This window comes from Carettochelys insculpta, chromosome 1 (assembly GCF_033958435.1).
Source record: "Carettochelys insculpta isolate YL-2023 chromosome 1, ASM3395843v1, whole genome shotgun sequence".
Lineage (NCBI taxonomy): Eukaryota > Metazoa > Chordata > Testudines > Carettochelyidae > Carettochelys > Carettochelys insculpta.
In genome coordinates this window covers 49,995,113-50,139,291 of record NC_134137.1, presented here as the reverse complement: position 1 = coordinate 50,139,291, position 144,179 = coordinate 49,995,113, and the positions used below count along the sequence as shown (strand labels likewise).

The following is a 144,179-nucleotide window of genomic DNA, read 5'->3' as shown; positions in this document are numbered from 1 at the left end:
CAAGCATGAGGCCAGCTTTAACAGTTCAGAAGCAAGTGGCAATCACTCTATGGAAGTTTGCAACACCTGACAGTTACCGGTCAGTAGCAAATCAATTGGGGGTGGGCAAATCTACAGTGGGGGCCACGGTGGTACAGGTAGCCAATGCAATCTGTAGGCATCTCCTGAGGAAGACCGTGACCCTGAGGGATGTATAGGCCATAGTGGATGACTTTGCTGACATGAGGTTTCGTCAATGTGGTGGGGCACTAGATGGTATACACATACCCATCAAGGCCCTGTACCATCTGGTTCTGAGTATATAAACAGAAGGGGGTATTTCTTGTTGGTGTTACAGGCATTGGTAGATCACAAAGATCATTTCACTGACATCAATGTAGGATGGCCCTGGAAGGTTCATGACAGACGCATCTTCAGAAATACTGGTTTGTACAAAAAGCTTCTGGATGGGACTTTTTTCACAGACTGGAAAATCAAGATTGGCAACATGGAGATGCCCATAGTAATACTGGGTGACCCTGCTTACCCTCTGCTTCCTTCCCTCATGAAGCCATACACAGGTGCCCTGGACCCCAGCAAGGATAACTTCAATTTCGTACTCAGCAGGTGCAGAAGGGTGGTAGGATGCACCTTTGGTTGTTTAAAAGCAAGGTTTAGGTGCCTATTGACCCTTCTGGACCTTTCAGAAACTAATGTTCCCACTCTGGTTACAGCATGCTGTGTTTGCGTAATATTTGTGAATCCAGGAGGGAGAATTTCATGAGCACCTGGAGTGCAGAGGCTAATGCCATGAGCAGGGCTTATTAGCAACCACCTGCAAAGCCATTCTCCAATAACCATGTAGATGCAGCACCAGTTAGGGAGGCTTTGAAACATAGTTTCATGAATGATCTGCCAGATACATGATTGTGCTGTATTTCACTGTGGTAATACTACCCCTCACTCCCCAAAATGATTTCTGCACCCCACCAAATGTGAACCAATAAATCAGACTGTGTCTTTCACAGAAAGAATGCTTTTACTTAAGGGGAGAGGGTTAAGTTACAAGAAGAAGAATGGACGTAAAGGGAGGGTTATTTTCACAAAAAAAGATGGGCAGCTGTTCTCTTGTCCCCCTCCACTCCCATTCAAGTCCCACTTCCATGAGTCCTCTGCAGACCTTGCCATAGTGTTGGGCAGCTGTGCTATTGACCCTCTCCACCCCCCACCTCTCACCCCTTGCCAGTCCCTCTGCCGCAAGTTCTCTGTAGACCTTGCTGTAGCTAGGTTCATTGGGGGATGGTGACACAAGCCCTGAGGTAAGTGGGGAAGGAGTAGGGAACAATCACGTAGGTTTCCTGGGTGAAGAGGAGAAAGCAGACCAATCAGCCACTTCTCTATGGTGTTTATATACAAATGCCAGAAGCCTAGGGAACAAACAGAGAATTAGAGGCCCTGGCACAGTCAAAGAAGTATGAGGTGGTTGGAGTAACAGAGAATTGGTGGGATGGCTCACCTAACTGGAGCACGGTCATGGAAAGTTATAAAATGTTTAGGAAGGAAAGTCAGAGGAGAAAAGGAAGAGGAGTTGTGCACTATGTGAGGCATCAGTATGACTGCTCAGAGTTCCAGTATAAGGAGGGAGAAAAAACAGTTGAGTGTCTTTGGGTTAAGCTTAGAGGTGGAAACAGCAGAGGTGTTGTTGTAGTTGGTGTCTGCTGTAGACCACCAGATCATCGAGATGAGGCAGATGTGGATTTCTTCAGACTGCTAAGAGAAGCTTCTAAATCAGAGGCCCTGGTTCTCATGGGAGACTTTAATCATCTGGACTTTTGTTGGGAGACCGGGGATCTAGGGGTTGTAGTGGACCACAAGCTAAATATGAGTCAACAGTGTGATGCTGTTGCAAAAAAAGCAAACATGATTGTAGGATGACGTAACAGGTGTGTTGTGAACAAGACACGAGAAGTTATTCTCCCGCTCTACTCTGCACTGGTTAGGCCTCAGCTGGAGTATTGTCTCCAGTTCTGGGCACCGCAGATTAGGAAGGATGTGGAGAAATTGGAGAGGGTGCAGAGGAGAGCAACGAGAATGATCAAAGGTCTAGAGAACATGACTTATGAAGAAAGGCTGAAGGAATTGGGCTTGTTTAGTTTGGAAAAGAGAAGATTGAGGGGGGACATGATAGCAGTTTTCAGGTATCTAAAAGGGTGTCATAAGGCAGAGGGAGGGAACTTGTTCTTCCTTGCCTCTGAGGATAGAACAAGAGGCAATGGACTTAAACTGCCGCAGGGGAGGTTCAGGTTGGACATTAGGAAAAAGTTCCTAACTGTCAGGGTGATCAAACACTGGAACGAATTGCCAAGGGAGGTGGTAGAATCTCTATCACTGGAGATATTTAAGAAGAGGTTAGATAGAATGGCTTTCAGGGATGGTCTAGAAAGTGCTTGGCCCTGCCATGAGGATAGGGGGCTGGACTCGATGGCCTCTTGAGGTCCCTTCCAGTCCTACTCTTCTATGATTCTATGATTCTATGAACAGCACACAGACAATCCAGGGAAGTTTTTGGAGAATGTTGGGCATAACTTCCCAGTACAAGTGCTGAAGGAACCAGCTAGTGGCCGTGCGCAACTTGATCTGATGCTCATAAATAGGGAAGAACTAGTAGGAGAAATAGAAGCGGGTGGCAACCTGGGTTGCAGTGACCATGAAATAGTAGATTTCAGGATCCTGACAAAAGGAAGAAGGGTGAGCAGTAATATACAGACCCTTGATTTCAAAAGAGCAGACTTTGTCTCCCTGAGAGAACTGATGGGCAGGATCCCTTGGAAAACAAAGATGAAGGGAAAAAGAGCTCAAGAGAACTGACAGTATTTTAAAGAAGTCTTACTTAAGGCATAGAAACAAATCATCCCACTGCACAGTAAGAAATGTAAATATGGCAGGCAACCAGCCTGGCTTAACAGGGAAATCCTTGGTCAACTTAAACTCAAAAATGATGCATATGAGAAATGGAAAAGTTGACAGTTGACTAAGGAGGATTGTAAACATATGGCTGGAGAATGCTGGGGAGTAATCAGGAAAGCTAAAGCACAATTGGAACTGCAGCTGGAAAAGAATGTGAAGGGTAACAAGAAGGGTTTCTACAAGCCTGTTAACAATAAAAGGGTTGTCAGAGAAGGTGTGGGGCTGTTACTGGATGAGAGAGGTAATCTAGTGCCAGATGATGTAAGAAAAGCTGAAGTACTCAAAATCCTTTTTTTGCCTCAGTCTTCACGGACGAGTACAGCTCCCACACTACGCTGCTAGACAATGCAGTATGGGAAGGTGGTAGGCAGCCATCAGTGTGGAAGGAACGAATTATGAGCTATCTAGAAAAACTAGAGGTACACAAATCCATGGGTCTGGATTTAATAAACCCAAGGTTACTTAGGGAATTGGCAGATGTCATTGCCAAACCTTTGGCCATTATCTTTCAAGACCCTTGGAAATCAGGAGAGTTCCCGGATGACTGGAAAAAGGCAAATGTAGTGCCCATCTTTAATAAAGGAAAGAAGGACAATCCAGTGAACTATAGACTGGTCAGCCTTACCTCAGTACCTGGGAAAATAATGGAGGGGATGTTTAAGGAATCCATTTTTGAGCACTTGGAAGAGGGGAAAGTGATCAAGAATAGTCAGCGTGGATTCACCAAGGGAGTCATGCCTGACCAATCTGATTAGCTTCTATGACAAGGTAACAGGCTCTGTGGACACAGGGAAGTCAGTGGACATGATATACCTTGACTTCAGCAAAGCTTTTGATACAGTCTCCCACAACATGCTTGCCCATAAGTTGAGGAAGTATGGATTGGATCCGTGGACTATAAGATGGATAGAAAGCTGGCTTGATGGTCGGGGCCAATGGGTAGTGGTCAATGGCTCAATATCTGGATGGTGGTCAGTTTCAAGCAGAGTGGCCCAAGGCTCAGTTCAGGGGGCAGTGTTACTCAACATCTTTATTAATGACCTGGCTGAGTGACTATATTGCACCTTCAGTAAGTTTGCGGATGACACTAAGCTAGTGGGAGAGGTAGATAAGCTGGAGGGTAGAGATAGGATCCAGAGTGACCTGGATAAATTGATGTCTTGGGCCAAAAGAAATCCGATGTGTTTCAACGAGGACAAGTGTAGAGTCCTGCACTTGGGACTGAAGAATCCCAAGCATTTTATAGGCTGTGGACCGACTGGCTAAGCAGCAGTACTACACAAAGGGACCTAGGGGTTATGGTGGATGAAAGGCTGGGTATGAGTAAACAGTGTGCCCTCGTAGCCAACAAGGCTAACAGCATATTGGGGTGCATTAGGAGGAGCATTTTGAGCAGATCTAGAGAGGTTGTTGTTCCCCTCTATTCAGCACTGGTGAGGCCACATCCAGTTTTTGGCTCCCCAGTATAAAAAGGATGTGGATGTGCTGGAGCAGGTTCAGCAGAGGGCAACAAGAATGATTAAGGTGGTGGAGCACATGACCTATGAGGAGAGGCTGAGGGATTTGGGCTTGTTTAGTTTACAGAAGAGAAGACTGAGGGGTGATTTAATAGCAGCCTTCAACTTCCTGAAAGGGAGCTCTAAAGAGGATGGAGAGAAACCATTCTCAGTGGTGACAGAAAGCAGAACAAGGGGTAATTGTCTGAAGTTACAGAAGGAGAGGACTAGGTTTGGATATTAGGAAAAACTACTTCACAAGGAGAGCGGCGAAGCACTGGAATGCATTGCCTAGAGAGGTGGTGGATTCTCCAGCCCTCGAGGTTTTTAAATCCGGGCTTGACAAGGTCCTGGCTGGGATGACTTAGTTGGGGTTGATCCTGCTTGAAGCAGGAGGCTGGACTAGATGACTTCCTGAGGTACCTTCCAGCTCTGATTCTATAGCGGCGAGCAGCTGAGTTATCAGCCTTCTCCAACCCCCAAGAGTCACCACAATGATTCACTCCATCACTTATGGGTATGAAAAAATTATACCATGGTTGTCATCAAAAGAATTAGTTTATTGGTGGGGAGGAGAGGTTTAAGCGGCAGGGGAAAAAAAGGGGATGAAGGGTGGCGGAATAGCCTTCTGCAGTGGCTCTTATGGGGTAGAGTGCCAGACTGTCCTTGCCCTCCCTTGCTGGGTCCAGGGACCACAATGATAGGGGGTCAGCAACCTGTATTCAGGCGAGTCTGGGCAGCAGGGAGTGGAGCCCGCAGTGCTGCACAGGGAGTCCCTCTGCAGCTCCAGCATGGAGCACAGGACCTTGGTTTGGTCACTCATGGCTGTTCTGAGCTTTGCCATGTCCTCCCACAGGTGTGCCGTTTGCTCTCTCCCGAGCTCAAGCACAGACTGATGCCACTGTGCTGTGTTCCCTTTGCTCTCAGAGGTTTCTGCTTGTGCCCGCTCCATATGCTGCAGGATAACGTCCTGGTTGGACCTTCTGCACTTCCTCACCCTGTCTCCCACACTGTGGATGCCTGCTGGAAAGTGAAGGTCAAAACTGAGATACAATTCACACAAAGTGGTTATCCGTGGAATGAATGGGTCTCTGTTTTTACAATCAGTGAAAGTTTCTCTCTGCAAGGCAGCTTAAGGCTTCTTAAGGATGACAAGGCTTCAAACTGTCTATTGCACAAGCCATCACTTATCCACACCATTTGACTGTAGACATGGTAAGTTATTGTCTGCTTTACAAGGGGCAGGGTGCAAAGCAGGGGGAGCAGCCGTGTGGAGGGGGGAAGGGTTCAGTTCCAGCCACATGGATGATTGGGTGGGGAGGGATCCCTGCAAAGTGAAAAGAAATGCAGAGGGAAAGGGAAGTGGGAGGGGAGAAGGCCTGGAGATCCTGCCAATTGTATGGAGGGAGGAAGATGGAGCATCTGCCAGCCATGGGGTGCAGTTATATGCTCTGGGGAAAAGTAATAAGGCAGGGAGCATTGCAAAGAAGTCCAATCCAAATTCCTGTGCTTCTTTAGGTTGCCTAAGAATAACACAGAGCAAAAAAGAAGAGCTGCTCATCCTGAGTGAGCACAAGCCTGGAAAATTTGACAAAATGCTGTGTGGTGCCATGAGACCAGATGGCTATCTGGTTGCCTGGCATGGCAAGGTGTGCTACCGTTGAAGCAGCACTAAGTCAGGCCTGCCTAAAAATCTTGCACAAAAAATACAAGAGTACCTGGATGAGGCCTTCCTGGAGATCTCCCAAAAGAAGTTCTCCATTCCCAGATATATTAACACACTGTTCTCAGGGGCATAGATCCTTAGAAAGTATATACCCATACCCATACTCACCCATACCTATTGTGACAAACTGCTCAACCATCCCTACAGGGTCCTGCACTTCCAGGACTCCCCTTGCGGGCCTCAAAGACTCAGGGAGGCCCCCTTCATTGCCCTGGGGCTTCCTGAAGGCAAGGGTCTCCCTTTACGGAGCCATGTTCATCATAGTCCAGGCCGAATTTGGGGTGGAGGAGGTTCCCTCCTCCTCCTGCCTTGAGTAGTTCTGGCCCTACCCCAGTTGGTCAGCCCTACCGGGGGGGAAAGGGGGAGTCCAGTCCCACCCACTTCCCTGGACTCCGGCCCAGGGACCCTAGGCAGAGAGGGAGCCAGTGGAGCTTTTTGCCCTTGCCCCACGACAGCTTTCTCTCCCTGGGCCTTTTCACCCCACCACCACCTTCTGAGACCTTTCCCCAGTACCGTGCCGCTGTGCTTGTGCTATGCTCGGGACCGGTCTGTTCTGGTCTCCACACCTCCAGCCTTGCTCTCTCTAGGTACCACAACTCCTCCCCCTCTCCTTTGCCTGGGGAGAACCTTTAACAGAAGAGCCTAAGAGACCTGATTAGTCCCACGTGCTTCCACTCCAACCTGATGCCGGCTGCCCCGATGAGCCCCAGCTGCCTATGCAGCCTGCAGGACTGCACACTCTGGGAACTTACAAGGGGAACAGAAAGGGGTTCTTCCAATACCCAAAATGTTCCCCTTCCCCCAGGCACCTGTCAGCTGCAGACTGTGATCTTCCACACACACCTATACTGAGCTGCAACCTGCTTCTAGCATTCAGAAAAAAATACTCACCAGAACAGCTGGGTCCTGGGGGGCTCAGGGACCTGTGTAGAGTGGACCTGCACACAGGGGACCGGCATAAAGGGAACCAGCTCTAGGTCTATGGTGAAGAGCTCTGAGCTGTCAGGAACAGCTTCCTCAGGCCTCTGCTGGTTGCCCCTGTCCTGCTCTCCATTCGCCTCTTCCTCCTGGCCTCCCACACCTCTCAGCTCACCCCAGATTCTGGAACAGGGCCTCTAGAATTGGGGACATTCAGAGTGGGCAATGTGGTCAGGTCCTCTCCAAGAAGCACGTGCAACTGTTCATAATAGTGGCAGGTCTTTGGCAATGACCCTGACCACCAGTTGGCTTCCTGGACTTCGTGATATGCCTGCCAGAGTTCTTTCACCTTCACCTAGCATGGCATAGAGTCCTGGGAGCAACCTCTGACACTTATCCTGCATGAGATCTTCTCATCTTTCTCTTGGACACTTGAAGTCTGCTTGCCACTGACTCCTCTCCCCAAACTGCAAAACGATGCAGAATCTCCTAATGGTTCCATTATGGAGCTCTCTTGCAACCCTGAGAACTAAGCAGATCACTACCCTGAGTGTTCATGATTGCAAGAGATGGCTACCGATGCGATGGCTACTGATGCGGTGCGATACGATGGGTAAAAGAAATTTTAGCCTTATGTTTCCTGGGCTTGCTGGTGATTAACTCAAATTCACAGGCTTCCTGTGACCTATTTCCTGCACACCTGAGCTGTGTCTACACGTGCACGCTACTTCGAAGTAGCGGCACTAACTTCGAAATAGCGCTCGTCGCGGCTACACGCGTCGGGCGCTATTTCGAAGTTAACTTCGACGTTAGGCGGCGAGACGTCGAAGTCGCTAACCTCATGAGGGGATCGGAATAGCGCCCTACTTCGACGTTCAACGTCGAAGTAGGGACCTTGTAGACGATCCGCGTCCCGCAATGTCGAAATTGCTGGGTCCTCCATGGCGGCCATCAGCTGGGGGGTCGAGAGATGCTCTCTCTCCAGCCCCTGCGGGGCTCTATGGTCACCGTGGGCAGCAGCCCTTAGCCCAGGGCTTCTGGCTGCTTCTGCGGCAGCTGGGGATCCATGCTGCAGGCACAGGGTCTGCAACCAGTTGTCAGCTCTGTGTATCTTGTGTTGTTTAGTGCAACTGTGTCTGGGAGGGGCCCTTTAAGGGAGCGGCTTGCTGTTGAGTCCGCCCTGTGACCCTGTCTGCAGCTGTTCCTGGCAACCTTATTTCGATGTGTGCTACTTTGGCGAGAAGACGTACCCTCGCAGCGCCTATTTCGATGTGGTGCCGCGCAACGTCGAAGTTGAACATCGAGGTTGCCAGCCCTGGAGGACTTGTAGACGTTATTCATCGAAATAGCCTATTTCGATGCTGCTACATCGAAATAAGCTATTTCGATGTTGGCTTCACGTGTAGACGTAGCCCTGGAGAGCAATGGAGATGAAAGCAGCCATACATAGCGAGTAGCTGCGTAGCTTTGTGGGATGCAGATGGGACACTTCTGGAGGCTAATATATTTGATTATAAGACATGGCACTTCCACACTGGCCTTTTAAAGTTTGAATTTGATGCTACACCTGGCCGCTTTCAACCATGTTGTGATATCAATCTTACTAGTCCATAAAATCGAGCTAACGGTATTTACAGTGACAACAGGGGCATTGTAATATTGAGCTAACTGCCTTAAATTTTACTTTATTATGTAGTGTAGACATAGCGTCAGATTCTGACAAGCCTACAGTGAGAAGTCAGCCAGAGCTGCGAAAGACACCAGAACCCCCTTTTCTTTTGAATCAGGAATTCGCTGGGTGAAGGGCATAGGCCTGCTGATGGGAAGCACTCACATCCCACAGAAGGAACAAGTCTTTCACGTTGCTGGGGCACAAACTGCTTAATGCTTTTAGGTCAAAACCAACACTACAAATTTTAGCCAAAAAGTAACTGGAAGTCAGTGCAGGTCTCAGTACACCAATGTAAAGTGCTGCAGGCACGAAGCATGATGTAACAAAGAGGGAGTGGCATTCTGCAGCAGTTTCCATATTAATTTTCCATGTGCCATATATTGCAGTAGTCTCTCTCAAGGTGATATAGATAGGGATATAGTGAGGTTTACAGCTGAAAGAGAAGGTGGCACACTTCTAGCAGAGATGAAACAAATGCTCTTGGCCAGTAAAGAGCAGTTCACAGTGTAACATGACTCCCCCATTCCTGTTATGATGCTGGGGGGGGGGCGACGATGGATACATGCCATCAGCAAGAGAGCTTGGGAAATTTCTGCCCGTATTTCTTATCATTATTACTATTACTTCAGATGGAAACAGGGTCAGATCCTCAGTGGGTTTAACGCTGTGTAGTTGTATTATAGATTGGTGTAGCTCCTGCTGATGATAAGCCATGTGGCTATGAGTGTCCATCAAATACAATGACACTGACACCTCCTCGCAAACCCTCTTAAGAATCTCATACATTTTACTAGAAGAGATATCAAATGACAACTTTGAGGTGTTCAGTAGGAGAGTGTCCACCTGGTAGCTAAGTTCTCACCCAGACTTACACTCTGGGCTCCCTCCAAGAGAGGAACGGGACCAGTCCACAACAACTCCATCTACTCCTGCTGGACGCTTACATATTCTTAGTAAGTCAAGATTGGACTGAAAGGACAGAAAATAATACACACAAGAAAAATGTTTCCAAACAAAATGTTTTCTTGAGATTTGAATGATGCACCAACTGCTCTTCAGTTCCATCTCTTGTATCTACGAAATGAAATAGTTTCTGATTAATACACCATGGTGAAAGAGAAATTAGAAATGGAGAGAGAGAGATACCACAAAATTCCCAGAGTGGACCAGGTGGAAGAAGGAGAGATGCTTTTATGTAGTTGCCTAAATAGTGTGTGCTTACCTTTCAGTTTTCTTTGCCATTCTCTCAACCTGTTTCTATTATAGCTCTTAACGATTTTAAGATAAAATGACTAAATCTGAATGTGATATTCAAATTGAGGCCAAAGAATTAATTTATACGGTGACACAATATTGTCCATGTTGTTCTATCACCTTTTCTTACTGCACGTCTACTTGCTTTTTTGTTGTTATTTAGTTTTGACTAATCTGTAGAAGAAAATATGAACGTCAGTTACTCTACCTTGGGACTTGATTACTTTCCGACATTTCTTTTTCTTTCCAAAGGCTTCTAGAATTCCTAGAGTTGGCCAAACTCTTTGCCCATGGCAGGCATCCTTTGAAATAGCATCCAAGGGCAGTGGGTCAAACTGCAGCTTGGGAAGGCAAGCTCATTAGCCTGTGGCTCTACCCATACAACACCCTCTCTCTGCCCAGACCCCACCTCTTCCCACTGTTTCTTTCTTCTCTTCCTCCACAGTCTTTGCTCACCCCCCTTTCAGCCAAATCCCTGAACCCCAATGTAGTAAACATTTGAAAAAAAAACCTCTTTTACAATTTTTAAATGGAGAAAAGGAAAATGGAGCACGTTTTCTACTGCAAGCCAGATCGTGAAGACTCAACATGCAGAAAGTACCTAATTAAAAGCACCAAATTTGGGAATAAAAATGTCTGAAGAACATAAGAATGGCCATAGTGGGTCAAACCAAAGGTCCATCCAGCTCATTATCCTGTCTTCCAGCAGGGGCCAGCGTCTGTTGCCCCAGAAGGAATGAACAGAATCATGAAAGTGGTCCCTCTCCTGACATCCATTTCCAACCTCCGACAAACAGAGGCCAGGGACACCAATCCCACCTGTCCTGGCTAATATCCGTCAATGGACCTACCCTCCATGAACTTAGGTAGCTCTTTTTTGAACCCTGTTAAAGTTCTGGACTTCAGAAGCTCCTCTGGCAAAGGGTTCCACAGGCCTCCTGTGCGCTATGGGAAGAAAAACTTCCTTTTATTGGTTTTAAATCTGCTACCTATTACCCATTTTATCTGGTGACCTCTAGTTCTTTTTTTGTGGGAACAAGTGAATAACCCAAAACAAAGCTCCGTGTATACCGTGCAGTGGTTGTTCCAATGCTACTGTAGGCATGTGAAACCTGGACAACATGTAAGTGTCATTGGAAGGCACTTGAACGATATCACCCAGGCTGCCTCAGGAGAATCCTGAATATCTCTCGGGAGGATAGGCACACGAACACTCGTGTCCTGGAGGAGTCAAACATGACCAGCATTGAATCCACTATCATTCAACAACTACTTCATTGGACTGGCCACGTGGTTCAGATGTCTGATCAGTGCCTCCTAAAGCAGATTCAGTTTTCCAAAGTGGAGGAAAGACAGAGGAGCATTGGGGACCAGCAAAAGCAATGTAAGGATGTGCTGAAGGTACGCATGAAAAAGTGCAGCATTGGTGCTGACACTTGGGAGAACCTTGCTCATGGCTGTGCTGGGGGGGAGCAGTAATCCATGAGGGGGTAGTGCAATGTAAGAGGTCCTGCCACAGTGCAGATAAGGACAGGAGGAGAAGAAGAAAAGAGTGTCAAAAACTGCCCTGCACCCCTCCAACAGCTACTAACACCTGCCTCTTCTGTGAAAAGACCTGCAGCGCCAGAATCAGGCTGATCAGCCACCAACAGACTCACAAACAGGTGGGTGACATGAAGACGCCCTGCTCTTTATTGAGTAACTGCCAAGAAGAAGAAGAACCCATTAATTTTATTTGGTGACCTCTAGCTCTTGTGTTACAGGAATGAGTAAATAACGTTTCCTTATTCACTTTTTCCAACCAAGCATGGTTTTATAGACCTCTATCATGTCCCCCCCCCTTAGTCTATTTTTTTCTAACCTGAAAAGTCCCCGTCTTTTTTATTTTTCATCATATGGCACCAGTTCCAAACTCCTAATCGTTTTTGTTGTCCTTTTCTAAACCTTTTCCAGTGCTAAGGTCACAGGTTTTTTGATATAATCTGAAGTTTGTCAGAGATTTATTTGCTAAAACTTTTTAATAAGGTTGAGTCAGCTGCCCTGCGGCTCTTCTCTGTTTTACTTTTTCTTATTCAGTATTTCAAATCTGATTGTATATTTTAAATGTACTCTTAAGCCTTCATAAAGTCAATCATTTCTGATTACTACATATTTCACACATCAAAACAAACACATTTTAAATTAATCCATCAGAGTGGTTTAGTGGGTTTAAAGTTAATTCCTTTTAGGAAATGGGAAAGCTAAAATATTTTGAATGATCTTCATAATAAAAGACGTGTTTATGAAATTTCACCATAAGATTATGTTAAAATAGGTTTTCAAAGATTTTATTTATTACAAAAGATTTTACATCTTGCTAAGGCACTGATTTTGGCAGAGAGTTTGCTTGGAACTGGTTCATCAAATAGTCAGAAGGAGGACTCATTTGTTCAGCCATCTGGAAGAAAAGGGAAAGTTGTCCCTTTACGGGTTCTCTTCAATGCGGGGTTAGTGTGTGGGCAGGGCTGAAAGGAGAGTAGGGATGGACAGAAAGGACAGGAAGACTTTGGCAGCAAAATTTTGTATTATAGTAATTAAAATTAAAATGTATATTTTAGATAAAGATGGTCTTTTGAAAAAATTGTTTAAAAACTCTGGCTGAAGATTCAAGAATTTAAGGTTAAAGCAGAATCCTCACATTATGCATCTAAAAATCTATGCAAGGATTATTAAAGATGTGATATGATCTTCAGCAACTTATTAATGAAATATTTCAAGCAAATTTTAAACTAAAGGCCTCTAAGCGTATTACGGTCATGCACAACTGTTTTTGTCAGTAAATTCAGAAACTGACTATATATTTCTGGATTGGCACATGCCTGTTAAATGGTTCGATGGCCACTTCATGGCTCTATCACAGATTCAATGTTTTGCTAATTGATCTGGCAGGCTGGAAGGCTTTTCAGTTTTAAGTTAGTTAGATGGTCCATTCTGAGCCAAGACTCACTGACTGCAACAGCCTACAGGAGGAGCATGCAGGAATGGTCAAAATAGAGGTAAGAAGAGGGAAAGGTTGAACACAAGACCCAGGGAGAGCACTACCTTCCCCTGCCTCTTATATACTCTCCATAGGCATATCCAATTCATCTCCAAAGAAAGATGGAGACAAATAAGAATAAAAGGTAGGAAATGGCGTGTGAATTGGAGGTGATGGTCAGAATGCTGATTGAGATCATCTACTCCTTCTCTATCACCTGTTTCATTTTATCTTCCACTGTTCTTTTTTTCCGCCACTCTTTACTTTTTTCCATTTTGACTTTCTTCTTCTCTGTCTACTTCATGCTGTTCCCACAGGGAACACAGTAGAGGAACAAGAGTTATGGAATAAAACATTCTTCTCTGTTTGCACTCATTTGCTATTTATTTTCATTACAAAATATCACAATCCACATTCCTAAACAACCTTAACTCTGCCCCTACTATTCACCCACCACCTATGTAACAGCTACATCTTTAGAATTTTTGGAAATCATTAAATGAGAATGTACAACATTCAGTAGTCAAGTGAACTCTTTCCTTTCCTTCTTGTCAATACAGGAAGACCTTGGGATTCATTCTGGCTACATTCCAGTGAAAGCCGTGAAAGCCACGAATAGTGGGAGTTGGAGGGGAGGTGTTTGTGACACAGAAACAACACAATTTATTTTATTTTATTGCCTGCTGTTTGACACCCAACAAGCAAGTTTACCTTAAAAGTAGTAGAATAACAGCTAAACTGGAACACAGAGATAATGCAAGGGATTTCAACCAGCCTTAATCTCCCAAAACAGTCTTTGAACTTGCTGCCTGGGAATCTTAGGATAGGTCTACACAGTACAGTTATTTCAAAATAACTATCTTACTGTCTACATAATACAATCATTATTTTGAAATAATTTCAAAATAGCAGTTGCCTTATTTTTATATAATTTCAAAATAGGTGGGTTTCTGGCTCCCCTCCACTTGCAGAGTCAGGAAACTGAGCAGGGCAGCAGCCCTGGTTAGTTTCCTGGCTCCAAGTAGTGGAGGGGAGCCAGGAGCCATCTGCCCCTGGTTCCCAGATCCCTGCCACTTGCAGGACCTGGGATACTGACCCAGCCGGTCAGTTTCCCAGGTCCAGCAAGTGGCAACTGTCTCTCTTGATTGGCACAAAACTTTGAGGTACACAGAGGTTGCAGAAATGGATTCCTGCAGCCCCCAAGTAACTCGAGGGTTTACTGTAATTCAAAATAGGTTCTATGTTTGTAGACGTATTTAAAATACTTAAGTGCTATTTCAAATGCATTATTTGTAGCAGCGTTATTTCCAAATAAGCTGTTCCAGAACAGCTTATTTCGGAATGAGGCTGCTGCACAGACATACCCTTTTTGTTCCTTTGGGTGGGGAGGGCTAGCAGGGGTGGGTTTGTCAAGGAACATTGTGATGGGAAGCTGTTCAATTTTTCTCTTTAAGTCCTTTAAAATTTCCTGGTATGGCAGCATTGCGGAAACTATGTTGCTCATGTTTTGCTCCTTTTTTTCAAATAATGTACAGTCAAGTTGTTAATGCCATACAGTCTCACTACTGAGGCAGCAGCATGACCACTTCCCAGCTTACCCAGTACCTGTTGTTCAACTTTCTGGCTTAATGTCAGTGCTTGTTCTGTGCCAGTACTGAGCACCTGCACCTTGGCATTGGCCACCAGGACTGGCTGGTAGGTGGTAGGGGGCAGGGAGCTGTCTGAGTACCAGCTCCTTCTTTTTTTTGTGGCTTAATGTTATCACCTTTTCCCCTTGTTATCTTGTTGATCACTGTCTACATCACTCCCTTTTCTTTTCGGAGTCATAGTTAAAGCTGAGTGTTCCTTTAGCAGCCTTACTTTGGTTGTGAGAGATCTCTGAGAAAGCTTGAGCACACTGAACCATGTGCTCAGGATGGTGCGTTGCAGCACAGTAAACCATGCATAAGTGAGACTGAATCTGTGAATGGCCAGGCCTTCCTGTATAATAGACTGGACCAAGAAACAAATTACTCTAGGATTTGCAGAACATGTATGTCCAATGGATATGGAAAAAACAGGTATGGAAAACCAAATTTGTGTTTATACTAGTGTCTCTTTAATACCATTCTGAAAATGTAATGAAGCCTTACAGTAGGGGCAAATATAATTTATTCCCATGTTTTCTCCTTTATATTGTTAAATATGCAAAAGAGCATCAGCAATGGCTAAATGAAAAACTGGCCCTGATTTTGAACAAGAACGCTGGATACCTAATTCACATAGAAGATAAATAGGGAAGGAAAAGCAGTCAAGTAGCACTTTAAAGACTAGCAAAAAAGTTTATTAGGTGAGCTTTCGTGGGACAGACCCACTTCTTCAGACCATAGCCAGACTAGAACAGACTCAATATTTAAGGCACAGAGAACCAAAAACAGTAAGCAAGGAGGACAAATCAGAAAAAGACAATCAAGGTGAGCAAATCAGAGAGTGGAGGGGTTGGGGGGGAGGTCAAGAATTAGATTAAGCCAAGTATGCAGACGAGCCCCTATAGTGACTCAGAAAGTTACCGTCCCAGTTTAAACCACGTGTTAATGTGCCGAATTTGAATATAAAAGCCAGCTCGGCTGCTTCCCTCTGAAGAACGGTGCGGGAAGGGAAGAAAAAGGATAGCTAATTCACAAAGAAGGGGAATAGGAAGGTATTAAGGGATTTCAAGTCCACACAGAGATATTAGATGGACTTGACAGGGCTTTCTTCCTCAGGGAAAAAGTGTTTCTGGATAATAAACTGTGAGATGGGCATTTTCTAATCTGGACATAGATCCAATGTTTCCTCTAATCTTTTATATCCAGGTGTGGATTTTTTCCATCCCTGTACATTTTTTATGCGCACTAGGCATGTGCCAATGTGCACCACGAATGGAAACACCAAAGCTAGTGGTGGGTGCTCTGCTAATCAACTATGTAGCATTTGAATGGCTTCTAAGCAGCTGCACAAGCAGACAGGGAACGCAGGATAGGTCCCACCTTCCCGCTCTGAGGCCTTCTGACGCTCAGCCTAGCACCCGCTCCTCTACACGAGCCGCTGCAGCTCCTTTGACAGAAAAGGAGTGTGTTTTCTATGAAGGCCACCAGCTTTGGAACTGGCTGTCATACTTGGGCCAATGCAGGTTCAAGTCCTATTGCAAGGCTCAGCTTTTTAGGATGGGGCTATTGCTTCCTGGACAGTATAGTATGGAGAGTGGAATATTTTGCTTCATTTTTCTTTTACTAAAAGGTCTGGTTGCTGCTGTATATGGTGCAAGTAGGACTCTAGAGGCTTCCAGAGTAGTCCAGCTATCAACACTTGTATTGTAAATTGCAGATGATTGGAGCATTGGTTACTAAAAATGGCTTTTGATGCTACATTTTTGAAGGTCAGAACCTCAGTTTTTTGTATTGTTTAAACAAATGAACAAAATGAATCTACAAACAGTGGTAACATTTCCTTTGAATGGCTGAATTACAGCTAGTTAAATGTTTCTAGAATAAAATAGGGTTTTCATAGTTTTGACACTTTGATAAACTTGAAAGACTAGTTGTCTAGAATTTTTGGTTCTAAAACTATTCCAGTGGTTTGAGAGATCATTCACAGACACTATGTCCCCTTTTATGTTGACAGTCAATCTATATACCTTTATTTTTGAGAGAGCATCTGTCTGTCTGAGTCTGTCTGGACAAGAACTCCTCCTAAATGTAAGAGCTAAGACCACCAAATGGGTATGCAGCTTCTTCTTACCCCAGCTTAAAGAAAGGTCAGAATTTGGTTGTGCCAGAAAAACAGAACTTCCTGAAGGGGAGCTCTAAAAGGGATGGAGAGAAACTGTTCTCAGTGGTGACAGACAGCAGAACAAGGAGCAATGGTCTGAAGTTACAGGAGAGGAGTAGGTTGGATATTAGGAAAACTATTTCATCAGGTGGGTGGTGAAGCACTGGAATGCTTTGCCTAGAGAGGTGGTGAAATCTCCTTCCCTAGTGGTTTTTAAGTCCCAGCTTGACATAGTCATGGCTGGGATGACTTAGTTGGGGTTGATTCTGCTTGAAGCAGGGGGCTGGACTCGATGGACTTTTGAGGTCCCTTCCAGCTCTGTGATTCTGTGATTCTGTGAATGGGATTCTCCTCCATACAAAGGGAAGAGGCTGAGAGGAGGGACAGTTATACTGCAAAGTGACCACTGGAGGCAGCAAGTGCAGGGGAGAGTGATGCTTCAGAATGACCATGGGGATGGCAGTGGCTGCAGCAGGACAAGACTGACCAGCCAGAGGCAGGACTGTACGTGTTGCCCAAAAAGGCCCAGGTTAGTGGCCCCCTGCTACAAACTCTTTCTTCCTGGTCCTGAGTTACAGCATCAGATGGGGGCAGGGGCAGCCCAGCAGCCCTGCCGCCCTGGAGGAGTATCATCGATTGTCATGGCCAGGCAGCTGTGCCCATCAAGCACTGCTGGGGCCAAGGGTCAGGCTGGGCACTCCCAGCCCCAACCCCACAAGAGCACCGCTGGGGACCGGGGCTGGGCTGCATAATCCCTCCCCTCCAGAGGAACTCTGACAGGGACTGGGCAGCACCCCCTGAAAAAGTACTGCTGCTGGCTGAAGTTGGGCTACAACAGCCCCAGTCCCCGGGCTGCTCCCCACTCGCAGAGGAGCCAGGGCTGGGCGCTGCAGTCCTGGTCCCAATTCCCCAAGGAGGAGCCAGTAGCCAGGGACAGCAGCTGCAGCCCTCTTCCTCACTGCCACAAGTAGCCACAGTGAGCCCCTATCCGAACCTCCATCCCTTCAGCCCTGCTTCCTGCATCCCTATCCCCTGCATCAACCGCTCAGCCCTGCTTCCTGCATTCCTACCCCCTGCATTGACCGCTCAGCCCTGCGTCCTGCATCCCTACCCCCTGCATCAACCACTCAGCCCTGCTTCCTGCATCCCTACCACCTGCATCAACTGCTCAGCCCTGCTTCCTGCTTCTCTACCCACTGTACCAACCGCTCAGCCCTGCGTCCTGCATCCCTACCCCCTGCATCAACCCCTCTGCCCTGCTTCCTGCATCCCTACCCCCTGCATTGACCGCTCAGGCCTGCTTCCTGCATCCCTACCCCCTGCATCAACCACTCAGCCCTGCTTCCTGCATCCCTACCCCTGCATCAACCGCTCAGGCCTGCTTCCTGCATCCCTACCCCCTGCATCAACCGCTCAGGCCTGCTTCCTGCATCCCTACCCCCTGCATCAACCGCTCAGGCCTGCTTCCTGCATTCCTACCCCTGCATCAACCGCTTAGGCCTGCTTCCTGCTTCTCTACCCACTGTACCAACCCCTTCACTCTGCTTCCTGCATTCCTACCCCCTGCATTGACTGCTCAGCCCTGCGTCCTGCATCCCTACCCCCTGCATCAACCACTCAGCCCTGCTTCCTGCATCTCTACCCACTGTACCAACCCCTCTGCCCTGCTTCCTGCATCCCTACCCGCTGCATCAACCACTCAGCCCTGCTTCCTGCATCTCTACCCACTGTACCAACCCCTCTGCCCTGCTTCCTGCATCCCTACCACCTGCATCAACTGCTCGGCCCTGCGTCCTGCATCTCTACCCCCTGCATCAACCACTCAGCCCTGCTTCCTGCATCTCTACCCACTGTACCAATCCCTCCGCCCTGCTTCCTGCATCCCTACCCCCTGCATCAACCACTCAGCCCTGCTTCCTACATCTCTACCCACTATACCAACCCCTCTGCCCTGCTTCCTGCATCCCTACCCCCTGCATTGACTGCTCAGCCCTGCTTCCTGCATCCATACCCCCTGCATCAACCACTCAGCCCTGCTTCGTACATCTCTACCCACTGTACCAACCCCTCTGCCCTGCTTCCTGCATCTCTACCCCCTGCATTGACTGCTCAGCCCTGCTTCCTGCATCCATACCCCCTGCATCAACCACTCAGCCCTGCTTCCTGCATCCCTACCCCCTGCATCAACCACTCAGCCCTGCTTCCTACATCTCTACCCACTGTACCAATCCCTCCGCCCTGCTTCCTGCATCCCTACCCCCTACATCAACCACTCAGCCCTGCTTCCTGCATTCCTACCCCCTGCATTGACCGCTCAGTCCTGTGTCCTGCATCCCTACCCCTGCATCAACTACTCAGCCCTGCTTCCTACATCTCTACCCACTGTACCAACCCCTCCGCCCTGCTTCCTGCATCCCTACCCCCTGCACTGACTGCTCAGCCCTGCTTCCTGCATCCCTACCCCCTGCATCAACCACTCAGCCCTGCTTCCTGCATCCCTACCCACTGTACCAACCCCTTCACTCTGCTTCCTGCATCCACACCCCCTGCATCAAGCCACCACCCATATGACCTGCCCCACACTCTGAAGGCCTGAACAATGCTGGGTAAGTCTTGCAGTAGTAAATAAAGCAACAAAAATTGCATTCTAAACCACAGTTCTCAAACTTGATTGTGGCCTGTCTTCTTTGCATCTGATGTCGTTTATGCTTCCATCTGCCACACAGCTCCTGGTACCACTGCCCAGCAGAAAGTGGTAGTTGCTGCCCAGGTGCCCAGCTGCAAAGGCAATGCTCCTGCCAACAGCATGGAAGAAAAGGCATTACAGAAAGGCATTATCATGCTTAGTTCCCTGCTACTGCTACTGCTGGTAGCAGCATTGCCTTCATGACCTGGGCACCCAAGCAGTAGCTCTCCTATAGCTTTTCAAGTCCCACCCCCTCCCCCCAGAATACATTCTGCATGCGTCCCCCAACAGTTTTAAACAACTGCAAATGGAACAGTCCCTGGTAATACAAAACCAAGTCGTTTTATGCAAAGAAAGAGTAGTCTTGAATGTACAAACCCTCATTTATAAGCAATTATTGAAAAAATGACATGAGCAAGGAACTCTCACATGAGTGAAGGATTGATGGATCAGACCCTATATTAGCAAATGGAATAATACTCTTTTCCGAATGCAATCAAAATGTGTTTGGCTACTGCTTACCCAAACAAAGCCTAACTTGTGCAGGTCCAGTTTCATTAGCTAAAAAATGGTTATTAATGGGTATTCTGATAAAGCAGAAGATGAAATGTGCTTCTCAGTTATCAGCTTGCAGACAAATACAAAAAACAGTTCTGTTTGTGCAGAAAAAAGAAACCCCCTCCTGCTGCATTATTCCATTGATCTGAAAACATTTACATCTCCTTTGTTAACTAGTTTTCAGTGGTTGCTTCATAATCACTGTGCAACTCTATTATAACTGCACTTCAACAAGCTGCTCAGTGTAGAACCACAATTTATTTCACAGCTAGGAAAAAAAATCTGTTTTTAAACCTCAGTCTGTCATACATCAAATCTGTCAGCCTTTTCATGGACATTTGTGGCTTTCATGATGCATTGTAAATAACTCAAATTGGTGTTACAAGGGAGAAAAACGTACAATGAAGTTGAGAAGAATTGAACATTGCAATATTCCTGTGGTGGATTTTAAATCCTGATTTAAAAAATAAGGGATAGTGAAGCACATATAAGTGTACCATAATACCCATTTACTCATGCTTTTGACATTGAATACAGTACCTTGGTAGAAGGTTACTGTTCAGGGAATTTTTACTCCACTAAAAGTTTTAAAATATTATAATAACTTGAAAATTCTCCTCGTTATACAGGTTGAACCGCTGTAATCTGGAACTCTCTCATCCAGCAACATCCGTAATCTGGCATGATTTTAGCTAGCCATAGGAGCATTTATCATGGGTGTGACCAAGTTTCCCATGGTCCCATAAAGTTGGTTTCCAGCCACCAGTCCTGGCTCTCAGGGTTCTGTGCTGTTATTTAGCTGTAATTTACCCCAGATGTCTTCTAAGAGCCCAGCCAGCAGTGGAAGTGCTGGTAATGTGCTAGACAATATTGACCTTCTGTGGTCTGGCAAATTCTCTCATCCAACACCGATCAGGTACCAAGGACGCTGGATGAGAGAGGTTCAACCTTCAATAATGTAATGTCTTATAGGTGAGCCAGGTGAGCCTCTACCACACTGCAGTACACTTTTGTTAAAATTAGAGAAATCTCCTGTTCTGGAGATGTTGAAAAAAAAAAAAAGAAAGCCAGACTGAAAGAAAAAAAATAACAGAGCCAGACTGATAAACAAAATTTATCCTGGGAGAAAGAACAAGGCCAGTACACTCATCCCTCGTTAAACGAGTACTTCATTTACAAGTGCTCGCTTAAACAAGGGAGATGCTTACCTCCCTTAGTTAATTCTACCAGTGAACTTCCCCTGCTCATACAACCCTTACCCCCTCCCCAGGGTTCCAACTCCCCTGCACTGACCCCCCACCCGCCAGCCCTGCAGCCCCATCCCACTGCAGCCTGACCCCCTGCTGGCCCCACAGCCTGACACCCCAATGCCGCCTGCACTCCCCGCGGCCCCGTGGCCCCAAACAGCGGCAGCTTGATGCCCTTACTGGCCCCGTGGCCAGACCCCGCAGCTGCCTGTACCCCAGCAGCCCTGCAGCCTGACCCTGCAGCCGCCTGTATGCCCCACAGGCTGACACCCCTGCCAGCCCTGCAGCCAGACCCTGCTGTCGCCTGTAACCCCCATGGCCAGACCACCCCTGCACCTGTAACCTCCGTGGCCCTGCAGTCTGACACCCACTGGCCCCATGGCCCTAAACCACAGCAGCCAGATCCCCTTACTGGCCCACAGCCAGACCGCCCCTGCTGGCTGACCGCCCCCTCAACAGATTTTAACCCTCCCTGCCTCTCACAGCCCCAAACCACTCCCAGCCTTTAACTCCCCCAACCCAAGGTTCACTCCCCTCTCAAAAGCAGCGCTACCTGCTGCCACTTCTTCCCCGAGTTAGGAGCCCTAGAACTATCAGACACTTTTACATGTAATTTAATAGGAATTTAGTGTCCCTCTTATGAGTTTCTGCCTACGAGCAGAAAGTTGGGAACCAATTGTGCTCGTAAAGCGAGGGATGAGTGTACAATATATGCTTCTCCAAACTGCCCCAGCAATGTCCATTAACACTATCCAGGCAGGAACAGCAGTAGAATGACAGCTGTCTCCAGCTCCATTCAGCCCTTGACACTTCTGCTGGCAACTTTGGAAGGAAAGCCAGGTAGCCCCAGCTGCACCTCTTTATCTATGTAGACCAGTGGTTCCCAAGCTTTTCGGCATCACGCCCAGCTTCTGATTTTTGAGAAACCCTCACACCCCCGCCCACACCTCTTCTTTACCTTCATCCAACCCCATTTTAACAAAAAATGCAATTTGTAATTTTAAATAAACACAAACACATGCTATAGAAATGTTATTTAAAATTAAAAGTAAGCACCAAGTTTTTCTTGGCCCCTTGTGATTGCCTGGTGCAGCCTCAGCTGGCCAGCTGCCTGAGCCCCATGCCAGCCTCCAGAGCTGCCCGTGCCAGCCGCCTGCCCGCCTGAGACCTGCACTGCCAGAGCCACCAGCCACCTGCTTGGGGCAGACCGTCCACCTGCCCACAGGCTGCCTGAGCCCCATGCTGCCAGGACCAGCTGCCCACCCAACAGTCACCCACCCCAGATATGGGCCGCTGCCCAAGCTGCCCGTCCAAGTCCAACACTGCCAGGGCCAGCTTCCCACCCGTCATCCCAAGCTGCCTGAGCCTCACACTGCTGGGGCCAGCTGCCTGAGCCCCACGCCACTGGGGCCAGCTGCCTGAGCCCCACGAGCAAGCTGGCCAGCTGCCCGAGCCTCACGAGCCCTGCAAGCTGCCCACTCGAGCTCCTCCACTGCCCTCCCACAGACCCAGGCACCCGTAACCCCCATCTAACTCCATCCTCTTCCTCCTCCTCCCTCCCAACCCACACTCATGCTCATTTGCAGAAGACAGCCAGCTCCACATGGGTCCTTGCCAGCTGCTTGCTTTTTATAGCGGCTGCGCCAGGTCACCCACTTAAAATGGCAGGGGCTGAGAGCCAGAAGTAAAGGCCAGATCTTTCTTCAGGTGGGGGGAATTATTGGGAGTGGGGAGCTGGGTCACCTCCTGCTCCCCCTGGAGTTTCTTCACACACCTTGGGGGACACACCCCCTAGTTTGGGAAACCATGGTGTAGACACATATGTTCCCATCACCACAGCATCTGAGGCACCTCACAAGCATTAATTCATATGGCCTCAGAGTCACACCTCTGGGGTAGGAAAACATCATCATCATCAACAACCACCATGGGCTCAGCGCCCATTGGTTTTCTGATGCCTCTCTCTCTATTTCCTTCCATCTTTCCCTGTCCAGTGTGGAGTGGCTTAGTTTCTATAGACTAGCTCCGCATCAACCTACTATATCATCTACCCATTTTCTGTGGGGTATGTCTCTCCTATTCGAACTGTTCATCACGCCAAATACCAGGGTCTTGATTTTTCATTCATCATTCATGCCGCAAATACGTCCAAATAGCTGTAACTTGCATTGTATAATCTTCTGCAATAGGTTCGCCTTCAGCTGTATCTTCTTACGTATTCCCTCGTTGGTGACCTTCAGCATCCATCCTATTCTCAGGATCTTTCTATAACAACTTCTCTCAAACTCCATTATTCTTCTTTTCAAACCTTTCGTTATCACCCCTATTTCACATCCATACAACATGCTGCTGAATACACACGTTTTCAAGATGCTCAGCTTTGGTCTTAAGCTAATCACTTTGCTTTTCCAGGTCTTATCCATTGCCTTCACCAGGAGGGTAGTGAAGCATTGGAATGCATTGCTTAGAGAGGTGGTGGATTCCCCAGCCCTCAAGGTTTTTAAGCCCTGGCTTGACAAGGTCCTCACTGGGATGACTTAGTTGGGGTTGATCCTGCTTGAAGCAGGGGGCAGGACTAGATGACCTCCTGAGGTCCCTTCCAGCCCTAGGATTCTATGATTCAAACTTGCTCTTGCTTTCGCTATTCTAGTCACTATTTCCTTCTTACAGACTAGATCGTACATCCACACTTTACAAGTGGGTAATTGAGGCACAGAAAGAGTAATAGGTTTACCCACCCCAGATGATAAGGTAGAGAGGGGTCAAAGGGAGCAGCTGCACCTGGTCCTGGAGTTTCAAAAGGGCCTGTGGCTCCTGGTCACTGCCACCACTGTGGCAGCTAGAGCCCTGGGCCTTTTAAATCACTGCTGGAGTGCTGCATGTCACACTCCAGGCAGCACTGAGAGCTGGTAATAAGTCTATTGGATCCCCTGGGTTTATCCAAAGTCACAGAGCAAATCTGCGGCAGAGCCAGGAACGAAACCCAGGAGGAATCTCTCAAATCCCAGACTTCCTCTTCCCTGACCAACTATAACTGAATTTTTTGAGGTGCCAACTGCACTGAACTTGACTGAGAAACAAGAATCAGGCGGTAACAATATTTTAGCCAATACTACTGTGGGGATGCACTAAATCAAATGGTCATGGCAACACTGTCAATCTTGGCATGTCTGGGAGTCGTGAGGAGTAAGGAAAGTTGATGGGAGAGTTTCTCCTGTTGACCTCCTGCTGGTAGACAGAGGCAAAAATTGATCTTAGATATGTTGACTCCAGCTAAGCAGATTTTGTAGCTAAATTTGATTTTACCTCCCAGTGTAGACTTGAGCTTGGCTGAGAAGCAGTTGGCTTTTAGCTCATATTGTAGCTGTTCGGGTCCCAGGTTCAAGTCTGCCTGCCGGGGGTTATACTCACATCTGATGAATCTTCCTCACTGTGATGGATGATTTATTGACTGTGAATGATTCACTCAACAAATACTGGTATTTGACACTAAATAAAACTGTGATAATTTCCCCCGTTATTAGCGCAGCTCTGCTCCCCCCAGCCTTTGTTTTCAGCCCCGATGACCGTTCCCCCATCTTAGCCTATCAAACAACAAATCAAAACTGAAAGTGGTACCAAATAAAATAAGTGAAACCCCAGTATGGCAAGATGTGGCGCCATATAAACGGTTAACCAGCTACCACGTTCCAGCAAAGGGGAGCTGACTTTCATAGGCAGCTGATAAAATTCTCTCTTTTCCTTTGTGACTTCACAGAGTGTACAAAGCAAAATTAGGAAGCATTTTGTAGTAGCATATTATGACTTTCACCAGCAAGCAGAAGTCATTGTGTATGGAAAAGCAGAGGCACAGGAAAGAGTAGTCTGCCTGTTTTGCTGCTAGGAAACTGTCACCTGGTTCTGTGACGGAAGTTTCTGTGAAGAGGCTACTAGCTAAAAATATCCCTCCTATGGTGAGACTTAAGTTATGTCTACACTATGAGAAACATTCAAATTTAAGGCAGTTAGCACAATATTATGATGTGACTGTCTTCACTGTAAATACCGTTAGTTCAATTTAGGGAGCACCAATATCGATATCATAATATCGTCGGAACTGGCTGGGTGTAGCGTCAAGTTCGAATAAAGGCCAGTGTGGAAGCACCATGTCCTATAATCAAATTGATTAACCTCCAGAGGTGTCCTGTAGGCAACCCACAATGCCCCTCAGTGCTCTGCTTTGGCTGCTGCTCTCCAGGTGTGCAGGAATTAGCGAAGGGGAAGACCGTGAATTTCAAATTGGGACCAGGAAGCCTGTGGCTGTGGGCTCACGTTTGTATGAGAGCCTGAGAAATGTTTCTTTCTTTCTTTCCTATTAGTGCTGTGAGTACATCCCCCCCATTACAAATAGCCCCAGGACGAATTTTGTGGTTCTGTCTCTACACTTGGTATTTTTTTTCTGCATTGTCTGACGACAGCCACTGTCCCACTACACCGTGCGGCAGCAGGGATGTTGTGGGGACTGTGCTTTCATAAGAGGCTGAGAAACGTCTTCTCAGTGGTTGATGTTTGTGCATGCCCCAACCTCCCTCTCCCAGAGGCGCCATGCAGTCAGGGTCCTTCCCATGTTCAGCCGCATCATGTAGCTAGCTCCCAACCCAGTAGAAGGATGTGCCCGCCATTCAGTGCTGACCATGCTGTGAGGCAGTACAATAGAATCATAGGGCTGGAAGGGGCCTTAAGAGGTCATCAAGTCCAGTCCCCTGCTTCAAGCAGGATCAACCTCAACTAAGTCATCCCAGCCATGACTATGTCAAGTCAGGATTTAATAACCTCTAGGAATGGAGAATCCACCACCTCTCCAGGCAACACATTCCAGTGCGTCACCACCCTCCTGGTGAAGTAGTTTTTCCTAATATCCAACCTACTCCTCTCCTGTAACTTCAGACCATTGCTCCTTTTTCTGCCACCTGTCACTACTGAGAAGAGTTCCTCTCCATCCTCTTTGGAGTTCTCCTTCAGGAAATTGAAGGCTGCTATTAAATCACCCCTCAGTCGTCTCTTCAGTAAACTAAATAAGCCCATATCTCTCAGCCTCTCCTCATAGATTATGTGCTTCAGTCCCTTAATCATTTTTCAGAGGGGTAGCCATGTTAGTCTGGATCTGTAACAGCAACGAAGGATCCCGTGGCACCTTATACACTAACAGAAACATTTTGAGCATGAGCTTTCATGAGCACAGACTGCATCTGATGAAGTGAGTCTGTGCTCACGAAAGCTCATGCTCAAAACGTTTCTGTTAGTCTATAAGGTGCCACAGGACCCTTCGTTGCTGTTAATCACTTTTGTTGCCCTCTGCTGAACCTGCTGCAGCAAATCCACATCCTTTTTATACCAGGCGGCCCAAAACTGGCCACAATATTCCAGATGTGGCCTCACCAGTGTCAAATAGAGGGGAACAACCACCTCTCTTGATCTGCTTGAAATGCTCCTCCCAGTGCACCCCAATATACCATTAGCCTTCTTGGCTACAAGAGCACACTGTTTACTCATACCCAGCCTTTCATCCACTATAATCCCCAGATACCTTTCCAATGTACTGCTGCTTACCCAGTCAGTCCCCAGCCTATAACAATGCTTGGGGTTCTTCCATCCCAAGTGCAGGACTCTACACTTCTCCTTGTTGAACTGCATCAGATTTCTTTTGGCCCAGTCCTCCAATTTATCCAGGTCACTCTGGAATCTCTCTCTACCCTCCAGCGTATCTTCCTCTCCCACTAGTTTTGTTTCATCCGCAAACTTGCTGAGGGTGCAATCCAGTCCCTCATCCAGGTCATCAGTAGAGATGTTGAACACCACCAGGTCCAGAATTGAGCCTTGGAGTACTCCACTTGAAACCAACCATCATCCAGATATTGAGCCACTGACCACTACCCTTTGGGCCTGACCATCAAGCCAACTTTCTATCCATCTTACAGTCCATGGATCCAATCCACCCTTACTCAACTCATGGGCAAGAATGTTGTGGGAGACCGTATCAAAAGCTTTGCTGAAGTCAAGGTATATCACATCCACTGACTTCCCCATGTCCACAGAGCCTGTCACCTCATCATAGATGCTAATCAGATTGGTCAGGGAGGACTTGCCCTTGATGAATTCTTGTTGACTACTTTGGATCACTTTCCCCTCTTCCAAGTGTTCCAAAATGGATTCCTTGAGGATCCCCTCCATTATTTTCCCAGGTACTGTGGTAAGGCTGACCAGGCTATAATTCCCTGGATTGTCCTTTCCTTTTTTAAAAGGTGGGCACTACATTTGCCTTTTTCCAATCATCCAGGATTTCTCCTTATCTCCAAGAGTCTCCAAAGATAATGGCCAAAGGCTCAGCAATGACATCTGCCAATTCCCTCAATACCCTTGGGTGCATTCAATCCAGATCCATGGATCTGTGTACATCTAGTTTTTCTAGATAGCTCTTAACTCGCTCCCGCCCCACTGACAGCTGCCCTCCACCTTTCCATACTGCATTGTCTAGCACAGTAGTGTAGGAGCTGTCTTTGTCCATGAAGACTGAGGCAAAAAAAAAAGCATTGAGTACTTCAGCTTTTCTTACATCATCTGTCACTAGGTTACCTCTCTCATCCAGTAATGGCCTCACGCCTTCCCTGATAGCCCCCTTATTGTTCACATGCCTGTAGAAACCCTTTTTGTTACTCTTCACATCCCTTGCCAGCTGCAGTTCCAATTGTGCTTTTGTAATCCTGGTTACTGCCTGGCACTCTTCAGCCATATATTTATAATCCTCCTCAGTCACCTATCCACATGTCCACTTCTTATACGCATCCTTTTTGAGTTTAAGCTGACCAAGGACTTCCCTGTTAAGCTAAGCTGTTTGCCTACCATGTTTGCATTTCTTACTATGCAGAGGGATGGTTTGTTCTTGTGTCTTCGTCAAGACTTCTTTAAAATACTGCCAGTTCTCCTGAATGTTTTCCCCCGTCATCTTTGTTCCCCAGGGGATCCTGCCCATCAGCTCTCTCAGGGAATTGAAGTCTGCTCTTTTGAAATCAAGGGCCTGTATTTTACTGCTCACCTCTCTTCCTTTTGAAAGGATCCTGAAATCTACCATCTCATGATCACTGCAGCCCAGACTGCCATCCACTTCCATTTCTCCTACTAGTTCTTCCCTGTTCATCAGCAAGTCAAGTTGTGCATGGCCCGAGATCGGTTCCTTCAGCACTTGTATCCGGAAGTTATCCCCAGCATTCTCCAAAGACTTCCTGGATTGTGTGTGTGCTGCTGTATTGGTCTCCCAACAAATGTCTGGATAATTAAAGTCTCCCATGAGAACCATGGTCTGTGATTTGGAAATTTCTCTTAGTGGTCTGAAGAAATCCTCATCTACCTCATCTTCAGATCTATACCAGACACCAACTACAACACCACCTCTATTCCTTCCGCCTCTAAGCTTAACCCAAAGACACTCAACTGGCTTTTCTCCCTCCTTATACTGGAGCTCTTCCTTTTCTCCCCTGCCTGTCCTTCCTGAAGTTTATACCCTTCCATGACCATGCTTCAGCTATGCAAATCATCCCAGCAAGCCTCCATTATTCCAACCACCTCATACTTACACTGTGCCAGGGCCTCCAATTCCTCCTGTTTGTTTCCTAGGCTGCTGCTTTATCGTGTACAAGCATCTTACAGAAGTGGCTGATTGGCTTTCTCCTCTTCACTCAAGGATCCTACTTTGTTACCACCTCCTCCTTCCCCAGTTATCTCAGGGCTTGCGTCATCGTCGCCCGACGAACCTGGTTTAAAGCCCTCCTCACCATGTCCTGGCTCTCGTGCGGTTAGTGCTCCAAGGGTGGGACACACTCTCAGTGTCTTGCAGCCATCCGTGGGGACTGCTTCAACTGGCCCCCCCACAAAAAATATTTTTGGGGCCCTTCTGCCACCAGGTGGAATTCTCTCCCAGTGGCTACAAATTGTGGGGTCTTGCAGCTGCCCAGTGGGGACTACTTCAACTGACCCCCCCACACCCCACCAAGGAGCCAGAGGACTAGCTGCTGCCAGGAGGAAGTCCCCCCGGTGGCTATGAAATGCAGGGTCTTGCAGCTGCCTTGGGGGACTACTTCAACTGGCTCCCCACTGAAACCTCTCTGCCCCAACAAGCTGGGGGGGACTAGGTGCTGCCAGGGGAAGTCTGCCCAGCAGCTAAGATTTTCAGAGCCTTTCTGCCACCAGGGGGAACGTATCCCTCTGCAGCTATGAACTGAGAGGGCTTGCAGCCCCCCAGGGAGAACGGTTCAAGTGGCCCTCAAGCCACAGACCCCACACCCCAAAGCCAAAAAAGATTTCTGGGAACCATGCAAGCTGGCCATTCAACCTCTGAAACACCAAACAGCTCCACAAGGGCAATGAAATTTGGCGAGCCCCATTTGCCGTGTTGGCAATGTCTGTGTAGTGAAGGGGGAAGCCAAAAATCTGTTCCCCTAGCCTCTTCTATCCTCTTTCTTCTAACTTTGGACCCCTTCAAGCAGGGAAGAGGAGTGGATGGAGGGCCAGCTGAGAATACAGACTGTGCCCAGAAGCTGTATAGTGAACTGGGAACACAAAACCCCTCCCCTCAGCCACTCTCTTATTTTCCTGAATCTTTAGTACCTACTTTTCCTTCATGTTTTTCATTGTCCCTGTGTTACTTTCAGGGATCAGATGCAATCAAGGGAAGGGGACAGTCAGTGGATGGCCAGTTGAGCAGACACACACCTGTTGATTTTTTTTTTTTTTTCATAAAAACCTTGATAATTCAGTTACAACTACAGTTTTAAAAAGCAAAGTAGTTATGGAAGAAAGAGATTCCTGTTAATCTGGCAATCTTTGTTGATGTCCTATTTTTCCTTCCTTCCTTCCACCTGGAAAAATGGACATTTGCTTACCACAGCAGGGGAATGAGGGCAATGCAATGTGGGAAGATGATGTCAAACACCACTGAATATACCCACAATGCTATGGGGATGAGAGACCTGTCGGATAGGTTCCCACAATGCACTGCGGCAACAGTCACTGTTTGCCGATTGAGTGTGGCAACAATAAGCTGACACTGTGAGGAGCCGATGGGAGGTGAGGATAGTTAGATTGCAATTTATAAAGTCCAGCGTTAAAAAAAAAAATCAATATTAATATATTCAAATTTATCTGGTAGTGTACACGTAGCCTTAGTAAATTGGAAGCACAGCACCATTCAGTATAGCATCTGCCTGAAGAGACCCAAAATAATACTCTCTCCCCTTCCTATTTCACCTCTCTTGAAGAATTAACAGACTATATTAGGACATAGCCGTGCTCTCTCTGTATAGATCCTTGATCTGAAGTCAGTTTTACCTTCTCCCCAGCCCAGGCTGGTGTGTTGTCCCATCAGGGCTCAGCAGTACTACTGGTTTCAGATGTCTAATATCTAATGCAGGCATGGGCCCCACCCAATTCACAGTCCATCTTAGTATATTTCATGCTCACAATACTTTAAAAAAATCTCAAGTATCACACTTTTAGATATTTAAAATTTCAGAATGTTGTTAGCATGTGGGTCCCAACCCCAGCCACAAGGCTTCTGTAGGGACTTTGCAGTATTGTCACCCTTACCTTCTACGCTGCTGCCCATGGTTGTTTTGCCTTCAGATCTGGGCTCCCAGCCAGAGGCCATGAAGCTTCCTGGAGCAGAAGGTTCCTGAAGGTGGGCTTGACCCAGTTCTGGGATCAGCCAATGCAGGGGAAGAGGAAGTCCCATCCCTCTTCAGCCTGGCTAGGAGAAGCAGCTGATGCCTGGCACATAGTAGGACCGCTCAACCCTGTCCTTCCCGAGCTGTGGGCCCACACCTCAGGGGTTCAAAGGACTTTTGGGCTGTATATGTTTAAGTGTTGAGTGGTGGGGTGCGGGGGCAGTGATCATGGTGCTTCCCTGATGATGGCGCTCTGGGCGGTCACCCACCCATAAAGCCAACTCTGGCCCCCCTCAAAAAGTCTCTACCCCATTCCCTATACAAGGCCACCTGAACTTCTGCATTACTGCTGGCACTGGGACTGTCTTCAGACCTGGGCACCCAGCCAGCAGCAACCACTCTCTGGCCACCTAGCTCTGAAGGCAGTGCAGGCACCATGACATGTATACACACGAAATGAATCCCATCTAGAAGAGTACCTCATCAGACCAGAAGCACTGCCCCCTAGGAGAGGGAGATATTTTGGTTACACCTAGGAGACATGCCCAGGAGTGGGGTCCCACTGTTTTAGGCACTGTACAACCAGATTCTTTCCCTGCAGAACTTAAGTTTAAAGAAGATAAAGACACACCTTTGATAAATCATCATCAGAAGCCCAGAGCTACTAACTTAAGATCCCTCCCCACTTTCCCCTGAAATAACAGCCCTTCCTTCCCCTCTCCCTGATTCTAGCCACGAAAGACAGAACCCTTTGCTACCATTGCTTAGAGTTCTCTTCCCATATCCTCTGCCTCCACAGCACAATAGTGAGTCTCAGAGTGGGAAGAGAAGGGAAGGGTTTTTCTCCCCATATTGTTTTCTTCCAGAGATTTGTGAAAGTGTGGGCAAGTCCACTTCCCCTCACAAAGGAGGGCTCAAAGTCCATGCTCACTTCTGGGGAGAGAGTGTCCACATGGCCTGATTTTTTGAAGTAGCTCATAGCCACTTTCTCCCCCCACGGAGGGAAATGAAGAATTCTGCAATTTTGAAGTGGGAACAAAAAATGTGGATATGGTTCTTATTTTTATCGCTGTTATCTCCTATTTGTTATGACACAATCCTAATTTAATACCTTTCTGAAATGAACTCTTACTTAAAGCACTGGAGGATATAATTAGTAGATTTGAACTGGTGATAATATTCATGACTTTTGTATTTACAGTGTTTTTCTTATGTTTTAAATTTAATGAAAAATTAATATTGTTTAACCTAATTATATGTTGGGGCCTGTGAAATCTGGCCATGCCCCCTTTTAAAAGACTGTGTCCTCTTATGCCAGAGTATTTTTAAGCTATTAATGTTTAGGTTTATTGTAAAGTTAGAATTATAGTTAACTTAAATGTTCATTTTCCCCAATTTGACAGATGATACACGATGCATCCTCAATTAACACATTTTAGATTTATTCCCAACTCACTTGAAAACAATTCATAAAACTATGACATATGTTCAAATAGTTATGTCTGAGGATATTTAAATGCCAAATGCATCATAAAACAAGTAATAAGAACACAGAGAATGACGATATACAGAATATTGAAGAGTAATTATATTTATGCATACTCAGTCACAAATTTTAGAACTGTACCACAACAAATTTGTCACACAGGCTTTAAAAGTTATTACATCAGTAGTCAGAAAACAATTTTTAAGCCTTGCTCTGTGGCTCTAGCATTATATCTATATAATGTAAAATCCACAGCCCAGGATAGAGACATGGTAATAACTGCTGAGGTTGGTTTTCACAGCACTGTCTTCATATTTTTCAGACTACTTCCTCTGAAGAAAGAAGTCTAAACACAGACAAAATTATTGCATCTTTTAGACTACTACTACTACTACTACTACTATTACTACTACTGTTTGCTGTCACTTCTGATTAGTTTGTCACACATGGGTACAGGTGAACCATATTACATATTCCATATGACAGATAATTCTTCCTACATATTAAAGAGAAAATTGCTCATTTAAAATATGTTCTTAACAATAAAGAAAATCTACAGAAGTCAGAAGTTTTCTCAGTAGCTGGACATAAACCTCTTACAAGCTACAAAAAAAAAATACATGTGGGCTGAGTGTGTTCGAGTCTTCCTTTCTTCAGATCTGATCTATCCTGCAAAATTAACATGAACATAAATGAAGTTTTAAAACTCAGTTTAGTATCAAAGTAATCATCAGTTTTGCTTGTAAATACATATTTGTGCACAGTTTCCAAAAAAGATAAACTAACTAAAAGACTAAACAAGACCCACTGAGATCAAATCCCTATGTTTAATTAGGGAGGGGAAAAATACACAGTTGTAAACTAAAGTACAACATTAATTTGTTGATTATTTTAAGGACCTCCAAATAAAGTTTTACAAAACCAGTCCAACCTGATTTCTCACAAAAGCAACTGCCAGCTAAGAGATCTGTATTGAACAAATCTTCTTTTTAAAGACTAACAAACACCTCAACAGTCCAAGGTTTAATTACATTCTGGACTTTTAACAGCATGTATTCAACACCTTCTCATTGTTTGCTTGGTCACTTTTCGTACTTATCCTTTGTGTGCCGGTTCCTGCTCCGGTACCTAGGAGGAGAATAGCTGACTTTTCTTCTGGACTTAAAGCTGGGTGTATAAGGATAAATTCTGTGTTTCTTTGGTTTTTCTTCTTTCCTGTTTTCACTTGACTCAGGCTGCTTATTGTCCTCCTCCTGTTCATCTTCTTGGTCTTGCTCTTTTTGGGAGGGTAGTGTGTTCTTAATAGTATTAATAAGAAATCTCTTATTTGTACCTGCAAGCGGGCACTTCATCCTGAAAAGACATTTCAAAGCAATCAGAAAACAACATCTTAAACACAAATATAAAAGTTCAACATAAGAATCCCCCCAGTCTTTAGAGAGATTCAAGTTTTTGGTTTTGGCTTTCCTTGCATGCCACCTAGTGTAAACTCTGAGTACAGGAGAAGACATTCAGGATGCTCCCATTCATTCTCCTTTTATACAGTTGTAAGGCTGGAAACAGAATGGGTGTGTTACTTTAATGGGGGAAATTCAGTTTTAGAGAAAAAAATAAAGCAGAAACTGAGGTTTATGTCCTATTCTATATATGTGAACCTGCTTAGTGCGTATTAGAAATTATTTGTCCATTCTAAAATTATATTTTTAATAATTATAATATATTTTAAGTCCAATAGGAAAGAGAAAGATAATGTTCTATTACAGGCAGTGCAGTTTATTTAATGAATTGAGAAATTTAGAAAGTAAAAAGCGTTTTTTGTATGAGGAATATCAGGGAGTTATAGTAATAGAAGAGAGCTATTAAAGTTTTAAATTTAAATATGGGAAAATGTCTTTCAAAAGAAGAGTTTATTTTTCAAAAACCCAAGACACCAATCTCCTTTCTCCCCTTGTATGTTTTTAATCTTTGCTATGTAGCAGCTTATATAATACTCTAGCACATATTAATTTTTCTTTTATCAGATAGTTTTCATTAACTAAATACTGTGTTCTTTCTTACGTTTTATTCCTTACATGCGTCATGTACTCACACATGCACGTAATAGATTGTTCAGTATCTGATTTCGAATTTTATTCTGCTGTAAGTAAAAACCTCGCAAGATTTGCTTTAGCTTTGTGGGTTGCACTAACATTTTAATGTCTTTCTTTTGTTGAGGTTTCATGTGCATGGTTTCTGCAGAGGGAAGTCGTGTCTAACTAATCTATTAGAATTCTTTGAAGGGGTTAATAAACATGTGGACAAGGGGCACCCAGTGGACATAATATACCTAGATTTCCAGAAAGCCTTTGACATGGTCCCACACCAAAGGCTTTTATGTAAATTAGGTGGACATGGGATAGGAGGAAAGATCCTTTCATGGATCGGGAATTGGTTAAAAGACAGAAAACAAAGGGTGGGAATAAATGGTAAATTTTCACAATGGAGGAGGGTAACTAGTGGTGTTCCCCAGGGGTCAGTCCTGGGACCGATCCTGTTCAACTTGTTCATCAATGATCTAGAAAATGAGGTAAGCAGTGAGGTGGCAAAGTTTGCAGATGACACCAAGTTGTTCAGGACAGTCAAAACCAAAAGGGATTGTGAAGAACTACAAAAAGATCTCAGCAAACTGAGTGATTGGGCAGCAAAATGGCAAATGAAATTTAATGTGGGTAAGTGTAAGGTAATGCATGTTGGAAAAAATAACCCAAATTACACGTACTACATGATGGGGTCAAATTTAGCTACGACAGATCAGGAAAGGGATCTTGGAGTTATAGTGGATAGTTCTCTGAAGACATCCAAGCAGTGTGCAGCGGCAGTTAGTAAGGCAAATAGGATGTTAGGAATTATTAAAAAAGGGATCGATAATAAGACAAAAGATATCATACTTCCCCTATATAAAACTATGGTACGCCCACATCTTGAGTACTGCGTGCAGATGCGGTCTCCTCACCTCAAAAAAGATCTATTGGCATTAGAACAGGTTCAGAAAAGGGCGACTAAGATGATTAGGGGCTTGGAACGGGTCCCATATGGGGAGAGGCTAGAGAGACTGGGACTTTTCAGTTTGGAAAAGAGGCGATTGAGGGGCGATATGATAGAGGTATATAAAATCATGAATGGTGTGGAGAAAGTGAATATAGAAAAATTATTTACCTTTTCCCATAATACAAGAACTAGGGGACACCAAATGAAATTGATGGGTAGTAGGTTCAAAACTAATAAGAGGAAATTTTTCTTCACACAGCGCACAGTCAACCTGTGGAACTCCTTGCCCGAGGAGGCTGTGAAGGCCAGGACTCTATTAGGGTTTAAAAAAGAGCTTGATAAATTTTTGCAGGTTAGGTCCATAAATGGCTATTAGCCAGGGATAAAGTATGGTGCCCTAGCCTTCAGAACAAGGGCAGGAGATAAATCACTTGATCATTGTCTTCTGTTCTCCTTCTCTGGGGCACCTGGCATTGGCCACCATCGGCAGATGGGATGCTGGGCTGGATGGACCTTTGGTCTGACCCAGTATGACCATTCTTATGTTCTTATGTAGGTTAAAAACCTTCCAAGCACTTCTCCGCAAATTAGAAGCGTTGATTCAGTAGGTGGCACTCTGTCCTCTAATTGTCAATGAATGACCCGGACTCATGTTCTAGACCACAGTGCTCTTGGAGGCAAAGTGTTTTGTATAAAACACAAGAAGTACATCCTGATCATCTGTGGTCACTCAGAACCTATGGCCACTTCTGGGAAATTAGAGCTATTAAACATCAGTTAATAGGGGAGATTATTGCTGTGCAGCTCCATTCTGCTCATCTAACATCCTCCTTAATTTCAGCTTGGTACAGTATTCATTCGTGTCCCACAGGAATTGCACATTACTGGTAAACAGTTGCTAAACTTCACTCGAATGGTGGTTTCATTTCTGTATTTAAAGAAATGGTTTATGTAGGCGTAGAACAGATGATACGTAGTGAAACAAATGATTGACTGCCAAGAGTTATGGATAATTACTCTTGAAATAAAGCCTCAAGGGAATTATGCTGATCATTCCAGTGGAGCGCCAATATGAGTTATACTGTGACATGTGTTTGCTGTGATTTACACGGTTGCATGTAAATTTGGAATCTTTCAGCCGCACAAATCCATCTGGATGAGAAAATGGAATACAAATTACTTCTAAGCATTTATTTAAAATAGCAGCTCTATAAATCAGGGTAGAAAGATTTAGACATGAAAGATTCCATTTTGAAATGCATTTAGGAGTTGTGGTACTTGATTTTGCAATACTTAACTGATTCAGTAGCCTGAGGTCAGATTTACACTACAGGGGAAGGCCAATTAAAGTATGCAATTCCAGCTATGTTAGTTATGTAGCTAGAGCTGACGTACCTTAATTCAGGATCTGCACCATCTTCACTAAGGGAGGTCAATGGGCGTCCAACTCTTTGGTGGTCTTCCCTTATGCCTACGAGGGGGCAGGAGTACCGCAGCTGATGGTGACACCCTGCGAGTTCAATTTAAGGCATTCCCCCTAAACACCCTAAATTGAACTTTGGAAGATTGACTGCAGCACAATCAATCTTCCCTCTAGTGAAGATGAACCCTTAATCTCAATTTGAAAGGGATTTTGGCATTTAAATCCCATAAGAATTCAGCCTCCTAAGTGCCTTAATTCCTTTTTGAAAATGATACAGTAGTCCCTCGAGTTATGAGAGGGTTGCATTTCCATGCACACTCACATAACTCAAATTTGTTGTAAGTCAGGCAGAGAGAGAGGTGCTTTTTTCCCCTCAGAAGAACGCATGTTCCGCAGCCAGGGAAGGAGCAGGAGAACCTCGAGCTCCTTTTGAAAGGTAGGTCCTGGGGAGAGAGGGGGGCAGTTGGGGAGGGTTAAGCCTGGTGGTGGGAGGAGGCGGGGGGGCTAAGCCTGGGGTGAGTTAGGGCTGCAAGGCGGCAGGGAGTTGAGCCAGAGCTGCATGGGGGGTGAGCTGAGCCAAGCCAGAGCTGTACAGGGGGTGGGGTGAGCTGGAGTCACGTGCGTGGATTGAGATGGGCTGCAGTGGGTTAGAACTGGGGTTGTGTGGGCCGGAGTTGAGCCAGGGATGTGGGGAGCTGGATTCTGAGTTGCGCTTTAAGTCGCGTTAATGAGAGTTAAGCACAACTCGAAATTGTGCATTTCAAGGGTGTACTGTATTTAGGATCCTAAATCATTTAGGCATTGCGAGGCAAGCACTGTAGTGCCTAAGTATCTTTAAAAAAATCTGGGAATCATTGTTTACATGAACAGCAACATGGGGTTACTTGTTTTTCCTGTAAGACAGGGTTTCCATCTCAAACAAACAGTCAGTGTGTTGACAGACACACTGGGACATAAGATAAATTCAGAGCTACTATATAACACAGAACAGTATGCATTTACTTTGCTGTGTGTACCGTACTTCTGTACAGACTTAATGGCCTCTCAGTGAAGGTGGGAGAGACGTCCAAGATAAGACATGTTGAATGAGATTTGGATTGAGTTAACAAGCCTTCCTGAGGGGATGGGGACTTAGCCAGGGACAGAAAGAGAAGTAAACAAATAACAAGTTTGAGCAGATAACAAAACAGCTTCAAGAGTGGGGGCGGAGTGGTTATTTTCCTTTGTAAAAAGCCTGTTTTCTGGGCAGGTGTGGTAGCATGCGTACAGCTTGGAAGGACAAGCTACGATAGCTGACAAGGCTAGGCCTTGATGACCAAGCTCAGAATTTTTTCCATGTCAGAAAACTTACCTCTAGCTTTAAACCTTTGTACCTTAAGCCTCTTAAAGTATTAGGGCAGCTTTTTACAGCATGTGTCCAGGTGTAAACTTTCCATACTTAGCATTTGTCTCTTTGCACTAGAGCTTTTTCTTTTAAAGCAAACAAACTCTTTTAGCACTGATGTGTGGGGTGTAGTACCAGGCAAGACAGTCCCTGCCACTGTAAAAAGAAATCTTCTTAAATAAATAGCATCTTGTTTGTTTTCGATAGTACAGATGCTGCCTGCACAGCACTGAGAAGGAAGCCCACAGTCCTCTGTGGAGGAAAACTGATGGGAGGAATTCATCAGCCAAAAAGTCAGAAAGAGGCTGAAGCGGAGCTGCAGGTGTTATGGAGTGGCATCTGTGCTGGCATAGAGTGAACCCTCCTCAGAGCTTAGCAACACAGGCATAAAAGTCCCCCATTCCAGTCAGATATCAGCCTTTTGGTTTTAGTGATCTAGAAGAAAATACAGCAAATCATCATCTTCAAGCCAGTGTTCCCTACTCTTTCTTGATCCAATCCAGGCAACATGCTGAAGAGAGGAGAGTAAAGGATTTGACAAACATACCTTTTATTTTAAAAATGTATGTAGTCTGAGTATGAACAATTTTGAATGCTGAAGTAGGACAGAAGAGATGAAATAGTGGAGAAATGATCAGATAGGCAAATGTAAGGTACTTTATTCTGTAGTTATACGAATCATTTTTTTCCGTTTCATCACTAGATGTTGCCACCATGTGAAGGTATAATAAATGTGTCAACACCACCTGACCTGCAATCTCCCTCGTGAATTGTACTATTCTAAACACCCGTTACAAACGGTCTCAAATTTTGGGTGTCTTTTCTTATCTCCCTCAAAAATGCAATTCACCATCTCCCCGAAACTACACTAGGATGTCTCTCCTGGACACCTCATGACAATGCTGCAAAACTAGAGGTGAAAGTACTGGTCCATCAGAAAGAATGATTCTTCTAGCATCAGAAAGTTGCAAGAGAACTGGACACTGAAGACGTCTGTATGCCTACAAATAGCTATTTTAGCTTATTTTAAGGAAGCACTGTACTTGCCAGTTTTATTTTTTCCCCTTATTTAACCTAAGTGTGTAACTAAACTGAATCCCATAAGGCTAAGATTTTGTCATGGATACTCTTTTTAAAAACAGGTAATTGACAATAAAGAAAAATTCACGGAAGCCTGGGACCTGTTCCTAACTTTTACAAAAAATATCTACGACAAAATGGAGAGCTCAGCTGTGGTGCACCCACACAGCCTACAGAAGCTGGCAGCTGCAGCGCCACTTGGAGCTCTGTGGACTCCAGCCCCCACAGTGACTCAGTGCTCTGGGAGGTCCCTCTGCCACGCAGCAGCCAGGAGCTGTGGGGTACCTCCATGGGGTAAGGGAACCCTACGCTAGGACAAGTTTCACAGAGCTCACTGGAAGTCATGGGATGCGTGACTTCAGTGGGGGCAGGGACAGAGGAAGTCACAGCCATACTTGCTTTCTGGATGGAAGAAAAGCAGAGTCCCAGGAAGACTTCAAAAGTTTTTCTGTAAAGTAGGGCTGTCAGTTTACGTGTGTTAATGCCTGCGATTAATGCAGGGCAGATTTAACAGGTTAAAAAATTAACACACGTTAATCACAGGCCTTATCAGTGTTAATTGACAGCTTCACATTAAAGTGCACCATGCCTGGCTGGCTCCTAGCCACAAGGCTGCCAGGGTTTCCTGGCCCTGGCTGGGTCCCCAAGGCTACAGCTGCCAGCAGATCTCCATGCCCAAGGAGGCTCCCAGCTCTAGGGCTACCAGGATTCCCCGAACCCGGCTGTGGGAGCCAGATGGAGTGCAGAGCCCTGCCAACAGTCCCACAGCTTTGGTGGTTCCGTCTGTGGCCAGCAGAACCGTGGCTGCCCCTCAATTAATTTTTTTAATTGCTCGACAGCCCTACAGTAAAGATATGTAGCATGTACTCAGTGAAAAATAAAATTTGGGAGAGACCTGGATTACTGATGGCTTTACCAGTTTAGCAAAAAAATGTTGGAATATTTCTTTAGGATAGACAAGGTAATAAAGAAAGAGCCCTTGCCTCACTTTGTAACGTGCATACTTCTAGCCCTTGCCATTTTGAAGGTCTCATCTACAGAAGTTAATAGGAATTGTGTGTTTGACATCATATGATGCAGGACAACAAATATGTATTTTGAGCAGGACAGAGTATTCTACTGTGGAATTGTTTACTACTCAGCAGACTGGAAATTGTGCTTATTGCTTTTTATTTAAAAAAAGCCCCTATTGAATTATGTAATCTATATAATGGAGATACACATCTCCTAGAACTGGAAGGGACCTCGGGAGGTCATGTAGCCCAGTCCCCTGCCATCTTGGCAGGACCAGCCACCATCCCTGACATCTATTTGCCCCAACCCCTAAATGGCCTCCTCAGAGACTGAACTCACAACTCTGGGTTTAGCAGGCCAATGATCAAACCACTGAGCTGTCCTTCCTCCCCCTGAAATATTAGAATATATTAGAAATATTACATATCATTAAAGTTTCAAAGTAAAGTATGTATAAAACGTGGGTCCTGTGCTAGGTGGGGGAACGTATGTGATCGTGTCATTGAGCCTGATTTACAGTACATTACACTGCTTTTACTCCACAGTATCAATGTGGTTGTATCTTTTTAAAAACAGCATTTTTAAAAAAGTGTCATTTACAGTGGCTAAAATGGATGTATATTTTATAAATATAAAAACATGGTCACTTAAACACCAAAATGCTGCCACAGCATCAGAGTATGAATAAAAATGATGCCAATGATCTGGTGGATTTAAGTTGACAGCTTAATGGCATTTTAATATTTGTAGTTCAATGGTTACAAATTCTAATAAGCAATGAACCACCTTCTGTGTTTAAATGGACTGTCACATATATTCCAGGTTCAAAAATATTTTGATTGAAATCTGGCACAGTGATCATTGTGATAAAGACCTGCTACTACAAAAAGTGTCACTTGCTCTCCAGCTGGTCTCTTCTATAAATGCTTGGTAGGCCAAGCTTCAATCAGGCAGAAATGTCTTCAATTTCCACCCCAGTCAGTGGAGTTAAAATTTTTGCACCTCCTGTTAGGATTGAAGAACTCTACTTGTAAAGTCAATACAATAAATGCTTTAATGTAATGCTATTAACATTAAAAGTTGGAAATGAAAGCTGTGACATGTTAAGTGTAAAGTTTATGTTTTTTTTTATTCTACCTGTATTTAACGATAGAAGAGATTTTTTTGTTGTTATTTAAATTTCATGTGCATCAGAACTTACCAACCCATAGCTCCCATTGTTTCAGCTCTGGTTTTCCCCCGTTTTGCCTCTTTAAGAAGCTCTTCTACTGCTTTTCTAGATATGAAAAGGGGAAAAAATATGAAAAAAAACATATAGATTCATAGTAACAGACAGGTAGCCATGTTAGTCTGTATTCCAACAAAACAAACCAGCAGTCATGATTCATAGTTCATTTAAGAAAAAAAACCTAAACTCTGGGAATTACAGAAAAGCTGGCTTTGCTGAAGTGACAATGCCACCAATTTGTGTAAGGTAACAATTCAAATGAAAGAGGTCACAATTCAAATGAAAGAAGTCACAATTAGCTATGTCCCATTCTTTGTCATAGTCCAAAACTTTACCTAACAAGGCAATAATAGCTACAAAATGCATCATTTTATATTAGCTCGCACTAAAAGCCATCAGTCGTTAAGAAAACTTATGATACATCATATAAATTATTTATTTTCAATATTTGAGTAAACAGCAAGTCTTACCACTCTACAAATGCAGTCAATCTAGGACATGAAACTGGAAAAGAACAGTGCTTATCACCAACCTATAAAGTAACCCCTTTAGGGACTTGTTTCAGTGGCCTTGGTCTATACCCAAAACTTATGGCTCTGAAATCTCACAAACTGAACCTCCTACTGTAGACATGGCTGAAAATCAGAAAAGCTGAGGAGATCTTCCATAGTGAGGTTTGGGAAACATCTTTACAGCAGGTTAAAGAAGAACTGTGATGGTGAGCAAGGAAGTCAGAATGAAGTTCATAACCACCACAGGCAAGGAGTTATGGTGGCAATCTATATGGCTGGAGATAGAGGAGAACAGGTAGGCTACTGCCACCAAGGAGAAGAGAACCAAGAAGAATTCCATGCAACTAGAAGTTTCAAATCAATACTAGGTCCTCAACACAGAAACTATAGAAGATACCTCTCGTGATCCACCAGACCCAATGGAATGGAATGGATGTATGGGAGAGACAAGTAAATGCCAGCTCGGTCCAATCTGCGAGAGAAAAAAAAATCACGCTTGTCTGCACAGAGCTTTCAAACATTTAAGGGAGACAAACTTATTCTTATTGGAGTGTCGCTACTCAGAAGACTCAAAAGAACATTCGGCAAGGGTCAGGAAGATAACAGGACACGGTGCTGCCTTCTAGGAGCCGAAACATGAGCCATCGTTAAAAACAGGCAGGCAATGATCCATTAGCGATGATATCTATTGGCATTAATTAATGACACTGCACTACCAGATATCTTCTGACTTTTGGACTGCTTGTGCACAATGCCAGTTGCTACATTAGCCACAGTGAAGATGCCCCACGTGTGGCTGGGGATAGGAGGGAGCTGCTCAGTTGCATGACTCTAGTTGTATGCAATGGCACTCAAGGTTGGCACCATTTTCCAAAGGAGGTGGGAACTTCAGCTGCTCTTGCAAACCTGGGGGCAACAAAGGCACAAAGCAAAGGCAGCTGCTGGCATCTTGAAGCTAACCAATATTGTTTTAATCTCTTCAGTCAAGATGACCTGTTGCAGTTGACTGTTTAGCAATGGAAGATGTTTGACACTGGTGTTAAAGAGATCTACTTAGAATATATGGCAGAGTGTGGTGACAGAGTGGCCTTATGATGCACCCAAAATGTAGTCTCCCAAGTATCCACTTCCACCCTTCCATCACAGAAACATTTTACCAAATTGTATTTTACACCGTGCAACTTTCTAAGATAAATTCCCTAATCAGGTCTTCACAATCAGGGAAATCAGTCTCTAGTTTACTTATAAACACAGGTTGAACCTCTCGTCTGGCACCCTCAGGACCTGACTGGTGCCAAATGAGAGAATTTGCTGGACAATGGAAGGTCAATATTGTCTGGCACATTATGAACACTTCCACTGCTTACTGGGCTCTTAAAAGACCTTTAGGGGTAAATTACAGCTAAGTAACAGCACAGAACACTCAGAGCCAGGACTTGTGGCTGTAAACAAACTATCAGACCACAGGTAACTTGGCCACACCCATGATAAGTGGTCAACTGGCTCACTAAAATCATGCTGGATTACAGAGTTTAACAAACGAGAGTTCCAGCTACACAGGTTCAGCTTGTATTTTGTGCTCTTTGGCTACATGATACACTGAGGAAAAAAGTTCTGAACCAAAGAATTTATGATCAATGTCAGACAGACAAATATATTGGTGGGACAAAATGTTTTATAGGAAAATTGCTGGTGCTTCCGTATATTTAAATTATTGTTTTCTTTGGGGATTTATTATTGAAAGTCTTTGCAGAAGCAGTGTGGTCTGAGGAACTAAATACAGGATAACTTACTGGTACCCTAGAAGAGAGAGATTCTTGTGCCATATCTCCCAACTGTTGACTTCATGAGTTGTGCAGTGTTACAAAGTCTCCACAATACTCCAGCTTCCAGGGTAAGATTATCAGCTTCATGTTATCAATGCTTTGTTCCTCAGTGGTTTGGGACTACTTTAAATGTGTACAGTCAACTGTCTAGTTTACACATGTAATTACCGCTATTGTTCATGAAAATTGGGCTCTGCAACATACAATCTGGTATTTATTTCTACTATTCTTTTACATAAGCAAATACCCATTCAAGATGAAATCACTCACATGCTGGGACCAATACAGCATATACACTCATCCCTCACGATACGAGCAGAATTGGTTCCCAAATTTCTTCTTGTAAGAGAATACTCATCAGAGCGACACTAAATTCCCATTAAAATACATGGGAAAGTCTCCAATTCGTTCCAAGGGCTTGTAACTTGACAGAAACCAGTTGAGTTTAGTTACTTTTCTCATGTATTTGAATAGTTTGCCACCAGAAATAGAATGTAGTGTTTGCATGTAGATCAGGGATTCCCAACCTATGGGTCAGGATCCAAACATGGGTCCCATTCGATTTGTTTAAGGTTGCCAGCTGGGCAGTTCCCAGCTGCATGTGGCTGTTAAAGAAGCCATTTGCAGTTTCTTAATACTGCTGCCTCAGGCAGATATCTATCAATAGCAATAACTGCTGGAGATGGCAGTTATCTCTATCGCTAGAGATAGTAATTACCTTATGCCTAGGTGCTGAAACCTAAACACTTGAGTTAATTGCTGGGAGCAGGAGGGCTGGGTGAGCCACCCAGCCTAGCAGCCCCGGTGAAGAGGCTGTGAGGGGACGAGTATCTAAGGCTGGGGCTGTTGAGGGATGCAGGGGGGTCTAAGACTGGGGGAAGTTTGGAGCTGCAGGGATAGTCTAATGCTGGGGGAGGGGTAAAGCTGGGGGTAGTTTGTGTCTACTGGGGGGTGTAAAGCTGGAGGTGCTTTATGGTTGGAGGTTTGTGGCTGCTGGGCAGGTTTAAGGTTGGAGGCAGTCTGGGACCATGGTGGGCAGTTAAAACTTGGCTGAGGGTGAGGTCTGCGGGGCTGGCAGGGAGTCTAATACAGTAAACCCTGGAGTTACCCAGGGGATGTTCCTGCAACCCCTGCATAACTTGAATTTTCCTGCACAGGAGGGGAGCCAGGAAACACCAAGGCTGGCCGGTTTCCTGGCTCCCAGAGTGGCAGGAGTTGGGAACCAGAGGCAGGCTGGTTCCAGTCTCCCCATGGCTTGCAGCAGGGAAACTGATCAGCTCATGGCTCGTCAGTTTCACATTCCTGCCATTGCTCTGGAGGGAACCAGGCTAAGAGACTTCTCCATCTCTCCCCGCAGCTGAAGGGCTGTCAGATAGGTGCATGTTTGAGGAAAGGGAGGGAGAAGAGTCTAGCTGGGGGTCTCCCCGCCCTCGGCCAGGGACCCCGTTCATATAGGTGGGGGAAGTTCACTCATATAGTGAATAAAGGTAGGTATATATGTTCCTCACTTTAGCGAGTACTTGTAAGTAAAGTACTCATTAAATGAGGGATGAGCGTACATGTAACACAGAGACATGAACTGCTTCACTAATACAAAGCAACATTTACAAGTTGAGCATAGTCAGGTACCAAAATCAGTACAGTGTCTTGCACAACTTGAGCTGGTTCATTTTTCAAAAACATAGAGACTAACATCACCTAAGAATTCTCTTGACCCAAGATCATTAGAGATTTCTCTGAAAGACTGATATATCCAGTTAGTTAATTTTACCCTATATTATTTATGAATGGAATTCATATTTTACCGATATACAGAATACTAGAACTGGAAGGGACCCGGAGAGGCCATCAAGTCCAATCCCCTGCACTCATGGAAGGACCAAGCACCATCAAGATCTGCGTTGTCCAATACGCTTCCCAATTCGCACATACGGAGCAACGCCGCTAAGCGCAGCCACACGGGTGGCACCCCTCCCCCACCACAAGCACAGGGCAGCAGCGGAGGAGGCCGCCCCTGAAGCCACTTCCTCGGCGTAGCTCCTGTGGCTCTAGCCAGAAGCTGTGTGCCACATGCCTCCTGCGGCCAATTCTGCCCCAGTGTGGCTCCTTCCCAGTGCCGCTCTAGCAGGCAGACACATGCCTCCTGCAACCTCACGTTGCCCTGGCAGCTGCTTGCCCCAGGAGGCCTCACACAAAGCCCTCAATCCCAGCTCCATTGGCGGCTTCAGTGAGTTGAGGGGAATATATGGGGATGGGGTGGGCTGGGGGTGCCTAGCTTTGGAGGTGTCTGGCTCTGGGGGAGAGGGTAGGCATTTCAAGAGGATTAGCACAGGCACAACACAGGAGTTCCATGCTCAGTCAGTGTGGAATATTTGCCTGATTTCAGGGCCTTAGTAAAGGATAAAGATTGCAAAGTGTCACACTGATTTCTAATCATATTAATAAATGGACAATTTGAAATGTTATTGGTATTAGTTAGCTTGAAATGCCTACTAATATTATATTAGTTAATAAATTTCTGTATACCATAACGTGGCAAATTGGAAGACCGACAACCACAGGTGTGGTGATCTTTGAATTCCTACTGGACACCACTAATGTTTATCTAATCCACTCTTAAATGTCGTCACTGATGGGAATTCCACAACCTCCCTAGGCAATTTATTCCAATGCTTAACTACCATAGAAGTTTTTCCTAATGTCCAAGCTAAACCTCCCCTGCTGCAATTTAAGCCCACTACTTCTTGCCCTACTGTCTAAGGTCAAAGGGAATAATTTTATTTCTTCTCCTTGTAATAAAACCTTTTAGGTACTTGAAAGCAGTTACGTCCCCTCTCAGTTTTCTCTTTTCCAAACTAAGCAAACTTATTTCAATCGTCTGTCATAATCCATATTCTGTAGATTTTTAATAATTTTTGCTCCTCTTTTCTGGACAATCTTTAATTTCTCCACATCTTCCTTGAAATGTGATGCCCAGAACTGGATAGGAAATTGTAACTGAGACCTAATCAGTACAGAGTAGAGCTGAAGAATTACTTCTCATGTCTTGCTTATCACACTCCCGTTAATGCACCCCAGGATGTTTCCCTTTTTTTTTTTTTTTTTCTTTTTGATGTTTGCAAGAGTGTCACACTGTTGATGTTAGCTTGAGGTCCACTATAAGCACTATATCCCTTCTGCAGTGCTCCTTCCTAGACGGTCACTTCCCATTTTGTATGTGTGAAACTGACTGTTCTTTCCTAAGCGGAGTACTTTGAATTCGTCCTTATTGACCTTCATCCTATTTATCTCTGATCATTTCTCTAATTTGTCCCGATCATTTTGAATTATACCCCTATCTGCCAAAGCACTTGCACCCTGTCCCATCTATGCTAAATAGATTTAAACTGTAGGATTACAGAAGTATAAGATTAAGTATTTAAGAGTGATGAGTGTGAATTAGCTATTATTAAAGCATTCCTGAAACACAAGGTCAACAGGATGAGACCTTTAAGATTTTAGCTTAGCCAGACTAGACTATAGGCTTAAGAATGCTTGACGTGAGTAGGTGACCTAGAAATAACTCTATGCCAGCAAGGTAAAAAGGTCATTGCATAAGATGTGGCCAATAGGTGAGATAATGGAAAAATGGATTGCAATTGGCCACAATGTATTGTCCAAAACCACGAGACACCTGACTGTGAGAACACTGTATGTCTCTCTTGACCATAGGGTACATGTAAATGCTAATGAGAAACTACAAACAGCCTATGAAAAATAGGGCATCCCATTAATGGGGCGGGAAAGTTCAGATAAGGGAAAGAAGGCTGACTCCTTCATAAATGTGCATAAGGTGTTAGGTGTGGTTAGAACTAAAATGTAAAAGAGAATTTCCTAGTTGCGAAAGAGTGGCACGACCCATGGGAATACCTCAGGGAAAAAACCAGCAAGAACAATTCCTCCACTGATGATTGTCTACTGTTGTATTTCTTTCTCACAGGTCCCAAAGGCGAGGTGCCGCGAAGGATGAGACAAACAGACAAACAATTGACAGCAGGGGACCAACAGTTCTGAAGACTGAAGGCCCTAGGTTTATTATTCCCACAGCTTTTATAATCAAGTGAGAGCACATTATTATGAGAAAAGCAATCAGCTGTAATTCATCCAGCTCAGCACATCTATCTCTAGTAAAGGCACATTGTTCCTCCCAGGCCTTGAACATGAACTCTCAGAAAACACCTGGTTCAAGCAACACAGCTCCCCCGTGGCCTGCCTCCAGAAGAGCAATATGTCTTGTTTGCAAAACATGTTATGTTGCTTCAGATGCCAAGAGTCCAGCTGGGCCCAGGAGGTATGTAGGAGGGAAAGGCAAACTCCTTCAGTCTACTGGGAGGTCCATCAGACCACAGAGCATCTTTAAGGAGATACATGTGACTGCAGTTATTATTGCATAGGTTTCCACAGGATTTCTAAATCCGTCGTGTATTAGAAAGAGAACCTGAAACATGAGGCCCAGTATAAGAAGCCTGACATAAGGCCTGAGGCTTGAAGTAGTGGTCAAGCCCTGTTAATATAAATCAAAAAGTTACAAAAGTCTGGCTGTGAGCACTAAGCAGATTCTGCCTACAGGCACACTCACAGAACATGGCAAGAACAGGACTGGTATTATGACAAACAACCAAGTAGTAGGCCCAGGACACCAATGCAAGCACATTCCAGAAGGGTGATACCAAAATACCCCAATTGGGGATTATAGTGTAAACACACTCCCTGAAGAGAATACAAGGGCACTCAGACCCTCTCCGAAAGATAAGGACAGGATGATAGCCTGACAGATAGAGATGTTAAGATCAAACCACTTTGTACACAGTAAAGGGTGACAAGTACCAGAAGGGCAGCCATGTTAGTCTGTATCAGCAAAAACAATGAGAAGTCCTGGGGCACCTGCACATGCATGTGACAAAATGGGTCTTTGCCCACGAAAGCTTAGGCTCCAATATATCTTTGGTCTATAAGGTGCCACAGAAATTCTTGTTGTTTTTACAGTAAAGGGGTGGTAACTAAGCATGTCAGGAGAGCAGTACCTAAACCATATCAGAGGGTGTGTCTGATCAGCCTAGAGGGGGAATGGAGAGCTCGGCCCAGTGCACTAAATGCACTTCTGGTATGTATAGGACTTTAACACAATTCATCGACAATAAACCTGGCTGAGTGCCTTCCGTACTGAAGCTTGTCTCTGCTTTTATTGGGCAGTTCAAATGAGGTGTGCTGTGTCTGCTATTTGCACCTAGATGGGACAGTATTCTGACAGAACACATACCTACAGCCAATACTTAACATCACTTGGGTAACCTAACTTTACTTACTGCTTTAATAAAACTTGTAGCACAGATAAAACTTTGTGCTTGTATCCGTGGATTCTGTATCTTCCTAGAGCTGTAATGGGCAACCTAGGCTAGTGAGTGAGCTGCACGAGTGACCCTCTTTCATCTTAGTGGGCAGCAAGATTGTCATAACCAAGACAGTCTCCTGGGATAGGATAGTTTTGTTAAAGGCACTTGCATAACTAGAATTTGCGGGATGGGCTGACTGACCTATACCAGTGCTTTGACTGAATGCAGAGGGAGCATACAGCTCTCAGTCAATGCTGTGTGCCATCAGAATGCACACCAGTTCACAAGCTGTTGATTTATGGGTGTGTTACTTTAGCAGTGCTGGTAAGGGGGGAAAAAAAAAAACCTACATGGATGAAAAACTGCGGAATCTGGCAACCCTGCACTTGGGCAATGGTAAATAGTGACCCCGATGGGCAGCATTTGGCCTTCAAGCCACAGTTTGCCCACCATGTCGAAGAGCCTCTAAATTTTAAAAAAAGCTTCAAAGGCAAATTCATTATGTTGAGCTTGAAACTGTAACAATCAGAGACAAACCACATGGCAGTGTAAGGCAACATCACTAATGTACTTTAAGTAAAATAAAAGGCAATGATGTGGAGCTCAGATATTATGTACCCCAGAACCAGATGAAGCACTGATCCAGTAGTGGCAGAGAGAATCATGTCACTGAATAATCAGAAACAGTTCTTGCAGCATTAAACATTTCAGGAACTGACCAGGCTCTCTACCCTGTTTTGCTCTGACGACCAGAACTCAAGGTGGTAGTGCTGCTGTTATGGTAAGTGCCATTCTATTCTGCATGAATTTATTCGGAAATGGAGGAGCTATTTGTATTTTTGTTTTGCTTTTTTTTTTAAAAAAAAACACACTCGAGGATACTGACATATATATTTTACAACTTTTCCAAGCATTGGCGCACACATTCCAGTACTAGAGTCAGCAAGAGGAGGCATGTACATAGGGGACAATACTAATAATGGACACCCAGGATCTTACATGAAAAATCTTAATGGATATACACAGGAGACTGATGAAAAGGGATTTAAAAAATGGAGTCTGAAGAATGAAACACTGAACAACAAAAAACAGGATTAAAACAAATACCAAATTTGCCACATCAGCTTATCAGAATCAAATGGAAAGCACGCCTTAAGAGAGTTTAGAGTTAATTCATCTGATTTAGAATTCCATTACCTTTGTACCGATGGCTGACAATAGATCTCTTCTTTAAAAAAAGTGTTCTCAAGCTTTTTTTCCTGTGCTAATGAACCCCTCAACCTGATTAGTGAAAATTCCACACAGAAATTCATCCTCAATATTTATCTGCCAGATCATCTTTACGTTACATACTCAAAGCAGGACCTACATACAGAGCGAATCTTGTAATAGCTAACAATAACAGACTATAGGAATTAAATTCTGCTTCCTTTCTAACATAGAATCATAGGGCTCAAAGGGACCTCAAGAGGTCATCTAGTCCAGCCCCCTGCTTCAAGCAGGATCAACCCCAACTAAGTCATCCCAGCCAGGACCTTGTCAAACCGAGACTTAAAAACCTCTAGGGAAGGAGACTCCACCACTTCTCAGGTGCTTCACCACCCACCTGGTGAAGCAGATTTTCCTAATATCTAACCTACTCCTCTCATTCTGTAACTGCAGAACATTGCTCCTTGTTCTGCTATCTGTCATCACTGAGAACAATTTCTCTCCATCCTCTTTAGAGAACCCCCTCAGGAAGTTGAAGGCTGCTATTAAATCAACCCTCATTCTTCTCTTCTGTAAACTAAATAAGCCCAAATCCCTCAGCCTCTCCTCACAGGTCACGTGCTCCAGCCCCTTATTTTTGTTGACCTCTGCTGAACCTGCTCCAGCACATCCACATCGTTTTTAATACTAGGAGGCCCAAAACTAGACACATTATTCCAGATGTGGCCTCACCGGTGAGGAATAGATCTGTTCACAATGCTCTCTATGCGCCTCCTCATGCACCCTAATATGCCATTAGTCTTCTTGGCTATAAGGGCACACTGTTTACTCATATCCAGTCTTTCATCCCCCACTACTCCTAGGTCCCTTCCTGCTGCACTGCTGCTTAGCTAGTCAGTCCGCAGCCTATAATAATGCTTGTGATTCTTCCATCCCAAGTGCAGGACTCCACACTTCTCCTTGTTGAACCACATCAGATTTCTTTTGGCCCAATCCTCTAATTTATCTAGGGCACTCTAGATGCCATCTTTACACTCCAACATATCTGCCTCTACCCCTACCTTAGTGTCACCAGCAAACCTGCTGAGGGTGCAATCCAGTCCCTCATCCAGGTCATTAATAAAGATGTTGAACAACACTGGCCCCAGAACCAAGCCTTGGGGCACTCCACTTGAAACTGACTGCCATCCAGATATTGAGCCATTGACCACTACCCGTTGGGCCCGACCATCAAGCCAGCTTTTTATCCATTGTATAGTCCATGGATCCAATCCATACTTCCTTAACTTATAGTCATGAATGTTGTGGGAGACTGCATCAAAAGCATTGCTGAAGTCAAGGTATGTCACATCTACTGACTTCCCTATACCCACAGAGCCTGTTACCTCGGCATTGAAATCAATCAGACTGGTCAGGCACAACTTGCCCTTGGTGAATCCATGTTATCTGCTCTTGATTATTTCTCCTGTTCCAAGTGTCCCAAAATGGATTCTTTGAGGATCTCCTCCATTATCTTCCCAGGTATTAGGTAAGGCTGACTGGTCTATAGTTCCCTGGATTGTCCTTCTTTCCTTTTTTAAAAATGGGCACAACGTTTGCCTTTTTTCAGTCATCTGGGATCTCTCCCGATCTCCCAGAGTCTTCAAAGATAATGGCCAAAGGCTCAGCAATGACATCTGCCAATTCCCTCCGTACCCTTGGGTGCATTCAATCCAGACCCATGGATTTGTGTACATCTAGTTTTTCCAGATAGCTCTTAACTCGCTCCTTCCCCACCAATGGCTGCCCTCCACCTTCCCATACTGCATTGTCTGGCACCGCAGCGTAGGAGCAGTCCTTGTCTGTGAAGAGTGAGGCAAAAAAGCATTGAACACTTCAGCTTTTCTTTCATCATCTGTTACTAGGTTACCTCTTTCAGCCAGTAATGGCCTCACACCTTCCCTGATAAACCCCTTATTGTTAACATGCCTGTAGAAACCATTCTTGTTAGCTTTCACATCCTCTGCCAGCTGCAGTTCCAATTGTGCTTTCGCTTTTCTGATTATTGCCTGGCATTCTCCAGCCATATATTTATACTCCTCAGTCAACTGTCCATGTTTCCATTTCTTATACGCATCCTTTTTGAGTTTAAGCTGATCAAGAATTTCCCTGTTAAGCCAAACTGGTTGCCTACCCTATCTGCATTTCTTACCTCACAGCAGGATGGTTTGTTCCTGTGCCTTCAGTACAACTTCTTTAAAATACTGCCAGTTCTTCATCTTCATTTCCCAAGGGATCTTGCCTATCAGTTCTCTCAGGGAGCTGACGCCTGCTCTTTTGAAATCAAGGGTCTGTATATTACTGCTCACCTTTCTTCCTTTTGTCAGGATCCTGAAATCTCCCATCTTATGGTTGCCACAGCCCAGGTCACCACCCACTTCTGTATCTCCAACTAGTTCTTCTCTATTTGTGAGCAGCAGGTCAAGTTTTGCACGGCCCCTGGTTGGCTCGTTCAGCACTTGTATCACAAAGTTATCTCCAACATTCTCCAAAAACTTCCTGTGCTGTCTGTGTGCTGCTGTATTGGTCTCCCAACGAATGTCCGGATGATTAACGTCTCCCACAAGAACCAGGGCCTGTGACTTGGAAGCTACTCTTAGTTGTCTGAAGAAGTCCTCATCTATCTCATTTCCCTGATCCAGAGGTCTAACGCAGACAACAACTACAACATCACCTCTGTTATTTCCGCTTTTAAGCTTAACCCAATGACACAACTGGTTTTTCTCCCTCCTTACATGAAATTTTAGAGTTTATGGATTTAGATTTTAAATACAATTTGTGCACTTCAAAAAGTAAGAGTTGTTCTTAGTATTCCACTGTTTTATAATAATATAAGGAATTTATTCTGGATGCTAAGAGCTGTAGGACAATAAACAATTTCAAGTAGATGTGCAAACAAGGTTTGGAAGGTCGTTCTATGAAGAGATGCTATTTAGGAGTTATTAAATAGTTCCAGCAACTAAGACGCAACTTTAACATTGGAAGAGATTATGAGTGAGGCAAAGTATATGCAATCCTTTCTCCATCCATCTCTAACATATTCCCAGAGACCACATATTTGCTGTGCTGCTCTAGGGCCCAAGGAAAGAGTATTTTAACTACAGGATATTTTATTATTTACAATGCAAAACCTTCAGGCCAGGGACATAAATGATGTTGGGAATAACTAACATGCCAAAGGGGTAGAAGAGGAAAAGGTGGCAGAAACAATAAGAACAGGAAGGTGAAAAATAACCCACCCCATTAAACACTTTGACACACTTTTCTTAATTGTTTTATAACCCTGTATACCTAGCTCTTAGAGTGTAAATTATACTCACAGCATCAATTACATTTCATTAGAATTTGGTGTTGTATTTAAGAAGGCTAATACAAGTTTCAGATCTATGTTCTGAATATTCTACAATACACTTATTAGTAGGATGTTAAGGAAAAATTGTAAGCCTCTACCTTCCACCAGAAAGGAACTGCAGTTAGGGGAGCCAGGGGAGGGAGTCAATCCAATATTTGCCACAGAGAGTGGCAAAGATTAAAGGAAACTTGGGTTTATTTACAACCTGGGAATATTTATAGTCACTGCTGTTTTATTACTTTAAATCTCAGACTGTGTAAAGATCACAAGGGGCAGCCAATTGAGTATCCATCATTCCTCGTGACAGTAACCTCACGATTTATGTTAAAGTAAGGAAAATACAGAACATAAGACCACATGAGTTAGACACAGTAAGAAAAAGAAGAGAATACAAGTGAGAATACCTGACACAATAGTGCAAAAGAGAACAAAAATGTAGAGAACATCATGTCTTTAGACCAGAATACCCAGATATGCTCAGTGGTTCAGGAGCCAAACTAGCAATCAACATTACCCAAAAGAGCCTGAGTAGTTTGACTTGATTGTTTCATTTATTACAATACTACAGAGTCATATTTAAATAGCATGATGGGAGGTACACATACTACTGACACAGCACAATGACTGGCCAAGTATTGTTTTATCAACTATAATTGTTTAACAAACATCTTGATTGATTTTTAACTTAGGTTAGTAAAATTACAGTATTTTAATTATGAGCTGCAAAGAGCTGCAGGAGACACACTAAAGAGCTACTTAGAGCTTGCAAGCCCCAGTCTGAGTATCACTGCTTCAGACCATCAAAGCAGCAGAGATCTTTCAATGTAATTTGCTGAGAGAATGAAGTCACTACCGGAAACTTGGAACAACCAAGTTCTTTTATCAGATCACCAGACTCTTTTAAAAAAAAAAAAAATCCCTAAAATAGCTTCTCTGTAACTGTGGCATATGTAGTCATGATGGAACAGTTTACACCACTGGTTGTAACACAAACCTTTCCATGGACCACCAGCCAGCCACCCATGATAACAAAATGCATTTGCTTCTCTCTAAACACCTTAAACACTATGGCTGTGTCTACACTAGCTCCCTACTCGAAGGGAGCATGGAAAGTAGGGTGTCAGGAGATAATTAATGAAGTGCTGTGGTGCATATGCAGCACTTCATTAAGCTAATTCTCCCCCACAGCAACTTCAAAGTGTTAAACTTCGAAACGTTGGCTTGCGTGTAGTCGCGGCTAACCTGTGGGTACTTTGAAGTCCCTTTACTCCTCAAAATTTTGGGGAGTAAAGGGACTTCCAAGTAGCCTGGGAACTTTGAAGTACCGGCGGGTTAGCTGTGGCTACATGCAAGCCAGCACTTTGAAGTTTAACACTTTGAAGTTTCCGCTGGGAAGAATCAGCTTAATGAAGTGCTGCATATGCACCACAGAACTTGATTAATAATCTCCCAACATCCTACTTATCATGCTCCCTTTGAAGTTGGGAACTAGGGTAGACACAGCCTAAATGATTCATATTAGTGTACTGGAGCATAAAAAACCATAGACATGCAGCTGTAACGTAATAAGGAGCATAGGGTTGAAAAGCCAGGATAGGCTTCCCGCTCCAGAGAGGAGAGAAGGGAAGATCCAAGCCCGATGCCCACCTGCAAGACATTTGGACCACTGGTTTGCAGATCACACTTTGAGAACCGCTGGTTTAGATTTACTACAAGTAATGTGGCCACTATAAACTTTTGCCAATAAAATCTTCATACCACTCCTCACCATGACTTATTTTTATTTAATTTGCTATTTCAGACCTGTGCCACTGTATTCTTTTTAAAATCATAGGTGAGAGGTGTCTTACTGGAGAATTATAGAGGTAAATACAGCACCTCACTTCCACCAGCACAAATAATATTTTTCTCATCTACAGTCTCAGTTGGAGGCACACAATGGGAGGAAACAAATTATTTTTGTAAGTAGAGCCACACTTAGTTCCTTCTAGTTGTAGGTGTGAGACAGTAAAAGAGCGGTGTGGGAAGCTTTCATTGCCCCCACCAAAGCTATTATTGTTAGCACACTGCTAACAGATAATTTCACATGACAGTGTTATACACAGCTTAGTTGTAGTGTTGACAAGTCATGCTGCAGAGCTATTATTTCACTCATTCCTCCCAGACAATTCCATAATAAACAGTATAAACACCAACAAGATTTAACAATAACCTAAAAGCTTCTAGTCCATTTCCAAACCAGAAAGTAAAACACAGGTCTGTTATGACTGAATAGTCAATTACATGTACATGCATTTAAAATGAATGTGTCTGTTTGGATATGAAATGAGTAAAGTAGAATGAGTGATCTCATCCTAACAGAATGCAAGTGTCAGTCATTTTATTCTCCCTGAAAGCTGCTCCAGTCAACATAGCCAAACTCTGAGTTTAATGATTCCAAATCAGAGATTAGGCTTTTCTTGTTTCAATTCACAAAACAGGGCTCATTAATTTTTCAACTTCTACTGCGGTATGGTTGCAACCATAACTGTACTGGCATGCAACTCTAGCTTATTAAAGTGAACACAGAAAATCTCCGATCTTTCTTCAGTCAATAGGAAGTTCATTTAACTTATGTTATATAAAAGTATACCTTTTCTTAAAGTAAGGAACTTGCAAAAGTTGAGTTTGCATTTTATTCTGAAGATATTGCAGTTCACAGTCCCCCCAGAAGCAAATTCTGCAGATGTGGGCCAGGTTTCCAAAGAGTCTTTTGACCACACTAGTCTCACTTTTAACATTGGCAGTTATAGTGTTCCAGTAGATCATAACCAGGCCATGGGATACCATGAGGCAATAAAGTACTGTAACTTGAGCCAATCCTACAGAATTTCAGAATTCAGCAGGACAGGTGTCTTCAATCCACCTGTTTTTTTTTGTTTGTTTGTTTGTTTTTTAAATTAACTCACCATAACCTGAGTTCTTGCTGTGATAAATTACTCTTCTGATTATATCCACTTGGGAATCAGATTATTGTCTTCGGATAGGGGAATTATATGCAAAAGGGCAAGGAAGGGCTCTCCCTAGGCTGTGTCTACACAGGCACAAATCTTTGAAATAGCCATGCTGATGGCCATTTTGACAATTACTAATAAGGCGCTAAATTGAATATTCAGTGCCTCATTAGTAAGAGGATGCTTCTGGCCATGGCGCTTCAAAAGCGCCACTTTCAAACGCCTGTGGCTCGGCGGGGCTACATGGGGGTCCTTTTCGAAAGGAGCCTGCATGTTTTGAAATCCCCTTATTCCGTTCAGCTGAACGGAATAAGGGGATTTCAAAACATGCAGGCTCCTTTCGAAAATGGCCCCCATGAAGCCATGCCAAGCCGCAGGCCACTTTCAAAGCGCCATGGCCAGAAGAATCCTAATGCTAATGAGGCACTGAATATTCAATTCAGCACCTTATTAGTAATCATCGAAATGGCCATTAGCATGGCTATTTTGAAGATTTGTGCCTGTGTAGACACAGCCTAGGAGAGCCCTTCCTTGCCCTTTTGCATATCATTCCCCTATCCCAAGACAATAATCTGATTCCCAAGTGGATGTAATCAGAATGCAATTCAGCGCCTCATTAATAATCTTCAAAATGGTCATTAGCATGGCTATTTCGAAGATTTGTGCCTGTGTAGACACAGCCCTAGAAAATGGCAGCCTCAGCAATCCTAGAATACTATCACGTATCATTCAATGTACTGCAAAGTACATCCTAAATATTTTTGGCAGCTTACTATGAAGACTTCAATATCTATGTGGAAACTGCTCACGTAAAAAAAGTAAAACATATTTGCTATTGTAGAACAGGAAAACCATTCTACCTCTCAAACTAAAGTCAAAGGTCTCCTGTGTGTAAGATCATGTTCTGTAAACTGGGACCCTGGTCCTCCCAAATATTTCAAGCCATACAGTCTTGGCATTTAGATAAGTGAAACTGGAAGCACCCAATTTGATGCATCTCAGCTTTTTAAACAACATTTTATTATACAGCATATAATGTCACAGGGTCTATGGTCTGCAAAGTAGAAAACAGGAAATTTAAACAATTCAATCATCCCCAATGAACAGCGGACAAACAAAAAAGCTCTCCAGCTTCTCTTGTAAAGGCTCTCTAACCGTCCCACTGCACTACAAAAGATACCTGTTGAGGAAGGTTATTTACATCAGGCCCCACAATAGAACCAGTAGATGGGCTCTAAATCAGCTCCTGTTCCCTAACAGGAGAAAGATGAGCTGGGCACTGACAGTCTGAGGAGCCAGGTGACATGACTACTGTGCATCTCATTGTCAGCCACCCCAAAGACCTGATGTAACTCTTCACAGGCCAACTCAAACCTGGGACCTCTGGAGCTTAGTGCAGGCACCACTACAACTTGAGCGAAAGGCCAGCTAGCTTTCAGCCGAGGCTGTAGAGGACACTTATTCTTTCTCTGTGAAGTGGTCTAGGTAACACTACATGGACAGTGAACCACTCCTAGGTTTAATAGTAACAGAGAGGGAGCCGTGCTAGTCTATACACTATCAAAACAAAAAGCAATCAAGTAGCACTTTAAAGACTAGCAAAACAGTTTATTAGGTGAGCTTTCCTGGGACAGACCCACTTCTTCAGACCATAGCCAGACCAGAACAGACTTAATATTTAAGGCACAGTGAACCAACCTCATGAGGATCCTCACTAACAGCCACAGTCTATACCCCAGGAACACCAGTCTTGGAACCTTTCCCTGCAACAAAGCCCGCTGCCAGCTTTGTCCACATATCTTCTTTTGAAATACCATCAATGGACCTAACCAGGTTACTCACAGAATCATGGGCACTTTCCCATGCTCCTCTACTAACATCATATATGCCATCATGTGCCAACAATGCCCAGATGCTTTGTATATTGGACAGACTTCTAACTCCCTTAGACAAAGGGTCAATGGGCACAAAACAGACATCAAAATGCTCCAGATCAACAAACCAGTTAGTCAACATTTTAATGGAATGGGGCATTCTGTCAATGACCTAAAGGTATGTGTGTTACTGAAGAAGAATTATCTCACCGTTCTGGAAAGGGAAGCAGACAAGGTGGCTTTTATGTTCAAATTCAGCACATTAACACATGGTTTAAATCGTGATGGGAACTTTCTGAGTCACTATAGGGGCTTGTCTGCATACTTGGCTCAATCTAATTCTTGACCTTACCCCCACCCCTCCACTCTCTGATTTGCTCACCTTGATTATCTTTTTCTGATTTGTCCTCCTTGCTTACTGTTTTGGTTCTCTGTGCCTTAAATATTGAATCTGGTCTGGTCTGGCTATGGTCTGAAGAAGTGGGCCTGTCTCACGAAAGCTCACCTAATAAACTATTTTGCTAGTCTTTAAAGTGCTACTTGACTGCTTTTTGTTTTGATACTCCTAGGTTTGTCTGTTACACTGGCATGCGAGTGACCATGAGCCACATGCCCCTCTCCCACGAGGGGGATATCGGGGGGGCGGGGGGGTCTGCGAGGGAACTTTTAAAACTCAAGCGAGACGTGCCAAGGTAAGGCGCCCCCACCCCTAACTCTTCATCCCTGCACTGCCCCCGGCCCATCTCTCAGTGTGGAAGGGGGCCAGGAAGTGAACAAGTGCGCCAGGCAGGCGCGGTGATCGCAGCGGGCCCTGCTCCAGTGCCGGGGACACGCAGGGCGGAGCGCCCAGGAATCTCACCTCTCCAGCTCCAGGTCCTCTTCCATGGCGGCGACGGGGCGAAGGGAAATGGGGGCCGGCCCGCCCGGCTAGGCCGTCAGCACCAACAGCGGCGGCGGCTCAGGTACAGGCATAGGCCAGGCCCATGCACCGCTCTCGGCTGTGGACGGGGCGGAGCTGCGGGAGCTGTGAGGACCCCGTGAGGGGCGGGGCCAGCCGGGCTGGAAAGGAAGCGACGCCGCGTACCCGAGTGCTGCTGCCGCCCCGCCCCCGGCTTCCTGAAGGGGCGGGCAAGGTCTCGCGTCCCGCCCGTCCTAGCTTTTGCCCCATTGGCGTGAGGTGGCGGCTCGGGTCCCCCAGGGCCTTTACCAGCCCCGATTTCCTCCCTGGGGAGGTGTGAGGAGGCCGCGCCTCACCGGGTGCCCTTAGGCTTTTCCCGTCCCCTCTGGAGAGGGGCAGTGGGGCGGGGGCTGCGGTGGGCTAGGCACTTGCTCTCTGAACACCGGCGCCTTTGCTGGGCGGGGGACGCCCCTTTCTTCCTGCCACAGAGCGAAACCCCAACTGTTCAGCCAAACCTCCGCCCCCAAAGCCGGTGTCATGCCCCACCCCCGAACCCCGCATAACAGTGATGCTGCAGGGGCTGCCAGCTGATCCCCCGGCTGGCCAGTGCGGGGCGGGCGGCGGCAGCGGGCTGGTGAGTGGGATTGGCACAACTCAGATGCTACTGAGGGGGGGAAGGGAAGCTGGAGGCAGGGGGCCCAGCAGGGAAAATGCACCCGAAGGGGATGTGAGCGTGAGAGCACCCATCGGGCTGGAAAGGGGAAAAGGGGTTTGCCCTTAGCCCCGCTAGTTGCAGCTGTGGCTTCACCTTGAGCGTAACTCAGCGCCCTGCGGGGTGCACAAAGCGAAGTTTTGTTTCGTTTCGGACCAGCCTGTAGCTAGTCGCGGCTCTTTTGTGAACGTAGGACGGGGCGTCTGAGTAGAGCAATGATCGCTCCTCTGCGGGTCTCCTCCCTCGCGTTCACCTGCCACGCCCTACTACAGCCTGTCATTGACAGAGGCCCTGCCCTGACCCTAGTCCGCCCGGCAGGGCGCGTGTCCTGCAATCAGGCAAGCGGTAGGGACAGCCCGGCGCCGAGCATCTGCTAGGTCCCGCCCCTACCCCGCTCTCATAGGCTGCGGGGCTGGTTCCGCCCCGTCCAGGTCCCTAGCTGGCGGCTGAGTGGCTGGGCTCGCCGTCATTCAGGCCGCAGCGGCCCGCCCAGGTGAGGCGGGCGGTGAAGTCCTTGCCCGGCGTTGACCGTTGGTCTCTTGCCAGGAGCGCGGCGGTGACAGCGGGCGGTGGAGGCAGCCGCGGCATGAGCGGGACCCGGGCGCCCTGGTGAGCCAGGGCCGGGGGAGGCTCAAGGCGGTCGGGTAAGTCTGCTGCTTGGCTGCGCGCTCCTGGTGCCGCTGGGCGCTTTCCCTCTACGGGCGGGTGGAGGGGCTGATGCCTCCTGCGCCCCGCGTCGGAGCTGGTGATGACATCTCCACTCCCGGGGGCTCCAGTTAACTGGCTGCTGCGTTAGCCCAACCTCAGACCAGGGCAGTGAGCGCCTCAGCGAGTGATCGTGTCTGAAATCCGAGGACGGGGAGGTGATCGCTTCCCCTTGCCCAGGTCTGTTTCCTGTGGGGCTGTGTGGGGGGGTCTCGCCTGTCTCGCGGGGTCAGGGTGTGCTTTGGGGGAGAAAGCGTGGGCGGGTTGGTGATGGTGGTGATGACCACTGGTCTCTCCCTGAACGCGACTCTCCCAGTCCCCCCTCAGTGGTAGATGGGGGGAGGGTGTTGATACTGTAATATCTCTTCCCTCATCTCTATTGTGCTGTCCCTCTCACTGGAGGGCCTTTATTATGTAGTGCCCTAAGGTTCTAATCAGGTTTAGGGCACCATTGTGCGGGGGACTGTGCAGACACATAGAATGACACCATACCTGAAATCTGATCTGCTTGGGTGGACTCCTGCCCAGTTGGGGCACAGGGGTCAGCCTATGCAAACAAGATTGCAGGATTGGGGCCTAAAACACATGCAGTGAGTATGGACAGGAATAAGGGTGAGAAGAGGAAAGGAAGACTAGAATAAAACTAATGCAAGCATATGTTTATATAGGCCAACGATATGCATACATTAGACGTTCTGAAATAGTTTACACTTTTGTTCTGTATTTGTGTTCATAAAGGTATGAAAAATTTCCACTGGTTGTCAATTTAGTCAAAGACTAAATGGGGAGAGAAACTGATTTTTTTTCTCCTACTCCCTTCAGTTTTCTCAGCCCCTTCTCCATGTTAAAAGATTTGTGGGGTGAGCGAGTTTGCCTCTTTCTGAGACAAGCTGGGGGAGAAAATACCATTTATTGTACAAACTTCTGCTGGTGAAAGACTAAAGACAAACTTGAGCAGAGGTTTTTCTTTTGGTCTGGGAAATATAGCGAGTGCCAAAGTTAAATACAAGGTGGAGCACGTTGTTTAGCATAAATAGTTAACACGTCTTGTGCGGGAGCAAATTTACTGTTTCTTGAAAACATGTTAGCAGTTATTTCTTGTTGTGCTCCTTCAGATTATGACAGACTGCGCATCCCATCATTCTCACTGAAAGACTGCGAATTCCCCTGTTTCTTGTCTTGCAAAGTGAGAAGATTTGGCTAAATTCTGGAATGGAAGCAAAGGCTGCCTAATTATGTCAGTTGCCTATCAGCCTGACTTGGTTGATACATATTTGTGCACATATTCAAATTTTTATTTGAATATAAATAAATCATTTTTACCTTTGGGGAAAAAAAAACAGAAGCAACAGAAGTCACAAATCTGAGGACAAAAAAGCAAAGTCAATGTCATTGTTGCAAAAAACATAATGAGAGAATGGGGGTTGCCTGGCCTCCTGTCTTTGGCTTTTGCCATTTCTCATCCCTGTATGGAAGAAGTGCGTTCTCTTCTTTGTGCTCCTAGTACTGAACACAAAGAGAAAAGAGGAAAAAATGGGTATTTTTAAATGGAGCTGCACATTAGGTGTCTTCCAAGAACTACAACAATTTTCTTCACAAACTCCAATAGTCATTATGTACTACAGGTTGTACTTAATCCTAAATTGCATGTGTGCCAAAAATAATGTGTTCGTGCTTTAGCTTATGTATAGAAGTGTTTATTTGGTCAGATATTGAACTACATCTATTTTACTCTGATAGAATTTTATAAAACAGCATTAAGGTCTGAAAAGGAGTTGCATTACTGAGTGTGTGGGAGGAGGAAAGAACAGCTGCAAACAAGTGCATGTTACAGGAACTGGGTTAAGGTTGTGTGTTTTACAACCCAGCCAAAGAAAACCATAGACACATATGTAAACTTTCCCTGAAGCTTGTGGAACAGACAGCTATTTCAGAATGTAAATGTAAACATTGGCTTTTTAAATATAACACAAGCTTTCTCCTTTTTGGGTTCTGTTATTTTTTTTACTATCACAAAAATAATGTAAAAAATAGGATAGTATTTTGCTTAACATCTGAACATTTCCAAGGAAAACTTTAAAAGTTTTATTCTCTATCTTGGAAAAAAAATATTAGTACTCGGTCAGCTAAGAGAATAACTAATTTTAGATTTGGCAGTGGCAAATATGACTGTCGCTTATCATCTTGCTGTAGAAATCCACTGTTAAGCACTTCTGAGTTTAATTCCTTTTTAATTACATGATGTTGTGGATTTATTTTTGGTCTTCATATAAAATTAAAATATTTTTTACAGATTAGTTCTGGTGTTTGTTTGATGATCTCAGAAAATAAATTCAGAAACATAAATGTATCTGACTTTGTCTTAAAAAGAGAAGCTGTTCTGATCTAGATTCTTCATTTCATTAAACAAACAATTTGAATGGCTGCTGTTTATTTCCCAGGTTTTTTTTTTTTGGTTTGCTGATTTTTATCCTAAGTGTACAATCAGATAGCAGATCAAGAAGGCTTAGGAAGAACCATCAGATAGCTTGAAATAGTGTCCAACTCCATGCCCACTCAAAATAAAAAGAAAATAATAAAAAGGCTAGTGCTATATGCTGCTGTGACTTTATTAAAACAAATTTCCTGCCATTAGGGCAGGGGGCTGGACTTGATGGCCTCTCAAGGTCCCTTCCAGTCCTAGTATTCTATGATTCCTCTACATGGAAACAAGATAGGGAGCTAATTACTCAGTTTAGAATGTTAACATGACTTACTAGAACACTGTTAGCATTACTTCTGTAATTAAGCTTCTTGGAAGAGGAGTCTGATATTCCTTTGTGTTTCATGCTGCATAGGATGATACAATATTTTGGTGAACGAAAGTTAGAACAGGCTAACGAGTAAATGCAGAGAACCACTTCGTTAGTCTGAAAGTGAATTGAAATGTTGTATTTAAAAACCACAGTAAATGTTTGCTTCCCTAATGCACTAAATACATGGATACATGTCAGAATTAAAATTTCTGTATTGTTTCCTATTGTGTATGATGCTTTTCTCCTGTTTTTGGAATTAGTGGCATCACTGACGCATACAGGATAGAGGACCCTGAACTCAGGGCAAGAAAGGATTTTCAGATAGATTGGGTTTGAAATATTTTTGCTTCTTGAGATAGAATTTGCGAATAGATTCTACTTTAACAGATTTAACAAAAAATCATTTTAAGCAAAGCTATAAATCATGGAACCAGTTCTGCAAAAGGATTGGGCACCATAGTTTTGTTTTTGTTATTGATTACAAGAAATATAGGCCATTGTGCTGCAATCTGTTCACACTTATGCAAAGGACCTTCTCTCCCAGAAGCATGCCTAAGTTCATGGTATTGCCATGCAGAAGAATCTCAGAATCAGGGCTATGGTGCATCTAGTGTATGTCAAACCACAACTACAAAATATATCTGTGCATATGTCTTATGCTATATAATTATTTGCTGACAACAAGGAAGTTTAAATTCTGATATAAAGGAGCACCATAACCTTGAAATATAATCTGCTTCAAAAGATAAGTGAAAGTTCTTTCAAACCTGTAATTCTACCTTGTCATATATATGTTTTATACTCTCAATTTTGTGCCTTTCAAAATCTTCATATAGCTGTATTTGACAGGGCAGAGGAAATAGTGAAAGAGAGATTTTATGTGTAATTAAATGCACACAGCAAGAAAACTAAACAAAATACTTTTTTTTTTTTTGTCCTGCACTAACAGGTCAGCATGTTCAGACCAATGTGTTTTTCAGCTGAGAGTATCATGTTAAAACTAAAAGTGAAACATATGAAGAGAGAATGTGTTTTGTTTATTGATTTAAACAATTGGTAAGATATAGTTTATTAAGTACTAACATTTATAACTAAAAAGAAAACTGGAGTCATTTGAAAACAAAATAGTCTCGGTAGACAACAGAAGACAACAGAGGACGTTAAATCTCAGAATTTTCAAACATGGAAAACCAAACTCTGTAATGACTTTGATTTACAACGTCAGTTGGTTAATATCTCATCACTGGCTTCAGTGCTTTTTAATTGCTTTGTGTTAGACGTAGAGCGTTACTTGCTTTGAAAGTCTGTTATCGTTTAATCAAAGACAAAAATTAAATCCTCTGTTTTAATTGTACAGTTGTTGGGACATGGTGTTTACAGTTCAATAAAGAACAATGTTTTATTTTGTGCTTTTTGTGGTCCCAGTTCTGCAAATACTGATTAATGGTTTAATTTTAAATATGAGTATTTTCATTGGAGCCAGTGAGTCTACTCTTGTGTTTGTGGTTAAACAGGTACATAAATGTTTACAGGATCTGTGCTTAACAGGAATACGTGTGGTGAAGTAAACTTAATCATGCAGGCTTAACAACATAACACTTCATATTTTTCAGGAAACTTGGTTTTTGTGTGGGTATGTGTCATATGGAATAATGACCTAGTTTGTAAACAGGTTGCTTAATGGGCATGTCAGCTGCAAGATACTTCAAAATTTTTTTGGCTCTGTGACTTCTATGTTGCAAGCCATTAGATGGTTTTAGATTTACATTTGTGTTAATATTAGTTGTACAAATAACCTGAAAGATGTTCATTTCATGTTCCCTGTTGAGCATTTTGGATGGGGAAAACAAGGTAGAGAAGCATTCATGTGCTTCAAGGAAGTACGTGTTGATCTAGATTCAATTAATGTTTGCTCAGTAAAGCAAGCATGTAAGAAAGCATGTGTTTTAAAGATCTAGGCATTTTTCTTGTTCCTAAATGTCCATACACTCACAATCGAGTTCTAAATATACCTTTGTAGAACACGTTAGCGATTTAGACTGTGTAAAAGGTGTGATGTTGTATATGTACAATTATGCAGTCTGTCAGAGGAATGGCATTTAGCACGCGAGGTTTCAAAGATTAACATAGTACTTTGCATTTCCATAATATCTTCCTCCCAAAGAACTTAGCAAGTAAGCCTCATGAAAAATCAGTTGTAGCCTCTTAAAAATGAACTGAATTTTGTTTATGCTACCATTTGGCACAGCAAAAATAGGTCAAAAGTAACAAAATAAATGCAGTGAAGCTAGAAATGATACTGCTGTTTTTATGCATGGTAATTTGGATCTCTGGAGGCTCTACTTTTTCTGAAATATAAACCTATTATTTCTTTCCATTACCCCACATAAGGAAAATGAATCAGATGTTTGACTCGAATGTTGGTTGAATCTGTCTATACGTACGTTTTATGGTCCCAGTACTGTAAATTCTCATGTCATATTTTATTATCGTATTTCATTATTTTTCCCTTCCCCATTTGTTTAGAGGAAGGGTGGGAGCTTGTTAGAACTTAAGGTTTGAAATCACTCTGATAGATCTTTCATTTAAAATGGTATTTTTAATCTCTAGGTCAATATCCTGGATTTTCATGGCAACTATTTTCTTCAACTTGCAGTTTAAAAATAAAAATGCCTAATAGAAATTGTGATAATAGCCAAGTTATGCCATCCTGTTTAGACAGGACACTGTCTAGGATGGGAGTGCTTCGGGAAACAATCTAATGCGAGAGGATATCAAGCCTCCTATTTACACATTTGATTTTTGTTGGCTAATGGAAGAAGTTGGCTTAATCTGGGCTGGAAACATAGACAATTAACTGTCCCCCCTCCCCCTGCATTCCTTTAGAGGAAAAAATAAATAAAATTTCACTGCCGGGGGTTTGGGAATGCTTAGCTAATGTTAAAGCAGACAAATATTTATTCAAGAACTAAGCTGCTGGTTGTGGTGCAAAAGACATGGTGACTGGTAAAGTGCATAATCATTTCAGAACTACCATTTTTAAAAGGCCTAAAATCTTAGGTACGTACAGTGATAAATACTAGAAAATAAAAAGGACATTAAAGAAATGTGATAATGATGTGCTTATACCGACCAATATGCTTATTGGGTTAGAACACAACAGAAAAGGGGGGTGTGCAAGGAATGAAGAGAAAAAAAATGGTAGTGGCAGAAAGGCAAGACATAGCTTTCAGTGTTTCCTCTCTGGAGCGGAAATGCCAATATTCTTCTTTTGTGTAGTGTTGTGTTCTTCACAGCTGTGCTTTGATGAGCAAAGAGAAGTATTTCCTTGAGTGCATACAGCAAGTGATATTGAAATGTCTTGTTTTTCTGTCACTTCTAGTGGTAGCTGTGAGAAAATTAAAGTTCAGTTTCCGAGATCTTGTATAGGTCCACCAGAAATTATGTCAGGAAGTCTGTTATACATCTCTTTTTACTGCTTAATGAGATGATGATGCTGGGCATAAGAACAGTTGGTATCAGTAACTGCAATAAGGTTCAAGTTAGTGTTTCTCTTACAGCCTCTTTTGCTATTGCTCTAGCTTCTTCTGTACTAAACTGTAGAACACACTGCTTCCACTTGAATGCGGCACACTCAGCCTCAGAGCCCTTCGTTGTGAACAGTATCCCCTTTAAAATTTGTGGCAGATGACTACTGCAGTCACTGGATTCCAAATACTGTCTTTTGTGGTTTTCTGTGTTAACACTAAATTATCACGTGGTGTTGAAGTGCATAAGTAGCTGCAGAGCTTTCTAAACAGTAGAGGTGTGTACATATATAGAATCATACAACACTACAACTGGAAGGACCCCGACAGATCATCAAGTCCAGTCCCCTTCCCTTGTGGCAGGACCAAGCCTGACAGGTGTTTATCTAACCTACTCTTAAATGTCTCACTGGAGATATTTAATGTATTATGTATTTTATACGTATATATGCTTTAGAATTGTGTCTCTCTTAATTCATCCATCCATGAGTCCATTTGTTCAAGAACTTCTAGATACTCGTCTGAGGAAGTGGGTCTTACCTACAAAAGCTCACAGCCTAATTTGTTAATCTTTAAAGTGCTACAGGACAGCTTATGTGTTTTCTCCTAAATAGTGAGAGTTAGAACCCACCAAATTTGATATGCAGCTTCCTCTTGACATAACTTAAGGCATAGTCAGCAGCCATTTCTGCCAGGATGTGTGTGGAATGTGATTGTTTTGTATCACATGGACTGGGAGATCAGGGACAGTTACACTCACCTATGTCCACAGGGGACAGCAAGCATGGGGGACATTTTTATATTCACGAGTTACCACAGGGGGGTAGAAGGTGTCCCAGTGATCACTTGCTGACCAGTAACACAGCCCATGCCATCCCAGCCTGGCCCTGGGGTACAGCTGCTGGCCCGGTCTGGCCCTGGAGGGAAGCTGCCAGGGCCTGTGATGCCTTGGGAGAAGTTGACCATGGTGCATGTGCTCCTCCCCTGGGCCAGCTCAAGGGAGAAGCCAGTGGGCAGGGAGTGTGGCCTCCCCCTGGGCTAGCCCCAGGGAGAAACTGGTGGTGCGGAGTGCAGCACCCAGCCACCCCAGGCCAGTCCTGGGGAGCAACTGCCACCTTCCCTGAAGTCCTGCCACCCTCTGCTGGCCATGGGCAGCACTGGTGGGCTGCCTTCCCCCAGGGAGTGTTGGTGGGTGACCTGGGGTGGTCTGGTCCCATGGAGAATCTGGAGAGTGTGCTGCATAGGTTCCCTGACGCCAGGCGCCAGGTAAGTCTACTAGTTGTAACTACAGGCAAAATCATAGTTATTTGAAAGGTGAAATGCATGGAAAATGTTTGATATGTAAGTGAAAAACTCATATCTAACACTGTAAGGCTACGTCTACACGTGAAGCCTACATCGAAGTAGCTTATTTCGATGTTGCGACATCGAAATAGCCTATTTCGATGAATAGCGTCTACACGTCCTCCAGGGCCGGCAACGTCGATGTTCAACTTCGACGTTGCTCAGCCCAACATCGAAATAGGCGCAGCGAGGGAACGTCTACACGTCAAAGTAGCACACATCGAAATAGGGATGCCAGGCACAGCTGCAGACAGGGTCAACGGGCGGACTAGCGCTTCCGGGGCAACAGCTAGCCACTCCCTTAAAGGGCCCCTCCCACATACACTCAGCCTGCACAGCACGCGGTCTGAGGAGCCATATAGGCACACAGACCCTGGGCGCCGCAGTCATGGACCCCCAGCAGCAGCAGCAGCAGCTAGAGGTCCACCCAGGCCTCCCGGCAGGAGCAGGAGTTGCCCTGGCCCATGCCATGTGGGAGGCAGCTGAGTACCTCCTTGCCCCAGGGGAGGAGATGCCCCCAGGGCAGCAGGGCTCAACCCCTACCCCTGCAGCACCCCGCTCCACCCCCCGCCTCACACGCCGGCGGCTGTGGAGCTACCCTACCAGCACCGACTGGTGGGAGCGGCTGGTGCTTGGGGAGTGGGACGATGACCACTGGCTCAGGAACTTCAGGATGAGCCGGCAGACATTCCTGGAGCTGTGCCAGTGGCTCACCCCCGCACTCAGGCACCGGGACACCGCCATGCGGCGTGCCCTCCCTGTGGAGAAACGGGTCGGCATCGCTGTCTGGAAGCTGGCCACTCCGGACAGCTACCGATCCGTGGGGCAGCAGTTTGGTGTCGGAAAGGCCACCGTCGGGGCTGTCTTCATGGAGGTAAGAGAACCCACAGGGGGAGGCCAGGGCAGGGGGGCCAGGCCAGGGCAGGGCAGGGCCACGCACACCCTGCTCACCCCTCACTGGGGCTGTCCCATGTGCTTTCGCTGCAGGTCGTGCGTGCAATCAACGCCATGCTCCTGCACAGGCTTGTGAGGCTGGGGGACCCACATGCCACTGTCGCCGCCTTTGCCACCCTGGGCTTCCCCAACTGCTTCGGGGCTCTGGATGGGACTCACATCCCCATCCGCGCCCCGCATCACAGTGGAGGACGATACCTCAATCGGAAGGGCTACCATTCTGTCGTCCTCCAGGCCTTGGTGGACAGCCGGGGACGTTTCCAGGACATTTATGTGGGCTGGCCTGGCAGCACCCACGACGCCCGGGTTTTTCGGAACTCGGGCCTGTGCCGCTGGCTGGAGGCGGGGACCTACATCCCCCAGCGGGAGATCCCTCTGGGGGACACCACCATGCCCTTCTGCGTCATCGCAGATGCGGCATACCCCCTCCGGCCGTGGCTCATGCACCCCTACACGGGCCACCTCTCCGCTAGCCAGGAGCGCTTCAACGAGCGCCTGAACCGTGCGCGCCAGGTGGTGGAGCGCTCATTTGGCCGCCTCAAGGGACGCTGGCGATGTCTCCTGACCCGCCTGGATGCGGGCCCCAACAACATCCCCCAGATTGTGGGTGCCTGCTGCGCCCTGCACAACCTCGTGGAGAGCAAGGGGGAGACCTTTCTGCAGGGCTGGGCTGCAGAGGCCGGCAGGGCACACGTGCAGCCACCTGCTGCCCCCAGTCGGCAGGTGGACCCCGAGGGGACCCGGGTCCGGGAGGCCCTGCGGGCCTACTTCGAACATCAGGCCGTGGGGTGAACTCTGCCCAGGCCCCCTACTGCCCGCCCCTTCCTCCCCCACACTCCTGCCCCAACGCCCACACCATGGAGCACCCCACCGCCCCCCCCCGCACTTGTCCTGGACAAATGACAGCACGAACTTGTGGGTGAACGTAAATTTTTTTTTTCTGGCCGAACCTTTTTTTTGGGGTGTAAATAAATATGTGAGGCACAAACAGAAAACTAAGTACAAAAGTTCAACCAAAGAAATATGTACACAAATAAAACAAACCAAAGAAACAACTGTGTGGCATACATAATAAAAAGAAAACCAGGGAGGAGAAAGGGGAGAACTATTTACATGGGGGGGACGGGGCAAACGGGGGCACCAAAAAAAGAGGGTCCACTATATACAACAAGGCGGGGGCCACGTCCCGGGCCCCTCGCCCCTATAGCCCCGCACTGGGCGTGCCCCCCCGGGAGCCCTGCCGCGCCTGCAGTCTGGTCCGCGGCTGGGTGGGAGCGGGCTGGACCGGAAGGTATCGGTGCCGGCGAGTCTCAGGTGGCTCCAGGGGTCCCTCGGCGCTCTGGCCCTCGCGGGTGGGTGGTGGGGCGACGGCGGACGGGCCGGCGACGGCTGGAGCAGCTGGTGGTGGGGCTGCAGGAGCGGGCAGGGCGGGCGATGGCTCGGCCGGAGTGGCATGGGGGGCCAGGTAGTCCACCAGCCGGTTAAATGTCTGCATATAGGCCCCCCATGCCTCCTGGCGCCAGGCCAGCGCCCGCTCTTGCAGCTGGAGGTGCTGCTCCGATACCTCCAGCTGCCGGCGGAGGATGGCCAGCAGCTGGGGGTCCGTCGCCGTCGCTGGTAGTAGGCGCGGGGTCCGCCGTCTAGCCCTCCGCGGGGCCGGTCGTTCCTCGGCCGAGGGGCTGCCCTGGAGCGATGGTCCCGGAGGGCTCTCCGGGACAACTGAGGCCTTGCCAGCGCTCTCTTCCGGTCCTTCTGATGGTGCAGGTGCAGGTGCAGGACACAGGAGAGGAGGGGGGAAAGAAGAATGGAGACAGGCGTTAGTGTGGGCCCTGAGCCGTGGCCTCTGTCCCCCCCGCCCTGTGCTGCAGGTTCTCCATCCCCGTCCCCGGGAGATGCTGCTGTGATGGATGGGGTTCAGGGGTCCCCCTGCCTTGCACCCCGTCCCCTGGTGGGAGCGACTCTCACTTCACCCCACAGGGTCTGAGAGCAGGAGAGGTTTCTTAGGCCACAGATGGCCAGTTTCTGGCAGGAGTGACAGCACCAGCTGTCGGAAGAGACAGTCCTTCCAACCCGTCGTGGGGAGAAGACCCCAAGGGGGGCCCCTCTGGGATGCAGCTTTCCCCCTCCTCAGGCTGGCTGCCTACCAGCTCTCCCTTCCCGTAGCCTCTACCTGTGGCCCCCGCCCTCGCCCCCCAATTCCAAGCCAGCTCGGCTCCTCCCTCCTGTTGGTTCAGGGCAGAGGTGTCACCTGCCAGCTGTAGCGCCAGGATCCTCCTTTGGCCCTGGGAGCTCTTCGGCTCTTGTGGCTCATATGTAGCCTGAGTCTCCCTTGGGCACTCCCCCCACTCCATCACATGCTGCTGCTGCGGGGTGTCCCGCCCCCTCCGCCCGGGGGCCCCTCGAGGTTCCGCTCCCCCCTGGCCCGGGGATGGGGCATGGCACTGTCATGCAGGGTGGGGCGGGCAGGGGCTGATGGCTGCAGTGCTGTGAGGGCCATGGCCCTGGTGTCCTTGGGGCCATGGCCATGTGAGCGTGTGGGGGGCCCTGGACACATCTCTGTTACCCCCGCCCCTCCAGCCCCGGGGTGTCCACCAGAGAGGGGTACCTACCTGTGGGTCCGCTCCCACGGTCCGGAGATCCCCGGGGGTCGGAGGCCCTGCTGCTGCTCCGGGATGGCAGGAGGAGGATCTGCAGGCTGGATTCTGCAGAGGAGGAGCCCTCCTCCTCCTCCTCCTGCCGCGATGTCCCGGGGATGGCCTCCGGGGGGGGGGCCCCCAGGGTGCGGGGCTTGCCTCCGGGGCGGACTCCGTCTGCGGGGCCTGCTGGGGCTCGTCAGCCGAGGTGTCAAGGGTGGCCGGAGGGGAGGAGGTGTGCCGGGAGCCCAGGATGTCCCTGAGCTCCCTGTAAAAGGGGCAAGTGACGGGGGCGGCCCCAGATTGGCTGGCCACATCCCGGACCCGGGCATAACCCTGCCGCAGCTCCTTCACCTTACTCCTCACATGATCTGGAGTGCGGGCAGGGTGACCCCGGGCAGCCAGGCCATCAGCCAGCCGAGCGAACGCATCCGCGTTCCACCTCTTGCTCCCCATTACCTGGAGCACCTCCTCCTCACTCCAGAGCCCCAGCAGGTCCCGCAGCTCGGCCTCCGTCCAGGAGGGGCCCCGCTGCCGCTTCCCAGACTGGGTGGCCCTCTGGCTGGGCTGGCTGCCCTGGCTCCCCTTGGGGGGGGTCCCCTGGGGGCGCTGGGGGTGCTCCTGGCTCGCCATCGCCGCTGGCTGGGTGGCTGATGGCTGTGCAGGCTGCCCGCGTGTGCAGGCTGCAGCCTGCACGTTGCCTCAGCTTCCTGCAGAGTCAGGGCGGGGCAGGGGACCTTTAAGGGGCCGCTCCACGCAGCCACCAGTGAGCTGAGGGGCTGGAGAGAGCGTCTCTCAACCCCCCAGCTGATGGCCGCCATGGAGGACCCGGCAATTTCGACGTTGCGGGACGCGGATCGTCTACACTGTCCCTACTTGAAGTAGGGCGCTATTCCTATCTCCTCATGGGGTTAGCAACTTCGACGTCTCGCCGCCTAACGTCGAAGTTAACTTCGAAATAGCGCCCGACGCGTGTAGCCGCGACGGGCGCTTTTTCGAAGTTAGTGCCGCTACTTCGAAGTAGCGTGCACGTGTAGACACAGCTTAAGTATGTTTTCTTTCATCAGTCAAGCTTTAACTGCCATCCCAAAATAATAGACATTTTCATGTATCAGAGCAAGTTCTCGCTGATTGTGTCTACACTGCAACTAGACATCAGCATCATGCCTGTGGTAGTGGTTTGGGCTGAGGGACTCAGGCCAAGGGACTGTGTGACTACAGCATAGGCTTCAGCTGCAGCCCAGGCTCTGGGGTCTTCCCACCCTGCAGGGTCCCAGAACTTGGCTCCTGCCCAAGTTCACATGGATATACTGCAGTTCAGTAGCTCTTTAGGCTGCATCCATTAGCCTTAGTCAGGTGAGACACGCAACCCATGGGTTTTCAGTTGCTGTACAGACATACCCACTGTATCTCAGGCAGTTCAGGTGTGTTTTGAATCCACAAGTGCTTCTTGCTGCTTGTTTCACGTTGTGTGTAGAGTAACATCTCTTTGTACTGCTTACACTTGACATGTTCTCCATTTTTTGTTTTTGTTTTTTTTACCCAGGGAATGAATTAGCTTAGGACTATTCCTAGGTAGGGTCTCTCTTACACCCGGAAGCCAAGATAGTTTTTCTGTGGCAAAAGTGTTGTCAGGGAATATACGAAGCTGTGTGTGCACACTCTTTCTTTCTCTTTCTAGTACACTCCATTGTGCCTTTCTATGCTGCCTCCATCCCTTCCAGAAGTGACTGGTGTGGGGACTGCAGAGGGTACACCGGCCAAGTTCCCCTGGCCCTTCCCTTTCCTGCTTATGCCCCTCCCCTCCCACCCTTGCTCCACCCACACCTTTTCTCTGCCCACCCCTGCTTCTCGCCCCCATCCACTGCGTCCAGCAGCAGTGCTGCACCACTTCCAGTGAGTGCAGGGCAGCCCCTCCCTTTCCCCTGGAGTAACACAGCCTAGAAGTAGCACTTTCTGGCTATTTCACTGCGGGGGAGGGACGTGACTGCACCCATATTCATCAAAAGTGGCGCAGTTCTCACAGTGAGTGCAGGGGAAGGATACGGCAGTGCATGTGTCCCCCATGCATCACCTGTGGTCATTTTCTGTAGTCTCCCTGTCTTAAGACAATGCCTTAACTAACTGTGCCGTACTTTACCCAGGTCCACAGCCACATAAGCACAGAATAAAAACGATCCTATCCAGCATGTGTCTTTCTTTGCATATGTTACTTTTTAGTCGGTTGCAAAACAAAAATTAAATTCCAGAACTTCTGACAAGCAAGAGTTAGTAGGTAGGCTGGTCAGACTGGAGCCATTGTCGTATTTTTGTGAGACAGTAAGGGTATGTGTAGCATGTTTGTGATGAAATTTATTTGTAACTGTTATTTTTAAAGGAGAAATTTAGTACTGATGATTTTTAAAAAAATAAAAACAAATCCAATTAAAACAAAAGCCATTTAAAAATTTTTTTAAAAAAAGTCAGTTTTTATCCACCATGTTGGAGTATAAACTTGGTTAAAATAGTATTTTTCAAATACTTTGAAAATGCTATGAAAAATTAAAAAAAAACATTTTTATTTGAAAAATAAAATAGCATTTCAAAGCATTTTCTTTATCCACACATGTCGTTTTCAACTGTACTCTAACACACTATGTGTTAAGACCACACACATAATGGCCTTTGTCTAAACTTACTCCCCTCATTGGAGTTTTCTTTTCCTTTTAATTCAAGTAACAATTTTAAGGTAGGCCTGAACTCATGAATATAATCCTCAACCTCCCATCTTCTCCTGGGCAGGTTGTACTGCCTCTTTTCCCTGTCTTTATTTCTTGCTTGCCTCATGGTCCCCTCTCAGCCTTTTGTGTTATTTAATGGAACTTAATCTGGCTGCCTTGGCATGTTAACAGAAGAGCTTTGTATCCATACAGGGTCCTGGTCTTCTTTTTCATTTATATTGAGCGATATATAAATATTTAGTATGCAGTGATTTCAAAGCAATTTCCCACATTGGTCCTAATTAAACTATCCTGTTTGTATATATTAAGCATATATCTTGTGAAAATGCAACAGGATCTATTCTTTTGTACTAAAATAGCGTGAAAGATTTATTTAGACTATAATCCTTTCAGAATTTAGATGTGCTTCTTAACTGCTTTAAGTTGATTTAAATGCTAAAAGAAATGCTAAAATGAGCTATTGTCAAGACATTATACCTGAATGTCTTCCTGCCACAAAGCTTTACTTATGAATAAAGATGTTGCACATTAGGTCTATATTTTTAGAACCATTGACCCTCAACTCTTGTACATAGTGTTCTTTGGTATAGTGTGGATCACTTTGTACACATTGAACAATTTGTGTAAACTCAGGAACTGAACTTGTTTATTTTAGTATTAGTCTGGCAAAACTAATGGCAAAAGAAGCACTTGATATTTTCACATTGTTTCAGTGTGTACAACTCTTACACATTATATGCAATTGAATATTCAAGTATGTGTCTGCTTCTAGGTGAAAATAACAGAGCAAATTAAATTTTTGTTGCACATATGACATTAGGCTGTCTTAATCCACTTGTATGTTTGTAGTTACAATACTACATAATTAATATTGTGAGTCTACATTTTTTTCACTTTGAAGTACATTTTGGCTCACAGCTGGTCACTTATCAGACTGATTCTTCTACTTGGTATTTGGACAGGAGGAAGCTTCCTACTGCAGAAAAAGAAAAGGCGGTACAGTAGCTGCGAAAGGGAGAGTCAGCAGCATGGTTTGTCTATTAATTTGATCTAGGCTGCCTTGCCATGTATGCAGAAAAAAGAGAATTTGTGGGAAAGTTATGACTAAAGTGGATAAGGATGCAAAATCTTGGATTAAAAGAGGATGAGATGAAACTGTTCACTGTAGTTTCTTCTACATAATGCTGTGTGTGCCATGAAAGCACAATTCTGGTAAAGAGTGGAACTATCCAAAATGTGTCAAGGCCAGCAACAATTGTTACTGAGTGCCAGACCATCTCAAAGCTAATAACTGATGAGAAACTTTCAGGTGAAGTCAGAGAGCCATCGGATTTTGCTTGTTACAAGAACATTAAAATAAATGCATATTTTTCACCATTATAAATCTTGTAAATTAGTCCCAGATTCATTATTGGTAGGATGGTGTTTCACAATATTTTTTGATGGTGTCAGGGCATAAGGAACACAGGAAAACTAGTAAGAGGTCACTATCAGGAGTTCTTTAATGGCCTGAAATTAAAACAGGAATCTCTCAAAAAGTGGAAACATGGGCAGATTACTAAGGATGAGTACAAAAGACTCATATAGGTCGAACCTCTCTAGTTTGGCACTCTCTCGTCTGGTAACGTGATCTGGGATGACTTTAGTTAGCTGGTTGACCACTTAACATGGGTGTGGCCAGATTTTCCATATCCCATAAAGTTTGGTTACAGCCACCAGTCCTGGGTCTCAGTGTTCTGTGCTGTTATTTAGCTGTAATTTACCCCTAAATGTCTTCTAAGAGCCCAGTAAGCAGTGGAAGTGTTGGTAATGCTACTAGACAATATTGCCCCCTGTGGTCCAGCAAATTCTCATTCAGCTCCTGTTATTTCTGAGAATGCCAGACCTCAGAGCTTCAACCTACATAAGTATGTAGGAACAAAACTGAAAAAGGCAAGGGCATAAAACGAGTTACAAATGACAAGGGACATAAAAGGCAAAAAGAGGTTCTTTAAATACGTAAGTTGAAAGAGAAAGATGATGAAAAGTATAGGTCCTCTATTGAGCAATGAAGGAGAGCTAATTCTGCAGCCTTTTTGATGTTGTTCCTTATTCTTCAGGCTTCACCAAGAAGCTAATTATGACCAGATATATAACGCAATTAATATTAACAGAGAGGTGACGATGTGCCGATCTACTCTGGGTCCCGTGGGTGCACGTGGGGTTTGATACAGCAGAGGGAGTTGGGTGGCCTGGGACCGACCACCCCACCGCTATAACAGCCTTATATACTGTAGCAGCAATATGTGATTTCAGTGTATCTACTTTAAAACCTAGGTTTCCATAGTATTATGAGTACCAGGAACAATAACACTCTGATGGTGAACACCACAATGCCCTCCCCTGTGGCTATTCTAAGTCCCAGTAATTCTCTATACAGCCCCAGCTAGTGATGTTTACCAATAGTGATTGATTCATTTATTCGTAACTACAATTACTTAACACTTGTCTTATATATATTTATTTGGCATAGGCTAAACACTAGGTTACATATAGCTGTATATAATTACATGTGACTTACCAATAACATCCAGTGCTCCCACATCTCACCAACAACTACGTTACAGCGGCCTTTCAAGTCAGAGATACGGCTTGGTTGAGACCTTTCGTGGTGGTGACGTCCGGGTGATCAGGCCAGGGTCTGCTGTCTGGACTGGAAGTTGCTAGCCTCCGCCTCGTGTCCAGGAGCCCACACCCTTGTCCCTGCTAAATCACCTTTTATACTGTGTCTTACTTGGGGGTTCAATACCTGGCCAGTTAAAGAGTTTGTTACCTAATTTGGGCTTTCTGTCCTCGGCTTGTCAGAACATGTTACAAGATTTCCTCTGTCCTTGATTATTTTCTAAACCTCCCACCGGGACCCTCTGTTGCAAAACCAAGATGTTGTCTTTGGGGGGCTTCCAGCTACTTGCCCCAGCTGTTCTCTGTGGGGACTTACTATCTGCTTGTCAGGATTTTCTCTTTGGGGACTCTCCAACTACTTGTCAACTTTCTGATTTCTTTCTCCTGGCCTGGCTTCAGACCTTCCCGCCGTTGTATGATAGCGTTCCAAGATGGAGTGTATGGTCATTCTGCCTTGCGAGTGAGGCCCGGCCACCAGGTGCTCGTGCTCCCGCTCCCACAAGAGGGAAGGAGTGCAAAGCAAAATAGGGAAAGATAGGCTAACGACTCCAGTAGATAAGTTGGATATATTTAAGTCAGTAGGGCTTGATGAAATTAACCATACGTCGGGATACTGAAAAAGCTAGTTGCAGCCATCTTGGGACTGTGAGCAGTTATCTTTGAGAGCTCTGTGGGGTATGTCTACACTGCAATTAAAACTTGTGGCTGGCCTGTGGTAGCTGACTCAGGCTTGTGGGATTAGTCTGTGGTGCTGTTTTACGATGATATAGACATTCATGCTTGGGCTGTGGCCTGAATTCTGGGACCCTCCCATCTTGCACTACTGGCCTTAGACCCTAGGGTAGCTAGACTCCACATCCCAAAAAGGGGGTACCAACATTTGAATTTGTAACCAGGAGTGTGCTTGAAAGGCCAGCTTAAAGGTAGTGAATCTGAGCCACATCCCGACAGTAGGCTTAAAAACATGTAAGAGGAGTAGATGGTAGCATAGGAAGCTGTTATCCCAATGGGAGAAATGGGCTACTGGGGCCATGTGTTTGAACCCAGAAGGCAGGGGTGGTTGGAGGACGATAAGCTGGATCTGACTTCTCCATTACAGCTGCTCTGACAGGTTCCAGGTGTTCCCAGCATAGCTGGAGAGTAGAATGGGATGAAGTCTGCTTTGGCAGTTGTGTGCCTCACCTTAGAATGTTATTTTTGCCATGGTGCCCAAATTTTCCTGAGCAACACAAATGGGGAAATAGTTATAAAGTACTAATTCTAATCTACTATATATTTGAGAATGTATGTGCATCAGTTTGTTCAAGAATTTCTCCTAAACAGTAAGAGCTAGAACCACTAATTTTTGGTATGCAGCTTGCTCTTATAACTTAAAGCAAGCTAAGGGTTTGGTTGTGCCAGGACAACGGGATGGTGTGTGGCATCATCATCATCAATAACCATGGGCTCAGCTCCCGTTGGTGTCTGATGCTTCTCTCACTATTTCCTTCCATCTTTCCCTGTCCAGCGCAGAAGTAACGAGAGGTCCTATGGCACCTTATAGACTAACAGAAATGTATGAGCATAAGCTTTCATGGGTCTGACGAAGTGAGTCTTTGCCCATGAAAGCTTATGCTCATACATTTCTGTTAGTCTATAAGGTGCCACAGGGCCCCTCGTTGCTTTTGCAGATCCAGACTAACACGGCTACCCCTCTGATACTATCCAGTGCAGAGTGGCTTAGTTTCTGTTGACTAGCTCTACACCAATCTACTACATCATCTATCCATTCTCTCTGGGGTCTGCCTCTCCCATTTGAACCATCCGTTATGCCGAATAGTAGGGTCTTGATTTTTCGTTTGTTGTTCATTCTGCAAATATGTCCATATGATTGTTTATCGTCAAACTGAACGGCAGGATTCTGATAGTGGGAAAAGCTGTGCTCCAGCATTACCAGAAGGGGGTAGCAAGTGCAGCTCTGGGGAGCTTGTGGCAGGGCAGTGTGGCCCCCATGACCCTGGAAAGCCAGCAGCTGTCCAGCACAGCCCCCACTGCCCCCCAAGCTATCCTCCCCGCCACTCAAGGAGCAGCTGCCAGCCAGGTAACATGGCCTTCACAGCCCTGGCAAAGACCCAAGGGCCGTTTCTACAAAGGCCACTTTCTCCAAAAGTGGCATGGTAATACATGGCCTGAAATATGCTAATTAGGTGCACATGCAAATTCCCCGTGCCTCATTAGCATATGGTCTCGTGATTTGGAGTCCGGAAGACCGTTCTTCTGGACTCCAAAACACTGTGTAGAAGCGTGGCCCCTGGGGGAGCTTCCGGAAGGAAGTCCTTCCGGACGCTTCTTCTTCCCAAAAATGTTTGGGAAGAAGGGCCCTCCGGAAGAAGGACTTCCTTCCGGAAGATGCCTGGGAGCTGCACTTCTAAACGGCATTTTGGAGTCCAGAAGAACGGTCTTCCGGACTCCAAATCACGTGACCGTATGCTAATGAGGCACAGGGAATTTGCATCTGTGCCTCATTAGCATATTTTGGGCCGTGTATTACCGTGCCACTTTTGGAGAAAGTGGCCTGTGTAGAAATGGCCGAGGAGTCCCCACATGTGTCACAACCTTCTGCCCTGACTCCTGCACCCCACACACCCTCCCCAATGCCCCCACACCACCCAACCAATTATCATGACTCCTGCAACCCACGCACCTTGCCCTGAGCCCCCAATCTCTCAATTTCCTGCCCTGACTTCTGCACTCCACACCTTCCTACTTTGTGACCTGACTTTCATGCCCCACACCTTCTCACCTCACCCAGCCTCCTCCCACACTCCTGTAGCCCCCACTTCCTGTCCTTACTCAACCCCACATTCAACACCCTACCCTGACTCCTGCTCCCCCCACAACCTGCCCTAACTCCTGCATCCACCATACCCTGCCCTAAGGCCCTTCTATACCTCCTATCCACTTTCCCTGATTCTTGCATCCACAACACCTCTTGCACTGAGCCCCTGCAAGGACCCAAGCAAATCCTCTAATATTTTATATTTCTGGAATCCTGAAGGGAATGTGAAAAGGACAATGCAAACAGTGGAAGGGTATAGAACTTTTTTCAGAGAAAGATTGCAAGAGTATTTTTGAATGGGAAATGTTTGGAAACCTAAATATCATAGTCGCTACCACTTCTTGTAATGTTTTTATTTTAAAAAATCCTTATCTCAGTGTTCTCCATCATACATATAAATTAAATACAGAACACAAGCAAAGATAAGCAAATTAGACATTTCTTCTAGTGACAACCTGAAGCAATGATATCATGCTTTTCTGACAAAACTCTGAGTAAACAGATGGGTTTGGTACTGTGCCTGATGCTTAATGTACTTCATTTCCAAGCCAGTTGGGAAAGCAAAGTCTAGGGTTGAAAGACCTCTACTGAAAACCCTGCCAGTAGCCACAAGAAGCACCAGATGGGGATTTCCAGCTCTAGCTCAGATGTTACAGGTATCCTAGAAAAGAGGGATGGTGTCAAGTAGTTCTGTCCTAAACTGTGTTAGGCTTTCAAAACACAAAAGCAGTCCAGTAGCACTTTAAAGATTTGCAAAAAAATTTATCAGGTGGTGAGCCTTCGTGGGATAGACCCGCTTCTTCAGTTAGGCTTTAAAAGCCAATACCTTGCATTGGTTCCAGAAGCATATAGGAGACCAGTGCGGACTGTATGAGCTCGCATGGTGGTGGTGGTTTGTTTATTTTTATTATATTACAAATAATGCTTAAAGACCCCAGGTTTGGGGTTCCATATGGCTTTCAACTGCCTCAAAAAGCTTAGTCAAATATGCTCCCAATTAAATGGCTGAGCTGGCATATTCCACAACCGATTCAGCTTCTCAATGGCCTTTGAGAGTAAAGCTGTATGGTAATTTCTGTACTGAAGAAGTGTTGATATTTTTAGCGTTATTGCTGAAGAGACCTATGTAGGAACAGAAACAGACAGATATTCTTGATTTTTTTTCCTGAGTGGGTGATATTTTATTCTCATTTGTCCTTGGACATCCCTGCTGTTTTGTTTCGTCTTTTAATTGAATGAGCCAGGATGTCATAATATCCAAAGTCAAATGTACCAGAAAATGTAATAAAGTAGTCAACTTAGCAAAGTAATTGAAGAAGAAACTGAATTTTGAATGCTAGATCCTGTTATGAATTGATGGCAAAGTGGAAAGCATGCCATAGAAATGCAGCTTCATATGAATTTGTTATTGATGGTGTTTCTTTGGTTTCTTGTGGTGGTAATGAAAATGAAATGATTTGAACTTCTCAGTTCATGCCACTGCATGAAGTGTCAAACCAGTTAAAACTACAAATTAATTTTAAGAAGGAAATAAATCTTTTCAATTGCTTTTTGAGAAATGTAGTCATGCAGGGTAGTAATATTAAAATTTCATGAAGTGAAACATGAATACAGGTGAGGAAAAGATTCCAAATGTAGGGAGTGTTTTCTATAATTAAATACAAACATTCATCTGTGCAGTGGATTCTTTGTAGCTCTGAAAAATAAGCTTAACTCAAGAAAATTTGGTCTGAGTAAATACAAAAATCTTGTAAAATGGATTTTTAACTATCTTGGCAGTCACTTGATAACGAGTAGGATGTCTTCATGTCACCCTCCTATTTGTATGCCCATTGATGACTGGTAAGCCTAATTCTGGAGCTGCAGGCCTTATCACAGAAGGAGCAGGTGTTGGTAGCTGTTGGAGGGACACAGGGCAGTTTTTGCTGCTCTTTTCTTCTTCTCTGCCTCTCCTCATCTTTACTGCAGCGGGACCTCTCAAATTGCGCCATATACGAGGAGCTTTATCTTGACATAGATGTCCCAGTTTTTGAAGGCCCTTTCTCTCAGGCAAGCCAAAGCAGAACTTGCACAGCTCGGGCAATGCCGGATTTCTGCGTCAAAATTGACTTTAGCAGACAGGCAACTTCCAAGTCCGAGGAAATGGTACACCTTATCCAGTAGTTCTCTGACTTCAGTAGAAGGTATGTGAGACATGGGTTGATGGAGCTGCTTGGCCTTTTTGCCACTTAGTGTGAGGCCAGATTCTCATATGCTTTGGTGAAGGTGTTTAAGATGGTCTGAAGGGCTCTCGGAGAGAGAGCAGCAGCCATGTTGTCATCCGCATATTGAAGCTCCATGATCAAGGTCACAGAAGTTGAAAGTTTTAGAATTTCTAAAATGCAAAATTGTTAACATAGTACCTCGAATCACACAAAGTGAATATCTTAAATCAAGCTCTTAAGTTCTCAAGCTGTATTTTTGTACTTTGGCTTTCTGATTTTTGGTTATTGGTAGAAATATTTTTTCGTCAGCTTTTGTGAGCATGGTGAATGCAATGTTTGTGGATATCTAGCAATAAAAATTTAATCCTTCCAGCCCAGTAGGAGTCATCTGAATACTTTATTACATTTGGTAAGGATGGGATTAAAGGGTGCATGAGAGAGAGAGAGAGACTATAGGTGCCTCTTGATTAGTTTTGTGACAGAACAGCCAGTATAGATAAAAATATTATTTTATGTGGTAACCAATAGCTGTTCGTTGCATGGCACAGGCTTGTTATGGATAGGCTCAGAAAGGTGTTTCAGTGGATTGCATTACCCATAGAATTTAAATTGTTTTGCAGCATCTGCTTTGTTTTATTTAGCGGCAATGAAGTTGGCTGTTGATTGTCATTGTCCTAAAATAAAGTTGAATACCTTTGGAGTTTGCCTTGAAATTTGTTTGGAGAAGCTCATGTTCATGAAAAATCTTTGAAGAGTTTAGAAAGGATATTTACTGTTTGTCAAAAGGTAACAAATATTGATTTGAACTGTTGGGCAGAAGAATTAGTTCACACGTTTAAACTGCTAGCAATTATATTTGTTTTTATACAGAGGAATTCAAATTAAATTACTGAAGCTATTGAAGTGGGGAAGAAGCTTGGAAAACTTTTGTGATCAGGCTTCAATGCAGTCTAATTTTCTATTCACAACAGAGGCTTTTGAATATGCAGAAGAGGTTTATGCTGGAAATGGGTTTCTGCCAACAATAATTAAACTGCAAGCCAAGTCTTTTCCATTTGAAAAGTCATGTGATACAAGTCTCTAGTAAACATGTGGAAAGCAAAAACAAGGAAGCAATCATGATAGTATTATGTTAGCTATTAGCCACTAAAGAAGGGTTTTCAACATTTTTGTATTGGTGACCCCTTCACACAGCAAGCCTCAGAGTCTGCCCCCCCCCCCGACCCCGATTACTTAATAATTTAATTTAAGGGAGAATTGGGGCTGTCAGCACCACGTAGCTGACAGCTGGCAGCCTCAATATAACCACCTAATGACCCTGTGAGGGCTTGTGACCTCCCTTTTGAGAACTCACTATAGTTTCTGTTTATGTCGAATGACTGGTTTCATTATTTAGTCTGGTATGACTTGAAAATTAAAAACCACATAGAAATAGATATGCTTTCAAGGTTCGTTTTCCATCTGAAACGTATAATTCTGAAAGATTTGGCAGTGAATTGGGTAATAATACTGGCTTTTGATTTTGTGATCAGGGTTGTAATTATGAAGCATTATGACATGCTGTTCCTACAGTTTTGAAGGGTGTATATAGAAAAGGTTTCACAAATTTTATTGAAATTCTGAACAAATTTCTAGTGTCAGTAACAGTGAAGGGATTCTATTTTGTAGTGACAAAAGGTGTTGTTTTTTTTTGGCATTTGGGATTTATAAAAGAAGCTTTGAATAAGAGTGAAACTTTAATATTTTCAGCATTGTTTATACATAGAGGGTACGTCTACACTAGCCAGCTACTTCGAAGTAGCTGGCACAACGTCAAAATAGCATGCGCCGCGTCTACACACGCCATGTGCTATTGTGACGTTGAAATCAACGTTAGGCGGCGAGACATGGAAATCGCTATTCCCATCCAAAGATGGGAATAGCGCCCTACTTTGATGTTCAACGTCAAAGTAGGGCGTGTGTAGACGATCCGCGTTCCGCTGCTTTGACATAGCGGGGTCCTCCATGGCGACCATCAGCTGAGGGGTTGAGAGATGCTCTGTCCAGCCCCTGCGGGGCTCTCTGGTCACCACATGTAGCAGCCCTTAGCTCAGGGCTGCTGCGGCTGCAGCTGGAGCTGGGGGTCCATGCTGCGTGTACAGGTTCTGCAACCAGTTGTCGGCTGTGTGGATCTCATGCTGTGCAGGCCAAGTGTGTCTGGGAGGGGCCCTTTAAGGGAGCGGCTTGGGGCTTTGCTGGCCCCTTATTTCAATGAGCAGCGCTTGTGTGCGTGGATGCTCCACATTTCCTTCCGGGGTGGCTCCTTTTGACGTTCTCTGTTGCTGGCACCAGCCCTGGAGGATGCGTAGACGATATGCGTCGAAGTAGCCTATTTCAATGTCCTTACTTCAAAATAGGCTACTTCGACGTAGTGTACTCGTGTAGACAAAGCCAGAATGTCTGTAATATTTAAATAAGGTACTTTTCCAATAGTGACAAATAAGTCAGTTTAAAACATGCATTTATAACATAGTCACTAGAAAATGTGTGCTCTTACAATTGTATATTAAAATTAATGTAGTTTTTAGCTTTATAAAACTCATTTAAATCATTTGATTTTTAAATCATTCCTTTTTGCTGTGACCTAATAAAAGAGAAATTAGAGTAGAAGCTGCAATGATCAAACTCTGGTTCCCTGGAAATAGTATGTTTCCCCTAATATAATACCTAAGGGAACTGGGGTTTTAATGTGTGTTTTGATACCTTTTTATACTTTATCTTTATGCATCCAACCTTGTGTTTCCATGGAAATTGGTCTAAAAGCTGAGGGTGAGAATTCTCACTGGTAGACTACAGCTGCTTGACACTAGCTGAAAAATAGTAAGTGGCAGTTTCATAAACTAGCCTCAGAGTTTTACTGCTCAGGATTTTGAGGTTTGTAGTCAGACCCTGTCTTTTACCCATATGCACAATATACACTTGTGTAGAGCACCTGGAACCTTGGGGCACTACTGGGTCTTAATATCCACTCACCTGCCTCTTCCTAGCTCTGTTCTGTGGCTCTGCTTTCTATGGAAAGGATCTAGTGTATTTAAAAGTGAAAATGCTTGTCAGAGCTAATTAGTAGAACCTGTGGAAAAAGCCATCCAATTAATAATGAAGCCATGACAGTTTCTGAATTTACTGTCTCAGAGGGGTAGTCTACAGGCCCTTAATTTACTTCAAAATTTATTTTAAAATAAATTTCATTAGAGTGGTGAAGATGATAAAATCACAGCTTAAAAAGTCCCCCTCCCAACTTTCTTACAACACTTCTGTGAATACATCCCAGCATGATATTTGCCATTTTTGCAACAGTGTTACACTGTTGATTCATACTTACCTGGTGCCCCACTATGATTCCTGGATCCCTTTTTCACAGTACTCCTTCCAAGGCAGTCATTTTCCATTTTGTATGTATGCAACTGATTGTTCCTTCCCAAGTGGAGTACTTTGCATCTGCCCTGCCCTCATTGAATTTCATCCTGACTAACTCAAACCATTTTTCCAATTTGACTAGATTATTTTGAATTATAATCCCATCATCTAAAGCACTTGCAACCCTTCCCATCTTGGTATCATATGCAAACCTTATTAGTGTGCTGTTTATGACATTATCTTAAATTATTGATGAAGATATTGAAGGGAACCAAACCCAGAACTGATCAGGAATACCATCCCTGATGTCACCACAGCCAATCTGGTGTCTGACCTCTGTAACTTTGTTCTCACCCACAGTTATTTCCGACTTGGGGACAATTTATACCTCCAGATTAGTGGAACTGTTATGGGCACCCGCATGGCCCCACAATACGCTAATATATTTATGGCTGACCTGGAACAACGATTCCTCAGCTCTCGTCCCCTATTACCCCTCCTCTACTTGTGATACATTGATGACATCTTTATGATTTGGACCCATGGTATAGAGACTCTAGAAGAATTCCACAAAGACTTTAACAATCTGCATCCCCCTATCAACTTATGTCTTGACTACTCCACGTGAGAGAGACATTTCCTGGACACTACAGTACAAATCAAGGATGGCCAGATCAGTACCACACTCTACCGGCAACCCACTGATTGCTATACTTACCTACCATGCTTCTAGCTTTCATCCTGCACACATAACTAGATCCATTGCTTACAGTAAAGCCCTTAGGTACAATAGCATTTGCTCTGATCCAACTGACAGGGACCGAAAACTACAAGATCTTTACCAAATATTCATATACCTGAATTACCCTCCAGGAGAAATAAAAAAACAAATTGGCATGGCCAGACAAATACCCAGAGACTAGCTACTCCAAGAGAAGCCCAAAAAAGCCAAGAACAGAACACCTCTGGTCATTACCTACAGCCCCCAACTCAAACCACTGCGATGCATTATTAAAGACCTACAACCTATGCCTTAATCAGGATGCCACAGTCCAGAAGGCCCTAGGTGACAGACCTGTTCTCTCCTACAGACAACCTCCCAACCTTATGAGGATTCTCACCCACAACCACCGTCTATACCGCAGGAACACCAGTCCGGGAACTTTTCCTTGCAGCAAAGCTCGTTGCCAATTTTGTCCACATATCTATTCTGGAAATACCATCACTGGACCTAACCAGGTTATTCACAGAATCATGGGCACATTCTCATGTTCCTCAACTAACATCATATATGCCGTCATGTGCCAAGAATGCCCACATGCTTTGTATATTAGGTAGACTTCAAACTCTCTTAGACAAAGAATTAATGGGCATAAAACAGAGATAAAAACACTCCTGATCCACAAACCTGTCAGTCGGCATTTTAATGGAGTGGGCCATTCTGTTAATGACCTGAAGGTTTGTGTCTTACTGAAGAGGAATTTTCACAGCAGTCTTGAAAGAGAGGCTGCTGAACTCTTATATTCAAATTCGACACATTAACGTGGTTTAAACCAGAATGGGAATTTTCTGGGTCATTATAGGGGCTCTTTTGCATACTTGGCTTAATCTAATTCTTGACACACCCCCCGCCCTTCTACCCCTCTACTCTCTGATTTGATCACCTTGATGATAATTTTTTTGATTTGTCAACCTTGATTGCTATTTTTGGTTCTCTGTGCCTTAAATATTAAGTCTGTTCTGTTATGTCTATGATCTGAAGAAGTGGGTCTGTCCCATGAAAGCTCGTCACCTGATACGTTATTTTGTTAGTCTTTAAAGTGTTATTGGACTGCTTTTTTGTTTTGATGGAACTAATCCCTGTGGGCCCCCACTGTTTATGCCCCTCCTGAATGATTGTGAACCATTGATAACTCCTCTCTGGTTATTCAACCAATTATGCACTACTTTATAGTAGCTCCATCTAGGTTTTGTTTCCTATGTTTGTTAATAAGAAGGTCATGCAAGACAGAATCAAAATCCTTTCTAAAGTAAAGGTATATCGCACCTACCGCTTCCTCCTTATCCACAAACCTTGTTACCTTGTCAAAGAAAACTATAACATGCGTTTGACATGATTTGTTGCTGACAAAGCTATACTCCTACTTATTAGCTTATTATCTTCTAGGTGTTTACAAGTTGATTCCTAAATTATTTCTCCATTATATTTCCTGACACAAGATGATTTGTGGTCTGGAAAAATCTACCTTACAATTACAGACTTAAGAAACTTCCTTCCTCCAGAGAGACAGTTAGGGTTGCCAACCCTCCCAGACCAGATGGTGTCTGGTTTGTCCAGTTAAGAGAGTTGACAAACCTAGAGACAGTTAAGAGTTGACTTAATCAATCAGTAAGTATCTATGCAGGAAGGATATATCAAGTACCACCAGACTTCTTTGAACTAGCAGAACTATAGGCATTAGATCCACTGACTGGAAGTTTAACATCTTGTTGGAAACAAACCAACTTTTATCAGGCATGGTAATTTCTTTCTGAAAGAGGTTTAGACACAGTTTATACTTACAGTATTTACTTTGGTTTTCATGAAGTAGGTCACTTAGTGGTCTCATCTTGCCTTAAAATGTATGTGTGCAATTTTCCATTAGGCATTTGTAGCCAAGGTTCTTTACAATCTGTATGTTTTGCAAGAAAGGAGCATATAAACCATATTTCCCCCCTGCCCCCCACATTGTGAAGTGGCTATCTACCTTGTTATCTCTGTAGGTTTATTACAATTAAGTTCATAAAGCTGTGTAGATGCAAGAGCTTGGATAATGCCCACAAAGGAGTGAGTTAATATGAAAGACAGGTGACACAAGGACTGAGATGTTAACTTTTGGGTATCAGAAAACCTGAGTAGCAGGTAGTCTGCAAGAGATGATTTTTCTATTAGATCAGGATTTTTTACATATAAATCACTGTACGCTATTTTAAATAGAGGCCTAGTTTACAGTGACCCTGCTGTAAAAAGTAGTTAATGTTACCATTTTTGTGTCAGGAAATGCATGTCTTACAGCAGTTGGGCAGAGAACTAATTATGTGTAAGGTTGTTTTTATTATCTCACAGCAAACTAATAGAAGAGGATAGGTGGGACCAGACATCCCTAGGCACTGATTTAGAAAGCAGCAGCAGCAGATATCCTGGCATAGCAAAATTACAATAGTGTCAAGCCACAGAAGCTTATCTTGGTGTCTATGTCCTTAAATTCTTTTAGGGAATGTTTAGTATAGTCAGCAACTTTTCATTGTAGATTGTGGTGTCTGAAGATCCTGCTCTGTTTTAGATTATGCATGTCCCATAGCGATATAAATGAATGTTTTGCATGAGGCTGTTAGGGAGGGAGATGGATGGCTTATAAATTGAAATGTTATTCTGTTTCACGTTCTGCCAAATTAACTTTGATAGCTGAGAGTATGAACACAAAATTATTTGAGTTTCATGAATGCAAGATGGAATATCAATGGAAGGTTCATTTTTATCACAGAAAAATCCAAAGATGGAAAAATGAGGGAACACCTTGCATTTATTTTGCTATATTTTCTTAGCTTGTTAAAGGCGGGTTCTTTTCAGCTTCAGTAAAGATTGCAGAAGTTGAAGTGAAAACCTGAGGCATTGTAAAATAAGTTAAGTATTTCTATTCAAGAAGCTACAAAGTGACTTCCATGGGATGTGAATGGTGTTCTGGAAAGGGAAGTAGTATAAATTAACTACATTCTTGAATTCTCCCATATTCTGAATCCATCTTTCCTCTCCTTCCCTTTAAACCCTCCTGAGGGGCTGAACAGCCTACAGAAATTACTGCAGTGCTAGATTTTGAAGTAAACTACATGTACACTCCAGTTCATGGGCAGGGAAGACTAGAATAAAGGAATCCCTACTTGTCTTCCTCCCCATGCATTTGTATCAGGAGGCACTCTCCTGTTTTACCCTTGATACCTCAAGAGAGTTTCCACACCTAGTTGCTTTGGAAAAGGCAAGTTCTTTGGGGAAGGGACCATGTACACATGTAAGATACACCACTGTATGTAAGAACATCATTCCTAATTGAAGGACAGTTCGTTTTTCACACCTTCCATGTCCCTTCTGTTGTCTTATGGGAATGCAGGGATGACACTCGCAACCTAACAAGACCTTGTATGTAACTTTGACTGATGGTTCCAGAGCCATCATCCAGGAAGACATTATATCTGGGCCATGCAACTTTTTTACAAGTCAGGATGGAACTCTGGGTTATGACACCTCTCCAATGTCTTTCCTCTGAGCTCAAGTCGAGCAGGAAGAAAAAAGGAGGAGCTACTTTAAACATTACATGAAAGGTTATTTCCCTCTGAGCAGCTATCAGCATAGACACTGGGCTGTGCCATTGTGTGGCCACAAAATCTGCAGAAACAATCCCAAGAGGCTTAATTTGAGTCCTTTAGAACCAGTACATGCTTTCTATAGTTTGGTATTTTGTTAAAAGAGTGAACTAAAGTACCTAAGTAAGCATGTGTGTTAAAGGAGATTATAAATATCTTCTTTAGATGCCTATTGCATTTATAATATTTTTTATTTACAGCACAGTGTTTATTACAATAATTGTGATGTATTAAACTGGAAAAGAGGGGACTTGAAGGCCAAGAATAAAAAAATCATTTTGATAAAAATAGTGGCTGTTGTAGTAGGAGGTAATAGTTTGTAGTTTAATTGCTGTACTAGTATGCAATATATCTAGTGTTAAAAATACAAATCAGACTTCTGTGAGAGACTGAGTCCCATTTGAAGCTAGAATGGTAATTTTCACGTGAGGGTGACTTTCCATGCTGAATTTGTGAATAAGACAAATGGTACATAAGATCAAACTGCCCTGAGATATTTCATGAACTATGCACAGTTAGGGGAGTATTTTAGTATCATTTTTGTTTAGTCCCTTTTTAATAGGGGTTTTGTTGTTTTATACAAAGCATTCAGGGAAGGAAAGCTGACATTAAATATTCTTGGACCATTATTTTGTCAAGCCAGGTGTCATTGGGTCCTTGAAGGAATGGGTTAACCTAATGGAGTTGTGATGAGGGACGCTGGACTTGCCCACTCCAACAGGCTGTGACCCAGCACCACAGGAGGGTCAACAGTGTTTGTCTCCAAAGGGGTCCTTTGAGCTACCCTCTCTGGTCATTTCGTCCAACTGCTTTTCTCCTTCAGCTTTTGGTTTCAGATAAGCAAAACAAGAAAATGAAAAAGAAACCAAGCCATCAGTCCCAACCAGGCTTAACAGTGCTGCTCCCTCAGGGAGGCCTCTCTGGGTCCCTTTTTTCAGGAACCTTCAGAGTAGGTCTTCACTCTTCCTCAGCCTCGCCTTTCTGTTCTGGGTTGCTCCCTTTTCAACCCTGCTTTCCAGATGCAGCATGCTCTTTAGGGGAGTAGGGTTACTTGGGCCCAGTCTGGTCTTTAACTCTTTCCAGCCCAGCATGGGGTTGGTACCTGATGGCACCAGGCTTTATATAATATTAACACACTGGAATAGTATGTACTAAAGTGGCTCAAAATATGCTGTCTGTTATGTGCAGCTAGCATTCATGAAGCACTATTCTTGCTATCTGTAATACATAAACGCTCTTGGAGCATCTTTAAAGTGCTGCATGTTATTGCATATTAAGATGTTGTTTCATTACATGTTCATTAGAACTTATAGTCCAAATTTCAGACTGAAGCTAGGTTTAGCATCTGCTTGATTTTTTTGAAAAATACATTAAAATACAGATCTTTTAACCATTGGCAGGTGCCACACTAATATTTATTTGAACTCCTAGCTATTGAGGCTGGACTAACATTCATATAATGTTATTACATCAGATGTGTTTACTTGCTTTAAGTAAATCAAAGCCTATGTTGCACTCCAATAGTTACAGAAGGGGCTGGTCCTATTTTAATTACCCACTGATATATTCACTTCTCCCAGCATGCTGACAACCTTTTCTCTTGAAGTTCACTGTCATCATATGATCTCCTCCTCCTCCATTGGGAACAGCAGTATATGTTCTTTACCTTCATATTTTGCAGGTATGTTTACATTTATGTTGAAATTCTGAAACGAAAGGGTAAGAGTGGGAGTAGAAAGAGTAAGGAAAGGTACTGGCATGCTTTGTTTGTAGGTTTTGCAATACATTCTCTCTGCTGTCTACCTCCCTGTCTGCAGAGGATTTGTAAATCTTGCCTGGGTGTTTCCTATGGTCTGTTCTTCATTTTTCTTCATGGTGCTGCAGAAATTGGATTTAGATTACAAAGTTGTATGTTAAAACCAGCGATGTGCATGACAAACAAGAATCTCAGGAAATATTTTCAAATCCTGAAGGTTTCAAATATACAAAATATTCGAAGTAAAAATTATACAAATCTGTTTTCTCTCAAACTAGTTTTATGCTGTTGTTTATTTGATTTTTTTTTTTTTTTAAATCCTGTATTTTTGAAGATGCCTTTCTGAAGTATTAGGTCCTGGGTGTTTGAATTTTACAGGTTAATCTTGCTGAGCAGTCTGGTCAATTACCTGAATTTAGATTACAAGAACACAAGCTCTTTTTGGTAAATTCACAAGATATATAAGATCCGAGAATTCTAGCCACTCTGATTTGAAAAATCCAGTTTTCTTTACTTCTTTAAATATGTAATAAAAAATATTTAGAAAGCCAAAAAGAAACATCTGGCGCCTTTGTAATTAGGAAAGAGTGGGGAACACAGGGAGGGAAAGGTGGTGTGATGCAAAGGGAAAAAATATGCTTAAAATAAACCATAAGTAGAGGTTAATATACATTCTGGAACAAATAAAATACCAGCTTCCTCCCTTGTCAAGGCTACCTGTTTTATTTATAGATCCATGTGATTTGTATTGGGAGCTGGGGAGGGAATTAAGTCTTTAAACATGAGATTGCTTTAGTCTCCTAGGATACATACAATAATAGTCATACAGTTCTCCATGGGGTTCCATGGTAGCCGGCATAGAAATATTGGTAAATTTTAGTATAGTCCTTTGAGCTACCTTAAGAAGAAAGGTTTTGATTTCGTTTGCTTTCTGTCCATTGCAAAACAAATACAAAAATTTGAAATTTCACTCAGAATAATGCAAAACTAAATGAAAAAGAAAAGTAAATCAAGATACAGGCTGAACCTGTTTAGTCCAGCACACTCTGGTCTGGCAACATCCAAGGTCTGGCACAATTTTAGTTACCTGTGTGGTCCCTTATCACTTTATAACCATAAAGCTTGTTTATAGCCAAACTCAGTGATGTTATTTAGCTCTAATTTACCCCTAAATGTCTTCTAAGAGTCCCGAAAGCTGGGGAGGTGTTGGTAACACTGCTAGACAACACTGATTTCCTGTGGTTTTATCAAATTCTTTGTTTTGGCACTGGTCAGATCCCAAGGATGTCAGACTAGAGAGGTTCAACCTGTATTTGGAACAAAGCTGTACTCTTCAAATCTTTAGTTTTTCTTTTTTTCTAATTTTGTCTCTCCTACAGAACTTCCCGCTAGTAAAAATGATCAGCTAGGAGCTGCTGTATGGGTATTCTGAAGCAGTCCGTTTGATATTTTCAAATGATGTTCCTCCTTTTGAAGCAAACAGCCAAAATTTGAAGTTTCTGGGTTGTTTCTGTTGAGAGGAGAAATTGATGATGGAGTCAGGTACTTCTTTGATGCAATCCCATTTTGTTTTCATAGAACATAAAGTACCAGTTTCCTGAACAAAGTAGAAATCAAACAGGGTACAGTTTCTTTGCTCACAGTTCCAAGCCTCTTTCCAACTAGCACTCTACCTTTTCCTCAGGGACATGCTGCAAGTGCTTCTATGTGACTTCAATATTGCCTTCTCTGTCTCATTCTGAGGTGTTTATGTTTCTCTCTCTAGGAAGCCCCTTGACCCATATGTCCCTGCCACTGCCCAGGTTTTCATGCAGTCTAATCCTGTTCAGTGGTTTTCCATTGTTTCAGCTATCACTAAACTCAGGCACATTTTGACACAAAGAAGCTATGGAAAAATAAAATGGCAAAGAGTGTATCTGGGGGCTTTAATATTAGCATTGTGTGTTTATTAAACATAATATGATGCAACAACTACAATTTTTATAATTCATTTGGGACAGTATTTTATAGTGGAATCATCACACGTGTAATCTGCGAAAAGAAGTCCCATGGCACCTTATAGACCAAAAAATATTTTGGAGCATAAGCTTTCGTGGGCAAAGACCTGCTTCGTCAGATGCAAGGGTCTTTGCCCATGAAAGCTTATGCTCCAAGACATGTTAGTCTATAAAGTGCCACAGGATTTATTGTTGTTTTTGAAGATACAGACTACTCCTTTGATACTTGCCAATCTGCAAAAGATAGCCCAAGTGAAAAGTATTTGAGTCAGCGTGTTAATTCACTCTCTAATATCCTAGGACTGACATAACCACAGCAACACCGCTTTTCTGATTCAATGATTAACTGAAATTATTTTAGTGTTCTACTTTAGTTCTTTGGGCATTAGTACTCATTTCTGTAATTCTGTATTTCACTTTTTTCTTTGATTTTCCTAACACTTGTTATGGCTTTTGCACATCTGCATCTTACAGTTTCTTTGCATTTTTGACTACTATTTAATTACAAAGTAATAATTTTCTTTTCCATGATCATTTTATGTCATTTCTGTAAGTTTTAACAAATAACAGAACTAGACTTCCAAGAAAAGCGAGTCCTAGGCATTTTTTCCTTCTGTGTTCAGTGTTTTGAAAATTGGACTTTCATTCCATGTGATCAAGTAACAAAAAGTTGCTTAATATCTGGCCCCATATTGCCATGCAAGACTCGGAGTAAATCTGACATGTATATCACTATCTTCTCTGTCAATTTGCTGAGCAAGGATTACACTGTACATCACTGTGGCATCACTGTCTTGATATAGAATTCTACTTTATTTTTCCTCGTGTCTGGTCTTGCCTTATTTTACTACTTGAACTTTGTTTCTACAACAACAACATGCATATAGTATGTCTTCATTGCAGAGTTAACTCAGGTGTTCTGTGCCTGGGTGTGAGTACTTCAGTTGATCTAATTTAGGTGTTACCAGCCACTATCTAAGGGCTTGTTTGCAGGTCTTAGTCAATGTACCTAACTTGAGTAGAGATAAGTGTGCCATGAGGACATAACATATGAAGGTAACTATTTTTTGAGAGCATCATAAGTTTTAACTTGCATGGGAATAGTCTGTAAACCTCTGGAGAAGCATTCCTTTCTTTGTTATGACCATGTAAGCCAGTTTAAGTGTTTGCTAGTGATGACTTGAGCCAGTTGAGGAAAGTGAGTGAAGTGTCAAGTCTCCTTCCATCCGGGGTGCCTTTTGTTCCTCTATAACCCCTCACACTTCTTCAGAGTATAAAGTGCCTGATGCTTTGTATTCTGAAACATTTCCTGGACTTCTCTGAAAATATGTTTGGTAGTCTGTAATATACTGCTTTCGCCTGCCTGTTGGTAGGGAAAAGGCCGTCCATAGCTCTCAGTCAAGGGCTGAGACATTTATGAAAAACTACCTCCTTGCTTTGTCTAAAGAGTCCATCCTTCACACAAAGAAGATAGGGCAGAACCAAGGGTTCTCACCTGTCTGGTTAAGACTTCCTTAGAAAGTCTGTTTTAAATATGCTTTTTCACTTGATCATATATTTTACCTAGCTTCCTCATTCATTTATTGAGCCAAAGAGCTTATTACTGGGGTAATCCTGCCTCACAGAATCATTTTAGCTCCCACTGACATCCAGAATATGACTGAGGGGCAGAGGAGGGGAAGCCAAAGAGGAAGTGTCTGTCTGTCATGGAAGATGGTATAAATTTGTCTCAAGGGTCAGATGTCCTGTTTCTGTCCAGAGACATCTTAAAAACTCTTACTGTGTAATCTATTTGCAGTGGGTGGATTTTCTGGAGGCAATTAATTCTTTTCCCTTTCCCCCCTTTATTTTTCTGCAGGTTTGTGTTTCATGTCTTGTGATTGCTGAAACCTTGACTGTTTCTCCAGGTCAATCCACAATAGTTACCTCCCTGAGAGTTTCTTCATTTAGGTCCTTAATGTGATTGGACATGGTCTCAAATTAGGGCACCTCTCAAACACATGAAAAGAGAATATAGCCACACTTCACTTTTTCTTTCTCTCACCTGCTTCTAACTTTTTCTAATATGATTTAATCAAATCATGTCCTTTATATGTTACATTCTAGTAGTCATGAACCCATTATATTTAATGTCATTAATGTTGTTCTACTTTTCTACAGAATTGTCATCTGGGAACAGGATGTATTTAAGTGGGCTTTATAGAAGGTTTAGCTTTTTGACTGATGTTCTTCTGATGATTTAATCTTTCCAGGTAGAAGGGCAACCCAGGTGTGAAAAGCTGTTAGATAAAGTGTCTTGTAGGAAATAAATTCATGAAGAAGCAAAATTTTTACCCTCTCTGGCTACGTCTACACGTGCAGCCAACATCGAAATAGCTTATTTCGATGTTGCGACATCGAAATAGACTATTTCGATGAATAACGTCTACACGTCCTCCAGGGCCAGCAACGTCGATGTTCAACTTCGACGTTGCTCAGCCCAACATCGAAATAGGCGCAGCGAGGGAACGTCTACACGTCAAAGTAGCACACATCGAAATAGGGATGCCAGGCACAGCTGCAGACAGGGTCACAGGGCGGACTCAACAGCCAGCCGCTCCCTTAAAGGGCCCCTCCCACACACAGTTGCACTAAACAACACAAGATACACAGAGCTGACAACTGGTTGCAGACCCTGTGCCTGCAGCATAGATCCCCAGCTGCCGCAGAAGCAGCCAGAAGCCCTGGGCTAAGGGCTGCTGCCCACGGTGACCATAGAGCCCCGCAGGGGCTGGAGAGAGAGCATCTCTCAACCCCCCAGCTGATGGACGCCATGGAGGACCCAGCAATTTCGACGTTGCGGGACGCGGATTGTCTACACGGTCCCTACTTCGACGTTGAACGTCGAAGTAGGGCGCTATTCCTATCTCCTCATGAGGTTAGCGACTTCGACGTCTCGCCACCTAACGTCGAAGTTAACTTCGAAATAGCGCCCGACGCGTGTAGACGCGACGGGCGCTATTTCGAAGTTGGTGCCGCTACTTCGAAGTAGCGTGCACGTGTAGACGCAGCTTCTGCCTCCTTTTGCAATTCAGTCAATCAGCAAGAAGAAAGTGGTCTGGCTAATTATCCCCTTGCTGTTAATGTCTTGACTGCAGGCATACTAATTTGTTTCTCAGACATAAAATCCTTACACTGATGTTAATCAAAGGTTGTATTGGTGATTTTCTGTACTGTGAAGAAAAGCCATGCTTAGATGGATTACTTAAACTTGGGGATATTGTTTTTTCAACTAAGAGAGCAGTCAAGTTATTTAAATGTTACACTCTTCTACAAAAGGAAAACCCCTTTTGTTTTTAAAATAAGCAAGTCCTCAGGATTGGTGAATATATAAGCTTGAATGTTTTTTCCTTATTTGATGAAATGTAGCTTATTTCAAAAGTAATGTGCTTTACACTTCATAATGATAGTAGAACCCAGCAGGGTGTTGAAGAGAGGGGGAAAAAAAATCATGCATTAGTTTCAGCTGATTGAAGTATAATGCTGGCCCAGCCATAGGTACCTCTGATATACACTCTGCCTTTAAGGCAAGTTTGTGGTTTACTTTTATAGTATGATAGAAGCAATGGGTCAGCTCTGTAAAGTTTTGCATATTTGCTATGCCATATGATTCTGAAACATACGTATTTCGTAGATCTGGAAGGGACCTTGAGTCCCGTTCCCTGCACTCACAGCAAGACGAGCAACAGCCCTGATAGAAATGTATATATCTCATAGATCTGGAAGAGATCTTAGAGGTCATTGAGTCCAGTCCCTTCCACTCAGAGCAGGACCTAGGACCATCCCTGACAAGTTTTTTTATTTTTAACTCTAACCTGCCCCAGACCCTTGAAAGGCCCCCTCAAGGATGAAGCTCACAATCATGAGTTTACAAGGCCAATGCAGTAACCACTGAACTATCCCTTCCCTCCAAGATTGTTGGGGCCACAGAATAGCCACCTCGTCTTTTGATATCCTATGTTTACTATTTCACTGTAATATAGGTGTTGAACATGGGAGTCATAAACAAGGGTTCATAATTACTTTCCTGTCTTCCTGGTTAGATGGGAGGAAGTGTCCATAAATTTTTTTGTGCTGTAACATGTCACAGTACTGATGTGGAAAAGAGAGAGACCGTTGTATTGTAAATGTTTTATGGTCTTAGTGTGAACTCCTTATGTCCTTGTTTCGATGTGATTTTTTTTAATGTGAAGAATTTTTAAACACTTAACGGATATTTGTCCAGATATGACTACTGGTATTTGGAGCATCTCTTGGGGGTTCTTTCTTAACTCTAGTTCTTTATGTATTTTTCAAATATTCTAATATTATTTAAAGAGGTTTAAAGATGAGATTTCACTGTTATGAAGATGACACCAAAATACATTTGTATTTTATGTCTGATTCTGTTATGCAAGTTTGCCTGGCTTTTTAAGGGCTTTATCTATACTACCTTGGAATAGTGACCTGCTCAGGGTCGATCTGAGATTTGAGTTTGTGTGTGCACAAAATCGAGCTCTCGCTCAGTTGACCCCTGTACACCACAAGATGTGAGGCGTAAGGAAGACCAAAGGGAGAAACTCAATTGGGGCAGCTAAAACTGTGTATCTCTGGTCGATTTTTATGTCTAGTATAGACATAGCCTAAATTAATCTACTGAAATTTAGTATTACTGTCAAATAATTTTCTTTGTCTTTAAATGAGAGCAGGCTAGGGGAGGGAGCTTGAGGGCCACTGATAGAGCATGGTTGGCACCAGGTGAGGCAGTTTGGGAAGGCACTGCCTTCCCCTGCCTACCACACCTTCCACCCCTGTAACTTGGGCCTGCTTTTCTAGAAAACTTGGATATTTTAGACAGATCTTCACTCTATCCAACTATATTTTGTTTTGCATTTTTAGTAACAGTGCTTGGAGAGAGCATTTGTTTTCTATAACTGTCAGAAGGTCTTGTTCATGCTTTAAATGCAGACACCCTGCCTGTTTTTATGTATAAAATACAGTGTGCTCCCCTTCCTCATGTTTCTGTACATATCTCCTCCAGAATGTAGCTCTTAGGTTTCTTGTGTGAGTGAAATATGCTTCTCATATTACTCACGTGCCCCAATTCCTATAATGTGTCCTTGTTTTGGCAATGGGTTAGTTTTAAATTTCTAATGAGAAATCGTGCATAGGTTAGCCAATTTTGTCTGAGTCTCTTGCTTTCTGTCTCAGTCAGGATTGCTTGAAGTAGGGCCTTGATGGGAGGAGAGAGAGCTCATAATGTTGTTGATTTCCACTAAGTAATGCTGAGTATTTTTGCATCGAATAGTGCTTTTTTAAAAATAGCTTAGTTTTCCCTTCATTCACACAATTATTTATCCTGCTATAAACTTTGGTTTTTCTTGTTCGCCAACTTTTCAAGTTTCTCTCACTTGGTCTAAATTTTATACATCTAATATATATAAAAATTAGTGTCTTAAAGATTTCTCTTTCGTTATCGCCCCTTTTTCTTTGCGTTGGAGACTTATCTCATATATTCTCTGTGTTTTGTTATAATGAACATTTCTTCTGTTTCCATTGAACGTTGTTGGATTAGAGTAGGTCTATTACAATCTCCTGAGCCAAAAATATAAAGTTACAGTGATATTCTCTTGATCCAGTTATTCCGGAGTCTTAGCTTTTCACAAGAAAACATACAGTAGGTATGCTTACAAGACACCTAAAGGAGCTGCTATCATTAAAGCCTGTAGCTCGTTGTTACTATGGAAACATAGCAACCACAAATATGAAATGCAAGTTTTAATAGTGTTGACTCTTCCATGATCTGCATTCACCAGATTTAAGTGCAGCTTCATTTGTTAGCTAGCAAAACTGCCTTGCTGCTGAAGTAGGTGGAAGTGCTTCTTTTAGAAGATGTTTATGCATTTAAAAACTGTAAGACTGAATTCCTGAAGCATAAAAACAAATAGTTTCAGAAGGGTAGCCATGTTAGTTTGTAGCTTCACAAAAACAAGCAGTCCTGTAACACCTTAAAGACTAACATATCTATTAGTTAACGAGCTTTTGTAGGTAAGACCTGCTTCTTCAGATCTTACTCACAAAAGCTCATTACATCAAAGGAAAAGCACTGTCTGCAATGTATTACTGAAATTTTGTGAGGTTAGTGCACTATCCAAATGCAGTATACTATGATCACAATTTCGATTGGTTAGCGTAATTATTACATGCACATTGTCTTTTTGCCCTGTGCTAAGTATCTACATTCCATAAAAATAATGTAAATCAATTAAAATAGTTTGAGCCCAGCGTTGTTTTGTTCTGGCATAATTTTGTCCAAAACAAAACTGACCATTTGGATGTAATTTTATTTGCTTGAACACAAAAGGTCTGTTAATTTTTGTGAACTTAATATTTTGATTTACCTGCATATGAGAAGGTGAAAAAATTTTACATTTTGAATAAAAGGACTCAACTAAGAGTGTTACTGTGACCTTAACAGAAATCTGCCAGGACTTCAGTCACATTTCTGTGTCACTAGAAATGTTTGATTTTGATCTACAAGCCTGCTGCCTGTGGTTTCATAACATTTTAATAGCTTTTATTCTACAAAAAACTTAACAATGGTTAAGCTGCTGGTTTTGTGAGATGACAACCCTATCATGCTGACCAGTATTGTCACCTTGTACTGCCCAGTCAGATTGGCTACATCTACACTGATCACAGAAGATCGATCACTCAGGTTCGCTCTTCTGGCCCGCTGTTTCACACATGCACAGAATGGTGTGTTCCAGGGTCAATATTGACCCTGAAGCTCTTTGCAAGCCGTGAGGATTAAGGAAGGGTAATGGGAAAAGCACTCCTGTTGATCTTCTCCTGTGAAGACAGGGACATAAGTTGATGGCTGAAAAGTCGATTTTAGCTGTGTAGCTGGTGTACCTAAAATTGCATATCAGCCGTCGACCTTCCAGGTGAGTTAGACGTAGCTTACGTCTATTAGTTGTATCCTTTGTTCTAATTACTCTGTGGGGGTAAGAACTGCCTTTTTCATCTGTGCTAGCACCATACGTAACACTGACTGGGGCTCCAATGCTCTATACCCACGGTTTCCAACCTGTTCTGAAGCACTAGCCACTAGTGGCCACAGCTATAGCCATCTAGCCACTTTATTCTGAAAGTATATTTATTGTTCAAGCCAACTAGCCACACTCAGACAAATAGCTACATGTGGCTAGTGGCTAGCATATTGGACACCATGCCTTTATACAAACACTAATTAGTAATGATAAATACCCAAAGTTAGAATTGGGATAAACTTATTATTTTCAGAGTCAAATCTTACAGGATTACTTTACAATGAGAATTAAATCTGAATTTCCTACATATAAATATAATAAAGCCGCAAATATCTGAATCATTAACACAGATATTATAAAGCCATCAGAATTTCTAATTCTGCTTCATTTACATAGGTATTTTTTACTGTACAATTTCAATAGTCAAACAGGAACTGCACCTGCAGAATCAGGTGGCTAGGCTATGTAGGCAGCAGGAAATGACATCGGACACCCTCACTTCTTTTTTTTTTTTTTTTTTTGTGGCGCATCAGATGTTTATCGTGAAAAATCTGATGCGATTAAATATGGAAGAGTTTCTGCCATCTGTAATTATCTAGTCTTACTACTGCTACTTGAAACAGCTATCTGAGTCACCAAATTAGATAGTTCATTTACTGCTAAGCCTGTTTGGACAGAATATTGCACTGGGAACTGGGTGTGATGGATACTGCAATCCTACCAGGCCCACTAACAAGTGGGAGCAAAGGGGGCAGTTGCTGTAGGACCCGATGGTTCAGAAGGGCCTAGGGCTCCTGGCCATTGCTATCACAGGAGCTGTAGTGGCTGGAGACCTGGACCCTTTAAATTGCCACCAGAGTGCTTCATGATGTGCTCTGGGAGGATCATAGGGCTGGTGAGGGGAAGAGGAACCAGCATAGTGCACTCTGTGCAGGACTGAGGGCTGGCAAAGTCCCAACCCCACACCTTTGACCTGAAGCCCCACCCCCTCTGGGAGCATGCCCCTCTACCTTGTCCAGGGTCCCTGCAAGTCTGTCTGCTCCCCTGAATCCCATGCAATGTATATGTGTGTGCCAGTTGTGTTTAGTTCATTAATGGTTTGTGTGTCATTGTGGACACAGTATTGTAAACAGCTCCTGGAATACAAATTACTATTTAATCTTTTTTGCATCAGAGAATATCATAATTCTTGCAAAATGTGCCCAAAGTCTTCTGTTTGGTTGCATGATGTTAGAACATGCAGTCTAGCAATTTAAAAAAAAAAAAAAGGTCAGGGTAGGGGAGTTTTTGCAACCCAGGAAAATCCAAAGGGCGAATAACTTTAGAGAAATAACAGTCCTGATATACATTAGATTTGTTTTCTAAATAAAAACATTTGTAGCTGCAAATTTTCTGGGATTCAGAAGTACTTGTTTTGTTGTTAATTTTTGTAAAGGGAGAGACAATTGGAACAAGAATTGGTGATGAGCCCAGTCAGTGTTTGCATGAAATGTAGGTCTGCTGTAGAACTGAAACTTCTGAGATAGGGTGACTTACATGTCTAGTTTCCTGACTATATGCAGTTCGTTAATTATTAATAAAGCTAACATGCATCAGGGTTGGAAAATAAATCCCATAAGCAAGGACTAAATGTTGGCTTTGCCTGACATTTATGTATCCTAGTTAGACATAATTTCTTTCTGTGTGAGTGTGCTGTGTTAACGTCGTGAGATGTAAAAGCAAACATATTGGTTGTCTGGGTTCAGTAGTTATAGATAAATTATAATCAGTTTACAACATTTTTTTTCCTGGCCTTTCACTGCACTTTACTGCAAATTGAGGTCGTCTTTTCTATCCAATATACTACATTTGATTTTAATCTACAAATTAAAAATGCATAGCCACAATGTGGCACATGAACATTGTGGTATCCCTTTAACAAAACCGACTGTGTAGCTATTGTGATTGTTCAATAAATGGATTTTTTTCATGCATTAGTGTCATTGTGATTAATTGATCTGATAATTCTCAGTTCACAATGGATGATATTTGTTAGTTGGTAAAATTACTTGTTTTGTTTTAATCTAAAATAGCATAACATAATGTCCTTGCTGTTAACCCACAGCCCTCTTGGAGATGAAAGCTATTCAGTAAAGCAGCTATTACACAGCAATAAAATGTTTCTATTGTGCAACTGTATTAATGTTTTGGATTTGTTTCATTTTACCCCTTTTATGGTGGATTTCTGGAAAGAAAAAAGGAAAATTGTATCTATTAATCTAACTAGGTAATTTTTCATATACTTTGACTAACTGGAACAATTTAAACTGTTCTTATATTGCTCCTTTGTAACACAGCATGAATAACTAATTTTCTTGCCTGTTGCAGAAAAAAAGACCTTTCAATAACGAAGATAGAGTAAATCACCTTACTGTAAAAAGTCAAGACTACACAAGTAAGTCTAACACATGAAGAAACAAAACCTGCACCTTACCTTGTACAATGGGTACTGCAAATGACGAGATGGTTTCAGTAGAGCAGACTTCCTCCCTGAATCCTCTGTGTTTTGAATGTGGCCAGCAACATTGGACAAGGGAGAATCACTTGTACAACTATCAGAACGAAGTGGATGATGACTTGGTCTGCCATATTTGCCTTCAGCCTTTGTTACAGCCATTAGACACTCCTTGTGGACACACTTTCTGCTACAAGTGTCTAAGGAACTTTTTGCAGGAAAAGGATTTCTGTCCCCTGGATCGAAAAAGGCTCCATTTTAAATTTTGCAAAAAATCCAGTATTCTCGTTCATAAACTGTTAGACAAACTGTTTGTTTTGTGTCCCTTTTCTTCAGCATGTCAGGAGGTAATGCAACGATGTGAGCTGGAAGCACATCTCAAAAACAGGTGAGGAATGAAAAGGATTGCTCAGTACAGCATTTTGTATTGTTATGATGGTCTTAATAGCAGTCTAAATTGAGTGTGATTTATACCATAAAACTTTGTCTAATGGTGTATATAAGATCAAAACAAAAAAAGCAGTCCAGTAGCACTTTAAAGGTATATAAGATGTTTATTTGAAAATGTTTTCCAGGAATAGGTCCATCACTGTGTAGAGTGGGTGGGGGGGGGGGTTTGTTTGTTTTGGGGGGGGGTTGGTTTTGGGGTGGGTTTTTTTTGTTTTTGTTTTTGTTTCTTTTAGGGGATATCATATGCATTTATAAAAGGCTTAATTTTTCTGCATGTTTCATCCTCTGAGTTTTGGAGCACCAGTCAACTCCCACTGAGTCTAGTGGGAATAATAAACTTAGGACTTTGCAGAATTGAGCCCCTTATGAGTAGACATGGTGGATTGCACACTACAAGCTAGAATGCGTAAATTGTGGCATATCCCACTCAGTTTTGTTCCATCATCTGTGTCCGGATCTGAAAAGAACTGAGCTGCTTTGTGTTATTCTATGATGTAGTTAGGGCTACACAGAGCTCCAGGAAAGTGTCCGTCTCCATTCGGAAGTTTTGGAGCCACTGCTCATCATCCCACTGACCCATGACCAGTCAGTTCCACCACTTGGCACTAGTGCTGTGCCTCCAGACCCACCTGGTCACTCAGGGGGGCAAGTGCAGGTGGGCCAGCAAGGTAGCAAGAGCATGCTTTTTGATGGTGATGTCTGTCTGGATTGGCCTCTCTGGGAAGCAGAAGGAGGACAGCTGTGAGGAGGTGACCTCTAACTGAGACCAGCACAAGTCAGGGGGCTGCTCTGGTACCATGGCTAGCTAGAAAGCACAGCATCTCTCTTAGCAAGCATGTGAGCCCCACTGTAGCTGCTGTGCTGTCCCTCAACGAGGTAGGCAAGCCTCAGCATGGGCAGGGAATGGGCGTCAGAGGGGTGGGGGAAGCCTTTAAGGGCATGCCTCACTAGAGCTCCTGGAAGAGCTTGCCAGCCGTGCGACCCTGCCCAATAAGGTTCTGGGGTCTGTTCTATTACTTTTTTTGATCTGCTTTGTAGTCTGGCCACAATCTGTCGACAGAAGTTCTGTTGGAAGAGATCATAGCTTAAACGAAAGGAGGTAACGGGTACAAAGAAAATATGGAATGCATCTGATGACAGAACTTTTTTTCCCCACACGTAGGTGATATTTTGTTTGTTTGTGTTTTGACACTCCAAACAATGACATATACCACTGAAGAAAGACGTTTGTATAAAGTTCTTCCTCTGCCTTACTGTGGAAAAAGATCCAGCCCTCTCCTCCCTTTTTTCTCCTTTCCCCACTCCCCCTACGTACACACAGTGAAATAACTATTTTAAATATCCATCTAGCTTTCTGACAGCAACTTTCACTGTTTTTCAGGGCGAAGTCCCATGTAACTTACATGATAGTGAAAAGTGTGGTTTGGCTAACCATATAACCCTAATATATTCAATAAATTAGTTTAAAAAAAAACAACAGAAACTAACCAAATACATCAAGAACATTAAGTTCAAATAAGATTTCACTGTTGCTGCCATTACCTTTCTGTCGCTCTTCCATTATTTGTCATTTTTGCTCAGTTAAGTCAAATTTAGGTGTTAAACTCTTCATGGCAAGAAGAATGTTTGGTATACGCCTGGTAACATAAGAATGGCCAATACTGGATCAGACCAAGGTCCATCCAACCCAGTATCCTCTCTGTCGACAGTGGCCAATGCCAGGTGCCCCAAAGGGAGTGACCAAACAGGAAACAATCAAGCAGTCTCTCTCCTGCCATCTGTCTCTAGCCTCTGACAAACAGAGGCGAGGGACACCATTCCTTACCCATCCTGACTGAGAGCCATTAATGGACCTAAACTCCATGAATCTCTCTCTCTCTTTTTTAAACCTTGCTATAGTCCTAGCCTTCACAGCCTCTTCTGGCAAGGAGTTCCACAGGTTGACTGGACACTGTGTGAAGAACAACTTCCTTTTATTTGTTTTAAACCTGCTGTCCATTAATTTAATTTGGTGTCCTCTAGTCCTTATATTCTAGGAACAAGTAAACAATTGTTCCTTGTTCGCTTTCTCTACACCCCTTTTGCTATAAAACTGTGCATACATATTTCAGAACTATATAAAATTGTGTGTCTAATGCACAAGTCTTATCATATCTAATTTAAACTGAATCATTATGTATTCCCATTAGTCTGTAATAACATTTCAGTTGTTGTGCATTGTGTGTGTGGAATTCCCTTTCTATTGACTTGTGTTACTGATAACCTTCACACATTTTATTGGTGTGGTAAAATTGGTTTTCAGTACAGTTTATTTGTAAACATTGGTATTCCTTCACATAAAGTACGTCCACTGGCATAAAAAGTACAATACACTCATGTATTGAATTTGATTTGATATAGTTTGGTGAATCCAATAAAATATTCTACTGATTATTAAATGTCTGAGCATTGTAAAATTCAGTATTGTAATCTTTGTCATAGATATTACAGGCCAGCTTTAGCGAGTACTCAGATGAACTATACTGCTTTTCTAAGAAATCAAATATACTTGATTAGCCTCAACTGATAAAAACCTCCAAACTCAGACTTAAAATTAATATTAAGCTTCATTTAAACATAAAGGCTTCAAGAAATTTCATAATTTCTACCAGATAATTCCAGTGTGTGTGGTAAATGCAAACTACTCTGTGAAGGAAATTAGAAACAGGAGAGGCAACTTCTATTTCATGGTCAATAATCATCCCTTGTTACCTCATTGCTTAATTAGAATCCCTGGATTTATTAGTTTTTTCAGGTTCATCAGATTTGTCTGGAAACAACAGAGCTTTAGAGTCAGCCCTTACAAGGTTCTCTTGTACTTTATTTCCTGAACATGTGATATTTAGAAACCTTGTTAATGTTTAATAACTAACAATGGTCTTGGCACCTACTTTATCAAACGTCATTTATTTGGCAGAGGTGCATGAAAATCTTACTGAACTTCTGCAATATTTGATTTAAAATCACTTTATTTATCTTCAGGTCTAGTTGCATTGCATTCTAGAAAGGTACAGCTTTGGCGCAGTACAATGCATTTTTGGTTCCTGTGAAAATTTAGGTCCTGTACTAGGGTTTTTATTATTATTTGGATTTAAGATGAGTCTCAAGTTGCCATTCAGTATTGAAAAATGTAGCCATGTCAAAAGATACCAAAACGCTTTTCCATTTCTCCCCCATCACTGGACATTTATAGCTTCCTTTTAAAAATAATTTTTTGTACAAAGTTAAATTTAAACCTTTTATAAAAGCCTCTTTTTTTGTCAAAGAACATTTTTCATTGCTCAATGGCTGAAAATTGGCATAACTAATGTGTAGATTCACATATGCCTATAGCAAGATTTACAAAAAAAAATCATTGCAAAAATATTAAACGTATTGTTCAAAGTTAAGGGAAATCCAAAGGATGCTCCATTGGCTTTGACCACTGTAGTTGAAAGTTCCTTGCTTCATACCTAGATCACATGTTCATACCTATTCTCACCTTGATTCCTAGACACAGGATGCTCTGATGAAAGCCTAGCTCATTGACGCACAAAGTTGCTGGGAAGGGGGAAAGTGCTGAGATTCCTATCAGGATGTTCCTGGACCCTGTTTGGAGGGCTCTTCTCTCATATCTTTATTGCTGCTCTTACCGCTATTCCAGTTTCCAAGCTTGCACAAGAAAGGGTGGAGGGAAGGTAGATCTCTGCAATTCAACACATCCTTCCCAAGGCATTTTTTGTCTTTCCCCAAGCCCCCGTTCTCAAAGCAAATAGATATCCCCATTGCTTGCTGCTGACCTGCGGCTTCTAGCCCTGCTAGGCCTTACACACGTGGCACCCTGATCTATGGAATGTATTTTAGATAATTTTGGAGAGGGCGCTGCATGGTCACAGCAGGCCTTCTGTATACAACAAATTGCAAAAATGGAGGCCCAAAAATAACTTTTCTCAAAAATAAACAAAATAAGTCAAGGGCCTGGAATTTCTATTGGCCAGTTGTTTGGGATGGCCTGTGTGACTTGCAGGCAACTTCACCATTTGAATAATGCATATTTAGTTTGCTTGGTAAATCTCTTTATCTAGGTAATTAAATTCCAGGAATATCAGTCTAAAGCCTAAAGTGTCTGCTAATGTGAAATGATGGAAGAGGCTACAAGTATGATTAAGAACTCATTAGTTCAGAATATCACCAGGTAGAATTATCACTCGGATTCATGACATTGATTACATCTTTAGCATTTGGACCTACGGTAAAGAGGCTCTGGAAGAATTCCACAGAGAGTTTAACAACTTGCATCCTACCATCAGTCTCAGCCTTGACTGTTCCACATGAGAAGTACATTTCCTGGATACCACGGTACAAATCACTGATGGCCACATTGATACCACCCTCTACTGGAAACCCACTGACTGCTACACTTACCTACATGCCTCCAGCTTCTATCCAGCTCTCACCACACAATCCATCATTTACAGTCAAACCCTTAGATACAATCACATCTGCTCTGATCCTACTGACAGAGACTAAAAACTACAAGACCTCTATCAAGCATTTATAAAACTAAATTACCCACCAGGAAAAGTAAAAAAGCAAATTGAAAGAGCCAGAAGAATACCCAGAAACCAGCTACGTCAAGATAGGCCCAAGAAGATCAACAACAAAACATGACTTGTCATCACCTATAGCCCCCAACACCAACCCCTGCAATGCATCATTAACAATCTACAACCTATTCTGGATCAGGATGCTACACTCTCAGAAGGCTCAAGGTGACAGGCCTGTCCTTTCTTACAGACAACCTCCTAACCTGAGAGAGATTCTCACCAGAAATCACAGGCTACACCACAGTAATACAAATCTTGGGACTTTTCCTTGCACTAAACCCTGCTGCCAGCTCTGTCCACATACTTATTCTGGGGATACCATCACTGGACCAAACCATGTTAGTTATACGATCAAAGGCACATTCTTGTGCAGTTTCAGCAACATTATATATGCTATTGTGTGCTATTATTATTCTGTGTACGTTGGACAGACTGAGCAAAACCTTTGCCAAAGAACAAATGGACACAGAGCAGACATCAACTCAATACACATAAGCCAGTTAGTGACCACTTCAGTGGAGTGGGCCATTCTGTTAAAGACCTGAGAATTTGTGTCCTGGAACATAGCGAATTTAACAACAGATTAGAGCAAGAGATTTGTGAGTTAGAGTACATATGCAAATTCGACACATTAACACATGGTATGAACAGAGATCAACTACATCATGCATTACAAGGACTGCTGCCCTTCCTTTGATGCTCGGAATTATCTCAGACAGGACAATTAACATCCCCCCACCTGTTGCCCCCTTCCTTCAATCCTATTTGATTTGTCAGTTTTTATTTCAATTTTTATTTTTTTTTATTTTTTTTAATAAATGTCAGTCTGTATTGGAAATGAAATTGTCCCGCAAAAGCTCATCACCGAATAAATCATTTTGTTAGTCTTTTAAAGTGCTACATTTCTGCTGCTTTGTTTTGTTGGAGTACAGACTAACATGGCTAGCTCTCTCTGTTACTGCTCGGATTCGTGGTTTGTTACCTTCCAATTTTTAAGTTTTCAGCCATTTGACTTGTCTAATTAAACTGTGCTCTGTGGTATCAGCATGACATGTATCTGTGCCACACCAAGAATCTTAGACCATTGTGATATCAGGTAACTTACCCAAACAGTACTTTCTACTCTATAACTAATTGGCTTGCCATGTTTACATTAGTTGTACGTAGGAAACTGAACAGATGGTGGAGTATTTGGCCCACAGACTATACCTGACTGCAACCTGCACAAATCTGTGCAACTCTTCTGGAACAACACACGCAAATCAACATAATCACCTGTACAGAAACACCACCGGCACACAGTAACCCCAAACATCACCCTGAAGCCTAGAATGTCTGAGTCACTGCAAAGTGATGGACGCAGCTGCAGCTACAAACATAACTGGCAACTCTTTTTATATTGACTATTATCAGGTTCACTCACCATGATCTGTAGCCTGTTAATATCCCATTTTTAATTTCTCAGTCATTTTTGATATTTTACACACACAACTTTATTACCAACACCTGTGCAACAACACAGACTTTCAGATATTCATATAGTAATTCAAATCTATATACTGCAATAGGATGGATAGATATTTTAGGTCTATATTCAGGGTCAAGGAGTAGCTTGCACAAGAAAGGGTAGAGGGAAGAAAGAGCTTAGCAACTCAACCCCTCTTTCTCAAGGATTATTTAGGAACTCCCTCAGCTCACAAAACAAATAAATGACTTCAGTGCAATGGTTTATGGATCACTTGTGATTTTTAAAGATGTGGCAATTTCAGAATTAAATTTATTGCCTTCACAAGACAGTTAACATTATTGGCAACGTGACTGCGTGTTTAGTGACCAGTAATGCTTTTGGGGGTTGAGTGACATTTCTTCACCCATTCTAGCTCATTTATGAGGCCCTTTTTACAAGCATTTGTTATCTGTAAATTGGATTCACTATGTTTTAATGGGGTTACCCTGTAGAGTACTGCATGAAAAGGACAACGCTGAGCTCACTGGACATGCTTGGCATGTTATCAGAATTTCCTCAATTTAACTTGAGTATGAAGTTCCTATACTAAAACTTTTTTTTTTGTGTGAAGGCTTCAGTCATCTGCCAAGTACTTATGAGAAATACACCCGAAGGAGGAATTGGCAGCAGGTTGTAAAGATGTACTTTTGACATCAGTAGAACTCTTCAAAAATATTTCTAAACATTAGTGTTCTTTAACTAAATCAACATAAAAATTTTGATTACGTCAGCACCCCCAAACTGATCTCTGTAGATCTCACGAGCTAGAGTGATGAGTCTAAATACTGATCCAGTATTTTAATGAGATTGATGGTGAAACTTCAAATTCTATGGGAAGTAATCTTTGTCCTTCAGTAAGTAGAACTTGATTCCTTCAGCGTGGTTACTGAACCATGGTATGATGCTAGGGGCAACAGTTTTGCTGACAAATTTTCAGTATTACCAACTCAAACATTAAAATCCTGAGCTAAATTCTGAAATACCATATTGGCTTAAAAATCATGACTTTTTGGGAAAAAAAAAATTTTGTCTTATGGTGTTTGAGCCTTTTGGGACTCTCATTTTCAAGCTTTGCTCTGCAAGCACAAGAGCTAGAAATATCTTTTTAAAAAAAAAAAGTTCTTATGACTCCAATACTTGGTGCTTTAAAAAACCCCTTAAAATCACAAGTCTCATGATAAAATCAGGAGCGTTGGCAACACTACATCTTACAAATGAGGCATACCCAGGTCTAGACCTAACCACCAATGTACATAAAAGGCATTATGTAAATGTAAAATCATTACGTAAATGAAAAATAACCATACTATTGTATGTTTCCTTGGGGCTTCCAGTTGCCAGAGCATATAAGTAACACACAGGAAACTCACAAACAAAAAATCACACTAAAGTAGATTGGGAACAGCTTAACGAGGGGCTCATTAAAGCATTTATAATGAAGAACTTGCATAATGCTGAGGGAAAGCCTAAGTGGGGAAAAAGGAAGAGTGTGTATTTCTAACCCAGCCATAGGTCAGGAAGCAAGAGCAGCTGGGAAAATAAAGCATTTATGCCTATTAAAAGGAAACTTTGTAAATTAAGGACTGTGCTTTTTTTTTTTTTTTAATTTCCCTTCCCTGAAATTATCTGCTGCTTGCTATCTTTGTAAACATGCTGAAGAAAGACCTGGTTCTGGCTCTCTGTATAGTAGCCTGGGATAGAGAAAATGTCTGTTCAGAAAACATTTGCACACACAAGTGACAGCAGGATGTAGTATTTTGTTTCTTCCCGTCTCACCTTTTCTTTGGGGTCTTTTTCTTTTTTTGGCTGCAGTCTCAGCCGTGCTTGTACAAAACTGACTCAGACTTTCCATTGTTAAGCAATACAAATTGATATGCTACCTATTCCAGGCATGGATTGGTGTGATGGAAAGGGAAGCGTGGAAGGAAGTTCAGCAAGAAAGCATGTAAGGAGGCAGGGCTAAGATGCAGAGGAAGGGATTGGATAGCATGGAACTGATACTTATTCTTGGAAAGAGGGCATTCTATGGACATCAAACAAAAGGACACCTGGAAGGGGAGCAAGAGATTGGTAGAATGTAGACTGGAAGGTGTGCTCATGACTGGGGAATGTGGAAGTGGTGGGGACTGGGGACTAGGAGAGGCATGGAAGAGGGCTGCAAGAAATTTGGGACTGGAATGAACAAGCTTTTGTGCTGTGCAGTATTGCCACTGTTCACATATTTGTAAGTAACATGGTGGTCTCTACTTAGGTGTCCTGGAGCTTCCCAACGAAGAGTTGTACTGGAGAAGGGGAAGTCTAGCAAACTGCAAGAAGAAGTTGAGAATGAAAATGGGCCTAGTGTGATAGATCACCAAGGCACTTTATCGCCAGACACAGACAACGCTGGGATAGGAACAGTGCCAGTGGAGCACAACTTTACACCGACAACTATTCCTGCTTGGACAGATGAGCCTGGCCTTGACAATCCTGCCTTTGAGGAGAACACGGTAGCAGACAGTATGTCTCGCTTTGTCTCTTAATTCTCTATTTGATCTGTCTAAATCAAACGAAGAAACTTAAGTGACATAATTGTAAGTTTATCTCCTGCAAACAAACAACAAACCCTATACCTCCAACTGTTGTGATCTGTCTCCAGTAGCACTTCTTATTGGACAGCTGAATTTCCCAAACAGTTTGCTATTTGAAAGTGTTTCACATGTATGAAAGCACAATTAATTGGAAAAGATGTATCTTTTGTTTTACTGCAATACTGTATAGCAGTATGATACTACGGCTAATGAGCACATTAATGTTTCTGTTCTGTTAATGTTCTGGTAGCTACATTGGGGCAGTGTGTTTTCTATAGAATTGCTGAAGATGGTTTCTAAGATGAATTATTTTTTCCTGGATCAACAGGCTTCCCACCTGTGGAATACTGTCCTGTTCGAACAAAAAGGCAACTGAGTAACTCCTGCATCCATCTGCATCGAACTAACAGTAACACCTCTAGCATCTGTGATATTAGAGAGGAAACACTGAGTCTCTCCACAGAGGAAGGTGGTTTTTCCCTTTCCTTTTCCTGTTTGTAACAGTCTGTGTACTCACCATTCATTAGCATCTTCCTCTTCCATTGTAACTGTTTGTGTTTTGGAGGTGTGCTAACTTCCTGACTTGACTTTCCAAATCAGTGACAGCTGTTAGTGTTTTGCAACCAGTTAAGGAAGGAGTGACAAATATGTAATTATAACTCTTTAGATGAGTACTCACAATATTATGTTTCTTTTCTTTTATTGTCTTTTATAAGCCAAACTGTAGATAGAGTGAAACATTTGAAAGAGCCAATTGAAAAGAAGAAGCATGGAAAAATAGGATAATTATTTAAAAGGGTTCATAATATCCTCTTTTTAAAGTAGTACCTAACTTTCTCCTGTGTCTACACTGGAGAGTTCTGGCAACAAAACTCAGGGAGTGTCTACACTCATAAAGCCTTCTGTCAGCGTCTTGACAGAACTCTGCTTTTGCCTCAACATAGTGATCTGTCAAAAATTTGAGGCATAACACTGTCAACAGAGTTCTGTCAAAAGAAGTGCAGTGTAGACACTTCTGTCGACAGGGTGGGCTTCCAGTTCACCAGGCAGCCCTGTTTGCAGAGCTTCAAGTCAGTTCTGACAACAGAGGGTAGGGCAGTCTGGCTGCTCTCTGTCAACAGAATGGATTGCTCCATCAATCTGCTCTTATGTGTAGATGCACTCTAACTCTGTTGACAGAGTGCTGTAGTGTAGGCGTAGCCTTAGTGCATAGATTATGCTCACTTATTCAAGGTCTTCATCTTTTTGTTAAACAAGGTGTTTCAGCAAACACTAGAGTTAATCCAATTTGTTGATTAGTATTATACCATTGTCATCTGGTGTGCTTATATTGTCCTTCAGTAATTTGCATTGTTGAAAATGTTCTGGGGTATAAAATATATTAACTTTTTTATTTGTTTTTTAAAACTTGGCAGCAATCCACCAGCCACCTAGCTTGCCCGAAGGCGAGATCACTACAATTGAAATTCACCGCTCCAATCCTTATATTGAATTAGGAATTAGCATAGTGGGTGGCAATGAAACTCCTTTGATCAACATTGTTATTCAAGAGGTTTATCGAGATGGAATCATTGCCAGAGATGGAAGACTCCTTGCTGGAGATCAAATACTTCAAGTATGGAATCTAATTAAAGAGTCTGTTTACTTGCATGTGTTCAGTCCTTGCTGTTCAGTATGTTGTGAGATAGTAGTAGTTCTCCTGCCAATCTGTGTTGTGTAAATGTTAGCTTTGCAGTATTAGTTTAAAGACAAATTATTATTCAGACTGAGCAGAGTCTGCAATTCCAACATTTATACAAATGATTTACATGGTTCATAGGGTTTGGCTTTTTATAGTTATTTCTCTTCAGTAGCTTTTAAAACTGGTAAGAAATTCTCAGTTGTTTTATATTTTAATGGTCTGAGACTCTCCTCTTCTTTTGAGTTGTAGGCACTCCCTCTGAAGAAAACAAAGGTTATTTTTGGCTAGGATGTTAATATAATTCACCTTTTTCAACTGCATTTGTGAGCTACAGGATTGACTTTGCCTTATTTTTAATGCTAATGAGGCTGTAATATTACTTTCCAGCTGCCGTGCCATTCCTTGTTACTTAAAATAAACAGTTATGTTTAAAAACAAAAATCTTGTGAAGTCCTTCACTTACATGACCTGAAATGGTCTGTTTTTTCTGGTTAAAATAAAGTATGTTTTATAATTGTATAAAATCTAGAATACAATGGCAGAAGAAAATATTAAAAGCTGTAATTCTGTTTTATTTCAATTGAGTAATTTTATTTTCAGCTACTTTAAAGTATTACTGTCCATTGGATCTTACATACTGTAGTAAATGCTCCCTTTTCACCAGCTCTGGGCCATTGTGCCTGATGCAAACTGGTTGCTATGATCACTTTAACTTGACTTTACAGTAGACCCCTGAGTTATGCGGAGGTTGCATTCTTTGCAACCTCCATGTAACTCAAATTTCGCACAAGTCGGGGGACAGGAACCAGGCAGCAGCCTGGTTTCTGGATCCCCTGGGCTTGCAGGAGCCAGGAAACTGACCAGCCCACTAAGTCTGGTCAGTTTCCTGGCTCCCAGAGTGGAGGAGAGCAGGAACAAGGTGGCAACCTGATTCCCCTCTCCCCACCACTAGCAGGACCCAGAAAACTGACCAGCCATGTGCTGGTTGGTTTCCTGGGTCCCACAAGCAGGGAGGAGCTGGGAACCAAGCGGCAGCCTGGCTCCTGTCTCCCCACTCCTTGCAGGAGCCAGGTGTGGCTTCTCCCCAACTCCCCTAGTTCAGGAGAAGCCACACCACCGTGGCTGTCTGCCGTCCCCTCGCCCCCGCAGCTCCTCCAGCTGGGGGAGCCCAGTGGGTGGTGCAGCTTCTTCCCCTCTGAGGGAAGCAGGGGAGAAGCACCGCTGCAGCGTCTGGGAGCACTTTTGATTTGCACTAAACTCAAATTAATGTAAGTTAAGTGCAAATTGAAATCACGCATAGCTGGGCATTACTGTAATAGAAGTATTTGATTTATCCATAATCTAGTAGAATTTGTAGATATAAAAAAAATCCAGCAGGCAGACATAGTTGGGAAATGTTAGTATCCTTTAAAATTAGCGTGGTTTTCAGAAAATAAAACCTTTTCCTGATGTTAGAAAACCTGCCCTTTTATTATCACAGATTATTATGACATAGCTTAGTTTACTTTTTTCCAACCTATATTCAAAACCAGGCAATTATCATAGCATCATAGATGATTAGATTTGGAAGAGACCTCAGGAGGTCATCTAGCCCAGCTGCTTGTTCAGACAGGACCTCCCAAACTAAATCATTCCAGTCAGGGCTTTGCCAAGCCTGGCCTTGAAAACCTCTAATCTGCCTGGCTGAATGTCTGAGCACTTATCCCAACTGGAGATGATCCACTATTGAAATATTCAGTGCTTTTTTTCATAGAAAACACCTACATTTTACTTTTTGTAAGATTATAAACTAATCCTTAAAAATTCTTTCTCTTAAGAATTGCACACATTCTTTTTAAAGCTACTCATATTTAAAGTGATAGTAATGTATATGGCTCTATAAAGACATGAGTACAGCAAAGAGCTCTTTCCCCAAAAAGCACACATAGTGAACGACTCAGAATGATCACACACAAATGCCCTGGGAGACCAAGACAACGGCAATAATTTAGAATGTGGTGGAAATATGTATTAATTGCAGTAGCGATGGCCAGTGTTCTCTGTAATATTTTCCATGGGCAGAATAAATTTTGTTTGTGGACCAATGTATGTGTGGGTGTGCACCACAAGTAGAAATACAAGATGCCTACTGTGGATGGCTATAGGTGCTCTGCTAATCAGCTGGGCAGCACTTGAATCTCTCCTGGGTGGTTGCCCAAGTACTCTGCTTACAGGGAATACTGGGGATGGCATAGAATCATAGGGCTGGAAGGGACCTCAGGAGGTCATCTAGTCCAGCTCCCTGCTTCAAGCAGGATCAACCCCAACTAAATCATCCCAGCCAGGACTCTGTCAAGCTGGGACTTAAAAACCTCTAGGGATGGAGAATCCACCACCTCTCTAGTTAACTCATTCCAGTGCTTCACCACCTGCCTGGTAAAGTAGTTTTTCCTAATATCCAACCTCCTCCTCTCCTTCTGTAACTTCAGACCATTACTCCTTGTTCCGCCATCTGTCACTACTGAGAACAGTTGTTAGAGCTCCCCTTCAGGAAGTTGAAGTCTGCTATTAAATCATAATGGTGATGTAGAATAGCTTTGCAGGCTCAACAGCCAAAGAGGGTTTTTCTAGGAGAGAATTGAATGAAGGGAGGAACAGAGGGAACACAATGGGGTAAATAGATAATTCCAGGTACTGGAGGTTTGTAACAGGCTCTCCGAAAGTACCAAACATTTTATTGGAACACCTACAAACAACTACATAGGTTTCAATATTGCTTTATTTCTTGTTTTCTAGGTCAATAACTTTGACATCAGCAATGTGTCCCATAACCATGCTCGAGCCATTCTTTCCCAGCCCTGCACAGTGCTGCACCTCACAGTGCTCCGAGAGAGACGCTTTGGAAGCCGGACACACAACCATGCTGACAGCATGTCTTTGCAAGAGGATGGCTTTCAGGTGATGCTGCATAAACGAGACTCCAATGAACAGCTTGGCATTAAATTAGTGCGCAGAACAGATGAGCCAGGAGTTTTTATCCTCGACCTTTTGGAAGGGGGATTGGCTGCTCAAGATGGCAGACTCTGCAGCAATGATCGGGTGCTTGCAATTAACGGGCATGACCTGAAACTTGGGACGCCAGAACTTGCTGCTCAGATTATCCAGGTAAACTGTGTCCACTAACTGGTGTTTTAGTCAGCCTGAAACTTTAACATTGTATATATTGCTAAATTTCATCTGAAAATGGCATAGTACACTAGAGAACTGATTGTTTCTTGTGCCTAAACTTTGTAGCGGTTTTGGCAAATGTTATTCATTACTAGTAGTGTTGCTCTGGTAATTTAGTAGAGTTGTATGTTTTTAAAAACAAAGAAAACTACTGAGAACTTAAAAATTAGATGGAAACAGAATGTAAATCCCCATGTTGATTGAACTTAGTGATATAGCTCTGGGCCAGACTTCTAGCTATTTCCGTTTCCCTTTATTTCCAGAAATAAAACAACCTTATTATCTACAAAGAAAGAGATTTAGTACAAGTAAAAGGCATGAAAGTCGGAAATGGTTACAGAGAAATAAAGAAAAATGCTGTCTAGTAGCTGAACTTTAAGATACACTTGGTTCATGGTAAAATTCTTACCACAGGTTCCCAGAAACATTGCTGACCAAATTCACAGGTCAGGATCTTCTCCTGTGTCAAAAAGCTGGTTCCTTTGTTGTGATAGGTTTGTGGGAGAGATGCCTTAGGAAGTTTATTGCCTTCACTTTCATAGTCCAGTCACTTTTGAAGTGGATTCTTCTAAAGATTACTCCTAAAAACAAAGTTTACTCAGACAGTAAAGAAGGTGACGTGCAGGCTGGTGGTGAATATGGCTGTGTGCTCTTTCTTCCCTGTGTGTGCTGTAATGCAGATCTGCTTTGTTTCCTGCCTTGTCTCCTGCCATTTACTCCTTATGCTGTCTCAAGGATCTATATACTACTTATATGTAAATTGAGAGGTAAACACATTCCTTTGCCTAAGATGGATCTGTTTAACACTTTTTGCCTAGTCAGACTTGTGAGAGTTTGAACGTGTGCTATCATCATCATGCAGGGGGACTTCATAACTTTACATATAATGTTGCTACTTTATTTCACCCTGACATATTAACAGCAAATTATAGCTATCAAATCATACCTCACAAGGCATATTTTGTACAAAGGTTATTAATGTGGTATGTATATTGTGAATACAGGGTTGTTTTCAGGACAGGTAGTGCAAAATGCACAGCAGACACCACCTGCTTGTGGGACCTCAAACAAAACCTAGGAACTGAACTTAGCCAAAAATGAAAAGTGTGTTGTTTCCCCCCGTTGTGTGTCAGAGCTTACTGAATATATAAATGAGCTGAGCTAAGTGTAGTCCAGAGTCTAATCGGAAAAATCAAGGTAGATCATGATACTGTGTACTTATCACTTTCTTTATCTGTAGATCTCAGAAAAACTTTAAGAGAGTAGGTAGTATTGTGCTACAGTTTTCCTATCTATAAAATGGAGATTAAAAAGGGAAGTAATTTGCCCAGTAGTCACATAACTAATCTCTGACAAAGCTGGGGGAGGGAGCGGGCAGGTGTCTGATTCTAAGCCATGCACCCATCCAGTAAACCATATTACTTAAACTCTAGGAATAGATAGAGAATAGTTGTGTATTATTTAATTATCCCCATATGACAGCAGTTGGAGTCTTGTGATACTGATGAGGATTATTTGCCAATTTAATTTAAATTTCCTTTCAATATCTCTTGTAATTAAGGGGAAAGATTAATATGGTAATATTTTACATAAATTTTTCAATTTATTGAATTTTAAAGAGATTGGTTTTACATTTGGAGATTTTGGTGTTGGAATTTTGAAACATTAAGGTAACTGCTGAGTTTTTCAGTCGTCCTGAAAACTACACAATTTGGTGGTCTGACTATATGTTCTTGACAACAGCTTTAGCAAAGTCTGTGAATATGCATACAAAGTTACTGATACCAGATGAATAATTTTATTTTTCAATGTCTATTAAGGTTTCAAATATTGAGTAGTTTTGAAAACTAGGAAATTATAGTCTCTCAGCCCCTTTTCTTGTCATTTCTTTTGTATTACAGAAGTGTCTAGAGTTCCACCTGAAACTGGAGGCTTTAGTGTGCCAAGTACCATACATCCACAGACAGACAGACAGACCCTGTGACAAGGAGTTTATAGTCTAAATGAGCAAGAGAGAGAATGAGAAAGAAAACATTTAGTATCTCTGTTTTATAGATGTGGAACTGAGACAGGAAAAAATGACTCGCCCAATATCACAGTAGGTCTGAGGCAGTGCCAGGAATTGAACCGAGACCTCTCGAGTCCCAGCCCAGTGCCGTAAATGCAAAAGCATCACTCGCCTCCTTATTACTAACAGTACAGTGTGAACTTCATTACTATTGTCATTTTCATTTTGCATGTATGTCCCTCAGGCTAGTGGGGAAAGGGTGAATTTAACAATCTCCAGACCAGTGAAATTGCAGACGGTCGCTATTCACAGAGAAGCCGGGACTCATAACAGCAGCCAGCACCACGCGCAGCAACTATTCCATAGCAGACACAGTTCGCATAAGGTTGGTATTTCTCTTCCTCTGTTTGAAAAGAAAATGTAATAGCATTTGATAATGGGATTTGCTGGCTATAGCAACACCTACAAGTCTTGAGAAGAAAATCAAATGATAGCTCTGGCATTGTGTCTGGGAAAGTGGGGTATGTGTTACTACCATGTGAGAGAATTGCTGTTCAAGAGCATCCTTTGGATTCCTGCTGTGCAAGCCATTGAACTGCAAGACCCCAAGATATCCACCAGCCATAAAAACAATTGTCATTGACTGTGGTGGGAAAAGTCATGTTTTTTTGTTTCCCTGAGTCAAAGAGAGCTGTGGCTGCTGCACTGGCTTATTTTGTATGCTGGGGTGAAGGAAGGCATGAAGACTCTCCGTGAATCTAGTGTGGCATTATGCACAAGACCTATTACAAAAACAAAATACTATTCCAAGCTTATGCTTCAGACATTTTGGTAATTCCAAGAAAACACCCTTCTGGCTCTTCAAATTGAGTTACTCATATAATCACATAGAAACAGAGAGGAAGCCGTGCTAGTCTATACACTATCAAAACAAAAAGCAGTCAAGTAGCACTTTAAAGACTAACAATATGGTTTATTAGGTGAGCTTTCGTGAGACAGACCCACTTCTTCAGACCAATCACATAGAGTGTCAGGCCTTCTCTAGACCTCCTTCATATCCTTTTTCAACAAACTGTTTTGATAGTTGAATATATTTTCACCACTTAAGGTATGAGCACTTCAGATTTTCACTAGGATTGTCTACAAAAATATTGAGAAATTTCAGAAAAGGGCTACCGGAGTTTCATCATATAGTTCATTCGCAAACTTCTTCATCTAAGAGTAAACCAGACTTGGCTTTCAAGTTTGCAGTTTTAAAGAATGCTGTTTACATAATTGTATAACAGCAGCGAATAGATGGGCACAAAGCCTCACAGAAATAAAAATAAGTTGCCTTTATACACATACAGTAGTATGTGCATGCCAATCTAATACTAAACTATGTCTGACATTGTGCACTGGTAATATAGAAGGGTACTTCTCCCCTTTCTCACGTATATAGAGGAAATGATAAAACTACAACTGGAAGATTTAATTTGTATAATTTCTTATTTTGGTAGTTTTATCTTACTTCTAAACTTTCTGTACACTTGTGCTGATCAATGGAGGTGCATGTGGAATGCTTTGAATATATCAGTATGTGAGGATGCCTGCATTTAAGCAAATGAAATACATTTGGGCTTGTCTACCCAGGCAAGTTAATTTAAACTGAAATAGCTATTGAAGAATAACATCCTGTGAGAACATTCTTATTCTGAAACAGGAGTGTTTTTATGATAAATTAGCCTAATCTGCTTGCAGAGTAGATTAAGCTAATTAGTAATAAGGCAATCTTATTCTCAAAAAAAACATCCACACAGGGAGTTAATCAGGATAGTTATTGCAGAATAACTTCATATGTAGACAAGACCTTAGTTCAGGTTTTAAACACTCCTGATGATGTGAAGCCAAACCCAATTCTGGAGACAACTTATTTTAAAAGAAGAAAGAGGAAGAAAATGCACATAACTGTTTCAAAGGTGTGTTGGCTTTTGATCTTAAAGTACAACTACTCTTTCATTTAATATTGAGTCTGTGGAGTTTGATATCTACAAAAATTATATGCTTCAGAGGTGTGAATTCCACCAAAACATAGAAGTCCTGTGTTCCGTAGTGCCATGACTCTAGCCGTATGAACATATGGATTTTGTGCAACAACACAAACTGGGCATTGCTGATCTTTAGTGTTCAATGTGCTGTTATCTTGTCTAAGCATATTGTAGGTAAATTAGAGGTGAACTTTAAAAGAAATGGATATTTAAAGCTTGACTTCTGATCCATAGTTCGGTGCCTGAAGATTTTTCAAAAGTGCTGAACATCTGCAGCTCCTACTGAAGTCAATATGGTCTGTAAGGTCTCTGTACCTTTAAAAATCAGGCTCTTCTGTTTAGCTACCTAAATATAGATTGTGCACCTATTAAGCATCAATTTTAAAATAAAGTAGCAGTTGTTACCTTCTTGCAGGATCTTTCCCAGTGTGTTACATGCCAAGAAAAGCACATTACTGTGAAAAAAGAACCACACGAATCCCTTGGAATGACAGTAGCAGGAGGCAGAGGTAGCAAAAGTGGTGAACTGCCAATCTTTGTTACGAGCGTGCAACCTCATGGCTGTCTTGCAAGAGATGGCAGGATCAAACGAGGTAGGATTTGACTCAAATGGCAGCATGTGCGTCTTCCAAATATTCTGCTGATGAATTTGTTTTCAAAGGTCTCATTAGGTTTCTCAACAGACGTAGCCTAGTAATGATAAGTGTTTCTCTCAAATTTTCCACTAAAGGAAATTCACAGTACAATGTCGTGCTTTCCCTGACTTAGGAAATGGCTGTGTAGATAATACTAACTGGGAAGCCTGATGAGATCAGGAAATGGCCGTTTATATTCTTTAAAGTTGGCTGTTACATTTATATTCTTTAAAGTTGGCTGTTATCCGCTTATGAATTAAGGGTCTTTTCAGATATTTTTCATTTTAGCGCCCACATCCTGTTTTTAATGAAAGAGAGGTAGCTGTGTTAGTCTGTATTCTATCAAAACAAAAAAGCAGTCCAGTAGCACTTTAAAGCTTAACAAAATAATTTTAGGTGATGAGTTTTTGTGGGACAGACCCACTTCTTCAGATCATAGCCATACCAGAACAGACTCAATGTATAAAGCACAGAAGTCCAAAATTTGTTGTGAAGGTTGACAAATCAGAAAAATTGTTGTAAAGGTTGGCAAATAAGAGCAGAGAGATGGTGGGAGGATGTGGGGTGGGAAAGCTAAGATTTAAATAAAACATCAAAGTACGTAACATAATCCTTATAATGGGTCGGGTAACTGCTGTCCTGAATCCAGGCGTTGAAATCCCTTTATTCCTGTCAGCTGATAGGAATAAGGGGATTTCAAAATGTGCAGGGTCCTTTCGAAAAGGACCCACATGTAGCCAATCCGTGCATGATCAAAAGTGGCACTTTCGAAGTGTGGCAGCCGGCAGCATGCTAATGAGATGCTGAATATTCATTTCAGCACCTCATTAGTATCCTCTGATTTGGCCATTAGCATGGCCATTTTGAAATTTTGGCCAAGCGTAGCCATAGCCTAGAGCGTTTTTGAAGTCTGTCATATATACATGGTGTGTGGGCATTGTTGGCACATGTTGGCATATAGAATGTTAGTTGAGGAACAGGAGAATGTGCCCGTGGTTCTGTAATTAATGTGATTAGGTCCAGGGATGGCATCTCCAGAATAGAGGTATGGACAACGTTGGTAATGGAGCTTGTTGCAAGGAAAAGTTCTAAGATTAGTAGTATTGTGGTATAGCCTGTGGTTGCTAGTAAGAATCCTCATAAGGTTGGGAGGTTGTCTATAGGAAAGAACAGGCTGTCACCTGGGTCCTTCTGGAGTGTGGCATCATGATTCAGGATAGGTTGTAGGCCATTATGGATGCATTGCAGTGGTTTGAGTTGGGGACTGTAGGTAATGACAAGTGGTGTTCTCTCATTGGCTTTTTTGGGCCTGTCTTGGAGTAGTTAGTTTCTGGGTAGTCATCTAGCCCTGTTGATTTTTTTTTTTTTACTTTTCCTGGTGGGTAATTCAGGTTTATGAATGTTTGGCAGAGATCTTGTAGTTTTTGGTCTCTGTCAGTGGGATCAGAGTAGATGTGATTGTATCTCAGGGCTTGACTGTAAATGATGGCTCGTGTCGTGTGCATGAGGAAAGCTAGAAGCATGTAGGTAAGTGCAGCAGTCAGTGGGTTTCTTGTAAAGGGTGGTATTGATCAGGCCATCACTGGTTTGTACTGTAGTGCCCAGGAAATGTATCACTCATATGGAGTGGTCAAGGCATAAGTTGATGGTGGGGTGCAGATTTTTAATGTCTCTGTGAAATTCTTCTAGAGTCTCTTTACCCAGGGCTGGAATGATAAAGATGTCATTGATATATCGTAAGTAAAGGAGGGGAAATGGGATGACAGCTGAGGAATCATTGTTCCAGATCAGCCTGATTTTGGTTTTGGTCACATGGATTGAGCCCTGTAGCTGTCTGAGAAACCATCTCTCTCCTGGTATACCACCTTCAGTATTTCCTCAACTTATCTGTTGTGATGGCAGGCACCTAGTTTAACTGTGCTTATAGCAGGGCATTTTCAGTAACCATACTCTCTTTCTGTAATTCACTTTCCTCATCCCTAGTCAAACCTAGACTGAGCTTGCTGATACATCAGGCCAACATTGTCCGAGGCTTTTCAGAAAGAAGTTCGCTAAGGAATTAGGGGCTGGGGGCATGTGTGGGGTAGATGATGATGATGATGATGGTAATGCTGAGGGAAGAATGCTTAAGGTACAACCTGACATAAATTGTTTCTACTGCACTGACTTAGAAATCCTATGAGCCTAGAGTGACCTTAGGGCAAAAGTTTGGACAGTAACTGAAGTATACAAATTTAAAATGAGGTCATGGAAGAAATTCTTCATGACAGTGTAAAGGAGGAACATTAACTGCAGCATACATGGGCAGAATATCTTTTTCTAAACATTATTTTAAAATCCATTTATTGAAGCAACAACTGTGACTTTCTTTCCTTTTTGTGATGTTAAAGCTGCTACTACAAAACAAATTTCATATGATACCTGCCGCTGCAGCCTTAGCCATCCCTGCTATGCAGAAGTTTCTGGAAAGTGATTGATTGACTTTTGGATTTTGCTGATGTGTTCTGCACTGCAGCAGGAATACTGTAGCCACTCAGACAATAAGTGACTTCTTCTTACTTACCAAATATTCCCACGGATAATCCTTTGTATTTTAGACTGACCAGATAGTTATGTTTTTACAGATTCTTCCCCAGAGTTGATTTTTTCCTTATAATTTTTTCCTGTACGATTCCTGATTGGACTGCAGTGTGCATGAGGGGAAGGAAATCAGTGTACCTTTTTCATATCCCACTTGCTGTGCTGCCTTCTGAAAGATTTCCCCTCTCCCTCTTGGCTACCTTACACTTTCTGCCATTCCTTTTCCCCTTCTGGTTAAACACTGAGGGATGGTTATGAGTTTACAAATTGTTGCAGAGTTAATATACTGCAGTTCACACCTCTGAGAGTTCCTGTTTCTGACTGTCTAGGCTCAGGAAGCTAACACAGTGATGTGAACAGACACTGGGTAAAGTGTACTAAGTACAGGCCACATATTAGCACAGGAAGGCAGCTGTTCAACAGGCCATACATATCATGCTTTCCACTCTTATTTGTGCTTTTTTTAAACAGGTGATGTGTTGCTGAATATTAGTGGCATTGATCTGACCAATCTAAGTCATAGTGAAGCCGTGGCTATGCTCAAAGCCAGTGCTACCTCTTCAATGGTGGCACTCAAAGCACTGGAGGTCCAGATTGTTGAAGAACAGCCCCAGACTAATGAAGGACAACCAAACACAATCAGTGAAAATGAATATGATGCTACCTGGTCACCCTCCTGGGTCATGTGGCTGGGACTTCCAAGGTACTCATTAGTGGAGGGTCTGTTGAAACTCATGTTTACATTGCTTTTGTAATCCTAACTCCTGCATTTGGCTATGTCCCTGTCCAAACATTTTTAAAACGTATCTGGATCTGGGTGAGTTTTTTAAGTTCAGAGAGCTCATTTTTGATCTACAGTCCCATAAACATATCTGTGTGGCATATGTAGGGCAGAAGGAACATGTGTATGGGTTTCTTTCTTATAGATGCACTCAGATGCAATAATAGTTCATTTGAGTGTGTTTTTCACTTTGTGCTGCTGCAGAAGTTCTAATGTAATCTTAAAACTGATTTAAATACTAAAGCAGAGAACAGCTTAGTTATGGCCCCTGCTTCATCCTCTTGCTGCCCTCCCTACTGCAATCACTTTCAGTTTACAATCCGCTTTGAAGCTAGCCAGAAGATAGAAGACACTGATTATCCCTTTAGAAACATTGGTAAAAGTCTAACATAACCAGCTCAGTTCCCCTGAGAAATGCGATTACTAAGTTATGCCCGAGTTTTAAATAGAAAACTTACCCAAATCACTCAATGTTAATATACAGAAAGTTTAGCAAAGCCAATGAGTGACTTCACAGAATATAACTTTCACTGATTGTTGATTTTTATCACACGCCTTAAACACACATGCAGAAAAAGCTTAGAACAGATGAATCTGCATTCACAGATTGCACATATATTACTTAGAAAAGCAACCACCAACTCAATCAAGTACAAATACCCCAGTTTGAAACTCACTGCAAGTACACTTGCTTTGGCCAGCCTGATATCACCAGATTTCACATGTCATCCTTTTCTTCATTCTCTGGTAGATGCATTGACATACTGGACCTAATTCTTGGAAACACCTCCTATCAAGGGTAGTGTTTACTACTGCATGCAGTCCTGTTAACTATAATCACACTCCACACTATATAAGGGTTCCAAGGTTACACCCAGGTTTGCAGATGTGGCCACAGAAGGCATGTAGAATGTGATAGTAACAGAATGGAATTGTTAAATCTTTATTATAGCTTATTGCTCCACAATCACAGCCAAGATCTGGTGATATCAATTATCTCAAATAGTTCCTCTGGATTAAGGGATGTTGGCAGGGTATTGCAGTAGCATTCCAAGTGTTTTTTCTAGGCTGTCCACATTCACATGTGGGGCTGTTCCTCAGCTGCCACTTTATCATATTTTCACAAGTTTTTGCCCCCCAGCACTCCCTCATTTTAGAGAATACCAGTATTTTTCATTCCAGAGCAGTAGCTGTGTGGAGTTGTTTTGAAGGAAACAGTTTCTCCAAGACCATTTGTATTTCTGCCCCGCCCCCCCCTCCACACACACACACTTTTTTTGCTTTGTAGCTTTCCGCAGTGGCATTTTGGAATGGACTTACAGAGGCAAAGCACTTTCTGGACTTCCACCTGTTAGGTGATGGAATGTGTCAATTCAGTAGCTGTCTGGAAACATGCAGCTGTTTTTGTGTCTTCTTCTACTGAAAGCCTCCCACCACGCTGGTGATGATGCAATCTTCACAAGGCGGAATAGTGACAACTGGGGAGTTGCTCTCAAAGTCCCCTGATGATCCTGTAATATGTCTTCAGTGTCAGTTTTGTGTGGATGGCTCAACAGTGACCATGCATGGGGTTGTGGCAGTACATTCAAATCATGACCCATGGTAATCTCCTGTTGCAGCTAACCATGGGGGAGACCAAATCTAAGACCATAATGTGAATCTGACATAAATAGAACTACATGCCGTAACAAACACTTTGCTTTGTGAAAAGGCTTCGAGGGTCATGCCCTCTTTCTTTCCCTCAAGATTTTTCTGTACAAGTTCTCTGTATGTAACTTCCCATGAAGTAGTCCTAGTGCCATGTAAGTCTGATAAACATCTGTTTCACAAGATTGATAGCCATTTATTGCTCACATATGACAAACAACCACATGTTGCTCCTTAATTCAATTTTATGTACTTCATTGCATGGCACAACATAATTAATTCAGAGAAGCAATGCATAGCCTACCTCAACATTTTTTGCTTCTCTGGATTTAAATAAAGATGTTCCATGAAAAGAAAAATATTCCTTAAACATTTTGCACATGCATTATCACTGTAAAAGTGTGGTTATGGTCAGGAAAGTGACATATATGTTAGCTTTGGCATACCTAGGTCTGGCAAAATTAATATAGCTACTCAAATACAGTCTGGATTTTTTATGCTTCGCCTTTTCTGTCATCCAAAAATTTGAAATCTGACTATTGAATTTTTATTATTGAGAGTGATGAACGAGGAAGAGTCACAAAGAAGGCAGATGAATTTTCAGGTTCTAAACTGAGGATGGAAAATCCTAATCTGACAGAAAAAATCATCTTTCATCTTGCAAATGAAGCATATTGGATATGAAAGCTGCTTTGTGGGAAGAGGATAAACATATGTTGTTTTAGAACTGCCACTTTCCAGACTTAACTGTATTTAAACAATAATTCCAACAGCACATTCTTTGTCCAATACATTTTATTCAGTATGGTGAATATTACAAGTTGACTCATCCTGACAACACTGTTAGTTGGCATCCTTTTCCCACTATCCCTGCTTCTCTTCCTTGCTTTATTGCAGTGATGTGATATAGCAAGTGGTGTACATAACATAAAAATTTGACATGGCATGTATTTTTCTCCTTCCCCATTGCACTTTCACCCCACAGCTGCCTTCATAGCTGCCATGATGTTGTGCTGCGGAGGAGCAATTTAGGAAGTTGGGGTTTTAGCATTGTTGGTGGATACGAGGAGAATCATACAAACCAGCCTTTCTTCATTAAAACGATTGTTCTTGGAACTCCAGCATACTTTGATGGAAGGTTAAAGTAAGTACCAGCACATCTTTTTAGATGGTATTTTAAATGAGATGGACCAGGTGATTATAAGGCATATTTCATATAGGACTTCATTACACTACGCACAACCCTTGGGACACTAACAGCCATGTGTTCGCTTAGGAGCTGGCCAACTCTCAAAAGCAGCTTGGCACATCTAGTAGGTGTGGTGCTGAGAAGTCGGAAGGATTTTTGGCTGGGGAGAAGTGGGTCCAGTCAGAACTTGTGGGAACATTTAGTTCCAGTCATTGTTCCTCACCCAACCTTTCTTTAGAAACATTTTCCACCATAAGACTCTGATTTGATCCATCTTCCCCATCACTTTTACTTATGTCCTCTGCAGAGGGGGAAGTACTTTGCCCAGGGTGTGGAGCCTGGCCCAGGATCTTGCATAGTACTCTCTGCCTTCTTTGGGCAGGATTTAAAAATGCAAGAAGAATTTCGTGTTAGAGCAGTGGGGAAGCGGATAGAGGCTAGAACAGTACTTAGTCTAGATCAGTGTGAAAGTCAATGGGCATGCAGGGTCCAATTTTCAAACAGGGTACTTTAGTAGGATCCCCAAATCTGGCAGGGTGTGTTCGTGTGTGCAATACTTGGCACACTACAGATACCACCCCACCCTCCAGTTTCAGTTGTGTGTCTAGGCCTGTCTGTAATACAAAGGCGAAAAGAAGAAAAGGAATTGAGAGACAATAATTTCCTAGTGTTCAAAACTGCTGACCATTCCAACCCTGAACAGATATTTAAAAATAAATGATGCGACTGGAATCAGTTGCTTTGTATGCAGCTCACTCCCCAATTAAACGGGATTTTACATCCCTGATCCAGATGCAGGATTTGAAATGCTTATTAAAGCTTTCCCTTGTTCGTAAATTGGACCGTGAAGATTGGATAACATGAGTAGACGATTGTACCATATTTGTTTTACATACAGGCTAGATATGAATTATGTCATGATTACAAAATGAGGAAGTCTTTATTTTCAGAACAGCTTAACGCATGGTTCCAATGACATAGGAACTAGAGGGCATCTTATGACTCAGGTCATAGCAATAGCAAAGCTGCTAAGAGTGATACCCTCTGGTTTTGGAGCTCTGTGTGACTCAAGGAGGTTTACTACACAATAATCTCTCTACAGCAGACCCTCGAGTTACGCAAGGGTTCAGTTCCATGCACCTTCGTGTAACCCAGATTTTGCATAAGTGGGGGGTCCGGCTTTTTCCCCAGCAGAACACACGTTCTGCAGCCAGGGAAGCAGCAGAAAGGTAAGCTCTAGGGTGCTGGGGGGGCAGTTGGGGAAGGTTAAGCCTGTTGGTGGGTTGGGGCTGTGGGAGTCAGATGAGGGGGTCTAAGCCTGGGGTGGGTCAGGGCTGCAGGGGAGTAAGGGGTGGAGCTGAGCTGGAGCTGTGCACAGGGGTGGTAAGCCGGAGCCCTGCCTGGGTAGCAAGCCAGACCGTGGGGGGTTTGAACAGGAGCTGCATGCGGGAAGGGGGGCGCTCCTTGAACCAGAATCGCACACGGAGGATTGATCTGGGGCTGTGCGTGAGGGGTTTGACCCAGGGCTGGGGCGGTTTAAACCAGGGCGGGAGGATGGAATCAGGGCTGCGCACGAGGGGTTTGAACCAGAGCAGGGAGAGGGAGCTGAACTGGAGCCACTCAGAGGGGTGGTGAGCTAAAGCCAGAAGCGGGGTGAGCAGGAGCTATGTGCAGGTGGTCAGCGGAGCTGAGGAGAGAGCTGAGCCAGGGCCATGTGGAGTCAGGGCTGGTGGGGGGGTGTAGAACTGGGGCTGGCGGGGGAGCAAGTTAAGTGCAACTGGAAATCATGCATTTCCAGGATTTGCTGAAGGAATCGGGGGTCAGCCGCGTAAGAGCGGGGTTGCATACTCTGGGTTCACGTACTCTGAGACCTTACTGTATTACTGTTTCTTTACAAAGTATCTTAAGGAAAAAAAGGATTTATCGTTCTGCAGGCCTTATTCCAGAGAACTGGGCTTTCCTGGTCAGACACTGTACAGCAGTATCCTAAATAGGCTAGAGCCACACTACCATGGAAGATCTTACCAGGTCAGGGTTGACCTTCTGGGGTTTTGTTTCACACATGTGCAAAACGGTTCTTTCTGGGGTCGAAGTCAATCCCTGAATGCCTAATGGGAAGCGAGAATTAAATATATTTGATGGGAGAAACCCTCCTATCGACCTTCTGTCTAGAGAGAGACTTTTAAATCAACCACTGATAAGTTGATTTTAGCTGTGCAATTGGTCAACTTCTATGTCTAGTGTACACATAGCCTAAGTTTTAAAGGCCTTAAATATCAAATAAAATAAGTCTCTGGTTCCAAAGCATACTGTATTTTTTGTTGTATGGACAGAGCCTTGAGTTCTTGATTTTGTGACCTTAAAAGTTAGGAAGTGTTCTCTTTACTTGCTGTCCATCTCTTCCTCTGCACTCTGAGTCAGGCTGTTTCCTCTTATCCTGTGTCTATCAGGGCCCTGGGAATATTGAGAATAATGGTCAGAGAATTCTGGCCTGCCTAGTAGTCAGGAGAAGCAGTTGCAGAGAAATTACAACTCAACCCCTGCTGCATGGATACAACGTATACTGTGAAGTCCCAAACAGGAGCAGTGTGAAGACAGAGCAAGCTGAGGGCAGAAAGAATCTAAAGAGAATGTAGCTGCTAAACTCAAGTCTCTACAAACAATGTACAAATGGAGATTTGACAGATATTTATAACTTGACCAAACTGGGGCAGATTTTCACACAAATGGCAAAAGATGCCTTCCCGCATAATTTTAAATCCTTGCCCCAAAGCATGGGGACAGTAGATCTTCTCAATTAAATATCTGTAGGATTTGTTTTTTAATGTGGGCAAAACTACGCATTTCTATTAACTTCATTTTTGGAAATAGTTGAACCGTTTTATTTAAAACAACAAGGAACCCTGTGGCACTTTTAAAGGCTACCAGATTTATTTGGGCATAAGCTGTTATGGGAGAAAACCACTTCTTCAGCTGAATCTGATGAAGTGTGTTTTATATACAAAAGCTGCTGCCCAAATAAATCTGTTAATCTTTAAGATGCCACAGGACTCCTCTTTGTATTTGCACATACAAACTAACACAGCTACCAGTCTGAGACTTGTCATTTTAATTAATAAAGGTTGAACCTCCCTAGTCCAGCACCCTCGGGACCTGACTGGTCCGAACAAGAGAATTTACCAACCAATGGGAGGTCAATATTTTCTAGCACATTACCAGCACTTCCACTGCTTACGTAGGGCTCTTAGATATTTAGGTGTAAATTACAGCTAAATAACAGCACAGAACACTGAGAGCCAGGATTGGTGGCTGAAAACAAACTTTATGGGACCATGGGAAACTTGGCCACACCCATAATAAGTGAACGCTTGGTCAACTAAAATCATGCCAGATTACAGATCTTGCCAGAGGAGAGTGTTCCGGATTAGAGAGGTTCAAGCTGTATTTTCCTGTATATGTGCTTTATCACACTTAATAAGTCAAATTTAAGGGGTGCGTGTGTGTGTGTGAGAGAGAGAGAGAGAGAGAGATTTACCAAATTTAACCATGCAGGCTGTGTACACACCCTCAAGCAGACACCAGGCATGGGAAGCTTTGATAAATGGTTAAGTCTGGTAAAGTTATATGCAACTGAAGACAGGGTCTTATGTTGGAAAATATTTAGCAGTCTTAACCACAGGTGTCACTGATTTGCCAGCTACAGTAAGTGCATATTATATGGAAGTGTGTGTTATAATGCTATAAACATATATATGTTTTAACATATAAACATTTATAATTATGTATACATGTATTTTTTTAATCTCCTAGTTAACCCAGGTAAATTACTTTTTGTCTCCCCTTTTCCCATTCTTGCATCAATACTGGTACCTTTCCATAAGCAAACTCATAAAACTACTGTTGGAATTACGCCAGAGCTGAACCCCAGGGGTTCAAGAATTCCGCAGAGTACTTACAATGGGAGGTCAGGCTTCATTTTTTTTAATTGAATGCTTTTTGCTCTTGCAGCTGAACTTCCAGTCCCATAGAACCTTGAGGCCCTTACTATGAAATGCCATCTGTTACACATTGTTTGTGTTGAGTTGTTGTGTGCTGTTATTTGCCAGCTGCTTTCCACTTTGTTTCCTTTTTTAGGTGTGGTGACATGATTGTTGCTGTAAATGGACTATCCACAGTGGGCATGAGCCATTCCTCACTAGTCCCTATGCTGAAGGAGCAGAGAAACAAAGTAACTTTGACTGTTGTTTGCTGGCCTGGAAGCCTTGTATAAATTTGTAAAACCGCTTTGGTTCAAGCAGCTGATTTTCTACGTGGTTGGTACAAAACCTCCATTTTTTTTCTACTGATACAGCTGGTAATAAGCAGGGCTAAAAACTACTATAGTCATTTTTAAAAGTGGGGAGGGGGTCTCAACCTCTTTACAATACCTATGTTGCCATCTTGAAACTGCCATGTCTACTAAGTTCGTTGTGCTCATTGTTTACAAGCTGGCATGTGCATGTAACGGTATTATTGTCATTAAGCCTTCCCAGACAGTAATATTCTGAAGGATTCTGTGGTGTTTCGGGTTTGTCTTAGTATTTTTCCGAATTGGAACATAAAATGGGTAAGCTACAGACTCTCTTTTCCTGCAAGAAGGTTCAGAGCAGTAATGCAATTAAGTTCTATCCATTGCTGCTGCAAAATAAAAATAAAAATTGGTATGAAGAGCAATGCATTTTTCATGTTTGTGTTTCCATTGTGTTCCAGCACATTAAAACCATTCAAGGACCTGTCTTACACATAAGAAAGTGATTGATCCCATACTTTTGTTGCAGGTCATCAGTGTTCACAGTAGAGTAGGATAATAGCCTGATATTACTGGAATTTTTATAAAGTGCAATAATCACTCTTTGCTAGAAAATGATTTAATATATTACAAGGTTTGTATCCTGTAATGCAAATGAATGTGGAAGTAATCAGTCACAATGCTGATGATAAAAAATAAAAAATAAAAGCCTGGGTCACCTGTGATCGAATGGCTGCTGAATTAGGGTTTACTTTCCAAATGAATGTTTTGCTATGTCAGAAAATTTTGATGAACATTTTTTATTAAAACCATTTTTACTGTTTATATTGTGCTTGTCAGTAGCTCTTTTTATTCTTGTGTGGAAACATTATTGTGATTTCCCCTTGTAAATCAGAGAGGTATTTTAAAAAAAAAAAAAAAAAAAGACAATGAAAACTGGAAGTGGCTGTTACTGTTTCAAAGTAAGAAGGCAGGACTCCAAATGCAAAGTGAGCTGCAAACTTTTGCTTATTCTGTCGCTTGCTGATAAATGCCTTCATATAAAATGCTGAAAAGACCTGTCTTGTATTTGATAAATCCTTTTTGTTTGGCAACCCTTGTTGACAATGATAATATTTTATATTTTTAATTTTGTTTATAATTTTTAAAGCAAAACTGTAACTTGCAGGATTTGCTTTGTCCATAATGTTTTCAGGATAAGCACCCTTTTGTAAAAGCATACCAACTAATGTGCTGATCTGGAACAAAGTCTGTATATTGTTAATATTCTGCCTACTTGAAAAAGTGTTCCATTTAGAAAGCACGTTCAGAATCTGAACTAATTATGAATGGACTTCTCAGTTGTAATGATGGTATTAATTATCAGCAAATGTATTTCATAATCATTGCATATTTCAATTGTGAAGCATGAATTTTATTTTAAGACTTAGCTATATTACTGGGACATATTATCGCATGTCAGTGATTCCAGTAGCTTGGTTTAAAAATAAAGCTACCATTTCTTGCAAAAAATGTAAAAGCTCTTAAGAATGAAGTAGTTTTATTCCTCTCTGTGGCATATGATGTTTGCTTTCACACTATCAAGATACAGAACAATTTCTCATACCCATGCAATATGTTACTGTACAGAGAATATTTGCTTTTGAAGCAGTTCAAGGCTGTATTTGTTTGATATCCCAAGCTGAGATGAGAACATGTTTCTTCCACTCCAGAAATAGTTTAACTGTATGTTTGTTTTCAGTATGAGGTTTAGCCAAGTATATCTTTGAATAGAATTTAAGAAACATATTGCCCATTGCGATGCATTTAAAATATTTCATTTGAAGTGACCTCATATTCAAAATCTTAACAAAAGCCAAACTTTTACCCTTGTTTCTCTTTTTAATCATGAAAGCATGATTTAGTTTAAGTTGTGCTCATATGATTGGTTCCACTAAGGAATAGCTTTTGATCACAGTGTCTTGTGATGAAAATTTATTCCAAAGAGGCTCCCTTTCTTGAACTTGTGTTTTGGGTTTTTTTTTTCCTCTTATGATCTTGTGGTTTGTTTTGTTTTTTCTTCTGTGCCTTCTGTTTTTAATTATTCAAGATATTTTTCAGATGTTGCTATCTATTTGTGTGGTATTATTAAAAATGAATGAAAATAAAAGTCCATTTTACCAATTTTAACAGCTCTGTATAGTGTTTCTCTTTTCAAAGAATGCATATAAGTTAATTCATCTTGAGCTTAAGGATATATTTCTCTGGTTAGTCACAAGATGAAGGCCAATAAGGACAAATGCAAAGCAGTCCACTTAGGAAAGAGCAATCAGTTTTATACATACAAAATGTGTGTTCAGTGCTCAGTGGTTAAAGTACTAGCCTTGTGAACCAGAGGTTGTGAGTTTGATCCTAGTTGGAGCCTCAGATTTGTTTCATAAGTTTTGAAGTACCTATGTGCAAGTTAAGTATCTATCGGTCAGGGATGATGGATGGATGTTAGATGGTGATAGATCCTGTACAGGGGACTGGACTCAGTGACCTCTCAAGGTTCCTTCCAGTTCTGTGATTCTAGAAAGGAATACTGCAGAAAGGGAGTCCTCGAAAACCACAAGCTAAATATGAGTCAACAGTGTGACACTGCCGCAAAACAAGCAAAGCACATGTGGCCTGTAGGTCAATTTTTCGTGACCCATGAACACTCATCAAAAAGCCAGTCCTATAATAGAGATATTTTGGGGTCATTCCGATATGCTTGACAGGCTCTGCAATTCGTGTCATGTATTTAAAAAAAACAAAAACAATAACACCAGGAACTTAAGACTTACCAGACGAAAATGCATCATTCATCTGTCAAACTCACATTGCGGCAGTGGGTAACACCAAAAAGCTTCATCTGTCAAACACACATTCCAGTACTCTCCCACAAGGGCAGATTCTGGTGCCAGCTGATGCTGATCATTATGATGACTCCACTATGAGTCAGGTTTGGTACAGGAACACTTAATATAGCCTTGCTGGGAAGGCAGCTTTATGCCCTCAAACAGGAGTGATTCTTTTTAAGGAAGGCAAAGAGCAAATTTTGAAGCTCTTGTTAAACCCTCATTAGCTGTGCTGGCCAGATCCTGGAGATGATAGGTAGGGGATTAAGGAAGCCATACACTAGCTAAGAGATTTCCCAATTAAAAAGAAAAAGATCTGCAGAATTTGCCAATACATCAACTCCAGCATTTCCATCTCAGATGAAAGTAAAAAGAAAAGGATTTGGCTACAGCTGCTCCATGCTAACATAAGCACCTCCATTCATTTAGGTCCTGGACCTAGTAATCCGTATACTTTGTTTTCCCAGAAGTAACAGTTAGTCTAAGTCAAGGGTCAGCAACCTTTCTGAGGCAGAGTGCCAAATTTTGACCTTTTGACCTCCTATGTACAGTCCGAGTGCTGGTGATACTTTTTAAAGTTACTATTCCTCATCAACAACCATGGGCTCCTTGGTTGGTTGTCTGATGCCTCCCTCACTATTTCCTTCCATCTTTCGCTGTCCAGTGCAGAGTGGCTTAGTTTCTGTAGACTAGCTCTGCACCAGTCTACTATGTCATCTACCCATTCTCTGTGGGGTCTGCCTCTCCTGTTTGAACCATCCATTATGCTGAACACCAGGGTCTTGATTTTTTTGTTCGTTGTTCATTCTGCAAATATGCCTGAATAGCTGTACCTTGCTATAACTTCACTCTGCAGTAGGTTCTCCTTCAGCTGTGTCTTGTTACATACTCCCTCGTTGATGACCTTCAGCATCCATCCTATTCTCAGGATCTTTCTATAACAACTCCTCTCGAATGCCAATATTCTTCTCTTCAAATCTTTCATTTATCACCCATGTCTCACATTCGTACAACACGCTGCTGAATACACACATTTTCAAGATGCTCAGCTTTGTTCCTAAGCTAATCACTTTGCTTTTCCACGTCTTATCTATCGCCTTCAGAATCGCTCTGGCTTTTTGCTGTTCTGGTCACTATTTCCTTCTTACAGTCTTGATCATATGTTATGTTGCTCCCCAGATACGTGAACTTCTCTATGTTCTTTAGTTCAATCCTATCTACGCTGATAGCCTCTGGGGGCTTCATGCCAGTCCCCAGCCTGAATGGAGGAGGAGGGTTGGACAGATGAATGCCCATGGGCTGACTGTGAAACAACAATAAGAAAGAAATTTGATGCCAATACGACTAAATGATAAAAGATGCCAGCTCAGACATTGCCTGCATAAACCAGGTCTGTGACACTGATCAAAAGTTACTAACAGTCCTACTTAAAACAGCTTCATTAATAAATGAATAAAGATGCAGAACTTTATCATGTAGGTGGTGGTTGGTAACATTAGCTGGTTTTTTGTTAATCCACAGGTATCATGGCTTTGAGCAAGCTCCCAGCTGCCTGTGGGAGGAGGGGCAGGGCTGAGCTCCAGTCTTACGTGCCAATGAAAATCGGCTTGCATGCCATTCTTGGCGTCCAGGCTGGTGGTTGCTGACTCGTGGCCTAAGTAATCATGTGGCTTTCCAGCTAAGAGTATAAAACATTTCATTTTGCCTCATGGCATACTAATAAAGTAAGTATCAGACGGGTAGCCATGTTAGTCTGTATCCACAAAAACAAGAAGTCCTGTGGCACCTTATAAACTAACAGATATATTGGAGCGTAAGCTTTTGTGGGGAAAGATGCATCTGATGAAGTGGGTCTTTGCCCATGAAAGGTTATGCTCCAATATATCTGTTTAGTCTATAAGGTGCCACAGGACTTTTCACTGTAATAAAGTAAAATATGCAGATTCATGATTTAAAGGGCTTTTTTCCTGTTTGAATGAGGAACAACAGAAGGAAACATTTCAAGATTGCAAAACTGAAAGTTCTTGCTGCAAAATGCATGCAGAATCAAAGAAAAATCTAAACTCGCTTTCCTGATTTTTTTTTTTTTTTTTTTTTTTTTTGTGTCACAAACAATACTGTTAACCAGGTATGTGTCACTTTACTGGGTGTCACTTGAATCTTGTTAAATATTAGAGACGTTTTTATTTTCAAATCTATATTATGTGAAAGGACCTCTGTCATATTCTGGACCAGTGAGAGGTTGTGTCACCATTTGCCCAGCATCCCTGGTTGCCTTACAATGTCTCACTGCTACAGCTCCCAGCCTGAGATGCTTACAACCACCCTACACATGCAGTTTACACTGGTGTGTCTGGTTGCTTAGATGGGTTCATCAGCTCGGACCCCAGTAGCCTATTTACAACCCAATCTAGCTTCTACCAGCTTTGGTTACTACTGTACTTGCATGTTGGCCCACACGCAGCCGCAGTCCCCTATTTTCCCAAAAATGTGCTCTGCAATGTCCATTCTTCTCTTGCACCATTCAGAAAATAATATGATTTATTTGCTGCTCTACAGACACACGAATTCATCACAGCTTACTGACTTAGCTGGGCTGAAATCACCCTACGTTGTAAACACAGCACCAAGTTGGCTTATAAATTAAATACATGTATTTATATGTATAGGGTATAATGAATTCATGTATGAGGAATAAAGGTACAACTGCTTACAAACAAATAAATGAACGTACAGATCTAAAAGCAATGTAGCAAGGAACAGGCCTTGTTCAAGATGTATCCTTTCATAGAATATTAGAACTGGAAGGAACCTTCAGAGGCCATCAAACCAAGCCACCTGCACTCCTGGCAGGAGTGACCACCATCTAGACCATCTCGGACAGGATTTTGTCTAACCTGCTCTTAACAGTCTCCAGTGATGGAGATTCCACAACCTTCCCAAGCAATTTGTTCCAGTGCTTAACCACCCTGACCAAATATTTTTTTTCTGAAGTCCAGCCTAAACTCCCTTGCTGCAATTTAAACCCATTGCTTCTTGTCCTGCCCTCAGAGGTTAAGGAGAATATTTTTCCTCCCACCTCCTTGTAATATCCATTTAGGTACTTGAAAACTGTTATGTCCCCCTCAGTCTTCTCTGTTTTCCAGGCTAAACAAACCCAGTTATTTCTGTCTTCCCACGTAGGTCATGTCTTCTAGACCTCTGATCAATTTAGTTGGTCTTCTGTGGCCCTTGTCTGATTTGTCCACATCTTTCCTGAATGTGATGCCCAGAATTGGGCACAGTACTGCTGTTGAAGACTAATCAGTGCAGAGTAGAGTGGAAGAATTACTTCCTCTTAATATAGACTAACAGATATTTTGGAGCAGAAGCTTTCATGGGCAAAGACCCGTTTCATCAGATGCATGGGGAGGGGGGTTTGAGGGGTTTTTAAAGAGTGCAGTTTGAGGACATTGCCCAGACCAGACGAAGCTAAACTTGGATGTTGGAAGTAACATCATTGCAATGGGCCACGTCCCCCTGTCTGATCTGACTTGTTTTTTCATCTTTTGATACATACTACTGATAATGGGCCATTTCCACCTTGCTGAATAGACCTTGTCAGCTCTGGCCCTCCCTTGTACTGGGACCCCAGTCTTTTTAAGTACCCCTTTGAAACCCCACCCCCCACTCCTGCATCTGATGAAGCGGGTCTTTGCCCATGAAAGCTTGTGCTCCTCTGTTAGTCTATAAGGTGCCACAGGACTTCTTGTTGTTCTTGAAGATACAGACTGACACTTCTCCCTCTCTGATTCCTGTTGATATATCACAGAATGAGCTTTGGTGGTTTTTGTAATAGTGATGTGTCTGCCCTGATTCCCAGCACTGATATGGGACAGCATCCCCTCCCCCCATCCCCGGAAGTCAGTGTCCCATATTTGCTATGGGGCAATGTGATCACCTTAACTCAAACCTTTCAGCTTCGGCGGGAGCTATTTAATGAAGATCCTTGGAATGGTACTGCCCCCCTCAACTTCTTCGCTGTTTATGTCGGAAACCTCCTCGGGGCTCTTGTTGAGTTTGGGTCACAACATGGATCAGTCCACATTCACAGCCTTTGAAGCTGTGCTACCAACAAAGAACATGCGTTAGCACCCTCTCGTGGCTGGTTATTGAGCAATGTTTGCTCTCCCTGGAGAACCCTTGTTACTCCTGTAATCCAAACAGTGATGGAGGATGATAGTACCGGGTGGGAAGTAAGAAAACGCAAATGATGTAGGAATAACAGGACCAAGCAAGAAGGAATAAGTGAAAGCATTAGACTGGCCTCTAGGCCCAGGTGAATCTCTCTACTAGTAATTATTTTGGATTGTGCATTTACCAGGTCTGCTGAGGTTATGGGCTGCTAATATTCTGAATTCTGTTTTGCCCCAGAGCAAAGCAAAAATCATATTTCTGAATGTTGTAGATCACGTGGTATATAATTGTATGTATATGTCGGTGGAAGGGCAGGTAAGAGAGCCATTTGGATACAGGACAGGAAGTTTAGATAATAAAGAGTTCAGCTCTTTGACTATCTTTGTTATTGAGGCTTTCATAATTACTCACCTTATGAAGATGTTAAATGTAATTCTGATCAGACCTTTCTAAAAATGCCTCAGATTAAAAGCTTTTGCTGGCTCTTTAGGCTATGGGTCTGCAATTACAGAAAATGAGCTGTATTTTAGCTTTCCATTGAAATTAATAACAGCAGTTCTCTAGCTGATTCTGTGAGTAGTTAATGGAACAAGCTGGATACATTACTACAATATGGGTTTGAAAACCATTTGAGAGAGATTCTGTGTTTCAAATAGGAAAATAATTCACACATTGCAACCCCTTTTGTGTGTATTTCCTAAAATGCTTGATGTATCAAATTTTAAAATGTAACAGTTTAACAAATCATTAACTATTTCAAAAAGCTTTTCCTTTCCCGTATGTACTTTGGAGGTAGGAGACCTTTATAGAAAATGATATTGGGGGGGAAAAAACCCTAAACCAGAGTATGATATGATGCAGAGAAGAAAAGTTGGAATCTGATCTGAGAGGCCCAAGTGGATTTTGTTGTATATCTTGAAAAATCCACCAAGTTAATTTGTGAGCAAAAGAGACTTTTCAAGAGACTTGGTGATATTTAATTCCTGTATACCCAGTGTTACTCAAGCTCTGTCAATAGCAGATTTTCTTTTCTGCAATTTGCTTCTCTCTAATTGGAAGATCTTGGCAGTCACTCAAAAACGAGTAGGATGTCTTCATGTCACCCTCCTATTTGTGAGTCCATTGAACGCTGATCAGCCCCAATTCTGGAGCTGCAGGTCTGACCAGAAGAGGCAGGGGTTGGTAGTCATTGGAGGGGCATAAGGCAGTTTTTGACACTATTTTCTTCTTTTCCACCTCTCCTCATCTGCAGCTGGGCCTTTCCAATTACGCCACCCCCTCATTGATTACCGTTCTCCAGTGGGGATGGTCGTGGGTGAGGTTCTCCCAAGTGTTGACACTGATGCTGCACTTTCTCACGTGTGCTCCAGCAGCGCTCCAGCAGCGGTTTAAAGGGCCAGGGGCTCTAGCCATTGCCACTAAAAGAGCAGCAGCAGCAGCATCCAAAGTCCCAGGCCCTTTGGAATTGCCAGGCCCTAGGGCAGCTGTGCCCTTTGTCCCCCCCATCAGCGGGTCTGATGCAGACACGGCTGCAGTTACTTGCTGAGAAGTCTGTGGGAAGAGCCTCCACTCTCTCACAGTGTGGGACTTGCTGTCACAAACATGACCCAAATCTGGGCACATCTCTGCAACAGCTGGGGGTGTGCGTCCTGGTGCAGATGGACAGACAGACACCTTGTGGGCTGTGCTTGAGCTAGTGTGCTAGAACAAGCAGCGTAGCCCAAGAGGGAGCCCAAGCTGGATACAAATCCACTTGTATGCTCGTTATATATTTGGGCTCATGCTATCCCCAGTGGCTACACAGCTCAGCTTGGTGCGCTAGCTCAAGCCAATCATAAGAACAGAAAAGTTTGCATGATATGAAATTACTTAAGCCAAAAGCAGTATGGAAAGAATTACAAAAGAATCTCATGAAACTGAGTAATTAGGCTACAAAGGGGCAAATGAAATTGTGTTGATCTACGCACATTGGAAAATATAAATTTCAAATGATGGGGTCTAAATTAGCATTCCCCAGTCAAAAAAGAGTGCTTGGAGTCATCACGAATCGTTCTCTGAAAACATCTACTTAATGCGCAGCCAAGAGTCAAAAAAGCTAACAGAATGCTGGGAATCTTTAAGAAAGGGATACATAATAAGACAGAAAATATATTGCCTTTACATGAATCCATGCTACACCCATGTCTTGAATGCTGTGTGCAGATATGGTTGCTCCATCTCAGAAAAGATAAATTGGACTTGGAAAAGGTTCAGAAAAAAGGCAATAAAAATGATTAGGGGTACAGAATGGCTGCCATGTGAGGAGAGCTTGATAAGACTGGGGCTTTTCAGCTTGGAAAAGAGGTGATGAAGGAAAGGTCTGATATAGATCCATAAAATCAAGCTGTGTGGAGAAAGCAAAAAAGGAAGTCTTAGTTATTCCTTCTCGTAACACAAAAAACCAGGGATCATCAAATAAAATGAATAGGTAGCAGCTTTAAAACAAATGAAAGGGAGTGTTTCTTCACACAATACACAACCTGTGGAACTCCTTGTCAAAGGGTGTTGCAAAGGCCATGACTATCACAGGGCTCAAAAAATAACTAGGTAAGTTGAAGAGGGCTGGGCCCATTAATAGCTATTAGCCAGGATAGGCAGAGAGAGTCTCACTACCCTCTGCTTGCCAGAAGCTCGGAATGGGCAACAGCAAGTGGTTCACATAGTAATTACCTGTTCTGCTCATTCCTTCTGAGACACCTGCCATTGGCCACTGTTGGACTGGATACTGGGATAGATGGACCTTTTATCTGACCAGAATGCCAGTATGCCCAGCATAGCAGGGTCTTATATTATGTAGTTATGTGTCTGTTTGCACTCCTAGGAAGCCGCCTCCCAGCTGCAGTGTAGAAATTTAAAATAAAACATTCCAGGGATGGAAAGAACTAAAGATTCTTCTTCGAGTGGTCCCCGTGGGTGCTCCATTGTAGGTGGCGGGCTCGCCCGTCACCGCAGATTGGAAATCTTCCAGCAGTTTCTCCTGGATCGCGCATGCGCCGGCGCGCACCGCTCCCTGTGCGCCCCCGGCCCCGTGCGCGATCTGGTCCCTGCCAGTTCCTTCTCAGCCGCCATCAGCTGCAGACGGAATCCGCTCAAGCTAAGGCCAGAGTCAGATTAGATAGTTGTTTTCTATGTGTAATTTGTTGTTTTTGGTTACTAAAAAAAAGAGAAAGCAAAGACAAAGAGAATATCAGCAAAAAAAAAAAAAAGAGAGAGAGGAGCGGAGAAGAGAAGAGCGGACGTGAAGTCCATTTAGGTCGCCTGCTGCCCCGCAGGCCGGTGATCGCTATTTGGGGTGGAAAGGCACGGATTAAGTGCTAAGTACCCTATTAACAGTAAAGGACTCACCGCAATGGCCTCTTCAGGTTTTAAAAAGCGTGAGTCATGCCGCGAAGCTACGCCGGCCTCCAATGGGCATAGCGAATGCATCCGCTGCCTGGGGGAATCACACGTTACCCAGAAGTGTTCTCACTGTGCTAAGCTCACAGCCAGGGCCAGGAAGGACAGAGAGATGAGGCTTAAAATGCTCTTGTTGATAAGGCTCTCCAGCCGGACTTGCCGGAGAAGCCTCACCCAGAAGGGCCCTCTGGGTTGCATAAGAGGAAGGCAGCTTCTCTGACCCCCTCGGTGCAGAAACGGAGGAAACTCTCCCTGGCTCGATCCTTGCCGGCGTTTGCAGCGAGCAGGACGAGCGGCGCACACAGCCCCCAGCCGCATACTCAGGCAAGCAGCAGCGTGGCAGCGCACGTGGCAGAGGCTGAGCCTCTGGTTACACAACAGCCGGCACGTGCGGCGCCCAGAGCGTCAGTGAGGCAAGCGCCGGACCTGGCGGCACCGCTGCAGGCGGCACCGGCCCCCGCGGCACCAACGGTGCAGGGGCACCAGGCACGGAGCCTGCAGGCGCCGCAGGAAGCTACCCACGTGGCTCCGCAGCTGATTGTGCCGAGCGCGGCACCGACAGCGGGGCCGAGATCCCCGGCACGGGAGGGGGTGGTGCCAGCCCCACA

General features: G+C 43.3%; 2 protein-coding genes across 10 annotated transcripts; one reads left to right on the top strand and one right to left on the bottom strand.

Annotated features, from left to right (window-relative positions):
- Nucleotides 1-32,428: 32,428 nt before the first annotated feature.
- On the bottom strand, nt 32,429-59,852 carry POLR1D (RNA polymerase I and III subunit D). Of its 3 annotated transcripts, none has more exons than XM_074982206.1 (4): nt 59,682-59,852; nt 41,619-41,693; nt 33,585-33,842; nt 32,429-33,158 (listed from the first exon to the last, which is right to left on the bottom strand). In XM_074982206.1, exons 1-4 carry the CDS (start codon nt 59,705-59,707, stop codon nt 33,143-33,145), a joined length of 375 nt encoding a protein of 124 aa, XP_074838307.1. In that variant the 5' UTR covers nt 59,708-59,852; the 3' UTR covers nt 32,429-33,142. The 3 variants fall into 3 exon arrangements, with proteins under 3 accessions (XP_074838307.1, XP_074838311.1, XP_074838308.1); XM_074982210.1 differs by having other exon boundaries at nt 33,553-33,842; nt 59,682-59,851; XM_074982207.1 differs by having other exon boundaries at nt 32,429-33,842; nt 59,682-59,848.
- Nucleotides 59,853-60,337: 485 nt separating this feature from the next.
- Nucleotides 60,338-135,253, top strand: LNX2 (ligand of numb-protein X 2). Of its 7 annotated transcripts, XM_074985891.1 has the most exons (13): nt 60,986-61,076; nt 93,723-93,885; nt 103,778-103,844; nt 104,241-104,292; nt 112,738-112,985; nt 113,385-113,525; nt 114,472-114,671; nt 117,513-117,881; nt 120,197-120,337; nt 122,395-122,572; nt 125,666-125,897; nt 128,608-128,766; nt 132,946-135,253. In XM_074985891.1, the coding sequence occupies exons 4-13, from the start codon at nt 104,255-104,257 to the stop codon at nt 133,079-133,081; spliced, it is 1,842 nt and encodes a 613-aa protein (XP_074841992.1). In that variant the 5' UTR covers nt 60,986-61,076; nt 93,723-93,885; nt 103,778-103,844; nt 104,241-104,254; the 3' UTR covers nt 133,082-135,253. The 7 variants fall into 7 exon arrangements, with proteins under 7 accessions (XP_074841958.1, XP_074841966.1, XP_074841987.1 ...); XM_074985857.1 differs by lacking the exon at nt 93,723-93,885 and adding an exon at nt 60,338-60,354 and having other exon boundaries at nt 60,979-61,076; nt 103,778-104,292; XM_074985886.1 differs by lacking the exon at nt 93,723-93,885 and having other exon boundaries at nt 60,979-61,076.
- The last annotated feature ends 8,926 nt before the right edge of the window (nt 135,254-144,179 follow it).

Excerpts from the sequence above, each read along its gene's own strand:
- POLR1D (XM_074982206.1), bottom strand. The coding sequence starts at position 59,707 with ATGGAAGAGGACCTGGAGCTGGAGAG. Across the intron at positions 41,694-59,681 it reads GAGGACCTGGAGCTGGAGAG|AAAAGCAGTAGAAGAGCTTC; the intron begins GTGAGATTCCTG and ends TTTCATATCTAG. Across the intron at positions 33,843-41,618 it reads ACAATGGGAGCTATGGGTTG|GATGAAGTGCCCGCTTGCAG; the intron begins GTAAGTTCTGAT and ends ATGTCTTTTCAG.
- LNX2 (XM_074985857.1), top strand. The coding sequence starts at position 103,892 with ATGGGTACTGCAAATGACGAGATGGTTTCAGTAGAGCAGACTTCCTCC. Across the intron at positions 112,986-113,384 it reads GGAGAACACGGTAGCAGACA|GCTTCCCACCTGTGGAATAC; the intron begins GTATGTCTCGCT and ends CTGGATCAACAG. Across the intron at positions 113,526-114,471 it reads GAGTCTCTCCACAGAGGAAG|CAATCCACCAGCCACCTAGC; the intron begins GTGGTTTTTCCC and ends AAAACTTGGCAG.